Here is a 125,265-nt window from a genome sequence, read left to right as displayed (position 1 = left end):
CCCAGGTTGGTGAGACAAAATACAAATATGTATGAGGGGAAAATTCACAGTTTAATCAATCTCTAACCAAACCCAGAACATATGCTCTGTATACTTGGTCAGTATTGCAGGCATGTTTGGTAAGTGTAAGGGATTAAACGAGGGGCTTTTGTGGAAATGGCTTGCGGGAAAGTGGAAGAGAGACGCAGGCGGCTCTCTTATTTTACCTTTGGTCACTTTTGGCCTCCTCATTACACCGTTCCATAAGGGGGCAGCCTAGGACAACTGTTGATTCTGTGATATTCCATTAATTGGTATAATACTTAATACTATTTAACAATAAACACCAATATTTTTAATCTGCATCAGAAATGTCTAGAGATAGAGAGAGGGAGACAGAAAAGAAATGGTGGACAATCATGACTGTGAGGAAGTGTTTTGTCTTGGTATTTGGTAAAAGTTGACTCGAGCATTAGCCAAAGTATTTAGTTAAAGCTTTAGTATTTGTTGACTGCATGATAATCATAGGTTGAAATAGTCTATAAAGAGTAGGCCAAGTTTTAGAGATATGCTAATCAAAGGCACATCAAATGTCATTTTATTGCAAACATTTTCTTTATTTTAATAAGAACTGAGGTAGGTAAGGTATGTGTGTATGTATGTGTGTATGTATGTATGTATGTATGTATGTATGTATGTATGTATGTATGTATGTATGTATGTATGTATGTATGTATGTATGTATGTATGTATGTATGTATATGTATGTATATGCATTTCAGATGCCACGATGTGTTCTTAACACATTTTTTAATGTAATTTTACCATAGTTTTTCAAAGACACTTGTGGGATCAATACGCTAGTGCTTCCATGTTCCTAGCCCCTAAGCTTTTCATTGGTCAGTATGAGGGCCAGAGAAGATGGGCAATAGAAAGAAAATGAGATTATTTAGGAAACTGCTGCCATCCCTAAAAAGCTCATCCCATGTAGGGAGCAGGTGTATTTATCTCTATACTCAACCAAACCACCAAGTAAATATTCTGAAGTGAGTCATCTCTGGCTCAAATTGTAGACTTAAAAAAAAAGGCTCTAAATTTTTTTCATGGCCATTGCAGAATTCTGACTTGTTAATGCATGCTTGCAGAACTACTGCCACACTCTGGCTCTGTCCCCCTGAGAAATTAAAGAACAACCACACCGAACTATTCCTATTAACTAGTTGGTCAAGAGATGTGAAATGTTTGTTGCAGTATACAGCTTTACTGTTGAACATTCCTGAGACTAATGGCAGAATGCAGGGTAAATGCACAAAGCTAGACTTCTACAGTGTACCGTGACTATTACTATAAAATGCTTTTTTTTTTTTTACAAACCTGGTCCATTATCACTTGCTCTGTGGAACAGTAGAAATAGCTAGCTGCCGTATTGATTCAGAGGTTTGTTAGCCAAGTGTTATGAAAGTGTGCTAAAATCTGCACCTACTGTCAAGTTTCAAAGTTCTGGGTTTGAGTTAAAAACTCCTCATAAATACCCTACCACCCTTCAATAATATGTTAATCATTTTCCTATTAAGTTGCTTCAATTTACATCAACGGTTAATGGTTAAGGTACTATTGAGATTGAGTGTTTTCACCCCAACTGTAGTTGATTTACTCAGGACACTTTGATTTGTGGTCTCAGCAAACAGCAATAAATCTATTCAATACAATACCAGGGAGAAGTCTGCAAGTGCTTCCATCCAGCATTTATGGAACAGGAGAGAAATGGCTGTTCGGTATTGCTAGTTTGCATTAGGATAGAAATTCCCCTCTAACATGGAATTGGCTGTTAGCTCCAGTGAACGCCAGGTTCCTCTGTTTTATGCTTAACATGCTTGTGGTAGATGCTGGGTGTTGCTGCTGTTTCTTGTTGATTAACGAAGAACTAGCCACTTTGAGCATCATAAACATGCTAAGTTGTCAGGAACAGGCAACAGTACCTCCAAGGACACAACCCTTAGATGTGTTCTCATACTGTTCTGCTTTTTAGGTATAAAAAGAGCTGCTGCAACCATATTTTGTGCTGTTGTGAAAAGTGGGGCCCCTGGTGCAAACTACAGTCAGTGGCCACTTTATAAGGTATACCTATTCATGGCATGGATTCAGTGATGTGCTTGAAACATTACTTTGGGACTGATAAATGTAAGCAAAAGGGGCTATGGAAAAATTTGTATTTTCTATCCTCTTGATCTTTCACTCAAAATATTAACAAAAATCTAACCTTTAATGGAAGTAAAATGGTTGAAAAGAAAAATAAATTCATATCATGAAACATATTTTTCTGAAAAACATGTGCTACAATTATTGACACTCCTTTATTTAATATTTTGTGCAGCCTCCCTTTGCCATGATGACAGCTCTGAATCTTCTCCCATAATGTGTAATGAGGTTGGAGAACACATGGCAAGGGACCTGAGACCATTCAGAATCTCTCCAGATCCTTCAGATTCTTAGGTCCTCACTTGTGGACTTGTCCTCTTTAGCTCGTCCCACAGTTTTTCTATGGGGGGGGGGGGGTTCAGGTTAGGAGACTATGGCCATGGAAAAACCTTGATTTTGTGCTCAGTGAACCCTTTTTGTGTCGATTTTGAGGTGTACTTTGGATCATTGTCCTGATGGAAGATCCAACCAAAGCCCAGTTTGAGCTTCCCGGCAGAGGTAGTCAAGTTCTGATTTTGAGTGGCACGGTGGCCCAGTGGTTAGCACTGTTGTCTCACAGCAAGAAGATCCTGGGTTCGAACCCCAGGCCATCCCAAGGTCCTTTCTGTGTGGGGTTTGCATGTTCTCCCTGTGTCTATGTGGGTTTCCTCTGGGTGCTCCAGTTTCCTCCCACCATCAAAGCCATGTATGTTAGGGTTGATACTCCTGTCTGTGCCGCTGACCAAGGCAATGGGAAGAAATGACTGGAGTTGGTCCCCGAGTGCTGCACGGCGGCTGCCGCCTGCTCCTAGCTACACAGCTAGGATGGGTTAAATGCAGAGAATGAATTTCATTGTATGTATTACAATGACAAAGTGTATTCTATTCTATTCTTAATATCTGCTGGTACTTGATGGAGTCCATGATACCATGCATCTATCAAGTTGTCCAGGGCCTTTGAAAGAAAAACAGCCCCACAACTTCAGTCACCTCATATTTATACCTGAGTGAAACAAAGTCATGGGTGACCACTTAAGTACTTCTGATCACTCAGGTGAACTTAAAGCAAAACTTAGCAAAATATGAATGAGAATACACTTCAATTAGATTTTACTCATGAGAATTTCCAGGGCTGCCAATAATTGTGGCACAAGTTTTTTGAGAAAAATATTTTATAAGAATATTTTTTTCTTTATTTTTCTTCAGTTACATGTTTGATTTTATTTAATATTTTGAGTGAAAGATCAAAAGGGTAAACAGCAAGGACATTTTTTTCATAGCCACGTTTACTCACATTTATCCAAGGTGCCAATATTGGTGGAGGGCACTGTACCTGCATTGACTTTAGCAATGAGAGCAATGGAGTCAAACTACCATCTGCCTGTAGAGCGTGCAACCTTGTTCCCCTTTCTTTGTGATTTGTCAGTTATGTCATCTGTGTCCCTATTTAAAAAAGTTCAGCTTTAGAAAGTGCTTTGCTCTGCTACAGCCCCCGCCTCTAGAATGGCTGCTTTCCATCCGCCTCATTGTGGCTCCCTGTCAGGTTTAGGAGTTAAAAGGCAGCATCAGTTTGAACACAGCGGAGTGGCATAAATGAACCCGTGTTCCTGTGACGTAGCAGTGAGGGCCACGGACACTGCACATTAGAAAGCTGAAAGAAAAGGCCAAACATTAGAAAAAGCAAAAAAAGGATAACACTATAATAGTTCAGCTCGTCAGTATTTAATACATTTGTACATAGTACATATTGGTACAAGTGTATAACTGCCTGCGCAGTTGTTTTATTAAGCATCGCACCCGTTTTTTTGTTTTTTTGTTTTTGATTTTCAGTCAGTCCAATGCGTTGAACTTGTAACATAAATCTCCCATTGACTTTCAGCGGAGCAAAATGTTGTAAGGACACCAACACAGCTTTGACTTGTGTCTTAAGCTTTGGATAAAAATGGTTCATGTTCATAAATAACTTGTCAAAGAGTAAACGAAGGAAGTGGGGTTTTTTTTTTTTTTTGGTGTTTTCTTCACTTTGAGAAAGTGTTCACCCCAAAACTAAATTGGACAATTTCCATACAAACTTAATAAAAAGAATAAAAAAAATGTCATTGCTAAACAAAACACGTGCTTTTTCTCAATATGGTAGTCAACTAGTGTAACTCTACAGGGTTTGTTTTAGGCGAAGTGTCTGATGACTTGAATTTGTGTGATGGAATGAGGTTTTAAGTGATTGGCAGCTAAGCTGCTTTGGGTTTCACTGCTTTAAGAGTTTCTAAAACTCTGAGGTATAGCTAGCCATTTATGTAGTGTTCTGTCATCTGTATCAAATATCTATGCTATAATATAAAAATAATCTTCTATATATAAAACTTTTCTTGAGTCGTTTTATGAAGACATCCGCATGTCCTTTAGAGATTGGTTCAGGATCTTTAATCATGTCATTGTTTTCGGTCTATTTTTCAACGCAGTAGGCTATACATCCTCTACCTTTTGTCTTCCGCTGCCATGTTTATACTGTTAGTGTTAAAGGACAAGCATTGCCTTGCTGGACCTTTAAACAATAAAGATGGACTTTTTTTTCTTCGCGATTTGTGGCTTAGAGGCGAGACCCTCCCGGCTTTCATAGCAGGGAGCATCTATTAAGTTTCTATGGGCCAGATGTAATCTCAACTTGGCTGAAAGTCAGTCTACAGTGATGAATAGGTTTGTTCTGTCTAGAAGGAGGGAGTCTTTCATTAACCGTGTCCAATATTTGATAAATAAGATGCTGTATACAACTTATTGAAGTTCTATTCCTAAATGCTATGTATCCAATTATGGAGAAAAAAAATCATTACCTTGATCATCTTTCAATATGTCTAAGATGTAGAGAATCGAGTCTGTGAAAGTGTTCTGTTGTCAGTTGATTGGTTGCTACCATCATACCATATAGTTTTCTTTAATGTTGTGTGATCATTCATATTGTAAATGGTGTCTTTTTTTCTGCCAAATGGTCGATATCATTTCAGAACAAAGCACTTCAAATTGTCGATGAAAACTGAAAAAGATCAAACTTCAGAAGAGGGTCAAAGATCTTTTTGAAACGATGACTATCCGCTCTGTTCTTCTATGTCATGATTTAGTGCCTTTTTTGGACAGTAGACTGTTCTGTAAACACTATGTAGAAAAATCTACATATGCCTTTTTGTTACTTTTTTTCATCTGTTGGAAAAGCCTTATTTGTTATTTTTAAGGTGTGTTTCTATTGCTATTGTATCAACGGGAGAATAAAAACTGTTGAGAGAGAGAGAGGTAGTGTCTTTTGTGTTTTCTTTCACTGAACCAGAGGACCCGATAGCATCGCCGGCCTGTGTGTATCTGCAGGGAATGGAGCCGCTTATCTAACGTATGCTTGCCTGGAACTGGTGAGGTCGTGGTTACCACATGGGAAGTCGTGTACACGATATGCTTGGCGTTCAAGTGGTTAAGTCACGAGAACACCGCTGCTAGGCAACATGGACACCAAAACACACCTACTTGTTACTTGTCATTCTTCTCTTCTTTCTAAGAAATGTTGACTTTGTATTTCAACGCCATGTGGAGAAACAAGAAATGAGACAACAAAGGTGACGGAAGTTTTACTTAGTGTAGCGACCCTGTGCTGTTGGGAGTTGGAGTACTGAGTACTGTTGAGGGAACTGGGGGGAATAGCATGATCATACCACGCGCTACACCCCCCTGGCGAAACTCCTCACTGTCAGGTGACAAGAAGCGGCTGGCGACTCCACATGTATCGGAGGAGGCGTGTGGTACTTTGCAGCCCTCCCTGGGTCAGCAGAGGGGGTGGAGCAACGACCAGGACGGCTCGAAAGAGTCGAGTAATTGGCCGGAGGGGAGAAGAAAAAAAAACTGTTGGGAGTGCCGATTGGCGGAGTTAGTCTGTCGTCCCCTGCTCTCTGCCAATCACGGGAATGCATGTTATGTCGGTCAGTGTGCGTGCCTGTGGTTGGTGGAGGGGCGCGGCGGGACTGGCCACCTGGTTACTGTTTTTCGTTTTTGCATAAGTGGGTTGTTGAGTTTCCGGCGATGTGTGTGGCGCGGCAAAGACGTAGTTCGGTTGTAAATTCTGCAAGTGTGATCTTTATAGCGATGAACGCTAGACTATAATTTAACCGTAACTCAATAGACCCCTTGTCGCGTGACGTAAAAGCCGCGTTGTAAACAAGATGCGCGCGCAGAACCCCTGGTAAAACATGGCCGAGAAACAACGTGCGTACCTATGAAAGTCGCAGATGAACGCGTATATATCTTAAAATTAAAAGGAGAAAAGTTAGAAATTTGAGAAAATTGAAATCTCAGAATATGTTGAAGGTCTAAGCAAGGAAGACAGAAAGCATTACGAGGAAATCAAAGGTAAGCCCTCGTCGTTTAATTGTTTGTGCGATTCTGAGCTCGAGGCTGGAGTCAAATCATGAGCTCAAACATCATGACACAAGAAAGCTGACGGAATCGTTGTCAAACTTGAGGAAGGCTAGGCATTAAAAGCTCAAGCTTTGGTTTGGCGGTTACTCTACTAGACGGTATCACATTTAGAGGTTTTACGTCTTGGCACGCCCCCTTGATTTACTGATCATTTGGGCTAAATTCAATCAGCCTACATGCCACTGACTTTTGAACAATGACAGAGCACAGACAGTAAATAGAGTGAAGTGCTACTCGTGAGAGTGGGGCGGGAGAAAAGTGAGCGACTGTGGCAATGGCGGCCGCGGGGGTTAGCATGAACAAGGTGGATTATTTATTTTCTCATCCATTTTCTTTGGAGGAAAAATGGGAAGTGAAGAGACTGGGGACACATCGTCCAAACGATGTTCAAATAACAAGAGGTTTCAACAAAGGACTGGCTATCGGCAAGTGTAGCCAAGAATTCGCTTTCCTGTTCCCCATGCGTGCTTTTTGGGGGAGACGCGGCTTGGACCCAACAAGGGATTGTGGATTTGAAACATTTATCCGACACAATTAGGAAACATGAATGCAGTACAAGTCACATTGGAAATAGCGTAAAGCTATCAATGCTGGGTAAAGTTAACATCGCCTGTCAACCTGATGAGGGCCACCGCGTTTCTATACAGAGACACAACGAGCTGGTAAAGAAAAACAGGCATTCATTATCACGGATTGTGGACTGTATTACATGTTGTGGGGCACGTGCGCTAGCTCTGCGGGGGTCCGACGAATCTCCGACTTCAATCCAGCGGGGCGTGTTTCTGGACCTCGTTGACCAGTCCTCTTTTTTTGGATAGCCAGTTAGCCGATCACCTGTCAAACACACAGGTTGCCAAGTACACGTCTAAGACGAGCCAAAATGAGTTGGTTGATTGTATGTTAGCTGTTTATGGACAAAAATTGGCTGATAAAATATCGCAGGCACCTTTTGTGGCTGTGCAAGCTGACGAGACAACCGACGTGACGTGTAAGCCAATCACGCACTAGCTTACATGTTGTTCTCAGATGTGCTCAGGGAACAGTCTGAGAACAATCTTCAGAGCACTTTTTCTGAAACATTGAAATTAACACAAATAGTGTGACAGACTCCAAGGACTGATCACCCTATGGTGTGCCATCACAACCCCTATGATATCTGCAGAAGGGGGCGTCCGGGTAGCGTAGCAGTCTATTCCGTTGCCTACCAACACGGGGATCGGCGGTTCGAATCCCCGTGTTACCTCTGGCTTGGTCGGGCGCCGCTACAGACACAATTGGCCGTGTCTGCGGGTGGGAAGCTGGATGTGGATGTGTCCTGGTCGCTGCACTAGCGCCTCCTCTGGTCGGTTGGGGCGCCAGCTCGGGGGGGGGGGGGCTAGGGGGAATAGCGTGATCCTTCCATGCGCTACGTCCCCCTGGTGAAACTCCTCACTGTCAGGTGAAAAGAAGCGACTGGCGACTCCACATGTATCGGAGGAGGCATGTGATAGTCTGCAGTCCTCCCCGGATCGGCAGAGGGGGTGGAGCAGCGACCGGAACGGCTCGGAAAATAGAGTAACTGGCCAAGTGCAATTGGGGAGAAAAAGAAAAAAAGACATCTGCAGACTCGGAGGTATTTCGGTACACTTAAGAGGATCGACTCATTCCTCCGAAGTACTGTGGGACAGGATAGGCTGAACGCCCTGGCTATGCTGGCTATTGAGCTGGACTTCATCAAAAAAATCACCGGACTTCAGTGACATGGTGAGCTACTCTTCAAATAAGGTAGGCCCAAGCCTATAGACCTTTTAAAAGACCATCAGACACGTTTAGCTTTCCTGTCTACATATTGTAACGTGCATGGATAAGTAGACACGCTGGCCGCTGACTGGCGGGTCTGACCCTTTAGTCTAGCAGTTAGCGATGTGTAACCAGGTTAAAATTAATGTTTTTATTTTATTTTGTTTGAGTATGAAATATCACCAAATCCTGTCTGTGTGCTGTTATTTGTGTTTACTACATTTTATTTTATGTCATTATTTACTTTTATGTATGTTTTATAACGACCGTCATATACTTGTACTGTTGCTTTAAGAGAGAGGTCTTGTGGGTACACGGAAGAGGGAACGCGGGAGAGGCCATTTGTGTTTTGTGGGGGGAGTCTCAAGCAGCGATCGAGCCGAGCCACGCGTGTTTCTTACCGTTGCACAGTTTTGCTGGTTGAGGAGAACGTAACCTTGAGTATCCCTGTAAGAAGATACTGCAAGCTGTGGGATAAAATACTTGTTTATCCTTTCTTACATTGGAGTCCCGTGGACGGTTTCTCCTTCTAACGCACACGAGTGAAGTCCGGGCAGTGGTTGAGCTTCAACCCCCACGTCCGTAAGAAACACCGCTCCCGCTGGAGGACTGGACGTTTGTCGAAGGGTTTGAAACCAAAATAAATGGCAAGGTGAGCCAAATAGAGTCCTGTGTGTCCCCCCTCCTTCCTTGATCATGATGATGATGATGATGATGAGAGACTGAGGGCCCCCCACAACACCTGGGACCCCACCGAAAATAGAACACAACGCAGAGCTAACGATGAGAGTGACGGGCGTGCAGCAGGCTGACCAGCATAGAACAGCATAGGACTGCCCCCGTTACATTGGTGCCGTGACCCTCCTGGATCCTGAGAGCGACATCAGCTGCTCGCCGCGGGAGGCTGCTGTCGTCATCAAGCTCCAGACGTCCTCAGGTATTTTTATAGACTGTACACTCATGTTACAGTGGACTGGAGTTGAGCTGTGTGGACACTGGACAGTCATAGCTGTGGTTAACATGGACTGGGCTTGTGAACAGGACATTTGTATATATTGAAGGAAAAAAAACACGAAAAAAAAAGGAAAAAAAGTTTATGTTGATGTGATTGAAGGACTCGTGTGAATAATCTATTGATGTAAACTACTAGATATGTGAATATGTGATTAATCTATTGGTGAATTTGTTGATTGTGTGTGATTGTTTCAATCTCTTAGTGCTTTCTAGATTCAATTATTTAAATGAATTTAGCTTTTCACTTTTTTATTTTATTTTTTATTTTATCTGAGTGTTAGAGGTAGGAACATGGCAGAGGGTGGTTCGTACGTAGGTGGGGGTAACATTGCTGATCAGGATCTTTTGGATCGCCAGTGTGCTATGGAGAGGGGGTACCAGTTAGATGTGGGTGGAGGTTTACGGCTAGGTGTAGGTAGGAGTTTCGGGCAGCTCTTAGAGGGCGGGGAACCAGACACCAGAGCACCAGGACCTAGAGACCCGACCACATTTGGCACTCCTCAGTTCACCTCCACACGCTACGTAGAACGGGCCAGGCCAGGTATCAGTGAAGGGGCTGTGCTAGGTAACAGCGAGCAGCCAGTGGGTGAGTTAGCCACGCTCATTAGTCAGTTAGCAGAGAAGATAGGAGAGTCAATCACTGCTAAGCTGCAGGAAACACAAATGCTTAGAAACACACACACAGACAGTGCTAGGTCTGCTGAACAGTGTTCGGAGACAGTGCCTAGTGTTAGAGTAGTAATGCAGACAGACGCTAGGGAGCCTCCTATTTTCAGGGGCGATAGCTCTGATAAGTTTACAGTTCATGAGTGGGAGAGCCTTATGACTTTGTATTTGAGGAAGCGAGCCATTCCAGTTAGTGAGCAGTCACATGAGATTCTAGCTAAGCTTATGGGGAAAGCAGGGGACGTGGTGAGGATAAAGCTGCGCAACACATCTGTCGACCACATAGCGAGCCCCCACTTTATTTTTGATGTACTGAAGCAACACTTTAGTGACCTCACATACTCGAGCATGCCCCTGGCGGACTTTTACAGTACGCTGCCCAAGCCAGGTGAGGATGCTATGGAGTATTGGATTAGGCTTAATAAGACAGTGGAGGTGGCTGACGAATGCTTGAAGCGGCAAGGCCGTAGTATTGAAGAGCCAAGCCACGAGGTAAGCATGATGTTTATCAAACACTGTCCAGATCAGTCTCTTGCCAATGTTTTTAAGTTCAAGTCCGCAGGGAAATGGTCTGCTAGCGAGATCCAAGAGAGGCTTGATGAGCACATGCTGGAGAGGAAGTCCCGTGTTGCTGCAGGTGGACAACGTGAAGCAGGCGCGGTAGAGCGTAGGTTCCATTCACAGGTTCATGTCCCTGTAGTCGACGTGGCTCCCGACTTGAACACGACAGTGCCGGTGGTGCCATCTCCCGTCCCGGCTCATGCGTCATCTCCTACACCATTTTGTGCAAGGTCTCCTACACCGTCTCCCGCACCGTCTCCCGCATCTGTCTCTGGTGGTGATGACTATATGAGGAGTTTGGTGAGCTTGCTAGACCGTTTGGTCACAATGCAGACTCAGGTTCCAGTTAGCGCTGCATTCCGGACACCGACGCTGACTCAACCGCCAGCTAGCGCCGCAGGGCGGGTGCCAGACGCACCACAGCGGTTGTGCAGGGTTTGTAAGTCTCCGGATCACTCCACATTTTCCCACTGCAGCTGGGAGAACCGATGTATAAACTGTTTGTCTCCTGGTCATTGGAAGAGGGACTGTCCTCACCCTCAGCCGCCCAACCAGCTCCGTTCTCAGTCTGGTGGAAGAGCTGGTCGTCAGTCTCGTCTGTTAAACTACTAAACCCACACCTAGAGAGGGATGGTGTGGGTAATGTAGATGTATCCCTCACTGATGTCTCCGACCTGGCTCACTTGTATGAAGACAAGTGTGCCAAAGCACCTCAGGGTTCGCGTATGGTCATTCAGGCGACACAGAGGATTCAGGCTTTCAGTGACTTGTTCTATGCTCCTGTTCTTGTCAACCAGAGTGTGCAGCTTAATGGCATGTTGGATACTGGCTCTATGTCATGCAGTATCAGTGAAAATGCAGTAGAGAAGCTCCGCTCTGGGGGTGTTTTACCTGAGAAGCAGCAGCCTGAAGAGAACATTGTCTTGATTGGCTGCGGTGGTCTGGAGACTAGGCCTGATGGTTTTTATGACCTCAACATGCAGCTTTATGGTGTTTCCTTTGTCATACCCACTCTGGTCATGCCCGGTCAGCATCATGATCTGATAGTCGGCACAAACATCATTAAACATGTGGCCCATGTACTCAAGAGTGGTACTGAGTACTGGGACATCGCGTCCAGACAGGAACATCCGTCTAGTCCTGACGTTGAACAGTTCCTGTCCATGTTCACGAATGTAGCGCGCTGGAGGAGTGGTGCAGTTCCTGAGAAGATAGGTACTGTTAAGCTCACCCAGGCCGTGACACTCTTACCGAGGCATGAGCACTTAGTCTGGGGCAGACTTCCTGCTAAGGTGCCTATGTCAGCTGGAAGCACTGTTGTTGTGGAGCCGACAGACTCCAAGGCCATGCCACGCGGTGTCCTCATAGGTCGACTTGTCACACCGCTCTGGGGTGATAGGTGGGTACCCATGACTGTTGTCAATCCGTCTGACAAAGCCATCACGCTGAAAAGGAACTGCAAGTTGGCTGATGTGTTTCCATGCTTTGCGATTGAGGACTTTAATGTTTTCCAGGGACTGCAATCAGTTACGGGGAGGCATGAGTCCAACGCCACAGGTAGTGCCTGTCCCCCTGTCCAGCCGGCTAGGAATTTGTCAGAGCTCGGACTCAGTGACATTGACCTCAGCTCCTGTCAGGTTAGTGAGGCATGCAAGTCCCAGCTCACTCAGCTGCTCACCGAGTACCATGACATCTTCTCCAGGGACTCTCTGGACTGTGGCGAGGTCACAGGATACACACATCGCATCCATCTGGTGGATGAGCGCCCCTTTTGCTTGCCCTACAGGAGGGTTCCCCCAGCCCACTATCAGCAGTTGAGACAGGTTCTCACTGATATGGAGGAGAAAGGGATATCCGGAAGTCCTCGAGCGCATACGCTTCACCGCTGGTTATGGTGTGGAAGAAGGATGGCGGGCTTCGGATCTGCACTGATTTCAGATGGCTGAATGCTCGGACCTTGAAAGACGCTCATCCCTTGCCACACCAGTCGGACTGTCTTGCCGCGCTGGGTGGGAACTGCCTCTTTAGTACGATGGACCTCACCTCTGGCTTCTTCAACATCCCAATGCATGAAGATGACAAGACGTATACTGCTTTCACGACTCCCCTTGGGTTGCATGAATACAATCGCATGCCACAGGGCCTTTGTAATAGCCCTGCAGCCTTCATGAGAATGATGATTGGGATCTTTGGGGATCTGAACTTCACGAAGCTTTTGTGCTATCTTGATGATCTTCTTGTCTTCGCGCCGTCAGAGGTTGAGGCTCTGTCGAGGCTCCACACTGTGTTTCAGAGGTTGAGGGAGAACAACTTGAAACTGGCTCCAAAAAGTGTCATCTGCTGCAGAAGCAGGTGCGGTTTTTGGGCCACGTGGTTGATGGCGGAGGTGTGTCTGTCGATCCCTCCAAAGTAGAGGTAATCTCCAACATGACAGTGCAGGATCTCATGGAAGGTGATGGGTGCACGCCTTCTGTTCGTAGGATCAAATCTTTCCTTGGTATGGTATTTTACTACCAGCATTTCCTCCCGAACTGCTCCTCCGTGGCTAAGCCCCTGTTCGCCCTTACAGCTGGACAAAAGAGGAGGGGGAGGTCAGCTAAGGATAAGAAGCCCCATGGCAGCTTCTGTAAGCTTACCTCCGCAGACTGGACGGTGGAATGTTGGGAAGCATTTGATCTGTTGAAGACGATGTTACTGGAGTGTGTGGTGCTTGCCCATCCAGACTTTGAGGTGCCTTTCATTTTGTCGGTCGATGCGTCTTTGGACGGACTCGGCGCGGTGCTGTCTCAAGTGTCCCGAGGAGAGTCCAAGGCCAGACCTGTTGGTTTTGCAAGCAAGTCCCTCAGTGCCTCACAGCGGAAGTATCCAGCTCATAGACTGGAGTTCATGGCGCTGAAGTGGAGTGTTTGTGAAAAGTTCAGCCACTGGCTGAAGGGTCAAAGCTTCACCGTTTGGACAGATAATAATCCGCTGACTCATCTCCTAACGAAGCCGAAGCTTGACGCGTGTGAGATCCGCTGGGTGTCAAGTTGGCGTCTTACACCTTCGATCTCAAACACCTGCCAGGGAAGAAAAACGTGGTGGCGGATGCGTTGAGTCGCGACCCTTTTTCCAAGCCCGTCAGTCAGAGGCTACTTAGGGAGCCCTACCCGGCCCTTGTTCAGGAAGCCGACGGGGTTGAGGGGGACTCTGTGCAGGATGTTTTCAGTCCCAAACAGTGAGCAGTGCGCGATCTGGGTTTGCTTGTGATTCTGCTGAGGTCAGGGCTTTTTGTCAAGCCAAATGTGACTGGCCTGATGCATCAGTATTCACAGCACTCAATTTGGTCCAGCACGTTCATTATCTGTCGGGTGGTCAGGATACACTGCCAATGTTATCCACCGAGGAGTTCAGGTTGAGTCAGGAGCAGGACCCCTGCATCTCCAAGGTGTTGCCCTTTGTCGCTGTTCGGAAGCGGCCATCGAGATGTGAGAGGCATGGTGCTGACCAGAAGGTCCTCAGGCTGTTGAAACAGTGGGAGAAGTTGGAAGTCAATGATGGTGTCTTGTACAGGGTGACAAAGGACCCAGTGTCCAAGCAGAGGAGGTCTCAGTTTGTTTTACCTCTGAGCCTGAAAGACAAGGCACTGTCTGGCATCCACGATCACGCTGGTCATCAGGGCCAGGACCGTACTCTCTCTCTTGCAAGGCAGCGTTTTTATTGGCCTGACATGGAGAGGGATATCAGAGCATATGTCAGATGCTGTCGGAGATGTGTGTTTGGGAAGACCCCAGAGCCAGCTGCTTGCGCGCCCCTGGAGAGCATTAAAACCTCCGCACCGATGCAGCTTGTGTGTATGGATTTCTGGTCTGCTGAGGACAGTAAGCAGCGGTCAGTCGATGTCCTAGTGGTTACTGACCACTTCACTAAGCTTGCTCACGCGTTCCCCTACGCCAATCAGACAGCAAAGCAGGTCGCCAAGAAACTCTGGGATCATGTATTCTGTGTTTGCGGGTTTCCGGAGAGAATACATTCTGACCAGGGCACAAACTTTGAGAGCAACCTGATTGCAGAGCTTCTCAGGTTGGCGGGTGTAGCGAAGTCCCACACGACGGCCTACCATCCTATGGGTAATGGCGGGACAGAGCGGTTTAATCGCACGATGGGGAATATGCTCCGTTCCCTTCCGCTTCAGCAGAAGCAACAGTGGCCTCAGCAGATCCATTCTCTCACGCTCGCGTACAATGCCACTGTTCACGAGACCACGCGCCTTTCTTCCTGATGTATGGGCATGTCCCAAGACTGCCGGTGGATGTTATGTTCAGGCAGGTTTTGCATGACCCTCACGTTGTTGACTATGACTCTTATGCTCAGTCTCTGCTTTCCTGTCTAAGGAGTGCAATGGAGATCGCTCAGAAGCACTCCACGGCTGAGCAGCAGCATCAGGCGCGACAGTACAACAGACACGCCAAGGGCACTGTCCTGTCTGTCGGGGATCGTGTTTTGGTTGCGAACCAGAGTGAGCGAGGGAAGAGAAAGTTGGCTGACAAATGGGAGAATGGAGTGTACACGGTTGTCGGTGTCAACCCCAATATCCATGTCTACAAGATTCAGGATGGAGAGGGGCACACCAGGGTGGTGCACAGGAACTGTTTGTTGGAGGTCAACTTCTTGCCCCTTCCTGAGTTAGATCAGGGTGAGGAGTCCAGTACAACCAGTCAGTTGCTTGACTGCGCAGAGTCCGATGAGGAGGACAGTGCAGATGGCCTGACGGTCTCAGGGGATGCAGTGGGGCTAGCAGTCTCATCACTTGGAGACTCGCCTAGATCTGAGTGGGCAGAAGCGGAAGAGATCATTCCGTCTAGTCTGGTAGTCAGTCCTGTGGGGGCCACTGCTCAGTCTCCACCCAACACACACGCACCACACAACACACATGCACCACACATAGAGGCATCACACTCACTCGATGTAGGTGTTATATCTCACACTGATTCGCACACAGGGGCACCACCCTCACTCGATACAGATGTTGCAGCTTGCACTGTCTCACGCACACAAGTAGAGAGCGATGGTCGGGTTAGGACACGCACAGGGAGGGTGGTGAGGTCAGTGAACAGGTTAATAGAATCTATGGCTCAGATGCCATTTCTACGGAGTGTGAAGGTTTGAACTTTGATGGAGGTTGGAGTCATTCAAACTCGTTTAATGTGAGTTATTAGGTGTCTATCAGACAGGCTTGTTTTGGGCCAAGTGCATGGTGTGGCGTATCAAGCGTCACATTGATCTAAGGGAATTCTGAGACTTGATCAACCTCATTATTTTTTGGACCTTGTAACCGAGGTAGCTCCTAAGTTGACTGGAGGACTAGGTCCTTCTTTTCACTTGTGCCAGTAGTCAGTGATGGGCTTTTCCTTTCCTCTTTCTCTTTTTATCCTGCTGTCAGGATGTTGGTGAATTTCAGGAGGGGTGAATGTAACCAGGTTAAAATTAATGTTTTTATTCTATTTTGTTTGAGTATGAAATATCACCAAATCCTGTCTGTGTGCTGTTATTTGTGTTTACTACATTTTATTTTATGTCATTATTTACTTTTATGTATGTTTTATAACGACCGTCATATACTTGTACTGTTGCTTTAAGAGAGAGGTCTTGTGGGTACACGGAAGAGGGAACGCGGGAGAGGCCATTTTTGTTTTGTGGGGGGAGTCTCAAGCAGCGATCGAGCCGAGCCACGCGTGTTTCTTACCGTAGCACAGTTTTGCTGGTTGAGGAGAACGTAACCTTGAGTATCCCTGTAAGAAGATACTGCAAGCTGTGGGATAAAATACTTGTTTATCCTTTCTTACATTGGAGTCCCGTGGACGGTTTCTCCTTCTAACGCACACGAGTGAAGTCCGGGCAGTGGTTGAGCTTCAACCCCCACGTCCGTAAGAAACACCGCTCCCGCTGGAGGACTGGACGTTTGTCGAAGGGTTTGAAACCAAAATAAATGGCAAGGTGGGCCAAATAGAGTCCTGTGTGTCCCCCCTCCTTCTTTGATCATGATGATGATGATGATGATGAGAGACTGAGGGCCCCCCACAACACCTGGGGCCCCACCCAAAATAGAACACAACGCAGAGCTAATGATGAGAGTGACGGGCGTGCAGCAGGCTGACCAGCATAGAACAGCATAGGACTGCCCCCGTTACAGATGTCACCTGCGGTGCGGGCGATACGGGTTCGCTTCCCGGCCGCGGCAGTTGCTGTGGTTGTGTTGTCCGCCGAATTCGCTACATTGGTGTCAGAAGTGGGATGGGGCGACTGTAAGGCCATCGGAAGCGTATGCGCCCTGAGGCGTGAAGGAGCTGATATGCTTAAGCGCGGGGGGTAGTGTAACGTGCATGGATAAGTAGACACGCTGGCCGCTGACTGGCAAGTCTGACCCTTTAGTCTAGCGGTTAGCGATGTTTCCTGCGGGTGCAGGCGATACGGGTTCGCTTCACGGCCGCGACAGTTCCTGTGGTTGCGTTGTTCCCGAAATTCGCTACAATGTTGCTTGTCTCTCTTCTGTAATGACCGTTATTTTTGCTGTGCTTACCAAATTGTTTAATTCGGGACATGTTTGACACAATGTGTTGCAAAACAGTTGTGATAAAACAGTTGCAGTATTTAATGGCAGTCGTTTCAGTTGGGACGCGTTTTGTTGTGCATCCTTAGGTGAGCCCTTTTCTGACATTGTAGGCTACATGATTCTGCATCCTGTTCTATCATGTAGCATATCATTCCATCATTCTTCCATATGTTGTTCTTGTTAAAATGGCATGTGCTAATGTGTACAGCGAAAATAGCCAAATGGTGTGTGTGTGTGCTTTTTGGCATCAGGCCATTATACTTCTCTATAGTGTTGTTGTAGAGCACTTGCTATAACAAGGTACGTATATTGTGTTGTTGCTCTAACTTGGTACCTCAGATGTTGCCGTTGCTGCAGTGTGAACTATAGGTAGTTATACTATATTTGTTAGCCCACCCACCCAATATCACCACCAGCCGTCACTGAATAATAATAATAAATTGAGTTTGTATCCGTGTAAGAAACGGATACATACTAGATATGAAATATTCTCCGCAAATCTTCGCGTTTGATATTTGCTCTTCTGGCCACGTCTTCCAGTCCTCCCGGCGGATCACATGAATCCATGCCTGTCTTCTTCGTTTTTCGATTGGTGTTTTCCTTTTCGACATGCGATACAAATGCAGATGCTTTTTTTTACTATCTTTACGATTTGTACAACCGAAAGCGCAACAACTGTGAGGCATTTCGTTTCATTTTAAATCCATTTCTCTGGGATGATCTCTTCGAAATGAACAGATAGTACTGCTTACAAACACAAGACTCGCGGCCCCTTTTTGCCTCACAATCTGCACATGCACATTTGGCGCATGTAAATAAGGGAACACGTCTATGTAGCTAGAAACTTTGGGAAAATCAAAATGTTCTTCGAAAAATTATACGACTAAAATTACAATATTGTAACGATCACGGATGAATAGGCTCGGTAGCCCTTGGCCAACGGGTCGGACCCTTTAGTCGACTGGTTAACGTTGTCGCCCGTGGTGCGGGAGATTCGAGTTCGTGTCCCGGCTGTGACGGTCCGGCCGAGCTGCCCCCCAAATTCACAACAATATATTAACTTACCATCCACCGAAAAACGAACTTGCATGGCCTCCGCAATTTCTGAAAATGTCCACAACACGTATGAAGTCGGACTTGACAGAAAAATTCCACTTCCAAAATCAAGTATGCCACAAGCGGGGAGCGTTCCTGTAGACTCCTCTCGTAAACACGACCCCATTTTGAAGGCAGCAGTACCCAAGGAGGAAGATGGGTTTCAATCTCAGTCCTTTTGAAGTACCCTTAAACAAGGCGTCCAAGCCACTCGTAATCCCCAGCCCAGGAAAATTCTGAGTTTGGAAAGGGAATCCCCAAAATCCCCAAAATAATCAGAAATTAGAATGTTACTATATTCAGTGTACAGCGTAACCACTGACATGAAAATTAAATTCACCGAATTATGTCATTACAAACTGCACAATTTGCCCTTTACACAAGCAGAAGACATTGCTGTAAATCTTTTATTTTTTTTTCTTACCAGGGAGATTAATGTCCAGATGATATAAAATGAAATTATAAATGCAATATAATACATGATTATTCTTTGGATTGCAGCATTGAATTACACAAAACAATTAAATAAATCAAAACCAAAACTTGTGCTCAATTTTTTAAGTCAATATGCTCAAATATACACATACATACAACATGAAGATGAACCCGCTCCCTGGAATCGACAGTATTAACTGAAGGATGGTCGACAATACTGACAGTTTAATCGATAAGACGAGGAGTCAAGGATGAGGCCGAGGCCAGGCCCCATCAGAGGCAGTGAGAACCAAAATTAAATCAAGTTTATAATCAAGGGCCAACTCGGAAATGTCTTATCTTTTTTTAAATCTGGTATTTGCTGTGTTATTTGAAGGATTTTTTTTTTGCCTGTCATTTCAACGCGTCAGGTGGTTAAGCATGGCCAACTCCCTCACCCTCAGCTCCTTTTATCCTTGCACACTATGCCGTCACACCACAGTACCAAATGGCAGAGGAATAGACGTTTTTCTACAGACAACAGATGGCAGCAATACCACACCATTATGAACGTCAACATCAAATAAAAAGAGAAATAAAAAAGATACCGAAGCTCAGAGCTATGACAGTAATATCCAAGCACCTGACTGAGCATGCTGACTAAAGGAGTCATCAGTTCCCAACCCAACCCTGCAAAGAATTCAACCATGTCGATCAAACACTGTTGTGAGGTTCCTGGTTGTAGTTTGAGAATTCAGCCATTTTCCTGTAGGGGGCCTCTAACTTGGTAGTTAGTGGACATACTGTGTCATTTGACTGCCCTCTATCGCCTCCACATGTGCGGTTCATTCATTTTAACAAACTTGTTACTGCCCGTTTATTAGTCAATCAGTTATACATCCTCTGATCCAAAGAGGTTTAGAAAGGCGTTGAAAGAAGTTTCCACAGTTCTGGGTGACTGAGGCCACAGATGGAGGTAGTAATAAGGTGACAACTAGCAAACCCAAGATGGGGATTTTTTTTTGTCCATCAATTACAGCGGTTGGAATATTACTAAAAGTTAACGGCAACATTTGCCTTTTCAATTTTTTATTTTTTTTAGGATTTGTCCCCCTCTTCCCCCCAATTGTATTTGGCCAACCCCACTCTTCCGAGCCGTTCTGGTCGCTGCTACATGCCCTCTGCTGCTCTGGGGAGGGCTGCAGACTACCACATGTCTCCTCCAATAGATGTGGAATTGCCAGCCGCTTCTGACTCCTCACCTGACAGTGAGGAGTTTACAGGTGCCCCGACCGACCAGAGGAGGCGCTAGTGCAGCGACCAGGACACATCCACATCCGGTTTCCCACCCGCAGACACGGCCAATTGTGTCTGTAGGGATGCCTGACCAAGCCGGAGGCAACACGGGGATTCAAATTGGGATCCCCATGTTTGTAGGCAACAGAATAGACCGCCACGCCACCCAGACACCGACATTCACAATTTTATCAAACAAATGCAATTTAAAGAATAGGAAAATGCAATACAAAATGCAACTTGATTGATTGGTTGGACTTCCAAACAACATTGACATGCTGAACAGGCTGAGAGCCAATAAGCATTATTGTTATTCAAGTAGTGTTAAGAGCTGAGCTACTGCATGCCATGGAAAGCCACATTTACCCAGATTTTTATCCCAACCAAACAATACAACAGATTTCACCGATGAGATCTACTCTCGATAGCAAATACTTTAGAGGCCCTTGGGACAGTGGCAGGTGGTCATTTCTCACCTTGCTAGGCCCACTGCAAAGAGCTCAAGTAAGAAGATGCTGACAGGCAGGGCTACTGTAAGGGCAGTGTTAGTTGTGGTACCGAGAGAGCAGTGAGCTGGAAGGAGCACCATGTTTAACAGTTATGCCAGAGGCGTGTAGCATTTTTTCCAGCCAACTTCAGATCAAATTTTTGTGTGACAAAAGCTGACTGGCTAATCCTAACTCCAACCATAACCAATCAGAGGCAGGCGTTGCCGAAGTCGGTTGGAAAAAAAAATCTCTCGTATACCGGAGCCATAGGGAATGGTAGCATATAGCACCATCCTGCTGACTGCATTCATGCCTGAGAAATTTAAGGTTTTTTTTGTGTTTTTGTTAAATACTCGGAATCTACAACTGTGTTTCTGCAATAAATCAAAATAAATTGTGATTCGGCTATTAGCAACCTTCATTCAAAGAAAGATTTTTATATGCAAATGGAATCTCATGTTATACTTCATTGTTTTCTCAAGCCATTTCATATTTTGGAAGTTTATTTCGAACTATAAGGAGGTGATGCAGTTTTTTCGCAGTTTTGAATGCAGTCACGAGAGGGCGACAGAACAGGCTTCTCCAGACTCTCCTCAGGTGGGTCATGGGAGGCTACCTCACAACAGATGAGTCTCATTTCAAGATTACGTTACCACCCTAAAAACAAAAGTAGACACGTGCTAAGCTAAAACGTTTGCCACTGTGAAGGTTAAGCCATTACTGAATGCGAGTGATGTTATCAGCCTTCCTGGGGCATTATTTTTAAAAATGACTGCAAGGAGTTTTGAAAGGAGACCCATCAGTTGTACAGCATATTTAAAAAGGTAAGAATACAGCAGAACATGTCTTAGTGCTCAGAAGAAGGGATGTTACAGTTCAGACCAGTCTTTGGAGGCTGCCACTGGAAAAGATTTAGACTCTGGTGCAACCAAAGTAGTGATGATGTAGGACCAAGACTAGGTTTAACAGAAGCACTTAAGACAAAAAAAGAAGCTTAATAAACCCCCACAACATAGGCACAAACAAAGATCGGTACTGGCTTTTAACATTTGAGCTGCTGACGATGAATGAGGTTAAGAATTTACAATGCAACTCTTTTTCCTATGTTCTGGACATAGAGGCAGTGATATGGTGATTTATGCTTTTTTTGTGTGGTATTGCTGTATGGCTTACTTCTCCAGTGACAGGTCATTTATTTCAAATAAGGGAATCTGTTACAGTTGTGATTTAGCAAAAGCTTAGCACTGTAGTTATATATATATATATATATATATATATATATATATATATATAAAAACCAAAAACTTGTACCTCACAGTAGCTGAATTTCATGTGTTTTTCTTGAGCTTTCCAAAGGGTCCACAAACCCTGTGGGGGGGGGGGGCATGCACAATGTTCATGAATGCATGGGGTGGGGGGGTAGAGAATAAGGCTTTCTGTCAAACATACTGAAAACTGTTTGGAAAATGTGAGGATTTTATTAGACAGCAGTGTTTTAGTTTTAAAGACTGAATACCTTACTGTATTCCATAGTTTATCAGTGGCAGCTTCTTAAGCTTACAACAGTATTTGGGGTCTCACTAAAAGCTGTCTGACTCAGTCCTTACATTGTCCAAATGTTAGAGACAAGTTTCTTTTACTGGTTTGCCTTGAATCTGACAGATCACTGGTCAACTTCAGTTACCAGCGATCTGCTCGTGTAATGCTCCTGTAAGCGACAGACACATAAAATCATTGAAAATGAAGAGATTTCATTGAAGAGAAAATGAGGACAGATCATTTCAAAATTACATCACCATTTGAAAAAGCAACATCTACTCACAAAATGACTGACTTGCACTAAATCACCACAAATTATAGTAAAAATCATGGTCAGCTTTTAAAAGATTGTGACTTGAAATAAATTCTTGAATTAGCGCTAGTGTAACTTTCGCATGTGAATTGAACTGACGATATGAACCCATGGTGGTACAAATGTAATCATGTGGTTTTTGAGGCACCGCAACATAAAGTAACATCTAGAAGCCTGAAGTGATCTCAAACACTCGGCTGTCTCTGTGCAAAGACCAGGGTAGGAAACTGCACCAGCCACTGTACACAGCAGGCAGAGTTTTTAGGATTTTTGCAAGAACTCCAAATAATGGTAAGTTACCTGACTAAATAAATAGTTGAGGAGGCAAGCTTGCCAACAACAGCACAATGTATTAGCACTCGGCTGGTGGTCATTTCCTACCCTGGAAACGATGCCTGGAGACAATTAAATGACATCCAAACACGTTACACAAACAAACACACACAAACACGAGGAAACTCTGTTCCCTTCCTTTAATTACCACATAATGTTTTCAGAACCACAATATGATAAACAATAACAACCTTCCGACCAACCCACCTATCCACAACAATCCATCCTAGCTACCAATCCACCGCCTAAAAACCACCGTCCAACAGTCCAGTTTTTAAGTTTTTAAGGCAATAAAAAGATCAGATGATAAAACTATTAACTAAAATATAGAATCATCTCCCAATGTGACACCTGCAACCACCCCCTTCAATTCAAATCTCGATAGTGGGAAGATGCTACAGCGCGATACTTTAAATTCAATATATTTCTTCATAGTAGAAGCAGGTACTTTTGGCACGCCGTTGTTTGTAGAATGAAAGCACACATCATATCTTGTGATGAAGTGAAACATTCTCTTTATGGAACTGGGCCAAAGCCCCACACCCGGTCAAGTCTCTACATGTAAACGCCATTAGAGCCAAGAAGGAAAAGTGAGATTATACATTTAGAAAAATGTCTGATTTCTTTTAGGCATTACTACAACTTTTAATGCTGAAACCAATACAGTATAATTTCAACAAGCCCCGTCATCTCTTGCTGACTATATTTTAGTGGTTTGCATTTCAAACTATACTTATTTATCCTTCAAAGGCTCAAATGACAAAGTGCCTTATGTTTGGAATTTTCTCTAAACATTGGCCGCTAACATCGACAGGGTTTACGTTCCACCCACCGCTGCAGCCATGAAGGAAAGCCTAAAAATTAAAAAATAACTATTTTAAAATAAATTTGAATGCAACATGTAATAAGTGTAAGTACTCCATTTTCTATCATGATAACATGGAGACAGATAAATCATTTGATCCATTTACACATAAATTTACAATGCCAATAGCAGCAAAATTTTTCTAGGATTTATTTGTGCAATATTATTTGTTTTAAATAAAAAAAGTTCTATGAATTTTTAAGTGATAAAGGCATCTGTACAAGCATTAATATAAATAGCAAATTTACTCCTCTCGAATCAAGACCACCAAACAATAAAACGTCAAACTTTCATTTTCATGGAGATGACCTGTACTGTGTTTAGATGCACAGAGTAAATTTACATGCACACAGTACACACCAGTGCACATCCATTTTTAGATCATATATAGAACAAGCAATTTATGTCTTCATATCGTCATCACACATATCCCTGTATACACAGATAAACTGAATCCTCTGAATGTTCCAATGGAAGGAGACAATATACCGGCCATAAACTCAGCTGTTAAGCTGGATGGGTTGTTTTTGTTCCTCAGTATCCCAGCTAGCACATTCAGATTTCTCACAATCAGGATTTTGTTTCCTAGTTCAAGCTCTTGCATAGAATACTGGGTATCCTATGTAGTTTTGAAATATTAATTTGATTTTAAAGTCCACCAATCTTCCTCTCAAAGAAGCGTAGGCCTCTACCTTATTTGGAGAGAAGGCGTCGCTGCCTCACAGGAAAGCCACACCAAACCTTGCTAACAGTCTATCATGGCCTTATGCTGATCTGTTCACCTGTAAATAAACCTGTGGATTACTTTTTAAAGTTTATAATGTAACTGACTTGGTACTTAATGAAAAACCCCATAGCATATAAAGAGCTTACATCTGTGTAACACCAAAATTAATGATGTAATCAAACTTTGTGATTACCATCCTTTGGTATTAGGCAAATTTTCATAGCCTACTGTTCCACAGGTCAATACACAGGTGAATAGGGTGACATAAGATCATGCATTGAATTGTATGAAATGTGCTATATAAATAAAGATTGACTGATGGTAAAGTGTTCACAAAAACGTCCTGGATTGTGAAGTTCAAACCACAACGGATTCACAAAATCCCAAAGTTTACTTCTCACATGGTCTTCAAACAGAACCGCTCGTGTTTAATCCTTTCCACCAAAACTATTCCACAGACTATGTAAAAAAAAAAAACTAGGCATCAGCTACATCACAGCTGTCTACAACATAAAATTCATGAAGGAGATTCTGTTCCCTACTGAAGCCCAAAATCCCCCCGCAGGACTTCTCTATAGTTGCTGCACTCTTTCCTCACCAGTTACACATACTCAGCACCACCAAGTCAACACAGTACCCTGCCAGACAGGAAAATAACTTTATGTCCACCTGATACCTTGGCAACCTACATCATCCTCCTCTTACACTTATCTTTCTTCAGGGGTTGAAAATTCTTGCACCCACAGGGGCAACATGGCTGCTGAACAGCTATTCCCTCAGGAAACCATACTTTTCATCCTGTAAAAGATAAGTTCTTCAGCTGACGGTACTTTCTACAGTTTACGACGAGTCCTGATTTCTGACACACAGCTTTTTGGGCCCTAAACTAAAAGTTTAGGCCTTTATACACAAGTGCAATCGGGCATGAGTCAGGCATGGGTCGACAAACTGTGTAAAGATTATCCTTAAAGCGGACAGACCCTGAACAGGTAGCTACAGATGGAAGGCCTATTCTGAAGCACCATCCATTCATCCATTATCCAAACCGCTTATCCTGCTCTCAGGGTCGCGGGGATGCTGGAGCACCATCAGTTTTAAAATTTCTGCAGAGAGTGAAGCCCTTTTGGTTCAAGGAAGATCCGCTAGCTTGTGTCCAGCCAAAACACCTCAATCTCCTTTAAGCCTTTTCCCCTTCTCTATTATACTGTCTCCTTACAATTCATGGGTACTGTCTAACTTCTTAAGCAAGCTGTCCCCGTTACTTTGTAAGGACCAAAGTCTCCTGCCATGTGATGCATGACTTCCAAAGAGCTCCCCATGGAACAGCTCATTCCTATGGTGGATTTATCAAGTGAGGCTGACACCTTCTACCCCAGACATCAAGTCAGCACACTGCATTCATGAATGCAAGATTCAAACTTGTATATGCTGGAAACATGGAGAAAGACAGACCACCAGAGAGAGAGAAAGACACACACACACACACCTCCTTATAGGCATGACTATTTTCTCATCTGTAGTCCCTGAGATCACCTCACACTTTTAACAAGGCATTCTCCAGACCGCGGGTGCATTTCACACACACAACTATAACAATTTTGAACACATAGAAAAGAAAAACAAACTCATTCAAAATGAAGGCACATTCTGGGGGAAAGATCAATCATTTCAGCCACAAAAAAATAATTTTTTTTTTGAGATGAGGAATCTAATCGCACAGAACTGAGAAGAGGTCGGCCCAATGACTTGGGTGGGGGGGGGGGGTGCACCATCCGATATTGAGACAGCATGGCCGATGGTTGGGAGTTCTAGTGAAAATGAAATGTCATGGAGGCTTTTTTTCCTAAGAATGTAACAACCAAACGAGAGAACCTCCACCAAAGTTCAGAAGCCGGAAAAGTGATGTTGTTCAGGAAGTTTCTCTGAGGCGTGCCATCCAGACAGCAACACCAGAGTATGATAGTGATGCCATTCCTCTGTCGAGGCACGCCGTCCAATCCACAATCCCAGAGAACCCTGACACGTTACTAACACAACACAGTCCCCTTTCAATTGCATTAATCCTTAAAAGTGTTCCCATTGACTACAATTCACCCAACTTGTCTTCCCATGTTCTTGCATTCCCTAAAAGTGAGTCACTATTGACTTCCTTGCTCCCTGCATAGTCTTTTCATTGATATCTTTGCCTTTTTTGTGAGTGACATATGCAAGTACTAGAAGCTGCTGTAAACTGGAGTCAAATTCCTAGTATGCATAAGTACACTTGGCCAATTAAGTTGATTTTGATTCTGATAGTCTCTCTACTGACTTCCATTTATGAAATATAGTCTTTTCCATTGCCATTCATTGACAGTGAATAGATGTACTGTGTGTATGTGGATTCTGGGGAACAGAGCTGTTGCATAGCTGTGGGGGGGAAGTGGCAGTGAGAAGTGTTTATTTTTGAGGACAGAGGAAGAGCAGTTAGGGGTTGGTCTCCCATGCAGGCTCTAGTTGTCCTTGGCTCAGCTGCTCCAGGATTTGCGGTTCTCCTTGCGGCGCGCAGCTCCCATTGCATCCCCTCGCAGCACTGGGACATGTGCAGGAGGGCAGAGCTCCCCACTGCGTCGTTTCTCTACGCTCCCATTGGTCTGGTCGTGGTAGGACAGCCTGTTCGGACGCACCAGCACCCCAAAACCTGGGTTACAGCTGAAGTATCGTCGTCCACCAACCGAGCCGTCATTCTTACCTTTGAGTAGAAAAAAAGGAAAGAAGACGAGTTGGGGAAAGAAAGAGTTAAGAGGGGAGGGAGTGACAGTATCAGGAATGAGGGAATCACCCCCCCCCCCAATAAAAATAGTGCAAGGTAGATGCTGGTAGTTGGGTTGGCTTGGTTTCAGACAGAATTTTGTCTGATCTATGTTTGGGTTGGGTTCAAAATTCCATGCCTGATTCAAGCTCCAGCACACACATGCATGCGCGTGCACACACGCACCACGCACGCACACACAACCTAAAAATGCATGCCTTCTCATTCAAGCACAGGCATTCAAACACACACCTGCATACAATGTGTAAATATCAACGAACCTGCTGGGGTGTCCAGCTCCACCCCCACCCAGAGTCCCTCGGCGAAGTCTGTGGCTCCAATGTAGCGTACTGTCCCACTCTTATTGCTTCCAATGGTAACATACATTCCTTGTGTCAGCCAACCTGGCACTATGTTGTCTTGGCTCTGCTCTTCATCGTCTGTGAGGATCTCCAACCTCTCAAAACTCTCTCCTTCTCCCTCTGCTCCTGAGTTGAACAGCCTCTGGACAGAAAAGGAGTTTCCCATGGCAATGCTCATGTGATTGGTAGAGCTGTAGGCTGTCTGCGGTGCGACGGTGGCCATTTCGGTGTCGTACTGAGAAGGAGAGGCCACAACAGTGTTTCTGTCAGCACCCTGTAGCTGCTGCTGCTCAGGGACTGTAGGTAATGTAGTTTCAGTAGCCTTCAGCCCTGCCCCCTCAACAGGTGAGAGGAGAGAGGAGGAGGAGGAAGAAGGATCACCACCAGAGACAGCCTCGGACAAGGTAACTGTGGAAACACTACTGGAGAAGTAGCCGCTGGATGATTGGCTGAGGGGGCTGAGGGGCGTGGTGTCATGCGGGTCATGCACACATAAAGGAGGGGCCTCTGGGGACTCCACCTGCTTGTCTTTGGTTGGGGCTAGGGTCCGCCCTGCCATTCCAACCTACAGGGAAACCATGGGCAACAGTTGTCACACAACCATGGGTGGGTGGCAGAGACTCATTCAGGGTAAGGAAAGCATGCAGATAATGCAAAACACAAATACGAGCTTCAGTCAAATAAACAATACTACTACCGCTAACAGAACACGGGGGATTTATGTCACAATATCATGTAGCGAAGAAGTGGAGTCCTAATTTTTGTTTACTGAAGTTTAAGTCATGCTTAGGGAGCAGAGCAGGGTCCAGTGTAAAGCCAAACTAACACCAAACACAGCTGCTGGAGCGCAAAACAAGGACAAAGGTTCCCAATGTAAACATGAAGCTTCTTATCAGACTGCAGTTTGAAGACGTATTCCTAGTTGAAACTACAGGAGAATAGCCAACAGCACTGAGACAGCATGGAGCCTCTCTGAGAGGGTCGTCTTCAAACACCTCTTCTCAAATGGGAAACCCCTTAACAACGAATCTCAATAAAATACCATCAAGAAGGAGAAAAGAGAAAACAAATAGAGGTATTGTCATCTCACCATCTCAGCCCTAACTCGACTGTCGTCCCCTCCCGATGAGGTCATGATGCGAGGAACATGCTGTCAGGCGACAACACACAAACCATATATCATGTCAAAAACAGGGACACAACCCCGCACCTGTTTTCTACAAAGAGGAAGCCTGATATAAAACTGATAGTGTTCTAATGTCCCTTTGTCAGCCATGGGCTACTTCAAATCAATTCTGTTCAGCGCATCCCCAGCTATAGAAGCTGACATGACTGTTGAGGGAGGGGAAAGTATCGCTTCACTTTCCCTCACCTGGATCTTAGCCAAGGGGATTCAAACCAGTGACCGATTACCATCACAAGCTGACTTTACTAACATCTGTAGTGCAACTGAAATGGGTTGTCACATGTTAAATCGCTACTTGGACAACAGAGAGGCTGAGGCTGGCTTTAGTGTTAGCAGGCTGTGGGGTCTGACCTGCTGGATGTGGGGCGACGGCCTCAAGTCCTTCTTGTCTTCGCGTGCAGGGAACAGAGACTTAAGCAGCTTGGGCATCTGAGGGACCAGTGCTCTCACTGAAAGATAAGAGGCAGCAAGCCCTGAACGACCTGGGGATGGGGGATGGGCATTGGCCAGGGGGAGAAAGAGGAGAAGGCATGGAAGGTAAAGGAGGTATGAAAGAGTAAGACAGAAAAGTGAAAGCAAGCCCACAAAATGCCAAAAGACACTAACAGATTGTAAGGAGGAGGAGATGCTAGCTGGCCCTGGCCACTAGGGACAGCGAAAGAGACACAGATGGTGGTTTTAGCATTGACAGATTGTGACTGGAACAAACAACAAAAAATAATCACTGGATTACATGTCACAAATTAATCAAAAATGATTAATTCCTAAAAATGTTCACAAGATGTTCACAACAAGCAGGGGTATTGCTAAATGCCACAGAAATTGGAATTCTGAATCACATAAAAAAGGCATGGCAACAAGTCAAGTAGCTGAAGGAGAATTAGGCCTACTCATCTTAAAAGCTGGGGTAGGCAACTTTCTTTCAGTGTTATTTGTGAAAAATGTCATATTGCAAAATTTATGTTACAGCTATGAGAAATTCAAATAGTCAGAGAAAATCAATCCTCTGTGTTTATCCCTGCATCTGTATTCAGGATTTCACTGCTCCTGGTAGGCCTCAACAAATTAGGTGAGCTCTTAGTGATGGGGAAAGTCTTACTGCCTGTCAACCATTCACACGCACAGCTTTCCTGCCATGCTTTTTCTACTTGGTTTTCCTGTCGTCACTATGGATCTCATAGAGGTGGATAGGATAAATAGCGTTAATTTTAATAAATACTTAATCTTTAAATACAAAAGGGCTTCACATCAATGTTGGGGTAACTAAGAAATTCGGTGAAAAAAAGTACATGTAGAAATTAAACATTGTGATACATTTTAATGTCTTTACAGCATTAATACATACACTACATGGCCAAAAGTATGTGGACACCTCTTCTAATTAGTGAGTTGGGCTATTTCAGCCACACCCATTGCTAACAGGTGCATAAAATCAAGCATACAGCCGTGCAATCTCCATAGACAAAGAGTGGCAGTAATATGGGTCATACTGAAGACCTCAGTGACTTTCAACATGGCACTGTCATAGGATGGCACCTTTACAACAAGTCAGTTCATCAAATTTCTGCCCTGCTATATTTGACCTGGTCAACTGTAAGGTCTGTTATTGTGAATCATCTCAGAGCAACAACAGAACAGCTCAGCTGTGAAGTGATAGGCCACACAAGCTCACAAAATGGGACCACCAAGTGTGTAAAAAAATAAATAAATTAATGACCTTTAAAAAAATTTTTTTTTTTACATTTTGATATACTTTAATGATCCCCATAGGGAAATTATGCTCTGCATTTAACCCATCCTAGCTGTGTAGCTAGGAGCAGTGGGCAGCCACCGTGCAGCGCCTGGGGACCAACTCCAATTCGTTTTGCCATGCCTTGGTCAAGGGCAGAGACAGGAGTATTAACCCTAACATGCATGTCTTTTTGATGGTGGGGGAAACCGGAGCACCCAGAGAAAACCCACCGCAGATATGGGGAGAACGTGCAAACTCCACACAGAGGATGACTTGGGATGACCCCAAGGTTGGACAACCCCGGGGTTTGAACCCAGTACCTTCTTGCTGTAAGGTGATAGCACTAACCACTGCGCCACCCAAAAATTGTCTGTCCTCGGTTGCAACACTCACTACCGAGATCCAAACTTTCTCTTGGAGTAAAATCATCAGAAGAACTATTTGTCAGGAGTGTCATGAAATGGGTTTCCATGGCAGAGCAGCCACACACAAACCTAAGATCACCATATACAATGCCAAGGGTTGGGTGGAGTGATGTAAATCACACCTTCATTGGACCCTGGAGCAGTGGAAATATGTTCTCTGGAGTGATGAATCATACTTCATTATCTGGCAGTCTCAGACAAATCTGGGTTTGGTGAAATCCAGGGGAACACAACCTGCCCAAATACATGGTGCCAACTGTAAAGTTTGGTGGAGGAGGAATAATGATCTGGGGCCGTTTTTTTTGTTTGGCCTTGGCCTCTTAGTTCTAATGAAGGGAAATCTTAATGTTGCAGCATACAATAACATTCCAGAGAATTGTGTGCTTTCAACTTTGTGGCAACAATTTGTGGAAGGCCCTTTCCTGTTTCAGCATGACAATGCCCCCATGTGCAAAGTGAGGACCATGAAGACATGGTTTGCTGAATTTGGTGTAGAAGAGCTTGACAGGCTGCACACAGCCCTGGCCTCAACCCCATCCAACACTTTTGGGATGAATTGGAATTGACTGTGAGCCAGGCCTTCTCACCCAACATCAGTGACGGACCTCAGTAATGCTCTTGTGGCTTGATGGGAGCAAATTCCCACAACCATGTTCCAAAATCTAGCGGATAGCCTTCCCAAGAGAGTGAAGACTGTTATAGCAGCCAAGGGGAGGCCAACTCCATATTAATGCCCATGGTTTTGGAATTAAATGTTCAACAAGCACACATGGGTGTGATGTGGAGCCCTGAGTGGGACTGTTTTCTTAATCCTGCTCCAGCTGCATTTCTGACTATTACCGTCCGCTCCTGCAACGTGTGTGTGCACTTCTGCCCGCACCGGCAAACATTCTGACCATTCACACCCACACAATAGAGTTTCATTGATTTTTGTCATCTCCCATCTTGCAGGGAAAACATGTTATTTTACTGTGTATCATTAATAAAGAGATGCATACTGGTTGGGAATAATGTAGCGAAATTACATTCTAGTGCATAATTACAGTTATTCTAGTGAAATTACATTCTAGTGCATAATTACAGTTATACTAGTGCAATAAGTACACTTATTCTAGGGCAAAATTACATTGTATTTATTTATTTTACTTATTATTTTAGAACATGTGTTGTTGGCTGTGGTTGTTTGTTTTGCTGAGGTTTTATTTTGTTCTGTTTCCTTGTGTCTTTTAACGCACTGATCAGGACTAATGCACCTAATTTCGTAATACAGTGGATGGGTGAGGCAGAACATCTTTTACATCAAATTTGCCAAATTTAGCGGCTACATTAACGACGTGTTGAACTATGTCAACAAAGCCTTTCCCACGGTTACACCAAAATCCTTGACCTGTCAGATTATGTGACCCTTCCACTAAAACGATCTCTTTCAGCCAGGAAACGACAGTTTAGACAAGGTTAAGTTTAGGCATAAAGTTCAAGATGGTTAAGCTTAGGTATTGTGTTGGAGACATCTGATATTAGATGTTGGTTTGGTGTAAATAAAATTAGGATTAGAATCTGGGGGGTTGGCCAGAATAGAGCATTTTAAGGGCAGGGTCACATAATCTGACAAATCACAGATTTATGTGTAACACCAGTGACAAAATCATACAGCTGAATGTCTCTACAGCAAAGCGTGACACATTTCTTGATAGTATCTTGTTTAACATGTGCAGGAACAAGTACTTTATCTTTGAAGGAGATTTTACTTTGACTGGGGAGAACGGAGCAGGTATGTCACCTCAACCCAGTAGGGCCAGATTTGTGCCCATTGTTGATCAGTACTTTTGCACATTTGTCATAACTGACAAAGTCCAGTTCATTTCCAACTTTATCAGTAACAACAGAATTTTTTTCAAATGTCAGACTCGCCTTGCTTTGCTTTTGTATTGTAATGACCTACTTTGATCTTCTTTTCATCTTTATTTGTTCACTCCATCCTTCTGGTTAGCGCTAGCTAAATTCTGGGACCTACAATTTATTTTGTGACCGCCCGCTCCCACCCGTAGCAAAGTTAAAACCGCCCGCTCCCGCAAGATTTGCATTGGGTCCTGCGGGATCCCAATACAGTCCTCTAGTGCAAGGGTCCCCAATCACCGAGCCACAGACCGGCACCGGGCCGCAAAGCATTTGCTACCGGGCCGCAAGGAAACAATATGATATACAATATTTTGTGTAATGCTAGAGGGCTTTTAATTTGAAACGGATACTTGAAGTGTGTACAATGATGTAATTTTATCACTCATTCACGTGGCATTCGGCAGACCAATGATAACTAACTCCATAACTCAGAGACGCACTCAGTCAACTCACTAGTAACAGCTAGTTAGCTAACATGAGTACTGGTAAAAAAACAAATGTCGCTTGAGAGTTTCTTTGGAAGAGGTAAGGGAGGTAAAAGGTGTAATGACGGTGACTGCAGAGACAGCAGAGGCCAAGGCAGCAAAAAAAAGAAAAAGAAAGCTTCCTTCAATAGGAAATACAACAAGTCGTATCTAAAATACGGCTTTATTGCAACCGGTGACTCGCATGCTTCGAGCCCCCTGTGTGTGATATGTGGAGACAAGCGGTCTAATGAGGCAACGAAGCCCTCAAAACTGCTTCAGCACCTTGAGTCCAAGCACTCTGCACTTAAGACAAACCCGTGGAGTTCTTTAAGCAAAAACAATGTGAGCAAGTGGGACAGCAGCGCGTGCTGACAGCCACCACCTCTACAAATGCTGCTGCTCTGAGAGTGTCGTACTTAGTGGCTAGTCGTATTGCTAAGGCTAAGAAGCCTTTCTGCCTGCTGCCAAGGACATGTGCCATGAACTGTTGGGGGAAGCTGCAGCTAACAAGGTGGCAAAGGTTCCTCTTTCAGCTACCACAGTTTCAAGGAGAATTGATGAAATAGTGGAGTACATAGAAACACAGTTGTTGGAGCAGCTTAATGAGTCACCGATGAGTCTACCGATGTCGGCAACAAGGCAATACTGCTGGTTTATGTGCGATATATAGTTCAAGACAATGTGCATGAGGATATGTTGTGTGCTCTGTCGCTGCCAATTACAACTGGGGCAGAACGGTTCAAGTCTTTGGATGACTACATGTCAGGCAAACTGGACTGGTCATTCTGTGTTGGAATATGCACAGATGTGGCCGCAGCTATGACCGGACAGCTGTCTGGTTTCACTACCCGAGTCAAAGAGGTTGCTCCTGAATGACAGTCTACACACTGTTTGATACACAGAGAAATGCTGGCAAGCCGAAAAGTCACCTGATTTGAACAGTGTATTGATTGACGTTATTAAAAGTATCAATCACATCAAAGCACACGCCCTTAACTCACGTCTGTTTGAGCAGCTTTGCGAGGAAATGGACGCAGAGCACAGATACCTTCTCTTACACACTGAAGTCAGGTGGTTAACAAGGGGGAGATCCCTGGTCAGGGTTTTTGAGTTAAAAGCCGCTACAGAGATTTCTTTCTGGAAAAAAGTCACCACTGGCAGCACACTTCAGTGATGAGGAGTGGATAACAAAACTCGATTATATATGTGACATCTTCAACCTCCTCAATGAACTCAATCTTTCACTTCAGGGGAGAATGACAACTGTCTTCAAGTTGGTAGACAAAGTGTCTGCATTCAAAGCCAAATTGGAACTGTGGGGACGGCGAGTGGACAGGGGCATATTTGACATGTTCCAAACAGTAGCTGGGATTTTGGGGGAGACTGAGGCTGCACCATCCTTCTCCCAGCTGGTGCGTGATCAGCTGGCTTCACTGTCGACAGAATTTGAGCATTTCTTCCCAACCGCAGATGACCCAAGAAATGTTAAGGAACAGATCTGTGACCCATTTGTGAATATCCCTGGTGAATCGTCCATGTCAGCGCGGGAAGAAGATCCAACTCCTCGAGCTTGCAAATGACGGTGGGCTGAGAAGTATGTTTGACATAACATCTCTGCCGACATTCTGGATCAAAGTCAAGATTGAATATCCTGAGATAGCCACGAAAGCAATGAAAACTTTTCTTCCATTTCCAACATCATATCTCTGTGAAGCGGGGTTTTCTGCAATGAATGCAACGAAAATTGCAGCATAGACACTCCATAAACACCCTTTGGGTGTCACTGTCTCCCATCACCCTTCGATTGGACCGTCTTGCTGCAGGGAAACAAGCCCAGGGCTCCCACTGATTCAGTGATATTGACAACTTGCAATGTTATAATATGTATGTTATGTTAATGCGAGGAAAATATGCGCTGTTTAATATCCAAACGTTACTTTAAATGCTATGATATTATTGACTTATAAGCCTCCCCTATATTCCGGTCATTATTAATCCACCCCCACCCCGCCAGAATTGTCAATATTAAACTGGTCCGCAGTGCAAAGTTGGGGACCCCTGCTCTAGTGTGACGTTCAGGTGTCCACACACTTTTGGCCATGTAGTGTGTCTTGGACACAGGTCGTCACACAAGGTGCCGGTGTTTGGAAATAGTGATCTTTAGAAATAGCTCACCAATATGTGAAGTAGAATGTCATCATGAAAGTGTTGGTGTAACTAAGAAATTCACAAAAAAAAAAAAAAAAAACATGTTTACATGCATATATTAACGACCGCAATACATTTTACCGTTTTCAGGGCATTAATACAGATCTTGAATAGAGGTTGCCCCACATGGTGCTGCTGGTACTTTGGAAATAGCAATCTTTATAAAGGCTTCACCTAAAAGTAAAACTGCTTCACAACAACAGTGTTGGTCTAACTAAGAGATTCGCTGAAAAACATTTTTTTTTTTACATGTATAGATTATCAACAAGAATACGAATTTTGCCAGTTATAACAGGCAAACTCAGGTACGTCATGAAGCTAGTTTGGAGGGATAGGTTACGGGAAGGGAGGAGGAAGCAGAGCGAAGGGGGAAATCGATTTTTTTCTGTCAAAATTGCTCACATCTTCAAGTCGCTTACCCCAGCTATAAGTAATTGACAGGGCTGTGATTAAATACAGCAGGAACAGGTAGATTTGGATGGAGTCAGGCTGAAACCAGGAAATTCACAGCTGAGTTGAGAGGAAAATAGGTGGAAGAGGAAACGGGTGAGGCAGAGTGACGTTAGACCAAGTCAGACCAGGGAGCAAGAAGAAATGGAAACAAACCACTCCCAGCAGGAAAAGGGTGGGGAAGATGTGTGCATATGTAGGCGGCATAAAGTTGTGGATGCAAAAGTGTCGTGTGTGGTCACAAAGCACTCTCAGCAAGAATGAGAAGAAAACAACATTGGTTGGAGAAAGGGGGGGGGTTGAACTGGGGAAAGGGGATTTTACCTTGCTCTGAATCCTGGCTCTGTGGGGGGGTTGTGCTTAGGGAAGGCTGGGAAGGGGTGGGGGAGGAGGAGGGGGAGGGACGGGGGAGGCTGCGGTAAAACTGTGAAGGCATGAAGATGTCCTGCTGGCTCTCCCAACGACCCTGACACAATCACAAACAAACAATCACACACACACACACACACGCACATGCACACACACATATTTTCATTTAGTTCACTGTCAAAGGAACAAATGGTACCAGTGATAAAAATGTGTTTGTTCTGGACTGTTGTGTGTCATACCTTGTTGTCGTCTAGCTGGCAGGTGGAGGACAGGTCCTGTCTGCTTCCTGACAGCTGAGGTCAAAGACAAGGCAGAGATGAGATGTGAGAACACAAACTATCACCATACAGCAAAACACGACAGTTCATTCTCACCTTGCCGTGGCCTTAAACTAGTTTAAAGACTTATGTGGTAACACATGGGCAACAAAATAATACACATTAAGAATCTGATGGAAATCTCCATTATAAATGATGGCCTTCCAAGGTCTGTCTGTGTAACAACACTGAAAGCTGTATTGTATGCATTCAACACATCATTCTGTACTACATTATAAAAGTTTGTATTCTATTCCCTATATCAAAGTCTAGTGTGTCATGTTGTACAGGCTAGTTTACCCTCTACTCTACTAAAGCTGTTGTCATACCCTGTGGACAGAGGGAGAGCTCAGACTTCTCCTGTTCCCCTTCCCTCTGCCAGCCAGGTGCTCCTTCACTGCTACCTCCTGGAGCAGACACAGAGGTCCAAGCACATGGCAAACAGACACATATGCACAGAAACATTTAAAATATTTTTGAATTACGAGTTAAAATTGACCGTAAAATAAACAGCTTTCATTATAGCTGTATTCAAGTAAGTATTACAACATTTCTGTTCCTTTGTTTCTATTTTTGTTTCTAAATAGCTATACAGGCTCAACAAGCTGTTCAGTCTACCTGTCTGAGTCTATCTAGTGTGAGGATGTTCTCCACCGCAAGTACACTGCGGAGGTATTTCTCTATGGCAGCCTCATTGTCAGCCGACTTGGTGTTGTGAGCATTGGCAGCAAGCCGAGCCAACATCTCCCTGTCCTCGGAGCCCTGGGCCTCCTGGTGGGAGACATGATTTGGTTAATTACTGGAAAAAGCTGAAGTTATTTCACACAAGATGTTAAGACACACAGAATCACAAAGGTAGACTTTTTTGAATATTTGGAATTGGTCAAAGATAGTTGACGTTTAACACAGCTTTGCGGTTGTTTTTTTAGCTGCTATACCAACTCCTGTGGTGACTTTGGAGCTAAGTTTCTTAGCACATTAAGTTGCACATACTATGTTTGTATGTAGAAATTAAGCCCTCAAAAATTCTAATTTCAGACAATTTAATGAATTTTGAGGCCTAATATTTGTAAAATTGAATTCAAGGCATTTTAAGGGCGTTTTCAAACGTATAGTCTGTTTGCTTTGGTCCAAATCATAAAATGAGGTTGCTACTTTGTTGCATTTTCCCTTTGGCTCAGTTTGGCAAAATTTCAAGCGAACCAAAATGTATCAAGAAAAGTCACGTGGGGGCGTCCAGGTGGCGTGGCGGTCTATTTCGTTGCCTACCAACACGGGGATTGCCAGTTCGAATCCTCGCGTTACCTCCGGCTTGGTCGGGCATCCCTACAGACACAATTGGCCGTGTCTGCGGGTGGGAAGCCGGATGTGGGTCTGTGTCCTGGTCGCTGCACTAGCACCTCTTCTGGTCGAGGGGGAACTGGGAGGAATAGCATGATCCTCCCATGCGCTACTCCCCCCCCTGGTGAAACTCCTCACTGTCAGGTGAAAAGAAGCGGCTGGCGACGCCACATGTATCAGAGGAAGCATGTGGTAGTCTGCAGCCCTCCCAGGCTTGGCAGAGGGGGTGGAGTAGCGACCGGGACGGCTCGGAAGAGGGGGGTAATTGGCCAGGTGCAATTGGGGAGAAAAGGGGAAAAATCTGTCAATTCGTAAATGGTGTTGATAAAGTGCTCAAAAAATGAGGAGAATTTGACTATATTGACTATCAATATTGATAGTCAATATAGACAGCTGATGATTGTTTATGGCATGAAACAGGCTTGTACTCTCTCATAAAGAATTTACTTGACTCACTGGGTTATTTTGCTCCTTATTTATTGAGCACTTTCCCTTTTCCCTATTGTTGAGTGTTTCTTTTAACAAAGGTTTATATATACACTCACTGGCCACTTTATTAGGTACACCTTGCTAGTACCGGGTTGGACCCCCTTTTGCCTTCAGAACTGCCTTAATCCTTCGTGGCATAGATTCAACAATGTACTGGAAACATTCCTCAGAGAGTTTGGTCCATATTAACATGATAGCATCACGCAGTTGCTGCAGATTTGTCGGCTGCACATCCATGATGCGAATCTCCCGGTCCACCACATCCCAAAGGTGCTCTATTGGATTGAGATCTGGTGACTGTGGAGGCCATTTTAGTACAGTGAACTCATTGTCATGTTCAAGAAACCAGTCTGAGATGATTCGAGCTTTATGACATGGCACGTTATCCTGCTGGAAGTAGCCATCAGAAGATGGGAACACTGTGGTCATAAAGGGATGGACATGGTCAGCAACAATACTCAGGTAGGCTGTGGCGTTGACACGATGCTCAATTGGTACTAAGGGGCCCAAAGTGTGCCAAGAAAATATCCCCCACACCATTACACCACCACCACCAGCCTAAACCGTTGATACAAGGCAGGATGGATCCATGCTTTCATGTTGTTGACGCCAAATTGTGACCCTACCATCCGAATGTCACAGCAGAAATCGAGACTCATCAGACCAGGCAACGTTTTTCCAATCTTCTATTGTCCAATTTTGGTGAGCCTGTGCGAATTGTAGCCTCAGTTTCCTGTTCTTAGCTGACAGGAGTGGCACCCGGTGTGGTCTTCTGCTGCTGTAGCCCATCTGCCTCAAGGTTCAACGTGTTGTGCGTTCAGAGATGCTCTTCTGCATACCTCGGTTGTAATGAGTGGTTATTTGAGTTACTGTTGCCTTTCTATCAGCTCGAACCAGTCTGGCCATTCTCCTCTGACCTCTGGCGTCAACAAGGCATTTTCGCCCACAGAACTGCCACTCACTGGATATTTTCTCTTTTTCGGACCATTCTCTGTAAACCCTAGAGATGGTTGTGCGTGAAAATCCCAGTAGATCAGCAGTTTCTGAAATACTCAGACCAGCCCGTCTGGCACCAACAACCATGCCACGTTCAAAGTCACTTAAATCACCTTTCTTCCCCATTCTGATGCTCGGTTTGAACTGCAGCAGATCGTCTTGACCATGTCTACATGCCTAAATGCATCGAGTTGCTGCCATGTGATTGGCTGATTAGAAATTTGCGTTAACGAGCAGTTGGACAGGTGTGCCTAATAAAGTGGCCGGTGAGTGTATATCTGTGATGGCCTTGGTGGCCTGTCTCCCCGCCTGCCCCCCCAGTGACGGCCGGGATAGGCTCAAGCATCCTTGCAACCCTGAGAGCAGGATAAGTGGTTTGGATAATGAATGGATGGGGGAAAAGCCAAAAAAAAAAAAAGTCATGTTGGGAGCTGTCATTCCGTTCATTGGTCAGAAATCTCGTGAGGTTGGCAGGTGGAGAAAGGAGAGTTTATTTTTCATCTGAGGTAGCTATCCAAAATGGACCATCAGCAGAATTGGCCTTTGTCCATAATTGCGGTCATCATTTGGGCCACATACCAAGCTAAAATATGCGAGCAGAATGGCACATTTGAACGTATTTTGCAGCTGACGATGGGAGCTGGTTTAATCCAAAAAATTTGCAATGCTTCCTGCAGTTGGGTCGGGTCTAGTTTGGATCAAATTCTTACCACAAACAAATCGTACCAGAGTTTGTTTGACACACCCCTTCAACAAGGTCTCGGTTTGGTTGTTTTGGTCTGCACCTGAGTACAATTGCTGTGTTCACACCTGCCCAAACGAACCATGCCAAGGAGGTAAACGCTCCAGGGTTCGATTCAACCGAACTAAACAAGGCAGGTGTGAAAACGCCCTAAGACTCCTACTAGATACCCTGTACAACATGCCCTGTATCCAAAAATAAGCTCTATATAAAGAGCAAAATACCCAATAGCATGGTCTGCACCCTACAACTTACCCAATATCCTTTAATATACTCTATAACAGTAATCTCCAGCCCCATGTAATTTTTTTTATTATAAATTTATTTCTGATTTCTCCCAATTTAGTGGCCAATCGCTCCCTATTCTAATTCAAACACCCACCCTCATACTGTATGCATTCGCCAACTGCATCTGTCCAGCCGGCAGTCTCAAAGGAGATGCCTCGCCACTTTCGTGACAAGATGAATTCAGGCCGAATCACTGCTTTTTCCGACACACACAGAGACGCATTCATGTGACGAATACAAGCCGATTCCGCCCCCCTCCAGAAGACAGCGTTGCCAATTATTGCTGCTTCATTGAGTCCGGCTGTAGTCGGATCTGACGAGACCGGGGCGCGAACCCCGGTCCCCAGTGGGCAACTGCATCGACACAAAGCCAGTGCTTAGACCGCTACACCACTGCAGACCCGTTGCCCCGTGTAATTTAAAGCAAAATGTTGCAAGATTTCATTCTGACAAACATTTCCAATAACCTATTTTACTAAAATGGTGTAATGTTTGCCTGGAATGAAAGCATTCATACACAATATACTTTCATATTCAAGATACTTTCAATGGAATGTTCTTAAAAACCACTGTCTAGCACCCAGGGAATCTCGCTACAGCCTACTCTCTACTGTCTTACCCCTGGGATGTTAGAGACAACCTCGAAGGTGACCCCACAGCCAGGGATGGTGCTGCGGGCAGACATTCTCCGCAGCAGATTTTGGGCAAAGCCCTGCCGCCCAGGGTTCACGTTGACGCAGATCCGTTTTCTTAGAACCAGTTGCATGTCGGCTGGGTGGCTCAGTTGTACCACCACACGCAGCGTCAGGTAAACCCGCTGCTCCGGCCACGCCCCGCCCCGACTGAGCTGGGGACATTCGTGGACAGTCGAGTCCCATGAGGCCTCTGCTTTAACCTGGAGAGGTCACACCAGTATGAAGCACTGATAACAGGAAATGGATGCAGCTTTTGTTGCTTCTTCCTATGTAGTAGTATATAGTCTGCAATCATCTCTACCCACCAGAAGCAAGGATTAGCACACAAATTAATCTCGACTCTGTCAGCTCAGTATGAGATAGCAATTAGTCTGAGGCTGGCAGATTAGACTTGCTCACAAAACATAGACTGAACATAGCAACATTCAGACTGCAATCATTTTCCAATCTGCTGGTGACACAGGTGTGTTGGCTTTAAACCTGAAGGCTCGTGTGGCGTATGATGTCATGAACAGGTATGGCGTATGATGTCAAGAAGAAACCCACACACACTTAATGGATGTATACATGTTTCCAGTCCACTCATGACACCCTCCTCACCTCTCCGTCGTAGTGCTTGACAATCTGTAGGTCAAAGAAGTCATCTTCATCCTCTCCACTCAGAGAGGCATCCCAGCCCCCTGCTTCTGGAACCTCAAACTGCTCCTGAGAGCTCAGGTCATCCGCTGTGGGAGGCAACAGTATTAAAAAAATTTAAAAAAAAAAAAGCATTATGAATTAAGTGCAGAAATCTTTGGGAAGACTTTCCCCATGTTGAGTTGTATCTCCTCTACCAAATCTCAGTCTGAGGATTTAAAATTCCTTCTTTAACTTTTCTCCTCCTTGTGATAAATTTGATAAGTAAAATCAATTGGATAGCAGCTTTTCCCCTGGATTCACCTACCCAACTAAACTAGTGAGCTTGTTAGCCAGCTTCCTTAAAGTCATCCATGTTTTTATTTTTATTTTATTTTTTTGGGACACCCCCCCCCCCCAAATTGTATCCAGCCAATTACTCCACTCTTCTGAGCCATCCCGGTCGCTGCTCCACCCCCTCTGTTGATCCGGGGAGGGCTGCAGATTACCACCCACATGCCTCCTCCGATACATGTGGAGCCGCCTGCCGCTTCGTTTCACCTGACAGTGAGGAGTCTCACCAGGGGGACGTAGCACATGGGAGGGGACGTAGCGCATGGGAGGATCACACTATTCCCCTCAGTTCCCCCTCCCCCCCGAACAGGCTCCCCAACCAGCCAGAGGAGGTGCTAGTGCAGCGACCAGGACACATGCCCACATCCGGCTTCACACCCGCAGACACGGCCAATTGTGTCTGTAGGGACGCCCGACCAAGCCGGAGGTGCACAGGGATTCGAACTGGCGAGCCCCATGTTGGTAGGCAACGGAGTCGACTGTTATGCTACCCGGATGCCCCCCATATTTTCCTTTTTGTCTTTCTTGATTTATGTCCATTTCTTTAGTCTAAACTTGTGTTTTGAGCTGTTACATTGGTAACAGTTGTATGTACCGTTACTATGGGTGCTTTGGCAGCTCTAATACATCACACCTGAATCTCAGTAAAGAAAGCCTTTTGGGTGCAACTGGTGTAATAAATAATAATAATATTGAGTTTTACAGTGTTACATAGTGATGACACTCCAACTACCAGGACATAACCAAACATATTAACATTAATGCAAAGACCAGAGAATGAATTCTGTTCAATGTGGTGAGATGAATGAGTGCCGAGGAGAGCAGACATACCGCTCAGGTCCAGGAAAAGGACAGGGGTGTGGGTCTCCATTCCTGGGAGAGGAACCCTGAGAAAAGAAAACTTTTTTTGTTTGCACTACTGTAAACAATGGGAGGGAGCTAGAACAAAAAGACCGATATGTTTTTTTTCCCCAAGGTTTGGAAGTAAACAGTAAGCAATTTTGGCTTGGATTTAGAACAGGGGTTCTCAAACTTATTACTCAAAGGTCTGCATCTGATTTTTATTCAAGGTCAGAGTTCTGGAACAATTGATGATAACAAAATAACATTTCGTTAACTCACTTATACATTTTAAGTAACATACATTCAATTTCAAGATAGTCAAAATACATTTGAGCCTAGTGGGAGAAATGGCATTGTTTGCCTGCAATCAGTTGCTTGAATCCAGGCACAAAAGGTGTGATTGCCAGTTAAAGACACTAATGCAAATGTTCATTTCAAAGATACGCCCTAACTCTGCCTCTGATTGGCTCGAACGAAAACTCGCAAATCGGTAGGCTACTCATTACTGTTATTTATGGACGTGCTAGTTTCTCTCCTCTCCTCTGCTCTGTGTTTCAGTGATTCAACGAGGGTGGGGCTCAGCCCCTCCACATGTGCACACACACAGAGGAGAGGAGAGACAGTGAAACAGGTGAAGTGAAGATAGTGTGAGTTGACGACATCTATACGCGTTATGTTTCTGTAAGTGCAATAAAAGCTTAGCACCACCCCCAAAGAAAATTCGCCAGTGTAACGTTAACGTGTAAACTCAGCAGCAACAACACACAAAGAAAATGTTACACTTTATAACATATTGTATTCATAAAATAAGGTATGGGCTGGGTCCGGACTGACTTGCTGTTCGGTACGGACTTTGAGAAGTCCTGATTTAGAACTAAGCACAAGTAGTGTTAATGAACGGAGGACAGCTCTCTGTTCCGTACCATTCAGCGGGTGCTCCAGGGATGCCACTGCCAGCAGAGGGTACCATAACGGCGTTCCTCTCCTCAGTCAGAGTCAGACGCCACTCCAGCAGCTGGGCTTCCCGCTCCACATCATCCTCAGTCTTCTCTGTGGACACAAAATCTCATCCATCACATCTCTCCCAATGCAACGGCCATGCTGGGTTCAAAGAACTTCTTTTCACCTCTTTTACTAACCACTGTGGCCACAGTGGTCATATTTATTAAAATTTAGCTAGAGGAGTAAGTTCCTTTACTGGTATTGTTAAGGACATTTATTGGAACATAAAAACATGTTCTCTACCATATAGCTTGCCTAGTAGTCACATGGACTTGACAACATTTGACTATGTTTTTGATAGGTCTGCAACAAGTAGGCCTCTAATTGCAAGTTAACAAGTACACCCTTTTATGCATGTGGTCACTGTAACACCAGTCTTTCAAAGATGAGGGAGAATGTAAAGAACTTGAAACCTGAACATCTATCTTTGTGGGAGTGTTTATATGTGTTGATGTCCATGGCCTGAGAAGTGTCAGTGGATGTTTGTACTGTGCAATGTCTTTTAATCTGTGTGGCTGTATGCAAGTGGATATCTGTATGTATATGTGCTTGTGTGTTACCTGCTTTGGTGACCAGGCTCTGCAGGTGCTGGTCCAGGTATTCCTGTCTCTTGGTGAGGGCATCCAGCCACTGACTCCGCAGACGCTCCAGGTCCCGCTCCTACAGCAAATTGGGTGGGAATTAGTGAACAGGGGATAGTAAGGGGTGGCTGTATTTCAAAGATGACCAAGCCCCAACAGGGGTAAAGATGCAGGTCTTAAATAACTACCCTCCAAATGCAGCTAATTTTTAGTTCCTTCCTACTGCATACTCACATTTGACTGGTTATACTTTGGGTTATTTTTGTGGCCACACAAAAGGTTGTGAGGTCTCTGCAGCATTAGGGTGTGTGGCCTCACCCTATAATGACTGGTAGAATGTATGGTATTTAAATTGCATTGAATCAAACAAATGTAAGTATAAAGAGTAAAAATGTATGAGAGAACCACGCAGACCAGCTGTAGGGATTAGGCACTTCTCTAGTACTCCACTTTGAGAATGATAGACTTATCCATCCGTCTGTGCGGGTGTCTACTTATCGGTCTACAGAGATTGCAGATCAAAGACCAGATGTTATCTACCTGGTAGCTGTCCATTTCGTCTCCTTCCTGTGAGGATGCCTGGTTGGTTGTGGATGGTCTAATCTCCACACAACCCACCGACACTCCGAGCACCACCTCTGCTATCAGGGGCATGGTGCCTGAATCCTGCACCGAACGCACCTCCACCTGCACACGCCTTGACTGACCCTGGTGGAAAGGAGAGAGGTTAGGAAGTGGAGAGAACAACTACAGTTGACTTCCCCTTTAAGCAACTAACTTTAATATACTAGTAGAACCTCTGAGTGAGTGGTAGTTCTAGTAGTGTAGTTCCCATAGCTAAAGTGTGACTGAACAGATTTCTCATAAAATGAACACCTATGCTCGGTTAAACTTTATCTTAACCTTTATTTACCTAACACACACACACCTACCTGACGTAGCTGGAAGATGCCCCCCGTGCGGACATCTCTGGCAGGGATGACCTCCACTGGTACAAAATCTCCATTCTCGTTAATTTCCAGGATCTGAACCCAGAGTTCCAGACGCCGTGTTACCTCACTCCACCTGCAGGGGGTGACGGTAACATCTTTTTTTAAACATTTTTCTTTTTTTAAAATATTATTTTGTATTTCAAAGTGTGTTACTATTACATCCACAGACAATGCAAATGGCTATACAAGCAATATACAAGCAAAGGTACATTTTTCAGAGCCAAGAATTAAAAAAAGTAAGAAAGTGCCAAAAATATAGTATCTCAGCCTTATTATCCCCATGCACGTGTATCTGTCCACTGCTAATCTTGCATACATTATGCAGATACTGCATAATCGGTACTGGGTGAGGCCGCTGACAGGATGCGGAAACGGTGCAGGCTAAGCTAACCGCTAGCCCATGCAGACCGGCAGGTCTGACAGTCATCCTGGCTGGCGTTTGTTCTCTGGACGGTGGAGTTTTTGGGCTGTGTTGCATTGGGTGGACTGTGCTGTTGGCCGTGTGTGTGTGTTTTTGTTTTTGTTTTTTGCTCTGTTTTTGGTGGGGTTGTTTTGGTTGTGTGTTTTTGTCTTTTGTGTTGCACTGCTGTGGGCTGGGGGAAACTGAATTTCGGTTCTTTTGTGTATGTAGTACATGAAATGAAATGACAAATAAATTATTCCTGATTTCTGATTCTTGCATGCTACTGGGCCTGTCAGCCTAATAACATTTGTGCAGTCCTATGGAGGACTTTTGGTTGGCCTCAAGGAAGTTCTGGCAAATCATCTGGCGACTCAGGAAGGGGAAGCAGGACTTGACTCAGGCTGTGTTCAGCTGGGCAGGACAACTGCTGACCCGGACTGGGGATGTTGTTGGGTGGTGGAAAGAACACTTTGAGGAGCTCCTGAACCGGGCTAACACATCCTCAGTGGAGGAGGTAGAATCTGAAGACTAGGGGGAAGCCCCTCCCATATCCCTGGCAGAGATCTCTGAGGTAGTTAAGAAGCTCCTCGGTGGCAAGGCGCCGGGTGTGGATGAGGTTCGCCCTGAGATGCTGAAGGCTTTGGACATTGTTGGGCTGTCTTGGCTGACATGCCCCTTCAGTGTCGCGTGGAGGTCGGGAACAGTACCCGTGGAGCGGCAGAGTGGGTTGGTGGTTCCCGTATTTAAAAAAGAGGACCGGAGGGTGTGTTCCATTTCACATTGCTCAGCCTCCCTGGGAAAGTGTACTCTAGGGTGCTGGAAAAGAGGCTCCAACCGATTGTCGAACCTCAGATCCAGGAGGAACAATGTGGATTCTGCCCTGGTTGTTGAACAACAGACCAACTCTTTATCCTTGTGGAAGTGCTGAGGGAGGCATGGGCATTTGACCAGTCAGTCTACATGTGTTTTGTGGACTTGGAGAAGGCTCATGACCATGTACCCTGGGGCACTCTGTGGGGTTACTGCAGGAGCATGAGGGTACTGGGGCAGTTGCTACAAGCCATCCGGTCCTTGTATAACCAAAGTGAGAGCTGTGTCTGCATTCTCGGCACAAAGTCAAACACGTTTTCGGTGGGTGTTGGACTCTGCCAAGGTTGTCCCTTGTCTCCGATTCTGTTTGTGATATTCATGGACAGAATCTCAAGCTGCAGCTAAAGTGAGGAGTGTGTCCATTTTGGGAACCTCAGAATTGTATTTCTGCTCTTTGCAGATGATGTGGTTTTGCTAGCTTCATCAGAATGTGACCTCCAGCATGCACTGGGGCGGTTTGCAGCTGAGTGTGAAATGGCCGGGATGAGAGTCAGCACCTCCAAGTCGGAGGCCATGATATTCTCTCTCTTTGATCTTCCTTCTTAATCGCCGAGCTTATCCTCATATTGGGTTTAGACCTCAAGCATGTTTCTTACTACTTGCTCCATTGTTTGCAATGTGGTTTCCACTGCTTCAATGCGGTCTTCTGATTCCCCGATTCTCTGATTTATCTTGTTGAGCACATAGTTATTAGCTGGTGGTTATTCTCTTTTTGGACGTCTTGAATCTCTAGAATCCTCTCCAAGTCCACCTTTGCTTTTTTGTTGCATTTCTGCCTTCTGGCATCTTTCCCATTAGCATTGGGTTCTGCATATTGTGGTTCTTCATCATTCTCATTTAATTCTGTCACATTTTTCTTACTTTTTTCTCTTGTTTCCATCGTTATCCTGCTATCTGACTGCTTTTAATCCTGAGTGGGGTTTATTCACCGATTAGCAGGATATTTTAAGATTCTGTCAGAGGAGACCACGTTCTAAGCTGCCATCTCTGATGGTGGCAGAACTGGAAGCCCCATTTAAATTTCTTTAGTGTCCACTTGATGGTATCATTTTGATGCCAATGAGCTTCAAAAGCTTTGATTACAGCTTGTGATTTAGAGATGGCTAACGTCTTACACTGAGGTTTCCCAGATAAGACAGGAGATGAGCCTGGCCTACCTGGCTGTTGTAACCTAATTCAATAGGCAGGCCAACTTGCTGTTGGTCTTAAATGGAGGACTACATTAATATAAGCATATGAGATGTTGGGGGCCTGTGGAGCAGGGATTTTGTATGTGTGCGTGAGTGTACCTGTCTCGTAGAGTGCGTGTCTTGGCCTGGATGATGCTGAGGTCCCAGAGAGCAGGGTTCCTGCCTGGATCAGCCTGCCTGTGGCCATACACCTCAATTGCCACAGCGCCCTCTGTCAGGTACTCTATGAAGTCCTCTGTTACAGAAACTGCATGCTCCTACAAGAGCGGCAGAAAACAGCTGGAATTTCTAAAACTATATTTTTCCTGCCAATGCCTGAATGTTTGACAGTGGACATACTGCAGGATGCAGCTTTCAGGGCTGGAAATTAAGCATGTCTGAATTTTCTGTTTCTTATCAGCATTAGTCAGAATAAGATCATTCTACATCGTCAACTATTTTCACTACTTTTAAAGTTGTACTGGCTTGGATTCAGGTGCCTGTTCTCTGTTAAGATTCTAAAAAATATTTGGGAACGCTATCTGATTTTCGAAATGACATCACACAAAACTTATTTCCACAACACATAATTGGCGAAGCTGATAAAAACTAAAAATCAAGACAATTTGGAATTTCTTAAATTTTTTGAATTCTACAAATTGCTCACTTTCCTATTGAAACTTTTGATTGCTGCAGTTGGTAAACGGATTTTTGTACCAAAGAGCTTATCCTGGTCAAGTGAAGCTGAATGGTATCAACAAGACCAGGGTTAGGGGGTGCATTTCCCCGTCCAGCTCAAAAGATAGTGCTGGACACCAACACTTCCATTCCATTATCCGAACCACTTACCCTGCTCTCAGGGTCGTGGGGATGCTGGAGCCTATCCCGGCAGTCATTGGGCAGCAGGCAGGGAGACACCCTGGACAGGCCGCCAGGCCATCACACAGGGCTGGCATACACACACACATTCATACCTAGGGACAATTTAGTACGGTCGATTCACCTGACTTACATGTTTTTGGACTGTGGGAGGAAACCGGGGCCCCCGCAGACATGGGGGGAACAGGTAAACTCCACACAGAAGATGACCTGGGACGAGCCCCAAGGTTGGACTACCCCGGGGCTCGCACCTAGGACCTTCTTGCTGTGAGGTGACTGTGCTGACCACTGCGCCACAGTGCTGCCACCAACACTTCCACTCATGCTAATGATGTACGCAATCATTGACATGTAAGACACTTTCTAGTACAGGATATAGAAATATCAGGAGGATAGGTGAACTATGACAATTGGATATTAATTTCATTTGTATGTACAACGTGATTATAAGTTACACTGAATTAAAATTGAAATGGATGTTGCTGGTCTTACATAAAAATATTCCATGTATTGTTTGATTTCCTAAACCAAAACAGATTTGTTTTTTGGTCTTTAAAAACCTCTGACTTGTGCTATGTTCAGTGTGAAATCCGTTTAAGACGAGGGCCTACTGGCCCTTCTGATCTCACCTTGCAGCTGTCGAAAACCACCATGCAGTGTGGGTCCTTGCTGCTTGGGGAAGAGGCTGAGGGGTCTACCTCAGGGGCCACTATGATGGGCTCTGGTTGGTCCCAGAAGGAATACTGGCAGAAGACGAAGTTGGACAAGTACTGGGGCAGGCCTGTGGCCTGCAGGATCTTTATCTGCACAGCCCAGGACAAAACAGATGACAGGTTACCAACATGAGAAAAAAGAGAGCTGAGGGGATGGGACTGGCAGTAAATGGTTTGGGTTTATGTTTGCCTAATTACAGAGGAGATAGGACAGTGAGTGAAACATTGTGAAAAGAGTTTAACAACAGATGATTTGGCTGCTAGCATGTTAATTTAATTTTCTGTGATTGACAAAACACAACACTGTTTGGATGCGTTTAATCCATCCCATCAGGTATTCCAATTAGATAATATAAATATAAAAATTGAGAATTAATTGAAATCACTCTGACCAATAGGATTCCACTCTATGTGTCTATCAGTTTGTATGCATCAATATTTTGCTCAGTGTCTGTTCATATTTCGGTAACACTTACTTTGAAAGGGTATGCATGAGACTGACATGACACCTGTCATGATATGAAGGAGTCTTTATGAATGTTTGACTCTTGTCAGTGTCATTTGGTAAATATGTCATTTTCAATGCAAATTTGACATTGTTTGAGATGTCTGTTTTCAAACAACAGATGCATGAAATGTATCAAATCGAGCGGTTTGGTCCCACTCAGGTTGCTATAACAAAGACATCTCAAACAATGTCAACATTGCATTAAAAATGACAATTGACCAATTGACACTTAATGACAACAGTCAAAAACATTAATAAAAACACACACAAAACATTTGTGTCAAGTGATTGTTGCTGCTTTACTAAAAATATGAATTTGAAACCCACGTATATGGGAACTCTGGAATTTGAGCTATTTATCTGTTTGTTTGCCTCTTTGTGATCTATGTTACTGTCTGCATGTGGGTCTTACCATGCAAACGAGTTTGCGCTCCTGGACCTCATTGTCTGGGCTACTATCACCATCCTCTCCTCCAGCCATGTCCTCATCGAAGCCACCTGCCACCCGCACCACCTCCACATGGAGACGACCAGCCACCTGAGCAAAGAGAGCAGGGAAGAGAAAAAACAAACATCTATAATAATCATGTTGCTTGAAAAAGTTATTTGAAAATGACCACCAAACACCAACTAAATCCTGTGAAATGTTTGCCTGTGGCTGGTAAGCTAGTATAAATTACCAATGACCGACAGGTATCCAACCACCACATAAAAGCTCCTATTCTAGACATGAACATTACGAGAAAATTATCAAAATAGAAAAAAAAGCTTTCAGGTGTTTCTCTTGAGGTGCCATTGTCAGGGAAGTGTGGATGTTACCAGTCATTGACAGTTGGTAAATTGTTAATGTTACTGTTCAGATCGGTTGGATGATGTCAACTGTCTTTTCCATGAGTCTACCAATCACCAAGAAGAAAGGGTGGGGTTTCATGTTACTCCGGGAGCTGACAGTTTACAAAAACAAAGATGCAATAAATATAGGGAAAAAAATGTCTAAATAGTTGTTTCCTTATTCACAGAAAGTTTGATCATAAAAGAGTTAGTAAAAGGCAGTATTATCTGTGTTGTGCGATTGTCTTGTAAATGCCACAGAGCTTTAAGAAGGTATTTTTTGGTGACCGATGCAACTACAGCAGGTGGTAGTTATGATTGAGAGGCGTGTGTTGCATGGCCCAGTTGTCTTACTAGCAGGGTAATATCAGTCCAGAGTGAGATTAAGGTGGCATGTTCGGCACAGGGTGGTGTGGTGTGAAGAAAGCTGTTTTAACCATTGGAATTGCAGGAAACGAGTTGAGACTGTATAAGAGTAGCATCAATGATTTAAATACAATTTGTATGCATCTACACATGTAATAAAACTTCATACCTCCCCCTTCTGGTTGATGATGGGAACAGCATATTGCAGTTTGACGTCATAGAAGAGGCAGGATAGGAAGACATTGGCTACACCAATCAGACTGTGATTTTCCTGCTCGTCAAAAAATGGGTCAGCACGTCTGAAGTAGGAATGCATCACCTGAAAATGGGGAGCGGAGAGAGGCAGACAGACGAGAGAGAGACGGGAGGGGGAGGATATAGGCATGGTTACAGAAGGGTTCAGCGTTGTCATTGTCACTGACAAGGATTGATGTGGCTACCGAGTGGGGTCGTCACAGTTATTGACTGGGTGTTCTGGCTACTGATGGGGCTTCCTTAATATCTTACAGGATTATCTTCGTCATGGTCCTTCCACTCCTGGTATAGCTCTCTCATGTCCACCATACGGTTCTCCATCTTCTCCAAGGCCCATATCTGCTTTCCCCTGGTCTTCCTACGTACCTGCACTGCAGGTTCACTCAGCACGGCATCCCTCTAAACATACAGATAGGATTGATGTGCACACACATGGGCTCATGTAGTTTATCACCAACAGATTTATACGCACACGAGCACATAACCACTAGAGGAAAGAAGTCTGTAATCTTACAATAATGAAACTGTACTGAGACCATAGGTTAGGAGGGTTAAACACAGAACTAGCATGTGTCTGAAGGGGATAGAGAAAAAGAAGAGCGCACACATTATCTAATTAAATTTGGATAAGACGATTGTTTGTGTGTGTGTGTACACATGTGTGTGAATTAATTGTTAAGTGCTTTGAGTGGTTGTTGCAGCTAGAAAAGTGCTATATAAAATGCAACTTGATTGATTAATTGATTGTTATGCATTGTGTGACTGTTACCTTGCGGTTGGCATTAAGGTTGGCGGCAGGAATCTGCAGGGTGACCCTGTACTCTGTGTGTTTGTCCAACTCTTCCGCAATGAAGCCAGCCTCCTGGACCAGTAGGTTGGCTTTAACTATCTGCTCCCTCAGCCTCCGCAGGCTCCGAGTAAGGACTGCTTCTCTGCATAAGAGGAAGGCGTGATGGTTGGGGGATGAATATAGGAGGGAAGAGGGGAGGAGGCAATCGAGAGAGAAGAGGGGCAAATTTGTCATCATCATCATTGTCATGCTATGTCAGTCATTCAGCCCATGCACCTAACTTCCAAAGAGAGAATGATAGAAAAAACACAAACAGTACAGGCAATCAATAGGAAGGAGGTGGAGGATCAACACTTGAATGAATATGGTTGAAAGAAGAGCAAAAAAAAAAAAAAGCTTTAAAAAAAAATCTGGATTTTGGAATGCGTAGAAAAGGAAAGGGATTCTTTATCAATACCACAACAACCCTGCAATCCATTTTATTATACAAGGAAAGACACACATACAGCCCCATCCCTCACCTCTCCTCAGTCCACTGCCGTAGCCTGCTCTGGGCGCTGGGGGAGTGGGACATCCCCCCCATGCTGAGTCTCTCTAGGCTGCGGTACTGAGGCTGACCCGGCTGGGGTGTGCCGCTCCCGGCTGACTGACGGTCTGGATGCAGCTTCTTGCGGAGCTGCTGGAGCTCCTGTTCGTACATCAGCCTCTGTCGCTCCAGGGCCGAGCGCTTTTCCTCCTCGTGCTGGCGCTCTAGGGACTGGAGGACGGCCTGCATCGGGTCTGATGAACATGAAAAAATAGGACAGGCCACTCAGACATCAACAATTGGGAAAAAAAATACTCATGAGCTGACATTCTGTCTATTGTGGATCCTGAGGAAATGAAGGGGAATAATAATGATAATGCATTACATTTATATAGCGCTTTTCTAGACACACAAAGCGCTTAATTTTTTTTTCCATTCAAAGGAATGAAAAGGAATCAATTGTTTTAGACATTCTGGTCAAAACAAGAAAAAGTATGTTGTCAAAGGGAAATTAACATCTCTTTTGTGTTGCAACCCTCTTAGTGTAATTGTTTTGGAATCAAACACAATGTGTGTCTAAGAGGAATGTTATGTAGATGTGTCTTGTAGGGAGATGCAGCCTGGACACAACGGCAAGGTTGGGAAGTAAATTTATACATATAACCATTTTACATTACTAAATTACCTAAACAATGTTAACTGGAATCCTTTATAGTAACAGGGACATAAATTTTAATTAAATTCTAACAACTTATTAAAATTACTCTAATTACACTGGACAAAATTTGTCGCTTCCTGGAAAAAAAGAGATTATAATAAGACAATGTTAAGCTGAATACAAAAATAATTTCAGATTTGCTGTATCACATAGGAATTTGGAGAAACATTAAGATAACTTATTGAATTTAACATGTTTAATCACATAATGATGCTAACACATTGTGTTGGTTCAATTGAGCTTAAAATGTTTTGCAGCCGATTTTCGTTTGTACTCAGCATCTGGTGCCTCTCGTGTCAGTGTCCAAGAACAGTCAGCCAGCACTGATGGATTCCAGTTGCCCTGATACCTCTTTTCCATGGTCGCAATGTCCTGCTGAAACCTTTCACCATGTTCGTCACTGACTGCACCAAGATCACCAGGGAAGAAGTCCAAGTGTGAATGCAGAAAATGAATTTTCAATGACATGTTGCACTTCATGGTTTTGTATGCTTTAAGCATGTTGTCAAGCAGCTCAGTGTAGTTTGGTGCTCTGTAGTTGCCAAGAAAATTCTCAACAATATCCTTAAATGCCTTCCATAGTATTTTCTCTGGCCCCACTAGCAGATCTTCTAACTCCATGTCATTGATGACCTGTCTGATTTGTGGACCAACAAAAATGCCTTCCTTAATCTTGGCATCATGGTATTCTTGGAAACATTGGTCTCAAATAGCAAAATCCATCACCTTCTTTGTTCATTGCTTTCAAAAACATTTTCATCAATCTGAGTTTTATAAAAAGAGGAGGCAGAAATATCTTTGTTGGGTTGACAAGCGGTTTATGCACCACACTTTTCTGCCCTGGAACGATGTGACTCTTTAGCACGCCTATCCCATTCACAAAGGAAACAACAGTACTTTGTATATCCAAGCTGTGCCTAGTAGCAATGCCAATACTTTTAGATCACCACAGATGTTCCAGTTCCATGTTATTGTAGGTTTATTTCATGTGTACTGCATAGCCAATGGGTACTGAAGGGTTGACATCGCCATTGTGTAACAGGACAGCTTTCAGGCTCAACGTTGAAGAATCTATAATAAGACGCCATTGTTGTGGGTCAAGCACACAACCCATAGGCATCCATGTCAGTGCAGAAACAGAGGTTGTCAACCTGCATAAAGAAGTTTGTCAAATGTTCTTAACGGTTCTGAAAGATAGAAATTTCTGTACCTGGTGACAGCAAACCCCATCCTTGCAATCTTGAACCAAGTAGTTCTGCCTTAGCATTTGACAAATCTAAGTCCCTGACCAGGGGTCTCTTTATAAAACAGTACGTAGGATAATTACTAAAAGTGTACATGAGCACAAAAGCCAAAAATGGCGTGCACCCCAAATTATTATTATTTTTTTTAAATTGGACTTAAATGTGTGAGAGGCATCATTATACAGTCTGGCTTCAATTTACCACCTCACTATCTGTGTTTACGTACAGGTGCACACATTGTCCTGTCAAGTCTGTTTTTATAGATCACAAATTTTGCGTGGGAAGTGGTGTACGCCTCTTTCAGGCTTTGTTTTGTGCATATGCAAAGGTTACAAATGAGACCCCAGGTCATTTAATTCTGGCTGTGTTATCACATGAGGATAACCAGGCATAAAGGGTTCAACATCTGGATTAGTGTTGTTTTCAACATCTTGTTCATGCGTTGTGGCAGCTTCATCTTCCTCATCTAGGCTCCATGTCTGGTGGCTTAGCAAACTGTCATCATATGGCACTGGTCTCATGGCTGAAGGCAGATTGGGGTATTCAATAGATTTCTTATTTTTAGTAAAGAAGCCAGATACATTGGTCAGACAGAAGTAACAGTCCATCACGTGATCCTTCTGTTCTTGCCATATTATTGGGACTGCAAATGGCATTGACTCCCGAGACCTCTGAGCCAAGCTCTCAGGTTGACTGCACATCTTCATATTCAAGTGAAGTACAGACAGAAACACCATTTTACATACACAAAGCTTCCATCCTTCAATGGTTAACTAACAAGAGCCAATAGGGGCAATTTCAAAGGCTGCAACATACCTGTAATTCGGATGACTTTTTGACACAACCAGTGAATATGCCGAGTTGGTTTGAACAAAAAGGTTATCAGAATCATGTTTATTGGCCATGGAGGTTTGCCCATATATGGAATTTGACTCCGGGTTCGTGGCTGTCTCAGTGTACTTAACATAGAATAACAACACAACAATCTTCAAATATATACAGTGCATCCGGAAAGTATTCACACCCCTTCACTTTTCCCCACATTTTGTTATGTTACAGCCTTATTCCAAAATAGATTAAATTCATTTTTTTTCTCTTCAATCTACACACAATACTCCATAATGACAAAGTGAAAAAGGTTTTGTAGAAATTTTTGCAAATTTATTAAAAATAAAAAACTGAAATATTGCATGTACATAAGTGTTCACACCCTTTACTCATTACTTGGTTGAGGCACCCTTGGCAGCGATTACAGCCTCAAGTCTTCTTGGGTATGAAGCTACAAGCTTGGCACACCTATATTTCGGGTATTTCTCCCATTCTTCTCTGCAGATCCTCTCGAGCTCTGTAAGGTTAGATGGGGAGCGTCACTGCACAGCTATTTTCAGGTCTTTCCAGAGATGTTCAATGGGGTTCAGGTCTGGGCTCTGGCTGGGCCACTCAAGGACATTCACAGACTTCTCCCGAAGCCACTCTTTCGTTGTCTTGGCTGTGTGCTTAAGGTCGTTGTCGCGTTGAAAGGTAAACATTCGCCTCAGTCTGAGGTCCTGAGTGCTCTGGAGCAGGTTTTCATCAAGGATCTCTCTGTACTTTGCTCCATTCATCTTTTCCTCGATCCTGACTAGTCTCCCAGTTCCTGGTGCTGAAAAACATCCCCACAGCATGATGCTGCCACCACCCTGCTTCACTGTAGGGATGGTATTAGCAAGGTGATGACAGGTGCCTGGTTTCCTCCAGATGTGACGTTTGGCAGTCACGCCAAAGAGTTAAATCTTGGTTTCATCAGACCAGAGAATCTTGTTTCTCATGGTCTGAGAGTCCTTTAGGTGCTTTCTGGCAAACTCCAAGCAGGCTGTCATGTGCCTTTTACTGAGCAGAGGGTTCCGTCTGGCCACTCTACCATAAAGGCCTGATTGGTAGAGTGCTGCAATTGATGGTTGTCCTTCTGGAAGGTTCTCCCATCTCCACAGAGGAACGCTGGAGCTCTGTCAGAGTGACCATCGGGTTCTTGGTCACCTCCCTGACCAAGGCCCTTCTCCCCCGATTGCTCAGTTTGGCTGGGCAGCCAGCTCTAGGAAGAGTCCTGGTGGATCCAGACTTTTTCCGTTTACGAATGATGGAGACCACTGTGCTCCTCGGGACCTTCAAAGCTGTAGAAATGTTTTTGTACCCTTATATAGACAGGTGTGTGCCTTTCCAAATCATGTCCAGTCAATTGAATTTACTACAGGTGGATTCCAATCAAGATGTAGAAACATCTCAAGGATGATCAGTGGAAACAGGATGAACCTGAGCTCAATTTTGAGTGTCATAGCAAAGGGTGTGAATACTTATGTACATGCAATATTTCAGTTTTTTATTTTTAATAAATTTGCAATAATTTCTACAAAACCCTTTTCACTTTGCCATTATGGGGTATTGTGTGTAGATTGATGAGAAAAAAAAGGAATTTAATCCATTTTGGAATAAGGCTGTAACCTAACAAAATGTGGGGAAAGTGAAGGGGTGTGAATACTTTCCGGGTGCACTGTACACAATGACTGACTTATACAGGTGAAATAAGAGGTGATAAAGTGCAATGGTGTAGAGAATATATCAGAGATGCTGAAACAGATGTTAGCAGGTTACTTACATACATGCCTGAGGTAGATGGACATGACAGAGCGTACCAGTATACGTAACAATGTACAGTCCAGTATATACAAAATGATTGGATTTATTTGACAGTGTTAAGTGTTATCCTTCTAAGCTGTTTAGAAAGGCCCATAATAGAGCTTTGTTACTGGCAGGAGATACCTAAGCGGTTTGGCATGTGGTCATTGTAACCATTGCTGAGATATGATAAGGTCAAACTTATTGCAAGACATTTTCTCTGGAAAGGAACATTCTATAAATAGTTTCATTAACTATTAACTGCACATATGTAGTACGAGTTGGAATAAACTTGTGGCTTTTTTTTCCACTGGCGTAACCAAAAGAATGTTTTGAGAGGGGATCAATGCGCATAAATATTCAATTCAAACGAGCAAACCCTAATGCCAAATGAACTGACACATAACAGGGAAGATAAAACACTTAGGGACAGAAACTATATGCAGACGTTAGAGGTAGGGATAGGCTCAAACATCTTTTAAAAAGGAGATGTTTTGGATATATATTTAGAGAGGAACTACCTTTCCAGGATATACATTTCTAGTATCTATATAGTACAAGAGCCATGTGAGTCATCCTGTATCTAAATCAATATATTTCAAATATTTTGTTCTGTATATTCTGAAAGATGCTTTTTTAAATTTCTGATAATTTTTTTCAAATGAATGGTAGTTATTACGTCTCCTCCTGTTTGAAGGCACACAACCATTCCCTGCATGGGTGTGACACAAATTGCTTCTTTTTTTTCTTTTTTTTTTTGTACCTGAATCACTCTGATGAAGGAAATATTGTCCAAACGTGTTGGTGTTTTTTTCCCCCCCTTAAGGCTTTTTATATTTCTGTTTTCAGTCATGACTGGATTTGCACAGATTTTACCTGATCACCAGGTACAAAAAGACGTTTCCTTTTTTTCCTTCTGAGTTGTCATCAAAAGTAACTTGAAGCAGTCATGTTGCTTATTGAAATAATCATTGTGATTACAGAATCAAAATCAACTTTATTGGCCAATTGTGCCTATGCATACAAGGAATTTGATGCCAGTACAGCATGTATGCACAACAGGTATGTTGCTACTATACAGAGTTTTGTTATAGTTGAGTAATCAACAACCTGTGCCCATATTATACCTTATTGCTTACATACTATATTACCCATACACTATACCAAATGTACCACACCACAACTCCACAACCCGTCATGCTCATATACAATACTATATACTCCCACTATTTTACACTATATTATAACCCAGCCACTGAGGAAGCACAAGCCAGTGCATTCTTAGTGCCGGTCCCAAGCCCGGATAAATGGGAAGGGTTGCGTCAGGAAGGGCATCCGGTGTAAAATCTTTGCCAAATCAAATATGCGGCTCATAAATAAGATTTCCATACCGGATCGGTCAAGGCCCGGGTTACCAACAACCACCACCGGTACTGCTAGCCAGCAGGGTGCTGGTGGAAACTATGCTACTGTTGGGCGAAGGAGAAGGAGAGGGGGAAGGCATGTCCAGAGGCAGCTAGAGAGGAGGAAGGGTAGGAGTGTGGAGGTGAGAGTCAGAACTTTTAATGTTGGCACTATGACTGGTAAAGGGAGAGAGCTGGCTGATATGATGGAAAGAAGAAAGGTAGGTATACTGTGTGTGCAAGAGACCAGGTGGAAGGGGAGTAAGGCCAGGAGCACCGGAGGTGGGTTCAAACTCTTCTACCATGGTGCGAATGGGAGGAGAAATGGGGTAGGGATAATTCTGAAGGAAGAGTATGTCAAGAGTGCTGGGGGTGAAAAGAGTGTCAGACAGTGATGAGTATGAAGCTGGAAATCAAAGGTGTATTGATGAATGTTATAAGCGTATATGCCCTGCAAGTTGGGTGTGAGATGGAAAAGAAAGGAGAATTCTGGAGTGAATTGGATGAAGTGGTGGAGAGGGTACCCAAGGAGGAGAGAGTGGTGATTGGGACAGACTTCAATGGGCATGTTGGTGAAGGGAACAGAGGTGATGAAGAGGTGATGGGTAGGTATGGTATCAAGGAGAGAAATTTGTAAGGACAGATGGTGGTGGATTTTGCGAAAAGGATGGAAACGGATGTGGTGAATATATATTTCAAGAAGAGGGAGGAACACAGGGTGACGTACAAGAGTGGAGGAAAGTGCACACAGGTGGACTATATCTTATGTAGAAGGCGTGATCTGAAAGGGATTGGAGACTGCAAGGTGGTGACAGGGGAGAACATAGCTAGGCAGCATCGGCTGGTGGTCTGTAGGATGACTTTGGAGACCAAGAAGAGGAAGTGAGTGAAGACATAGCCAAAGATCAAATGGTGAAAGTTGAAGAAGGAAGACTGTTGTGTGGAGTTCAGGCAGGAGTTAAGACAGACACTGGGTGGTAGTGAAGAGTTGCCGGATGGCTGGGCAAGCACTGCCGAAATAGTGAGGGCGACAGCTAGGAGGGTACTTGGTGTGTCATCAGGACAGAGGAAGGAAGACAAGGAGACTTGGTGGTGGGATGAGGAAGTACAGCAAATTATACAGATGAAGAGGTTGGCAAAGAAGAAATGGGATAGTCAGAGAGATGAAGAAAGTAGACAAATACAAGGAGATGCAGCGTAAAGCAAAGCGAGAGGTGGCAAAGGCAAAGGAAAAGGCGTATGGTGAGTTGTATGAGAGGTTAGATGCTAAGGAAGGAAAAAAGGACTTGTAACGATTGGCTAGACAGAGAGACTGAGCTGGGGAGGATGTGCTGCAGGTTAGGGCGATCAAGGATAGAGATGGAAATGTGCTGACAAGTGAGGAGAGTGTGCTGAGAAGGTGGAAGGAGTACTTTGAGATGCTGATGAATGAAGAAAATGAGAGAAAGAGAAGGTTGGATGATGTGGGGATAGTGAATCAGGAAGTGCAGTGGATTAGCAAGGAGGAAGTGAGGGCAGCTATGAAGAGGATGAAGAGTGGAAAGGCAGTTGGGGCTGATGACATATGTGTGGAGGCATGGAGATGTTTGGGAGAGATGGCAGTGGAGTTTTTAACTAGATAGTTTAACACAATCTTGGAAAGTGAGAGGATGCCTGAGGAGTGGAGAAGAGCATACTGGTACCGATTTTCAAAAATAAGGGCGATGTGCAGAACTGTAGCAACTACAGAGGTATGACGTTTATCAGCCACAACATGAAGATATGGGAAAGAGTAATAGAAGCTAGGTTAAGAGGAGAGGTGACGATTAGCGAGCAGCAGTATGGTTTCATGTCACGAAAGAGCACTACAGATGCGATGTTTGCTTTGAGAATGTTGATTGAGAAGTATCAAGAAGTCCAGAAGGAGTTACATTGTGTCTTTGTGGATTTAGAGAAAGCCTATGACAGTGTGCCCAAGGAGGAGGTGTGGTATTGTATGAGGAAGTCAGGAGTTGCAGAAAAGTATGTAGGAGTGGTGCAGGATATGTATGAGGGAAGTGTGACAATGGTGAGGTGTGTGGTTGGAATGATAGATGGGTTCAAAGTGGAGGTGGGATTACATCAAGGATCAGCTCTGAGCCCTTTCTTGCTTGCAATTGTGATGGACAGGTTGACGGACGAGATCAGGCAGGAGTCTCCGTGGACTATGATGTTTGCGGGTGACATTGTGATCTGAGAGTAGGGTGCAGGTTGAGGAGACCCTGGAGAGGTGGAAGGGTGCACTGGAGAGAAGAGGAATGAAAGTCAGTAGGAGCAAGACGGAATACCTATGCATGAATGAGAGGACAGTGGAATGGTGATGATGCAAGGAGTAGAGGTGACGAAGGCGTATGATTTTAAATACTTAGGGTCAACTGTCCAAAATAATGGGGAGTGCAGAAGAGAGGTGAAGAAGAGAATGCAGGCAGGGTGGAGTGGGTGGAGAAGAGCGTCAGGAGTGATTTGCGACAGAAGGGTACCAGCAAGAGTTAATGGGAAGGTTACAAGATGGTTGTGATGTTAAATGGTCTGGAGACAGTGGCACTGATGAAAAGACAGGAGGCGGAGCTGGAGGTGGCAGAGTTGAAGATGCTAAGATTTTCATTGGGAGTGACGAAGGACAGGATTAGGAACGATTATATTTGAGGGACCGCTCAGGTTGGACGGTTTGGAGACAAAGCAAGAGAGGCAAGATTGAGATGGCTTGGACATGTGTGGAGGAGAGATCCTGGGTATATTGGGAGAAGGATGCTGAATGTGGAGCTCCCAGGGAAGACGAAAAGCGGAAGGCCACAGAGGAGGTTTATGGATGTGGTGAGGGAGGACATGCAGGTGGCTGGTGAGACAGAGGAAGATGCAGAGGACAGGAAGAACTGGCTGTCTGCTGTGGCGACCCCTAACGGGAGCAGCCGAAAGTAGTAGTAGTAATAGTAGTAGTAGATTTTATACTGTATTATCTTATGTATGAGAAGTATACACTGTATGTTAGCCTACCATCCACCTAACAACTACATACTACATTATATATCCATGTTAAAACTGCAGCAATAACAGTAATACTTTTCAACCAGTACACAACAGTTGTATGTGTATTTTCAATTGTACATTTGTATTGCACAAACATTTTTATTGCACAGCATAGATATGTAGATGAGCCATCTTGACCAGAGGGGGCTATTTACAAAGTGTAATATTTAAATAATAAGTCTCTATTCCTGCACCATACTATTAAGAGTTCATGAGAGAGATGGCCTATGGGGAAACAAAAAAACTGTTCCTATGTCTGGTGGTTTTGGCGCCCATTGCTCTAGTGCTTGCCAGAGGGTAGGAATTCAAACAGACTGTGTCCTGGGTGTAGGGGGTCTGTGCTGATTCTGCTCACCCGTTTCTGGGCTCTAGAGGTGTACAAGTCCTGCAAGGTGGGCAGGGGAGCAACAATGATTTTTTTTTCTGCTGTCCTTACTGTTTGCTGCAGTCTATTCTTAGACTTAGACTGCTTTTATTTGTCACTGCCTCATATTCATGTCTCATACATACAGGGGAATGATATTACGCTTCACACAGACCACAGTGCCACATAAAAACAAATAACATGCAATAAATATTAAAAACAAAAAAGTGCGTTAAAAACAAAAATTACTTCATAGACCTAAACATCACAAGCACACCTGACACGGACAGTGAGTAAGAAGGTCAAAAAGTCATTTTGTGTAAAGTCTTAAGTGTTCAGGCTGTTGAGGAATCTCACAGCCTGAGGAATCAAACTGTTGCATAGTCTGGTGGAGGCAGCATGGATGCTCCGGTACCTCCTGCCAGAGGGTAGGAGGGTGAAGTGGATGTGGGAAAGGAGGGTGGGGTCCGTCACGATGCTGAGAGCCTTTTGGGTGCACCATGCATCATAGATGGCCTGGATAGATGGGAGAGCAATTCCTATGATCTTTCCAGCTGTCTTCACTATCCGCTGTAGGGATTTGTGGTCGGAGGCCTTGCAGTTCCCATACCAGACAGTGATACAGCTGGTCAGAGTGCGCTCTATGGTGCCTCTGTAGAATGTGATGAGGATGGGTGGGGGCAGACTCGCCTTCTTCAGAGGTTGCAGAAAGTGAAGATGCTGCTGGGCCTTCTTGGAGACCGCAGTGACATGTGAGGACCAGGAGAGGTCCTCTGTGATGTGAACTCCCGGAACTTGGCACTGCTGACTCTCCCCATGTCCATACCATCGATGGTCAGAGAGGTATGGTGGGCGCTGGTCTTTCTAAAGTCAGTGATAACCTCCTTAGTTTTCTCTCTATTTAGGGAGAGGTTGTCGTTTTTTTGCACCTCGCTGCCAGTTGATCCACCTCCGCTCTGTATGATGAGTCATCGTTGTTGCTGAGGAGACTTACCACTGTAGTATCATCAGCAAACTTTCTGATGAGGTTGGAGGTGGATGATGCTGTGCAGTCGTGAGTCAGCAGAGTGAACAAGAGCAGACTGAGCACACAGCCCTAGCACCAGTGCTCAATGTGATGTTCCTGGAGGTGATCTTGCCAATTTGCACTGACTGTGGCCTCCCCGTGAGGAAGTCCAGCACCCAGTTGCAGAGGGAGGTGTTAAGGCCCAGCTGGCTCAGCTTTCCGATCAGGTGTTGTGGTATGATCGTTTTAAAAGCTGAGCTGAAGTCAATGAACAACATCCTCACATAGCTGTTCTTCCTCTCCAGGTGGGACAGGGCTGGATGAAGGGCAGAGGTTACGGCATCTTCTGTGGAGTGGTTAGTGCAGTATGCAAACTGGAAAGGGTCCAGAGTGGAGGGGAGGCTGGACATGATGTGCTTCATGACCAGCCTCTCAAAGCACTTCATGATGATGGGAGTCAGTGCAATGGGATGGTAGTCTTGGCAGGACACAGGAGACTTCTTTGGCACTGGTATGATGGTGGTAGACTTGAAACATGTGGGGATGACTGCCTGGGACAGTGAGATGTTGAAGATGTCAGCAAGGACATCTGCCAGCTGCTCAGCATAATCCCTGATGGCTCAGCCTGGGATTCTGTCTGGACCTACAGCTTTTTGTGGGTTGACTCTGGAGAGGGTCTTACTCACATCATCTGCAGTCCTGGTCATCCATCAGGGATGTAGTCTTCACCACCGGCACATTGTTAGGTCTCTCATATCGTGCGTAGAAGTCAATCAGTGCATCTGGGAGGGCGGGGGCACTGTCACAGGTGTGAGGAGGAGGCTTGTAGCCAGTGAAGGCCTGGATGCCCTTCCACAAGCACTGCATCTCTGCTATCAGTGAAGTGGCAGTTGATTCTCTGTGCATATTATCTTTTGGCCTCCCTGATGCTACATGACAGGTTGGCCCTTGCTCTCTTGAGGGCTGCCTTATCACTGGATCTGAATACAGCATTCCGGGTCCTCAGCAGCGCCCCGACTTCTACTGTCAGCCAGGGCTTCTGGTTGGCTTGCAAATAGATGGTTTTGGTGACTGTGACATCATCTATACACTTATTTATGTCAGCTGTCACTGTCACTGTGTATTCCTCCAGAACAATGTGCTCACCACAGGAGGCTGCCGCTTTGAAAATGCCCCAGTCAGTGTTCTCAAAGCAGTCCTGAAGAGCTGAGATAGACCCCTCTGGCCAGACCCTGATCTGTCGCTGAACCGGTTTGGCAAGTTTCAGAAGTGGCCTGCTGGAATTAGCATAACAGAGATGAGGTCTAAGTTTCCAAGGTGGGGGCGGGGGAATGCTTTGTATGTTTGCTATGTATGTTCCTATCCTGTTTTGTTGCTGCGCCAAACCAGACCGTGATGGATTCAATGACTGCGGTGTAGAATTGGCTCAACAGATCCTGTGGCAAACCAAATTTTCTCAATTGCTGCAGAAAGAACATCCTCTGCTGGGCCTTTTTGAGGATGGAGTTGATGTTGGTCTCCCACTTCAGGTCTTTGGAAATGGTAGTTCCCAGGAACATGAAGGGCTCCACGGTTGACACAGGGTTGTTGGATACTGTCAGGGGGAGCAGTGCTGAGGGGTGTCTCTTAAAGTCCACTGTCATCTCCAAGTTGTTCTGACTGCACCGTGCACCAGCCCTTCAACCTCCCACTGATATGCAGACTCAGTACCATCCTGGATGAGTCTGACGATCATAGTGTCGTCTGCAAACTTCAGTAGTTTAACAGCTGGGTGCTTGGAGGTGCAGTCATTGGTGCAGAATGAGAAGAGTAGTGGGGAAAGGACACATCCCTAGGGAGCACCAGTGCTGACTGCTTGTATGGTCTTGAATGGACTGTGTTGTTAATTGTGCTTTTTTGTTTTGTTCTCTGTTTTTATGTTTTTAGTGGTATCGTTTTTGGGAATTTTTGGATGGGTATCTTTTGTCTTCTCTGTTGCACTGCTGTAGCCTGGGAGAAACGGCATTTCATATTTATTTATGTGTGCAGGTACACAGTGAAAGTGACAACAAAATAATACTTGAAATCTTGTATACCAGAAGTGACTTTCCCCTGCCTCACCTGCTGTTTCCTGCCTGTCAGGAAGCTGGTGATCTACTGACAGATGGCAGGGGATACGATGAGCTGGGTGAGTTTGGAGGAGAGGATTTCTGGAATGGTGGTGTTGAATGCCAAGCTGAAATCCACAAACAGGATCCTTACATACATCTTGCTTGGCAGTCACGGTGTTGCAGGATGTAATGCAGTTCCATGTTTACTACATCATCCACTGACTTGTTTGCCCAGTAGGCAAACTGCAGGGGGTCCAGCAGGTATCCTGTGACGTTCTTCAGGTGGGTCAACACCAGTTGTTAGAAAGTCTTCATAATCACAGATGTCAGAGTGACAAGCCTGTAGTCATTCAGTCCTGTGATAGAGGGTTTCTTTGGGACTGGGATGATGGTGGAGCATTTGAAGCAGGAGTAGACCTCACACAGCTCCAGGGATCTGTTGAAGATCTTAAGATTGGAGCCAGTTTGTCAGCATAGGCTTTAAGACAGGATGGGGCAACACCATCTGGACCCAGTGCTTTCCTGGTCTTCTGTCTCTGGAAAAGCCGGTTCATATCCTCTACATGTATCTTTAGTGCAACCTGAGTGTCGGGGGGGGGGGGTAGGGGGGTTGCCAGAGGTATGATGGGGGCTATTGTCGTTGGACTGGAGTGGGGTGAGGGGTGTAATTTTCTCTCTCTCAAACCTGCAATAGAAGACGTTCAGTTCATCAGCTAGGTCTTTGTTTGCGTCAGCATGGGAGGATGGTCTTCTGTAGTTTGTGATGTCTAGCAGGCCCCTCAACACTGTCACAGGGTTGCTGGCTGAAAAATTTGTTTTTCAGCTTTTCAGTGTAGCTTCTTTTAGCCACTCTGATCTCCTTTGTCAGGGAATTTTTGGCCTGTTTGTACAGAGCACTATCCCCACTACTGTAAGCATCCTTTGGCTGTGAACCATTGCTTGTTATTGTTGTATGTGCAGAGGGTCTTGGTGGGCACACACGTCTTCACAAAATCTGATGCGAGATGTCACAGTGTCAGTTCGTCCAGGTAACAGTTTCAAATACACTCCAATCAGTGCAGTCAAAACAGTCTTGCAGTTCCTGTTTTGCTTCGCTGGTCAATTTCTTCACTGTTTCAACCACAGGCTTTGCAGATTTTAGTTTCTGTCTGTAGGTTGGAATAAGATGAACCAAGCAGTGATTAGAGTGCCCCAAAGCTGCCTGGGGGACAGAGCGATATGCATCTTTAAGAACTGTGTAGCAGTGGTCCAATGCGTTATATTCCCTGGTGGAACAATTCATATGCTGTCTTATTTTGGTAGTTTGTGGTTTAATTTTACTCTGTTAAAGTCCCCAAAGATTATGAAAAGTGAGTCCGTATATTTTGTTTTAAGCCGGTAATCTGATTGGCCAGGGTTTGCAGTGCGCAATTCATGCTGGTGTACTGCACTGCTGGTGGGATGTAAACACTGACCTGGACCAAGGATGAAAACTCCCACGGTGAATAAAATGGCTTGCAGTTTATGAACAATAACTCCAAGTTAGGGCTGTAGTGTTTACTTAACACTGTGACATCTGTACACCAACCTTCATTTATGTAGAGGCAAATTCCTCCGCCCTTCGCTTTTCCTGATAGCATTGTAACACTACCTGCTCGGTGTAGGCAGAAGCCCGGAAGATGTAATCCACTGTCGGAGGTGGCCTCGCTGAGCCAGGTTTCAGTGAAACGAAGGGCAGCAGAATGTGCAATGTCCTTGTTCGTCCCGTTGAGGAGACGCAGCTCATCCATTTTGTTGGGCATGGAGCGGAAATTTTCCAGGTTAATCGCTGGGAGTGATCCCTGCTGTCAGAGCCTCACCAGCACACTGGCTCGCTTCCCCCATCTGCGCTGCCTCCATGTCCCACAGAGAGCCCCTGTTCCTCCAACTAAGATCTCCAAAAAACTTTCCAGGTTTACGAGAACTGGTGAGAAACTATTTGGAGTTAACTGCATAATGTTAAGCAGTTCTTATCTAGTGAAAGTAACTGGGTTTAAATAACCGGACACAGAGAATAAACAAAAACAAAGAAAGTACTAGAACGCTGTACTGAAGCTGTCATCCCGGGCGCCATCTTGATGACGACTAGAAGGGATTACAATCTTTACAACAGACAATAGTAACCAATGGTAACTAATAATAACCTTCAGTAATAACCTTCCCAACACTGCATATCATAGCTCTGCAAGGACACAACTCACAGGTAGGGGTTTTCCATGTAAAGGATATCGAAACTTGCTTTGAATGAGGTGCTTCACAAAAACAAATATCTGTTCATTTGATTTAAAGGCTCTCATTCTAAAATCTGTAAACATATATTATTTAGGGGTAAAAAAAGAACTTCAAAACCAAAATTTGAAAAACAGCTAGCTGCATCAACCAACAATCTGTCTTGCTAAGCAGTACCCTCCTTACCGTTGCTGGCCAGAGCTTTCATCATGACCTCTGTCTGGGCAAACTCGTAGGAAAAGCTGACCTCGCTTGACACTTCACTGGCCGAGTCTCCATCTACATCCAGCTGTTCATTGCTGCCGCTGGTCTTCATCTGCTCCCCTTCTCCCTCCTCATCCTCATTGGCCCGGGATCGGCGTTTAGGTAGGTTGATCCTGCAGCAACAGGTGAAGAAGAGCTTTGCATAAATTCAGTAAAAACAGTGCCGTTGTTTTGTTGATTTCACATGAGCATTAGCAATGATGATACTTGTGACCACATAGGGAAAAGTGAGCTAAATGTCAACCTGAAGAAATGGTTATTTCCCCATAGGATCCGGTCGCCATGGTGAAGCTGCTGAGGGCTGGTGACTGGAGAGCCATTCACACACGTTCTGGAATGGGAAAACAAACGCTGACTTTAACAAAAAGCGCAGCCAATATTATTGACTGCTTGGATGACATGTTCATTTGAAACCCCCTTACAGTGCCATATGTGTTTCTGCCAGTCATATTTTCCAGATAAGCAATAATGTTTATCTCTTTAATAATATGGAAGCTGTAGCTGCAAGCAGATAACTAAAGAATTGGCTAAAACATTTTGTGGTTTACTTTTAAAATCAGTTTGTCTGGAAACTCTTAAAAGCACTCAGATAACATCTGTTATTTGGTGTAAGTTGTTGTCCAAAGATTTTTACAGAACTGTATAAGAGTTAATAGCAAATTTTCATTATAAGTGACCCTTGGGGGAGTTTTTTTTTTTTACACTATCTGGAACCAAAAGGCAGAACTAATACCAGTGGAACAGCAGCATACAAGCATCATAACTGAGTTTTGGCTTTGATGTCAATTGAAATTATGCTTGTTGCCTTGTATTTAATTTTTCTTTCAACGTGAGATGTTTCCAGAAGCAATATGGTGACTGTCTATCTTATTTGCATAGTTTGTATTCTTCTCCACTATTATTTTAGCTCCTCTACTATTTAGGCCATTAGACAAAACCTTAACAACATCAGATCCTGACAAGCTGGGATAAAAACAAAATTATTTCATTCGAATTATAATGAAAGTTTAAATTGATTTGTAAAATAAATGCAATTCTTAACAGAGCAGAACATTTTTTTTAACTTACTGCTATTGCCAACTTTGTTATTAAAACAGAGCAGGACCTGCCAATAGTGTCTGATTTCCAGCTTAAGTGGCTGGTAGAGAAGACCTTTTAACAGTCAGATTTTACTGGTATTCAGCTGGTGGCTTGTGGCCATCCTCAGGCTTGTCATAAACCTCCCAGTAAGGGAGCTATTACTTGATGAACTTAGTTCAGTTCACGTTACACACTGTAATCAGATAAGTATTAAAACATGTGGACATTAAAGTAAACACTGTTAAGATCAATCTCCCTCCCTTTTCCCTCCAGGCAGTGAGGGACACCGCAACATCCAGTTCAAGCTGCCTTAGGACTCTCTTGCCTATGCTTCGGTCCTTCATTCCAGGTAGACTGATGGTGCGAGACACAGTACCAGCCAGTCAAGGAGTTAATATCCCCCTGATTTTTGTTTTCAACAGTTACCTGGACTCATCATCTAACATCATCTAACCCTAAAACACGTGTCAGTGCTCTGTGGTGCTCCATACCGGGAATTACGGTGGGGGGTGAGAATCACTGCTGCATCAGGGGTGATGTCAATGACACAGTGCTCTGCCTGGATGCCCATCCCACACAGCTGGATATCCTGTGAGTCTGCTGAACCAACCTTGGTATGCTCCTGGAACAAAAGGGAGCACGCTGACATGTTACAACAGCCCCATCTCATTGCAAATGGGTGAGATACTGTACTAGTCAAGCACATGTGACTTGTCAAACCAGGTGCTAATTAGTAGCAGTTCTTGTTAGTTCCCGTTTTTATTTCTAAGGAGTTTGTTTTTATTAAGTATTTTACAATTATAAGATTATACACATATTTTGGCAGCCATACAGGGAGCTCAACAAGGTATTATAGGGACAGGAGGATGCAGACAGTGCTCAGTCATGCCTTATGCTTATAAAACACTCACATACACGCAATCACAGTAAATAATCTGTGTGTTTGCTGTGGGTGTATGAGTCTATGTGTGCCTAAATCTGTAGGGACGTTTTTATTTTTGTGCTTGTGTATGAATTTGCATGCCTGCACCAGTGTATTTGTACATTTGCATCTGTTTTGGTGTATTTGTCTGTGTGTGTGTGTGTGTTTGAGGTTGTGTCTGTGTGTATGTGTACCTTCAGGTAGTACACTAGTAGCTCGTTTAGGGCAGGGTCCGCATTGAGGTTGACCAGAAAACACTTGTCGTCTCCAACCTTGATCCCCGATGACTGGAGAGAGATTCCTAGACTCTCCAACTGTCTCTGACGCTCCTGCATGAACACACACACACACACACACACACACACACACACACACACACACACACACACACACACACACACACACACACACGCATATTGAAAAAAAAACAGGCAGACAGACGCACAGGCACAGACATGAAGCTGAATATAAACATAAAAAAACAGAAGTACATTGCTACGAATTAGAAATGCTACCATTTTTGTTGACATTCTTTTCCAATTAATCTGACCAGATCTTATTGCTGTAGTTTATTGATGGAATTTATTATTGAAAATTACACCAAGTTTGCTGTTTTTCTCAGTATTCCATGAACAAAGTAAAGATAATCAAAAATATGATCTTTAGGTGGGGATAAAGTCACAAAAATTACCTCCTTCATCTCTCCCAGCTAATTTGGGACTCACAGAAAGTTGAATCAGTTCATCTGGACACAATGTTTATTGACAACAATAAACATTGTGTCCAGATGAACTGATTCAACTTTCTGTGATTTCCTTACCTGGATTATTGAGCATGCATAAAGATATTAATTTGGGACTATTTAACAACACTTTAGCTGATAATCTTTAGTAAAATACTTAAATGAATTCTTTAATTAGGTGTTTGTTTGTTTGTTTGTGCATGTATGTATGCACAGTGCCTTGCAAAAGTATTCAACCCCCTTGACAGTCACCACTAATTTCTGGATTATAAAAGATACTCACATCTGATCTTGAACAATATTATTTTTGTGAACCCATACGCTCTAACAGCATGTTCCCAAAGCCAAAATAAGTTATGTTTCTCTGACTTTTTATTAATAAATTAAAAACTAAATTATAGTGATTGCATAAGTATTCAACCCCCACATAGAGTACCCTTTTGCTGCAATAACAGTCATGATTCTCTTGGGGTAAGTATGTACAAGCTTTGCACATTCTTCTGGAGTAATTTTTGCCCATTCTTGGCAGAATTTGTACAGGTCTTGCAGGTTGGTGTGATGGTACCTCTGGACTGCGATTTTCAGTCTGTGTCACAGATTTTCAATGGGGTTGAGGTCTGGACTTTGACTTGGCCACTCCAAAATGTTCACCTTTTTGTTACTGAGCCATGCCATCGTTACTTTAGCCTTGTGCTTACACTGTAAATTCTAAAAGTTACGTTTACTTAAAAAAATTAGGAAACTGATTACACTTGGGAAAAGCAAGTAAGTGAACTTAATTGTGTCAAGTTATGTGAAATGATTTTATATGAAATGATTTCACATAACTTGACACAGTTAAGTTAATTTACTTACTTTTCCCAAGTGTAATCAGTTTCCTAATTTCTTTTTAAGTAAACTTAACTTTTAGAATTTACAATGTAGGATCATTGTCCTGCTGGAAAGTGAACCTTCTCCCAAGCTTCAATTTTATGGTAGACTTCAACAGGTTTTCTTCCAATATTTCCCTGTATTTAGCTCCATCCATTCTTCCCTCAATTTGAACAAAGTTCCCAGTGCCTGCAGGTGAAAAGCAACCCCATAGCATTATGTGGCCATCACCATGGTTCACTGTAGGGAGGCATGAGCAGTGTTAGGTTTCTGCCACATATAATGCTCAAAGCTCAACTTTCATCTCATCTGACCACAAAACCTTTACCCACATCCTAACTGGGTCTCTCTCATGTTTGGTAGCAAACTCCCAAGCGTGCTTTTAGATACACCATTTTGAGCAACGGCTTTTTTCTTGCCACCCTCCCATACAGGCCAGATTTATGGAGAGCCTGTGATATGGTTGACTCATGCACATTTACTCCAGTTTCAGCCGCTGACCTCTGGAGCTCCTTCAAAGTGATTGTAGGATCATCTGTGGCTTTCCTCACCAGCCCACGTCTTGCTAAGACACTTGGCTTTGAGAGATGGCCTGGCCTACAAAGCGTCTGGGTGGTGTCATACAGCTTCCACTTTCTGACAATGGATCCAACAGTGTCCCGTGGGACATCCAAACACTTGGATATTGTTTTGTATGCCTTTCCTGCCGTCTGCATTTTAATCACTTTGTCTCTTACTTCAGTATTATGCTCCTCTGTCTTCATTTTCTGATGAAGTTCATGCCTGGCTAATGAACTTTACACAGAGTGATGTTTATACCCATAAACAAGACCGTTACTTTATAACTTACAGGTGGACACTAATTATGTCCAATTGTGTTTACCTGAGTTTGTTTTAGGAATATTTTGTCATTTGAGTAAACTTGGAGCTTTCAGAGCACAAGGGGTTGAAAACTTATGCAAGCACTATATTTCAGTTTTTCATTTATTAATAAAAAGTCAGCGAAACATAACTCATTTTGGCTTTGGGAACATGCTGTTAGAGCTTATGGGTTCACAAAAAGAATATTGTTCAGGAACAGATGTGAGTATCTTTTATAATCCATAAATTCGTGACGACTGTCAAGGGGGTTGAATACTTTTGCAAGGCACTGTATATGCATGTGTGCAAATACACAGTAAGCATGTCCCGTCTGTGAGTATGTGCGTGTCGTGTGTGTGTGTGTGTGTGTGTGTGTGTGTGAAGGGTACCTGTGCTATCTCCTCTGTCTTGCGGAGTTTCTCTTCCCAGGTGACGGTCATCTCCTGAATGAGCTTCTCTGACTCCTCCAAACGGTCCTTCAGCTCTGGAGCTTTCAGAGACTGGAGGGAGGAGAGCAGGAGATGATGAGAGGGACGGAAAGAAGCCAGGAGGAGGCAAGAAGATGGGAAGAGAGGGACAATCGAGGGAATGGAAGAAAGGTGCACATAGGACAGGGGGAATAGGAAAAACAGGACACAAGAGGGGAGTAGAGGAGGGGCAGAAGAAAAGAAGGAGAGTTGAGAAGATAATAGATAGTATGTGGGCTTTAAAGGACTGAAATGTAACTTAAATCTGTGTGGCTGGGTCCGCTGGTGGTGTAGTGGTCTAAGCATTGGCTTTGTGTCGATGCAGTTGCCCACTGGGGACCGGGGTTCGCATCCCGGTCTCGTCAGATCCGACTATGGCTGGACTCAACGAAGCAGCAATAATTGGGAATGCTGTCTTCGGGAGGGGGGCGGACTCCGCTTGTGTTCGTCACATGAATGTGTCTCTGTGTGTGTTGGAAAAAGCAGTGGCATGGCCTGAATTCGCCTTGTCGTGAAAGTGGCGAGGCGTCTCCTTCGAGACTGCCGGCTGGAGAGATGCAGTTGCTAAACGCATGCAGTATGAGGGTGGGTGTTTGAACTAAAATAGGGATCGATTGGCCACTAAATTGGGAGAAAAAGGGAAAAATCAGAAATAATTTTTTTTTTTAAAATCTGTGTGGCTAAAAACTGTCTTGATGTTCATTGTTAGACACACAGATTAAGGCACAGTCTCCATGCCATAACCCCAACCATTTGGTACTCCAAGCACATTAAAACAAACATCAGTATTCCTCTGAATGTTTTTCCCGGCAAAATTCAGCCTAGTGTCTAAGACCTTTTGTTCGATAACTAAATGTTTGATGACTAAATTCTACAGCTGCTCTCACCCATACCACCTACCTTGTGGATTTTGGATTTTGCAGCTATTTCCTCTTTCTCGCTTACTCTTTTCGACCTTCTCAATCTGTTTCTGCAATCCTTTCTCTCTCCCAGTACTCTCACTATCTCTCTGATCCCCCCTCTCATTCACCTCGGCCTGGGTGAGCTGATCACGAAGTTTCTCCACCTCCTCACGGAGCTCTCTGATGATACGAGCATTGGGGTCCTCGTTGACCACGGCGTGGTTGACAATGCTCTTAGCGCGGTCAGCGTAACGAAGGGTTGACAGAGTTTCGTCATAGTTGTCCGCTGCTGGGCTCACTGTGGCTACCATGGCTGTGCGGCTGTTGCCACCTAGACTGTCCTGGAGGTGTATGGTGGTTGGAGAGAGAGAGGAAGAAAGAGGAGAGAGAGAAAATTAAAGTGCTTTCTACATTGTGGTATATGGAGTTTTCTTTTGCTTTATAGAGAAACTCTATCAATCTGCACTGTAAAATCTGGCAGCTTAATACTGTGTTATCAAAAGGAAAATAAGGACAGTGAAAAAGAGAGGAGTAAGTATTGGGGCTATTGGAAAACACACTTGGTGTCAGAGTCATTCAGAGGTAGACAGGCCATTGGTGTGTTAGGTTGGTGGATGGAGCAGAGGAGAATGAACTAATCATCACTGATCACTTTGATACTTATTTGGTAAAGCTGACAGCCTCAAAGCTGACTGTCTATAATCTGTCTTATCTGCTACTTGTTGGCTTGGACATATTTTGTATTCAGATTTTTAACATTTAAAAATATTACATCCTGAAGACCATCATTTTGTTGTGCTCACTGGCAATTGCAGAGTTGTTTGACCAATTCACATCCCAGAGATCCAAATGAAACAGTTGTAAGTTAACAGCTGTCAATATTGTTACGTCAGAACCTTCCTCAATAACGAACACAAAACCATGGTTGAACCTGAGATTTAGCTATCAATGCTGTAGTATCTGTTGGTAAAGGTCTTTTGAGAGCTTGTCATAACATATCTTCTTGCTAACCACTACAACCTTACTCTTCCACATTCTACTGCTGCACTGAATACATCAAATGCTGTGTGCCATATAATTTATCCACAGGAAACTTCCATCCAACAATAATCCTTAAAATAAAATGAACAACTACTATTCATGGATTAACAAGTGATCTAAATATGCCGGTGAGAGAATATCAGAAATCACATTTGATCGCATAAATATCATCAGGGTTGTAGGTTTCCATTCAATTAAATTTTTTTTTTTAAAAAAGTCTCTGTAATGTTTGTGTGTGTGTACATACCTTTAGAAGCCATGTTAGCACAGAGTCTCTGTAAGGAACAAACTTAGTCTTGTTCTTTCCTGCTCCCTGCTCAGCCAACGCTGAGATCACCAGGCCTAATGTGGTCAAAGACCTTACACACACACACACACACACACACATTTATTCCACTCAAATTCAAAATGTGTTCGAACTGTTTTTAGCATCTCTGCATGTACATCTGTGTACACAAGTGTCTTTGTATGTCTAAGTGTGTATGTTTAATGGGCGTGTAGAGTATGTATGTGTGCATTAGCGCTGGCCTACTTGTTGATGTTGCTGCCCTCCTTCAGCCTCTCTCCCGCGGCTCCAGTCTTGGCTGCCCTTTCACTGCCAGCCAGGTCTACCAGGCTCAGCTTGCTCACCTTCTCTCCACTTGTCTAGACACATCGGGGCAGGGGGCAGGAAGAGAAGACGCTTCAATTACTTGATCACCAAGAATTTTCAAGAATTTAGCGCAAAAGCACTGACTACATGCAGTGGTTCCCAAAGTGTTTTTAACTATGGTAGCCCTTTATAGTCAATCTATTTTGTACACCCCCGAGCAAACAAGATGAAAATGTTTCACACAGCACCTTAAGCTATATACAGCACAAGAAAAATAAAAAAACAACAACTTGCCTGTGTGGATCAATTTCACATTAAGTTAGGAATGACAGTTTTGTTGGTAACCATAGCCTGGTTGCCAATTACTAGTTTATTTGGGAAACCAGAGGAGGGGTCAGCAGACTGTAAAGTAAAAAACAGGATGCAATACAGTCTGATTTTCATGGCAGATGTACATTAAGACTCAGTAGACCCTTGCAGGACATTACACTGGGTGGAGTATGAGAGTGTCCATGCACAACTTAAAATCACTCGCTCCAACATTTCTATTGTTCTCTGGGATTCAAAATGAGGGTACTCCACAATGCGTTTGTGAGTGTGATAGGCAGAGCAGCATGTGTTTGTGTCATTGACAGGGGAATGTGTGTGTGTCCGGAGTCGTGCTGAGTGAGAAAGAGCGGGGAGTTTACAGTGTGTCATGACAACAAAGGCTCCCCTGTCCAGAGATTGAGAGTGTGTGTGTGAGAGAGAGAGAGAGAGAGAGAGAGAGAGAGAGAGAGAGAGAGAGAGAGAGAGAGAGAGAGAGAGAGAGAGAGAGAGAGAGATTCCGCCTAGGACTCTGGGTGCAGAACAAATGTAAACCCCTAAACAAAGGTCAGAGGTTTTGTTGACCTCCAAAAAGATCTTGTGTCTTTGTTTTGTTGATACCTAATTATTTTTTAACAGAGCCACCTGCTGGAAAAACACCCAGAGGACAACAGTCTGACTTTCAATTAGAAAGAGGTAAAAGCTCAGTGTCTTGCTGAAGAACAAGTGAATAAGACATAGCAGTTGGTGATGGAAATAGTGATTTTTGTGGCAACTAAATCTGTTGTCTTTCGGTGACATGCTGCTGTTCCTCATTTTTATTTCCATTTGGATTCAAATGCCAAGCAGAACACATGGATATGGGAGTGTGTGTGTGTCTGTCATGTGAGTGTGAGTGTCACAGGCCATGCATGGTTGAGTGTTAAAATGAGGCATGCAGAGCCTCATTTTAAAAGAATGACAGTCATCGGCTGCAACCAGACCGGTGACTACCAACCACTGCACAAATGCTGACACATTAGGTCTGTTTGATAAGTTAGTCTCACTTTACCAGTCACTGTTGCAGGTAACCAACCATGAGTGCAAGGTGGAACCCTATTCTAGAAATGTAGTTAATATGAAAAATACTGAAAGTGTGCAGTCAGTTTGATGAGATTACCAGTTCCTGTGGTCAGGACAACAAAGATAGTTTCCTACCAAGTGTGGAACCTCTGTTGCTGGAAAATGTGATATCTAGGTTAATTTTCCCTCAGAGGTAATTAGATCAATCGGCGACCGGGCTGGACAGGACATGTCATGGCCTGCTTGGCAGCAGCCTCACTTAACTGGGTCCTTCAGCCTCTGATACATAATTCACATCTCATCCTAACATGAGCCATCTTGGCACCGTGTAGGTGTGGAGGAATGGAGCCTATCAGAGGGTTGCAGGCATCTCAGAAGATGACCCGTAGTGAGTATTTCTATGCAAGTCCATTATTTTCTGACCACTACCACTTTGGCATGGCAAACGGAAAGTGAAATTGACTAAAAAGAATTTTACTAGCACACTCTACCCAGTGCTCTACTTTCAACAGTCACTGCTCCGCTTGAGGTGCTCAGAGGCCAGCAGCCCATAACTGTTGTTATACTTAGCAGCTCCCAGCATCTAGCATTAGAAAACAATGTTTGTCCTGGGGTCACTCCAAATAGTCAGCAGAAAAACACTGTGATTGTACTTGATATTTCCAGTGCACAAACATTTGAACTGTATGGATATAAAGCAGGACAGCACTGGAAAGGAACATGATCCTCAGTTTATAAATCTTCCATCTATGTTAGCTCTAAATAAGGGCTGCTTAAGTATAAGCTTTAGCTCTGCAGCCTGCACTGTGGCAAACCACCGATCTTACTCATTCTCTCACTGACTGACTGACTGACTAACAAATACGTCCTGTATCAGCTGATTGACCTACAGTCCTGTTAATTATTAATGGGGTTTTCAGGTGGCGAGTCCATCCAGTCTGAGCACCAAGGAGCAGGAGAGGCAAACTGGGTAAACGAGGAGGCGCAACGACCAACCATGATCAGTTTTTTAGACACCAAGAATGGCTGCTCCGTTCTCAGGTCAACTGAATCAACACTGAATTTTAAGCAGTACATTTTCTACTACATATTGGAAAACAATCTGTAAAAGCTTGTTTTATGTCCTGAAAAGTGTCTGGTAGAGAGTACAATCTTCACATGTGGCTTGCGGTCACTGAAACAGTGGATACAATGCAGGCACTGTCAGAGAAGCACTAAAAAGCTAACAATATTATCAGACTCTCTCCCTTCTTAGCATCATTAAGTAAATGTATCCTTTAGTCATTTAACAGTTTGCTGCCAGTAGAGACAGACAAATATGTATAATCATAGAAAATATGGCAATTAGAAGGTATAAAGGGCTGAGTTCTGTAGGAGAGACAGCGAAGAAGTTTGTAATCTAAAATAATGATGGAGGACTTTTCTAGCTGCTACCACAGTAAGACTTCCAGCTAGCAAACACTGCCTGAAAAAAAAAAAAGAACACTGAAGCTCTACATCAAAATCAACAGATTCCTGGTTGCTATGGAAACTGCAAAAATTAGGTACCTGATTATCAACACTGCCATCAATTAATTTGTGACCAATTCAAAAAAGAGAACTGAAATCAGACACTGAACTGCTACAGAGCTTTAAGAAACTATGGTTAGAGTCCATTTCTGGATACATTTAATCAGTGAAACACAACCAACCAAGCATATACAACTGTTTCATCCATCCATTATCCAAACCGCTTATCCTTGCTCAGGGTTGTGGGATGCTGGAGTGTATCCCAGCAGTCATTGGACAGCAGGCGGACAGACACCCTGGACAGACCACCAGTCCAACTGTTAAATTTGTTATTTGCATTAAAATTTACAGATTCACAGAAAAATAATTTTCCATTACTGACCAAAGGTAAGTAAGCATCAATGCAGAAACCTGACTTGGATGTTAGCCGAAAAGAAAGCCTGGGTGAGCACGTACACCATTACTGCTATCAAATAAACACCTCCCCTTCGTAGATGTTTGATAAATTAGGCCCACAACATGTCCAGGATGAACAACAGGAAATTCACTGATCAAAACTGCATCTATTCATCCATAGCTTCACTATCCTGACAAATGTATCTATATATACTGAAGCTTACATACATATATACCCACACACACACGTATATGTATGTATGTATGTATGTATGTATGTATGTATGTATGTATGTATGTATGTATGTATGTATGTATGTATGTATGTATGTATGTAATATGTGCGGGTGTGTTTGAATGTCTTACCCCAGACTGCAGGTCTTTGAGTGTGTGTGTGAGGATGATGTTGAAGACGGCATGTGACCGACTGCTCTCCTCGTTCATGTTGGTTGCCGCGACTGTCCTAGACTTATTCCCTTCAGACATCAGGGACTCTATATCCTGTAAGGACATGCCAAGAGAAGATTTTTTTCCCCCAAACACTAAGGATAGGCCTACCTTTAGAGAAAACTTTTTTTTAAGAGTTGCCATATGCCTTCTCAAACATACAAAAATATTAAGAGCTTGTCAGATATCCTGGACTTAAAAAAACCTAAAATGATAAATAAAAGAATAAAAAGGATACAAAACAACAGGAGTAGATAAACATATGATTGGATATTTCTGTAAGGAATCAGGAATTTTTATTTGTCATTTCATTTCATGCACGTGCGTACATGAAATGAAACAAAATATAATTTCCCCCAGCCCACAGTAGTGTAACACAAAGAACATATATATCCAAACTACAAAAAAAAAAGGAAAAAAAAATCTACAGGAACACATATATCCAACATAAAACAAAAAATCACTGTCCAAGAGAGCGGACATCAGGGTGACTGTCAGAACTGCCGGTCTGCATGGGCTAGCAGTTAGCTTAGCCTGTCCCGCTTCCACGTCCTGTCAGACCGCCCAATCATTATTTTAGATAGCCTCTTCAAAATGTGATTGGAAGGATCACCAATTAGATTACCAATTAAATAATACTTGAAACATCATAACATTTCCTAGAATGAATTTTAACATACCAAGCGTTTGCCATTCAAACATCAAGAGGCAACTCAAACAAGACTTAAATTATAAAGCTTAAAGCAACACAGTGATTCTAGCTGTGATGCTGGCACACAATATAGTAGGCTAAAGATCAATTTATGAAGTACAGCTTTAAGCCTAACAGATATAACCTCAGCAGCCTTTCCTTTCTGTTCATTCCTCTGCAATCTTCTACTTTGCTACTTGGGCAGGTAAGCTGAGGAACCATTAAAAGTCTGGACAGGCATACAGACATACCGACTCACATACAGTTTTTTTTTAACTCTTACTTTTATTTACCATTATCTCTTGATTAGGTAAGAGTTTTGGCCTCTTTTCTGTAAAGTACTTTGTGATCAACCTGCTTGTAAAAAGTACTGTAGAAATGTTTTCAACTAGAAACATTAAGAGACACACACAGGGACAGGATGGGAGATCATTTACCTTGTAGCTGGCCACAGCAAGCCGAGACAGGCCGTCCACGTAAGGTCCCAGAACCTTATGTTCCCTCACTCTCAGAGTTTGTCTGCTCCTGGAGAAAAACACAAAAGCACAGCGACATTATGAAAAAAAAAAAAGAAAGAAAAAAAAACATAACAAAACATAACATTACATAAAAAAAACCTCAACTTGCCATTGAACACTTAGGGCTCACCACTCTGGAACCACATGTGTGATTCCACTGCCCTAGCATGTAATCACCCTAGTCCCTCACTCTCTGGGCTTTTCCACCTGCAACTTGTCTGTACAGTATGTAGGTTGATATCAGTTTTTCCCCTACCATTGTCTTGGCAGGGAAGGCCACCCTGCTAAGGGAACCTACCAACCTGCCAAGGGGAATGAAAAAAATGTAAAATGACAATGAACAAGTCATTCACCACAGCACCTGCATAATGGTAGCTAAAAAAATCTAGGCTACACACTGGATATGTTACTACTTTTTTCCCCCCTTTTTCCTTTTTCTCCCCAATTATACCTGTCCAATTACCCCACTCTTCCGAGCCATCCCGGTCGCTGCTCCACCCCCTCTGCCGATCTGGGGAGGGCTGCAGACTACCACATGCTTCCTCCAATACATGTGCCAGCCGCTTCTTTTCACCTGAGAGTGAAGAGTTTTGCCAGGGGGACGTAGCGCGTGGGAGCTATTCCCCCCAGTCCCCCCCCCCGAACAGGCACCCTGACCGACTACAGGAGGCACAAGTGCAGTGACCAGGACACATACCCACATTCGGTTTCACACCTGCAGACACAGCCAATTGTGTCTGCAGGGATGCCCGACCAAGCCGGAGATAACATGGGGATTCAAACCAGCAATCCCTATGTTGGTAGGCAACAGAATAGACTGCTACGTTACCCAGATGCCCATGTTACTACTTTTTAAATGTAGAGTAGTATCTAAAGCTTGTCTGTACAGTATGTAGTCTGATATGTATAATCTACTTTCTACCCTGTATAATTTTTAGCTTTGTTGAATTGTATTATAGCCTGGCCATAGTGCCATGTATATAAAAGTATGTGCACTGGTAGTCATAGGTAAAGCCCTATTGAAAACCTATAGAGTTCTCATTAGGATTCAAAAGATTCTAGACTGGAGCAGTGAAAATTTGTTTCTGATCAATATATGAGCATAAAAAACAAATCAATAGGATGAAGAAAAAAACAAAAAACAAATAGCAAACCAAAACCCACGACACAAACTCATCCTGATGATGGCAATGGTGGTCACCTAAGAGAAGCAGCCATCACTTTTTCTGTGTTTAGGCAGCCAATCTGGTGTCGCTTATTCATGTCACATAAGTGACACACACATATGAGAGTCCCAGGAGCCTAGCTCCACCAATCATAAGAAATATAATCTAAAGAAATTTTTTAACATGCCATGAGCCAGTAATTTAAGACTAATTGGCATTTCCCACTTTGAACAGCGTTAGATTTACAACTGTGCATATTAGGTCTGAAGATTACAGCAACATTCTCCTGCACCATTTTTTCCTTTTTGTTTTAACAGTTGGCTTCAAAGGCATGCACCATACTGCCCCTTATTAAAAACCCTACCAGGCCTGAGAGCTTCATCATTCTGTGCTCCACAGCTGAGCCCATCTGGCTGTCAGATGGTCTGCTACTCTAATCCCTGTTTTACTGAGGTTACAGGTCATGTAGTGAGAAGGGGTCAAAGGTTGTGCTGTCTGGGGTCCCTTGGGTCACAGTATGGACAGAAGCCATCCGTCCTGATTTACTACTGACCTGCTGGACATGAACTCTGTGGACATGAAATGCCTTCTGCCTGGGAGCACAGGGCAGGGAGCTAACTTTCTTACCACCATGAGGTCAGTGGAATCCAAAATACACCAGCCACCTTCACCATTTAACCAGCCAAATTTTTGATTAGGACGTTTGAAAAATTACCAACGATATAGCATTAGTGTAAGTAAGTGGTAGGGAACTAGACAACAAAAGATAAGGCCAGGTTAGTTGAACTTGCATAGTGGAGCTGATATTCAAGTGGAGTGGAGCTGGTTATGTACCTGTACAAGCATAATGAGAACATTAATCCTTTATTTTGTTTGTGGATGGTATCATCTGAAGTTCTTATGCTACTTGAAAAGTCAAGATGGTTGGTAAAATAGTGTAAGTGGAAGAGTAAATTTCCATGCTGTTAGAGGTGTTCGAAGGAGATGAGGTGCAGTCATACCCTTTTGGATCAAGGAGATCGCGAACCTTCTCATTGTAGATCTCCATATACGAGACCTCCACTGTGAAGCTCTCCTCTTCCCTCTGCTCCCGAAGTGTGCGTGCAAAGAGAGCGCTGCACAGGCGGGGGATCAGACCGGGCTGGTCCACAGAACCCATCATGGTGTAGGACTTACCAGAACCTGATTATAGAAAAGAAATGAGAAAAATCATACTGTCTGGGGATGAGACTGATAAACTAACAAAAGAAATAAAAATTACTAGCATATATTCAACAAACCATATACAGACATGTACCTGATACCCCTTTCACACTGGCCAAAAAACCTGCTAACATCTGCCTTTGGTGGTCAATGTTACATTGACCAAAGGCGGATGCTAGTGGGTTTTTTGGCCAGTGTGAAAGGGGTATGAGTAGCAACAAAAGAGGTGATGGGATAGCACAAATTAAAGGATGAACAGGTCTCCAAGGTCTACAACTTGTTGTAGAATAGGTATAATTCCCATGAAAACACGTGTCATTCGTTCATGTCCACAAGTTTAACTTTTTTTATACTACATAGCTAACTAAACTGTAACAAATTCAGCCCTGCTTTGGCTCCCCATTACCAACACCTTCAATTGGGATGGCAAAAATCCACTTAGCCACCAGATAAACACTGGTGCATTTTAGATGAGACTGGTTATTTACTAATTATTGTACTGCACCAGCAACTCCAACAGGTGATAAGCCATCGTTTGAGGCCATTTTCTAATTTAAAACAATGCTGTCTGGTAAAGTAATGAGACGAGCTTGTGTCTTTCCAGCCAAATTCTCCGATTAATACATATATATATATATATATATATGTATAAAAAAGTTTAATTTGGCTACTGATGACTAGCAAACATATCAAGAGGAGAATACCATGGCAAGCCCAGGAGTCCCAGGAAGTTTTTGTTGTCAGTGCTAACGAAGATCAGAAGAATTCACTCAGTCCCTGTGCTTAAGTCATAATAGTTATAATACCTATTTATGTTAGTCACTAGTGTGTCCTTTCTGTCATGAAACAGTCCATGTTATCTTGTACAGTTATGTTGTCTAGTAATAGTATAGCCACTGCCATGTGATTGTGTTCTATTTTTTTAATTTTTTTATTTGCCCCCACTTTTCTCCCTAGTTGTACTTGGCCAATTACCCTATTTTCCGAGCTGTCCCAGTCCCTGCTCTACCCCCTCTGCCGATCCAGGGAAGGCTGCAGACTACTACATGCCTCCTCCGATACATTGTGCAGTCGCCAGCTGCTTCTTTTCACCTGGCAGTGAGGAATTTCATCAGGGGGACATAGTGCAACGGAGGATTACGCTATTCCCCCCACCTTCCCGAACAGGCGCCCCGACCCACCAGAGGAGGCACTAGTGCAGTGACCAGGACACATACCCACATCCAGCTTCCCACCCGCAGACATGGCCAATTGTGTCTAGGGATGCCTGACCAAGCCAGAGGTAACACGGGGATTCGAACCAGCAATCCCCATGTTGGTAGGCAACGGAATAGTCCACTACACTACCTGGACAACTTGTGTTCTACGTTTTAGTTAGTTTTGGAGCGCTTAAAGCATCTGCCCATCTTGGGAGAGTGAGCGCTCCTTTGTTGCTCTCCCTGAGGTTTCTTCATATTTTTTTCTCCCTGTTAAAGGAGTTTGTTTTAAGGAGATGTTCCTTATCCAATTCGAGGGTCTAAGGACAGGAGGTTGCATTACTGTAAAGCCCACGGAGGCAAATTTGTGATAATGGGTTATACAAATAAAATTGACTTGACTTGAAGCGTGAACACAAAAACTGAAGGTGTGAAGCAGCATACCAGTCTGTCCATAGGCAAAGATACAGGCATTATAGCCCAGGAAGGCATTGTTGAGAAGAGATTCTCCAAGGCACTGGAATACCACCTCTTGTCCTGAGGACAGAAACACATGTGCACACACACAAATACACAGACAGACATGGAGACACACACATATGCACACTCATAATTTCCTCTGTGATTTCTTAGTTTCTTTCCTATACGTAACAGTTTTTGTCCTGCAGTGCTCTATAAAGCAGCTTGTGATAAATCAAATTTATTGAAAAGAGTTGTAAAGGTTTGACTGACTGACCTGCAAATTTGTCCTTTTCTGACTCATCCATGGACCAAAAGCAGTAATCATAGGCAAAGACCTGACAGACAGGAAAAACAGGAGCCATATGAGACAAACAAAGAAAGAGCTAAACAGGGAAACAACAGCACCCTATTTTACCTGGGATTTTTACATGTCAGTGTGTTTCAGTCAAACTTGTCTTTGTTATGGGTTCTTGCACACATAATGCCAAATTCTATAACATGAAAAAGCAGCATAATTTTATTTAGATCAAGGTCGAATTATGCAAATTTACCAACAGCAAATAAAGGCATTAATGACAATTATGTATGGGTGAGAGACAATGTGTCTCTTTCTTTTGAACTTGGCTTCAGCAATAAGAAGACTGCTATCATAGCTGATAGGAAAGATGCAATAATATGTGCAAAGTCGAAAATTGGTCCTCTTTGGGTGAGGAGGAGAACAAGGTCATCATCGCAGGATGATGTTGACTCCATCATTCTTTTTCTGAAGAATTAACTTGCACAATTTTTTCCAACATTACCTCTACAGTATCGCAAATTTGCATTGTGGCCGGTATGAATAATTTTGAGGTGTCATGTACCCCCTTTACACCAAGCCCTTAACATGTGTCCATAGCGGGTCAAATGTTAGTGTAAATGGGTTATCCTGTGTCCACTGACCCATGCAGATGAACCACCTTGCGATCAAGGTCGGATCTGACCATGTGTTGGTCACTCTGAAAAAAGGCGGACAAGGGTCGAGCAAGTAACTAGCTTACATTGCTGACTTATACCACACACACTAATGTGACTTTGTGCAGACTCACAATAGCCACATTCATTCATTCATTCATTCATTCATTCATTCATTCATTCATTCATTCATTCATTCATTCATTATCCAAATCGTTTATCCTACACAGGGTCGCGGGGATGCTGGAGCCTATCCCAGCAGTCATTGGGCGGCAGGCGGACAGACACCCTGGACAGGCTGCCAGACCATCACAGGGCCGACACACACACACACACACCTAGGGACAATTTAGTATGGCCGATTCACCTGAACCTGCATGTCTTTGGAATGTAGGAGGAAACCGTAGCACCCGGAGGAAACCCACGCAGACACAGGGGAACATACAAACGCCACACAGAGGATGACCCCCAAGGTTGGATTACCCTGGGGCTCGAACCCAGGACCTTCTTGCTGTGAGGCAACTGCACTAACCACTGCCGCCCTACAGCCACAGTAAACAGCAATAGAAATGCTCTCCTCTGGAAATGCTGCCGGCCACATCTGACCCTCTCTACCATCTCTTTTACTCTACTCTGCCTAATGACCACTAGCAGTTTGTAAAATTGCAGCATTGGAGATATCTTAAGGCTTACAATGAAATGAAACAAAGTTATGCAATCGGGTTGGAGAAACTGTCCACCGTGATCAACTCCATGTTGAACTGGCTGTAAATAAAGCTTGCATCCCATGTTAATGACATAGACCACAGAATAGACAGTGACGTGACGCCATGCCTGACTAGTGTGCTATTCCCGTGTCTTGTGTTTACAGTTCACATGAAGAAAATGTGAGTCATCAGATTTGGTGTAAAAGTGTCCCTAACAGGTCAGCCCCGTGTTGGGAAACGTGGGCTGAACACACTTCCTATGTGTAAAAAGGGCAAAGTAAGCAGCATATTTTAACATTGTGGAGATTTAATTTTGGAACAAGCTCTTCAAATGCTGCTGCTCGTGAAAATTTGAAATTGCAGTTAACATGATGGACAGAAAACTTAGAGAAGGTTTGTTATTGGTCAAAACAAGCTGTGCCCTATGCTGCTGGCCTGTTTAAGTTTTTTTAACAGCACCTGCTACACTCTACAAAATGAGGGTCATCATAGGTTAGGACTGAGCTCAAGGGCACAGTCAACTCTCCTTAACAGCCTTTCATTGGGATGATGACCTTTGTGTAAAACTGCAATTTTTTTTTCTTTAAGGGTCAACATTTTTGTCTGGGAAAATATAAAGAAGGCAGAAATTGAAGCATGAGTGTGGCTTAGTAAGTCAATACAGAATTTAAATGCACAAAAAAATAAAATATAAAAGACTGTTTTTCAGTTGGCTTTAAACATGTGAAGCTCATTGAGACCTTATAATTGTTAGGGTGGTGACGCACCAAAAATTTTTGGGGGCAATTACAAAGCTCAAATAATTCTGCTGGCAACAGGATGACCCTATGGGACTGTTGAAAATCTGAATCCAAATCAGCCAGAATGTTCCTTCAGTGTTTCTAACAGTGTTTTTACAGTAGCTGTTACAGATACACCAAGTCTAAGAAACACAGTATGTCTTTGTTTGGAATAACCATGAGTCACAATGATGAAATTAGCTCAAAGTGGAAAAGAGGGAGTGTGCGTGCGTGTTGTGGGTGTGCATGTGTCTGTTACCTTGGATTGATTCCTGATGATTTTGAGGGGTAGGTCATAGTCCACAGAGTCACGTGGAGGGGCGAGAGAGAGAGAGAGAAAGAAAATTACATTAAGAATGTGGCGCAGAAGGATTTAAAGATTTGTTGGTAGTGAGGTTTTTAATGTCCAAGATTTCTACAGACTTCAATGTAAGTGCTTGTGCAGCAGAAAGAGAGTAACTGAGTTTGAGTTGGAAACAGAAGATGGTATGTTAACAACTAACGCTTAGGGATGTGCAGGCAAACAGATGGGTGGTTGTAGGGCTGGACAAGCAGAGACGGGTGGCTGCAGGGATCTCAGAGACATTTACCTACAATTATCATTACCTATTAATATTTGAATGTCTTTTTAATGTTTATCTAACTGCACAACCTACCATTTGCTCCATAACGGCACTGCAAACACTCTGCATACAACTTTCAAACACCCTCCTCACACACAGTATTTATCTTATATATTCCCATTATTTATTTCTGAGATCTGGCTGGATTTGAATATATACCAGTCGACATACTAAAGTGTGGGGCTAGCAACACACACACACACACAATAAGCCCAACAATTCGGTAGACGAAAGAGCAGTGAGCACCGCCTTCCTCCAAACCCCCGCTCTACTACGTCATCCATAGGACTTTGTTCAGTGGACCCAAACCCAGAGAGAGAGAGAGCGCGAGAGAGAGAGAGAGAGAGAGAGAGAGAGAGAGAGAGAGAGAGAGAGAGAGAGAGAGAGAGAGAGAGAGAGAGAGAGAGAGAGAGACCCAGGAAGGGTGGGGGTGGGGATGGGTGTGGGTTGGTGTTGGACAGGCAGAGTAGCCTGAAGCAACTCCCTGTAAGACTTGTCCGCCCGACAACCTTATAGATGGACAACACTTCAGGCTGTGCTCATGTTTACTGATCACACACGACTTATACAGATATGTCTGGACACATCCAGCACCTGGGGGGGGGGCGGCAGAGTGGGGGGGGGCATAGTGCCCTGTGCATGGGAATTCTTGTCTGAAGCCTGGCCAAACAGCAGCAAGGCTGGGTCATGCTGTCTTTAGAGGAGTTGTTGGGATAAGTGGAAGACTGGGTGGTCATTTAAACCACTGTTTTCCTGAGTTGGCGGTCTTTTTTCCATTTAGAAATATCTATTTGGCTGGAATAACAGTAAAAAAATGGCTGGTGAATATTTGGGTTTACTAGGAAATGTTGGCTATATGATGAAAAAGTGAACAGATTAGATTTTCCCACATAATGCCTCGGAGTAGGCTTTCCGTGGTGGGCAGACTTCCAAGTGGCAAATGGTATTAGAGCAATAAGTGGTGTTAAATCAAATAACTGTGATTGAAAGAATGGGATGGCAGTCATAGAGAAGAGGATGATTGTGGAGGGGGGGTGTAAATAGAAGGGAAGGGTAGAGGGGTGGAGAGAAAGGTCAAAGATGTTTGTGCATCGAAAGAATCAAGGATGCACCAATCATCTTGTGATATCAGCGAAAATAAACAGTTATGGTTATCCGATGATGGAACAATACAGACAAAAAATCTGCATAAAGATGATTTACCTGTATATTTTTATCATTCCTCCCCTTAGTGCTGTTAAACGTGATGGCTTTCATTTGTCTCCCTTGCTTTTTCGGCATCACGTGCAGCCTACATTTAAGGATGTGCAATATGTCTCTCTGGTGCTGTAAATGTATGACTGCCTAAAGGCTTTGCATTAGCCAAAATGTCAGTAATATGGAGCCATTTCACAGTTCATGATAAGGACCACACAGAAGAGCCGTTTGTAAAAGCTGTTCCACTGAAATATCAAAAGGGGCACATCACCAACATAACTTTTAACCAAAAACTGTTTAATACTGTAAAAAAAAAAAACCACCCAGATCAGTACGTCAGGTTTAACAAAGCAGCATATCAAATGGACCACAAAAAGTGACCAACCACCCCAACCGGGAAGGACTGAATATCATTATAGTTACTTATTTTCTTATCGTGTATATATATATATATATATATATATATATATATATATATATATATATTTTAGCTGAATTTACATTGAAAAGGTTGATTCCAAAGGAAATTTTGACTATTGAATTTAGGGGTAATTCAATGACTGAAATGTTGAAAACAAATGACAACCATTTTGGTTGAAAAACAGAGCAGGTGCGCCTCCTCTCCATTGAGGACCTGGTATCAAAAAATCTACCAAGTGGAAACAGCGGCATTCCAAAAAAAGAGGAGTGAGGCCATTTCCACTTAGCTGATGGATGTTTCTAAACAAACATTTCAGTATTGATTTTATTATTGGCCAATATTTTTTTTCCAGTGCTTTCCAACTAACAGTGAGAGTAAGTGGACTATGCATTTGTGAGTCTGCGCATTTGCATGGATATTGGTTTCCTAGTCAGCCTGTATTTCCATGTCCGCGCGTGTGTGTGTGTGCGTTTGTGTGGGTGTGTGTGCGCGCGCGCAAATTTCTGTGTCTGTCTGTACGTGCATTAGTGAGCAAGCTCCCATGACGACGTCTGCTTGCTTGGCTCAGACACATGCCTGCTGGGCCCCAGGCAGCTGCTGCCAACTGGGCGCTTTTAACATGTGGGGCATCTGGGCTGATATCAGACAGACTGCAGCTACATAACACCCCAGGTTGGTTGGCTTCTCTCTGCCCCACTCCAACACAGAACAAAGAAAACCTGCATTGTGTTCTTTCTGACATTAGATAGGCAACGAAACAATCATCAACTAAATGTTTGTAGCTGGTATGCAAATGTACTTTTACCAGTCACTCTGGCGGGTAACCAACAAGGTCCCATTTCATTCTAAAAATCTAGCAGGCTTAAAATATTAAATTAGAATCTTGTTTTCCTTCAGCAATTGTAACTAGTGGATGCAACCTTAGGTGTCTTGCTGTGTCTCTATAAGTCTTTTTCCATTGCACAAGAAAAAACAAGAAATAGCCCAAACAGCAGCTAATGGTAACTGGTAACGTTTTCTGTTTTGTTTTGTTTTTTCCCCCTTAAGTTTTATCTTCACGTTTGATGTGTTAAAAGAACACAGCTATCCACACAATTAAATTGTATCTAGTCATTTAAGTGATGCAGCGTGCATTATGAATCAGCGATCCACAGTACTGTTAGCCCCACCCAAAGGTCCTGTTCGTACATGTGCATTTCACACCCTGCCTTCACCATGGGTTCTCAATGTTTGGAAAGAGCAAGTCAGAGATCATGGGTGTAACATGGCAATAGACTGAACTCTCTCAACTTTAGCCCTCTACCATAGTGGTGATGATAGCTGAGATGTATATGTTGAAATAGTTAGCAAAATGGATGCAACCATAGACAATTGTGCAGCTGTGCAATCTTGTCACTTAAAGAAAAAGAGGCTATTAACCAGGGGTTTTCTTGTTTCTTCTGTTTGACATTTTGGGGTGCAGCGAAAAAAAATCTGAGGATAAATGATCAAGAAACATTAGTTTGGCTGAATTATTCTTATCCCCCGCTTTGGCTTTTTATTTATTTACAGCAGGAAAAAATATTTCTGCAAAATAAAACCTTGTAGAAATTTGAAATAATGACATAACTATTTCATAGTTTTAATTTATCAGTGTCCAAGGAGTGGAACATCCTGTTTTTCAAATTCCTTTTACCAATTGGAGGGTAGTATTTGCTTTTGTAGATAACTGGTATCCCCATGACATTAAGTTGACATGGATTTTTTTAAAAGCAACAATGTGAACAAGGCATAGCGAGTTACAGGAGTAAAAGACAGAAGTTCCTCAGCTGATATATTTCCCTCAAGTCAGTCCATTCATATTTAAACCCTCTGAACTCAAGCCCAGGACCAGGCTGGTAGCACAGCAAAACTGTAAGTCTTCCTTTACCTTCTTGTGCGGGAGGAAGTATTGTGACCTGCTACAGATTGGTCCAATCTTCAAAGAGACGATAGAATAGGACTGCAGAATAGATTGAGATGCTGGAGATGATTCTCCCACTGAATACCCCTGGCCATTTACCACTTGAATGTGATGAATCTCTTTAACTATGTTTGCTGTTAAGCAAGATGCAGCTAAAAGCACTGGTCTGGGGCCTAGCCAATCATATCAAGTTACTATCAGAAAACCATGTCCAAAAGTCAGTCAATCTTATGATGATCCTTCATCCAGTTTTCTGACTCAACTTCTTGTTGCTATGCAAACTGATGCTGAACCTGAGACAGACAATGAAGGCGGCAGGCGAAATGCATATGCAGTGAGAAACGTTTTTAAGCCCAAGTTAATTTTTTAGCTAAAATTATTCAATTACAATTCAATTTAGAGCCACCTATTCAGGATACACATATCTATACACACAGTTGTCGTATACTCACAAATGTTGATAAATACAGAAACAACTTTAAAAAAACAGCAGAGTAGAAATGTTTTTCAAAATTTATACAGAGTAACCTTTTCCCAAAGAAGAAAGACACCAACAGACAGAAAAGCGCGCACACACACACACACACACACACACACACACACACACACACACACACACACCTGTTTCACTTTAACCATGAACATTCTTCATGAACTGCAGAGGCTGAACCTCTGTGCTGGAAAAAATACAGCTTATCGTTTCGAATAAGTAACATAATTGATGTGCTTTCAGTCTGTCAGTAAACAGAGTTGAGGCTTATCTATACATGAAAAGGCAATTCATATCCCACACTATGTATCTATTTACCAATGAGAGGAGGCTTTTAAGGTGACTTTAAAATCAAACCTCTATTTTTCATCAGCTGATGTTACTAATTAATTTTCACATTCTTGTTCTTTTTACACTGCCTTCCATTTCCCCGCAATCATGTCTTTTAACACTTGAGGGATGAAAACAGCATGGAAACCTTTGACATGTGCCACAGTGACAGCTGTCACAGCAGGTTCAAAGGCTGCGGGCAAGAAGGGGCACCCTTGTTTCAGACCCCAATGCCCACTTACGCACAACAGGGCCACTTAGCCAATGAGAGGAGAGAATGAGGCAGTCAGGAGAGCAGAGAGCCCCCCCCCCATACACACACACACACACACACACACCCCTGGCCCATCAAATACTCCCTTCCCCCTACATCCCTCCATCCTCTCCTCTGCTCGTCATTTAAAAAATAACTTTACGCATGGCTGCTTTCTCCTCTCACTTTCTTTATGTCTCTCCCTCTCCCTCCCTCCCTCCCCCTGGGATTGTATAATCCTTAAACATTATGGGATGGAGGATGCGGAAGAGGTTGAGGACAGCCAAGGGGTTGGTGAGGAGGTTGGTAGAGTCTGGAATGTCAAGCTGAAGAAGAAATTGAATCAGTCTTTTACAGCACATACTGACACATACTACAAAAACAACAACATACAGTGAGGAGAGACATTATAGAATAGATTGTGGGAAGAACACTAAACATTCTATCTGTAGTAGACAGTGAACTTTAAATACCATAGATAGCCTACTACACATTACACTACAAATACATTTATGCAGATACATTCAGTATATACTATTCCAGTGTTCTGTGTATTCAGGAAGCAGAGTCCTCTGTGTAATGATCTCTTGAAGAAAAAAAAAACAAGATTTATATGCTACTGATGCCATTTCCAGACAGCCATGACACATCAGTCCACTCTGAGGCTGGCCTCATTCAAACTGCTCAAGGGATACCATACTGTCTGATATTTTCACTTACATTTGTAATATAATCCTTAATAGTTCTTGTGTGTGTTTTAACTTAGTTTTCATAGATTCTAAAGAAATTAACTGGTGATTTCTGAGACCATGAAGCCTCTGGGGCCTATGGATGGAGAAAACATTTTCCAAGAGTCAGAACAATGTCAATTTCAAACATAACCTTTAGAAGATGACTGAGAGCCTTCTGTCAGCTCACTAGATGTTTTGAGTTATTTTGTTTGAGGGGAACCAGGCTGACAACCACCGCATCTAAGCATCCCCCAACAGCAAAATATTATTATGGCAACAAAGACACTGATAAACTGACAAGCTGTCTGGCTCAGTGACATTAATAAGACTAATCTTCATCAACGCATATTTCTCACCCATCCATTCCCATGCCAACCCAATTACTATATCCAAGCACTTGAAAGAGGCCATGCTTAGAATCTTACTCACAGAAACTTACAAAAGGAACACACAAAAACATTGTAAGATATGGATACAGGTTAAAGCCATTTCTGTGTACTATCTTGGAAACCAAGCAAGCAATGCTCACGTTGCATCTTGCTTTCACCAGCCACTAGACAAATTGCTATCAGATAAAACTCCAGTGCTCAACAGCCTTTCACCACTCAAACATACACAAAGTATCAAGTCATTATGCAAACTCCAAGTCCCAGGCTGGCTAGCTGAAGTGAGAAAGGTGGTTAGAGAGGTGGTAACTCTCTCCTTATTAACAGATTAAACACAGCACCTGTGCCCTGGTCAAGTTGAAATGTTGAGGACTTATAACTTAGTCCATGCGGTTACATGGACAATATTTCTTCAACCCGAGTCCATGCGGTTACATGGACAATATTTCTTCAACCCGATTGAAATCATTGTGATGGATGCTAAATAAAGGGATCTGATAAGAAGAAGACGAAGAGGATGAAGAAGATGAAGAGGATTTGCCTGTTAATATGATTTTCAAGATGGACCCACATCACGTCCTGGGAGCAATATTTTACATTTCTGCTGTTCTTTCTAATTAAGCAGCAATCGTGAGTGGCAATATGTCCAAAATTTTCTACCAGCCACCATCAGCCCAACAATTGGTGATTGGGTGAAACAAAACACAAAAAAAACATACTTTATTACTAAGATTAGGTTTTGGCAAGAAATCTAAACATAACGCAAAGCACGGCTTCTAAGGAAAAGGACTCATAGCACTGATGTTTGAGAGCTGAAGGCAAAATTAATCCAAATTACTTGAGTGACATCAACTTCTCTAATTTCCCCTCAGGGATGAATAAAGTATTTCTGATTTTGATTCTCTACAGTGGTTCAGTTTAAGTCATTGAGAGTCATTGTGTATAAACTGGGTTATATTTGGTCTTATGTGATTTATTGGGTGTAATATTTTTTGGCACAACTCAATCTGTGCAGACACCCATGCAGAATAAAAACTCTGGCAGTAAAAATGAAATCACATTTACAGACTACTCAGTATCTTTTTTTTTTTTTGGAACTTCCCCCCTTTTTCTCCCCAATTGTATCCGGCCAATTACCCCACTCTTCCAAGCAGTCCCAGTCACTGCTCCACCCCTTCTGCCGATCCAGGGAGGTCTGCAGACTACCACACGCCTACTCCAATACACGTGGAGTCGCCAGCCGCTTCTTTTCACCTGACAGTGAGGCATTTCGCCAGGAGGACATGGCGCATGAGAGGATCACGCTATTCCCCCCAGCTCCCCCACCCTCCTGAACGAACAGGTGCCCTGACCAACCAGAGGAGGCGCTAGTGCAGCGACCAGGACACATACCCACATCCGGCTTCCCACCCACAGACACAGCCAACTGTGTCTGTAGGGATGCCAGACCACGCTGGACAATGGAATAGATTGCCATGCCACCAGACACCCAGGATCTAATGAACTTGATTGACTCATCTTTCCAAAATTGAAAAAATTTGGTTTATCCCTTCGGAAGCTCCTCAGAAAGCAATACCTCAGCCTCTCTTCCCAGACCCCTCTCAATCAGCTACGGCTCCACCTCATGTGAATATAACAGCATGTGGTATCAGGACCACTGGTACATTTACACACTGCTCACGGCTGCACTGACAGGGGCACGACCTTTGCTGGTTTCTTATTGTATATTAGGGTTGTTCAAGGCTCAGAGCTAAATGTATGCTGGGCTTAGCCTTGTTATTTTTCCCCACATCCCTGACAGTTTCAATTAAAGCGTGTGTGTTTTTTTTATCCAAGTACTAGGTGAAGTAGAAAAAAAAATCATTCTCAGTGAAGGCGGAAACATTCTCCAGTCCCTTGGATTGAGAGACAAAAATAATTACCACCAGTTTTTAATTTTATGCTCTTCCAAAACAGGTGAAACAGGTATAGCAACAAAACACAAACCCAATTTTAAACAGAACCCATGCTCCATAAGCCAAGGAAAAAGCTTGGAGCATAGCTATGGTGGAGCAGTTAAAATGACGATAAAAAAAATGACTGTGGTTGTTTTGGGGCAAGTCCCATGGGGCAGTATCAGGAACTGTAAAGATTTAAGCACTGCAGTGCTAAAAAAAATGCATGCCAGTTAACCTTGAATAAAGGTCAAACAAAAAAACCTAAGAAAACATAACATAACCTGCAAGTACAGTACACAGCCACCGTCACCACTACACTGGATGAGGTTGTGTTTAGGGTAGAAAACCCAACTTTTGCATCTACGTGTTACTTTACAGATTAGCAGAAAAATCTACTGTTCTTAAACGCAAAATCTGATGAAATCTACCTGATAATCAGGATAATGCTCGCTATACAGGAGAGAAAACCACAAAACATGGAACGTTGCCATTACTTATTGGCAAGAAGCTATGGTCTATCAAGATTGCTGACTGAAAACAACTAACAAAAAAAAGTCTCATTATTACTAAGCCAGATCTGACTCTCAGCATCAGCAACTTATTCCACCAGTCCAACATAGACTTACTCAGTTTCTTTTTTCTTTTTTTGGACAAATGCAGCAGAGACAGTAGTGTAAATGTAAAGGAGACTACTCTTCTGAAATCTCCTTCACATCATAGCCTAGTGTTCTCAAAAGCCATTCTATATAATCTTTTTCAACTTCCCTCTCGTACCTTTCCTCACTAGATTTTTTTTTTTTGCTTTAGCTTTACGACCCCTGCTATGATCATTCTAGTGTCACAAGAATGTGTTTAATCTTTTCACATGTTGGTGATCTTGAACAGAGGCTTTTCCAACTGTAGCACTTGTTGAACTACTGGTATGGAACACCCCAAAACCTCATGCATACTGTATGTATATGTATATAAGAATCACAGAGGGTCTGGAAGACAGATGCTGTGAAAGAGAGGACCTGTGTGGCAGCAAAGCAGTTTGGAAGTTAAAATGTCTTGTGGATCCTTATGTATATGAAGTGTGACTGTGCGAGAAGCAAGTTCAATGGTCAGCACAGCACTATAGGAAAGAGGCCCTTCGCCATTCAGCACTGCCTCTTCAGATGTGTGCGACTACCATCTAAGTGTCTGCAGGCAGGGCAGCTGCTGGCCTATCTGCCTATTCTCCTCCATGTTTAAAGCCCACCATTGTCCATCATAGAGAGATGGAGAAATAGAGAGAGCGAGAACATAGGAGAAACAAAGGGAGAAATGATAGCTTTTCTCTTGTTTAGGCCTCTATAAAAGTCATCCAAGGTACTTTATGGACGACAGATGCTGTAGCAAACGTGTGCTCTTTACTTGTCTCAGTCCCTCTTTTCTTCAACACCACTCCCTCTTGGAGAGGGGGCTCCACAGTTGCCAACACTGACCCGGGGCTGACCTCCCCCAGTGTTGCCAGGGAAATGGAAGGGCTAAGAAAAAGGGAGGAAATGATCCAGCAGAGAGTTATGACTCAACACACAGTGGGGAAAAAGGAAAAGCCGCCAGCTGATGGAAGGACCGAGAAGTGGAATGAAGTATGTCTCTCTTCCCCTGCTCTCTTTCTTCCAGGCAACAGACATACCCTACACAAAGATGTAAAATCTGTCATTTGTTCCTAACTCAGCCCTAAGCCTGGTTTCACTACTACATTGTGAAGCCGTTCTATTGTAGCTTGTTCCCTTGAAGGCAGTGACATTTTGGGTAAACGTCAAAAAAGCCTGTAGTCAGATTCAATAATCAGTGATCATCAAACCTGCAGTGCTCTGTACCAATCCCAATTACTGTACTGTAACAAAGCATCAAACCTGTAAGCAGCTTAAGACTGCTGTATTGGTAGTGAGGTGCCTTTTTCTCATGGTTTTCAATGGGTTTGAAACATTTTGCTTACTGTTTAGGTGCCCTGAGTGCCTCACTTTTCCTCTTTTTTTTTAAAAATGTTCCCCCTTTTTTCTCCCAAATTGTATCCAGCCAATTACCCCAACTCTTCTGAGCCGTCCCAGTCGCTGCTCCCCCCCCTTGGCCAATCTGGGGAGGGCTCCAGATTACCACGTCTCCTTCGATACATGTGGAGTTGCCAGCTGCTTCTTTTCACCTGAAAGAGAGAGTTTCACCAGGGGGCCGTAGCACATGGGAGGATCATGCTATTCCCCCCAGTTCCCCCTCCCCCCTGAACAGGCGCCTCGACCGACCAGCGGAGGCGCTAGTGCAGCGACTAGGATACATACCCACATCAGGCTTCCCACCCACAGACACGGTCAATTGTGTCTGTAGGGACGTCCGACCAAGCCGGAGGTAACATGGGGACTCAAACCAGCGATCTCCGTGTTGGTAGGCAACAGAATAGACAACTATGCTACCCGGACACCCTTGGAACAGGCCTTTTCAAGTGAACCATTTACAACAAAGATGGAGGAGAAAGAGCTAAATCAAGTGCTCTCCATGTCTCCATGTTTTAGAGATATGAACAGGAGCATAGGTAATACGAAAAGATATGTTGTTTAAATAGTAGTAGTTATTTAACAGGCAATGATAAGTTGGATGGGTAGAGTTGTGTAGTTAGAGAACTCATCACTAATGCTGGCACACAAGCGATTGACAGCAGATCCTGTGGCTGCCAAGTAACGTCAAATGCCTCTTGCTGCCAAAAATACGTCCAATTTGATCAGGATCTGGGCTGTTGTTAAAAAAAAAAAAAGCAGTAAGGCGTGTCTTCCGTTAAAAGGCAAGGCGTGCCTTTAACACATTTAATGCAGCACACATTAAAAGCGATCGCAGCCTTAAGTAAAATGAGTGTATCGTCTGTAGTCAGTGCTACTGCAAATGTTTTTCACAAATACTGTCAAAAAGGTACAACTTGATAAAATCTGTGATTGTAAGATGAAACAAACTAAAGTTGTTCATTTCATATTTGTATTTTAGCAAGATGTGCAGAGTGAATTAGAGAGACAACCTACTTTCCCTTGGTTATATTATGGCCAGGCCTGGCTGCCACAAGGGTGCTTCAAATGCTAATTCATGCAAGAAGTTAAGATATGAGATGACAACATGCCTTTGAAAAATGAGCACAGCACGTTTCGTAATATGGTCCAAACCTTGTAGGACATTTTCCTTTCTCTCTAAAGCATTGTAATCTTTCAACATTTTACTGCTGCTTGAGAACTGGGCGGAGCAGAAAAACAGGCGAACACGTGGGTGGTTCTTGCGTTTAGGTGGTGTAACTAAAGAATGCACACTTACTGTTTTTGGCTAATGCAGCAAAGGGAGGTGACTGATTTTGAAATACATCCATAAAGGTGCTTTGAAAAAAATGTCTTCACTAATTAATCATTTCAGGCCTAGTATTAACACATAAAACAGACTCAAAAGGTTTCATCTGGGATCAACACCTTACTGGTGTTGTCAATGTGTGTGTGTGTCTGTGAGAGAGAGAGAATGAGCGAGCGAGAGTGACACACGCACATTAACAACACCTGTAAGGTGTGACATAAGTGTAGATCTGGAAATGGATGGAGAGTGAGATAAACATACCTAGAATCTCCCTTGGCCAGGTTTCCTCCTGCGGGGTGGAGGATGGTCTGGTTCTTTTCCATATCCACCACACATTTTGTGTTTAATTCCTTTTCTGTGGAACAGATGACGCACAGTTAGACTCACTACAAAGCAGAACACAACAAAGCCATCATTTTTTTGAGTTACCCTAACCTAATATATAACCTAATATATTTCAATGATTACTATAGATTAATTCAAACCTTTGTAGCACATTCACAATAGCTATGTAGATTTTTAGTTCTTAAAATTAGAAAATGGGGGCGTCCTGGTAGCGTAGCAGTCTATTCCGTTGCCTACCAACACGGGGATCGCCGGTTTGAATCCCCGTGTTACCTCCGGCTTGGTTGGCCGTCCCTACAGACACAATTGGACGTGTCTGCAGGTGGGAAGCCGGATGTGGGTATCTGTCCTGATCACTGCACTAGCGCCTCCTCTGGTCGGCCGGGGCACCTGTTCGGGGGGGACTGATGAGAATAACATGATCCTCCCACGCGCTATGTCCCCCTAGTGAAACTCCTCACTGTCTGGTGAAAAGAAGTGGATGGCAACTCCACATCTATCAGAGGAGGCATGTGGTAGTTTGCAGCCCTCCCCGGATTGGCAGAGGGGGAGGAGCAGCGACCGGGACGGCTTGGAAGAATGGGGTAATTGGCCAAGTGCAATTAGGGAGAAAAATTGATGTGAACCAACAGGTCATCAGAAGTGACCCCATATTGGCATGACACAGTTTATGTTGAGAGCGGCATACACTAAGGCTTCAGTGTTGGAGGACACTTGCAGTGTCTCTGGCACAAGAACACTTGTTAATCTAACCTGTCTCTTTCCCTTCACCTCCACCTCCCCCTAATGAGCGGAGGCTATTTAACAGATGCAATCAATAAGTAATCAAAGCTTTCACATGGACTCTTCTACATACACATCAACAGTTTATCAGGCTGATTTACCCATCCTGACAATCAAATGGGAAACCCTGATGAACCTGATAATCTGGTAGTCACCAAAACATTATCAGGTAGGGCCAATGGCTTTAAGATTAAATCTACACCAGGTCAGGTGGCAGGCCTTCAAGAATCTCTCATATAAACAACCCGACGGTTTTCAGTAAGCCCTGTAGTTTAGGGGGCTCAGCGATCCATTTGAACAGCACCGATTGCCAGTTATAAACAATGACAGCCAGGTTTAAAAAAGGTATGGTTTAGGTTATGGGGACAACTGAATAAATTATAGATATAATACAACACACATTTAGTCAACATCAATTTCTTCATTTTAATTTTTTTTTCAGCACAGCAAGTTAAGTCTTGCCGCCCACCTTCACTGTTTCTTGTGGTCAATGTCACGCTCGATCACGAGTTGCTGTTGCACGAGACCTGATGCCAGAAATGTGTCAGAAATGAGCATGAAAGTTTGTTTTATCGAGCGTTCAGCATCTAGTATGAACTGCAGAAATAAGAAATCTGAATAAATAATTTATTGTGGTTTATATTGCAATATCAAAATGGGTTTACATATCTTCAGTCTTCAGTAGAGAGCTGCTGGCCCCGATATAGGGTGTGGCTGGGAAATACATGGTATCAACAGAAAGAATATCTTGATTCTCGAGCAGACTGGCTAACTTTCTTACACACAGGCCACAGTGGTTGGTAGCTACATTCCAAAAATCAACGAGGAACCTTTTCTACTTTGTAGGGCCTCACAATCATTTGCGTGTGTCCGTGAGGACCATGAGGCCAAAGGGTGTCCCATTTTTCATTTTGTGAATCAAAAAGGGTGCTCACAGGTGACCCCAATGAGCCACTGACACACCCTTTTTACCAAAGCCCACATCACCACGGACTTCACAATGGTCTATAACCAGAAAAAAAATAAAATTATATATATATTTAAATAAGTTAACCTGACCTGGCAGCCTGTCCAGAGTGTCTCCCTACCTGCTGCCCAGTGACTGCTGGGGTAGGCTCCAGCATCCCCGCAACCCTGACAGCAGGATAAGCGATTTAGATAATGGATGGAACCAGACTTTCTTAAATGTACAAGAGTATAAGACAGGCTGGAAAAGGAAGTCTTTACACCTTGAGATGGCTTTTTACTAGGCAAGACATTTTGATAAAGCCTCTTGACCACTTTTAATTTAACACAGCAGTCATCCCTTTCAATTCCTTGATTTTCTATTGTAAATATAGTAAAGCAATCCTACAAAGTCAACAGGTAAAGCTGAGAAGAAAGAAAGAAGAGAGCTACTTTATTTGGTTATTGTACAGTTACAATTAATTCATTCTCTGCATTTAACCCATCCTATAATCCTATTGTATAGGAGCTGTGGGCAGCTGTAGTGCCCGCGGACCAACTCCAGTTCTTCTTTCCATTGCCTTGGTCAGGGGCACAGACAGGAGTATTAACCCTAACATGCATGTCTTTTTGATGGTGGGAGGAAACCGGAGCACCCGTAAGAAAACCCATGCAAACACAGGGAGAACATACAAACTCCACACAGAAAGGACCTGGGACAGCCTGGGGTTCAGTTTTAACCCAGGACCTTCTTGCTGTGAGGCAACAGTGCTAACCACTGGACCACCATGCCGCCCAATACATATAAATATTAGAGACATCTGTCTGGGTTGAAACAAATCATACAACAATTAATAGATTTTATTGAACTTTCCGCATCACTGCACAGAATTCCAGCTTAAAAAAATTAAGATGTATACATAACCAAGGGTTGCCCTATAATTAATTATGATGGACTGGGTTGAGAAAATTCTGTTAGTCTAGTCTTACTCATCATATTTGTTTTCATGTTTACCAGTATTATACTCTGCATTGCATTTGTGTACGTGTGAATTATAATGCTTAAACTGAATGCCTATAACAGGCCTTAGTAGGGTTGTGCTTAAAAAATGTTTAGTTATATAAAGATTTTTTTAAAAAAAATCTATTCACATGCACAAATGCTAGGAGCCTACTTGATGGTAGTCAACAGCAAAATAACTGCCTACTCTATATGCTACATTTTCACAATAGTTTAGCAAAGACCATTACTGGTACACCCTGATAGTTTGCTGTGCAACATTCACTCTGCTCCAGTGTATTTTGAGTGTTCTCTCAAAACGCCAACAAAGCCAATTTCTTATGCTGATGCTGTCCAAAATAACAGATGACGTTTGGAAGATCCATCAACGCTTTTAACATTCTGCAAATGATGGGCAATTCTCAGTTAACGCAACCCCTTTACACAACTCTGTGAACTCAACAGCGATTAAAAAATAAAGTTGAGGTAGGTGAGTGCAAGTACATAACCACTATTGAGACCAAGGTATAAATAGATATAAATGCCTACAAATTCACATACAAAATTGTGTGTGTATATATATACACTCACCGGCCACTTTATTAGGCACACCTGTCCAACTGCTCGTTAACGCAAATTTCTAATCAGCCAATCACATGGCAGCAACTCAATGCATTTAGGCATGTAGACATGGTCAAGACGATCTGCTGCAGTTCAAACCGAGCATCAGAATGGGGAAGAAATGTGATTTAAGTGACTTTGAACGTGGCATGGTTGTTGGTGCCAGACGGGCTGGTCTGAGTATTTCAGAAACTGCTGATCTACTGGGATTTTCACGCACAACCATCTCTAGGGTTTACAGAGAATGGTCCGAAAAAGAGAAAATATCCAGTGAGCGGCAGTTCTGTGGGCGAAAATGCCTTGTTGATGCCAGAGGTCAGAGGAGAATGGCCAGACTGGTTCGAGCTGACAGAAAGGCAACAGTAACTCAAATAACCACTCATTACAACCGAGGTATGCAGAAGAGCATCTCTGAACGCACAACACGCCGAACCTTGAGGCAGATGGGCTACAGCAGCAGAAGACCACACCGGGTGCCACTCCTGTCAGCTAAGAACAGGAAACTGAGGCTACAATTCGCACAGGCTCACCAAAATGGGACAATAGAAGATTGGAAAAACGTTGCCTGGTCTGATGAGTCTCGATTTCTGCTGCGACATTCGGATGGTAGGGTCAGAATTTGGCGTCAACAACATGAAAGCATGGATCCATCTTGCCTTGTATCAACGGTTCAGGCTGGTGGTGGTGGTGTAATGGTGTGGGGGATATTTTCTTGGCACACTTTGGGCCCCTTAGTACCAATTGAGCATCGTGCCAACGCCACAGCCTACCTGAGTATTATTGCTGACCATGTCCATCCCTTTATGACCACAGTGTTCCCATCTTATGATGGCTACTTCCAGCAGGATAACGCGCCATGTCATAAAGCTCGAATCATCTCAGACTGGTTTCTTGAACATGACAATGAGTTCACTGTACTCAAATGGCCTCCACAGTCACCAGATCTCAATCCAATAGACCACCTTTGGGATGTGGTGGACCGGGAGATTCGCATCATGGATGTGCAGCCGACAAATCTGCAGCAACTGCGTGATGCTATCATGTCAATATGGACCAAACTCTCTGAGGAATGTTTCCAGTACCTTGTTGAATCTATGCCACGAAGGATTAAGGCAGTTCTGAAGGCAAAAGGGGGTCCAACCTGGTATTAGCAAGGTGTACCTAATAAAGTGGCCAGTGAGTGTATATTCTCTAAATGTTTACTTTTTTATAGAATGCTGAAATGCCTTCCCTATCAGCTGCACACATTTGTTATTTCACATCCTTATTATTAATAGCAGGGCGGCACGGTGGTGCAGTGGTTAGCACTGTTGCCTCACAGCAAGAAGGTCCTGGGTTCGAACCCCAGAGTAATCCCACCTGGGGGTTGTCCTCCATGTGACACTTACATGTTCTCCCCATGTCTGCATGGGTTTCCTCCGGGTGCTCTGGTTTCCTCCCACAGTCCAAAGACATGTAGATCAGGTGAATTAGCCATACTAAATTGTCCCTAGGTGTGAATGGTCCGCCCTGTGATGGACTGGCAACCAGTCCAGGGTGTCTCCCCGCCTGCCGCCTAATGACTGCTGGGATAGGCTCCAGCATCCTCTGACCTTAATTATGAAAAGGGGTTTGGAAAATGAAGATATATATATATATATATATATATATATATACACACACACACACACACACACACTTTTTTTTTCAATACAGCAATTCTGATGCAAAGTAAATGAACAAAGTAAATAGACTGGGATTTTTCTGAAAAGAATTTTCTGAAAATATTTCAGAGCAGGGCTGCACTGAAACCTGCACTGTAAATTACTGCGAGTGACAGATCGCAAAAGGTAGCAAAAAAAATATATATATATATATATATATTTTTTTTTTAGTCATAAAGAGGGGGCCTTACGTGGAGCTTGTCTTGTTTTGGTGAAATTGCTTCTGTCTGACCTTTAAGGACCGTTCAGATCAGCCTTAAGTCATCGAAATGTCAAGTCCTTACATGTCATGTGGGCCCAGTGTACAAAACATTGAGAACACCTGCCTGTTGCATTGAACAGACCGACCAAAGATGGATGAATCACCAAACTCATCAGCTACTTTCTCTGATGGCAAGTCAACCAGTGTTAAAATCCAGTAGATTTGCCTGCATGTTAAATCTAGCCCTGATCCATGAAAAAAAGAGTCTTGGTAAAGAGAGAAACTTCCTCATGTCAAGACATATGCAGTCTTTACCTCGAAACAAGCACCAGGCTAATTTGATAAAGGGGCTTCCAAAATCTATATGCAGATACTCCTGTGAAACCAAAAAGGGAGTTACATGCTGGCCCTGACCCATTTGTAGCATGCATTCCATTCCAACACTTGGTCTTTGGAAAACCATTTCATTCAAGCCACTTCCTCTGCAGGTTAAGGAGTGGTCAACTCATAAAGCTAAACAATTAAGAATGCAAAACCTAGCATTTCAATATTTCCTCTGGATGTTTTTTTTTTTCCCAGGCAGGGTTGTGGGCTCCCCAAAGCTACAGGTGCCATCACACTGATACTGTGAAAGATGAGTTGTTTACTGACTTTATTTTTTCAATTTCCCATGGTGGTTTGGGTTATCCCACCAAGACAATGGTTGCATTTATTACTGGAATTGTACATTTTAGTTCCACCACTCACTAAACATAAAATATTGGTTATGCATCACACACAACCACTGGCAGTAATCGGATATTTTTTTTAATTTTTTTTTTAGAAAGCCTGCTGCAGTTGAGTGGCCAGATGTTGAGATGTGAGTATAAAATTGCATAAGTAAAAATAACTTGGCTCCTCAATCCAATTAAGATCAAAAACCCTTATTTATAATTCAGATCACAGTGTGTGATAAAAACAGCAGAACGGTTCTCCTCGAAGGATGGAAAAGTGGCACTGCACCACACCGTTTCCCCACGTATGCTACTCTGCTAAGATTTCTGCTCCAATGTAAAGAGCCTGCAATAAAACCATTTCCTTCCTCAATGGAGTCATTACATTTGCATAATTTTATCTAACAATATTTCAACAGGTCATGATTACAATATTCATGTTGTATGTGTAAGGACACTGACGCAAAGAGAAATAATCCCATATAATTCTACGCCATCAGATTTGGGACCAACAACTCTCAGGACAGCAAAAGCAGGAGCCCATATCCACTTCACACCACTCACTGACCAGCTAAGACAGCATGGCTCTGGCAAAAAATAAATAAATACATAACTAAATAAACAAAAGTACATAGATCCCTTCTCAACACTGCATTAAATCATTTTTCACCACGATCAGTTCAGCTGTCTTTATGGAAGAGGGGGAAGAAGCCCGACCATCTGAGGGAAGTGAACAAATACAGGCGACCTCAGGCTGATGTCGGGGCGCCCAATCTGGATAGCTCCCTTGTCAAGGCGAGGCGACAGAATACATTTAAAAAGGTAGCCTCAGTTTTACATTTGAAGTTTGTCACCAAAATACATCGTATGTGTCTGTGATGCCTGGTTTTGCGATGGTTTTGAAAGCTACATTGTTTACAGTATATAACTTTGTTAAAAGAAACACTCATTGGTAGGGAAAGTGCTCAACAAATAAGGAGCAAAATAATCCAGCGAGTCAAGTAAAGTCAAGTAAATTCTTTATGAGACAGTACAAGCCTGTTTCATGTCATCAGCAATGATGATTAATTATGGCATGAAACAGGCTTGTACTGTCTCATAAAGAATTTACTTGACTCACTGGATTTTATATATAGAGTGCATCCGGAAAGTATTCACACCCCTTCACTTTCCCCACATTTTGTTACGTTACAGCCTTATTCCAAAATGGATCAAATTCCTTTTTTCCCCTCATCAATCTACATACAATACCCCATAATGACAAAGCGAAAAAGGTTTTGTAGAATTTTTTGCAAATTTAAAAAAAATAAAAGACTGAAATATTGCATGTACATAAGTATTCACACCCTTTACTCAATACTTGGTTGAGGCACCCTTGGCAGCGATTACAGCCTCAAGTCTTCTTGGGTAGTAAGCGACAACCTTGGCACACCTATATTTGGAGTATTTCTCCCATTCTTCTCTGTAGATCCTCTCAAGCTCTGTAAGGTTAGATGGGGAGCATCGCTGCACACCTATTTTCAGGTCTTTCCAGAGATGTTCAATGGGATTCAAGTCTGGGCCACTCAAGGACATTCACAGACTTGTCCCGGAGCCACTCCTTCGTTGTCCTGGCTGTGTGCTTAGGGTCGTTGTTGTGTTGAAAGGTAAACCTTTGTCCCAGTCTGAGGTCCTGAGTGCTCTGGAGCAGGTTTTCATCAAGGATCTCTCTGTACTTTGCTCCATTCATCTTTCCCTCGATCCTGACTAGTCTCCCAGTTCCTGCCGCTGAAAAACATCCCCACAGCATGATGCTGCCACCACCATGCTTCACTGTAGGGACGGTATTAGCAAGGTGATGAGAAGTGCCTGGTTTCCTCCAGACGTGACGTTTGGCATTCAGGCCAAAGAGTTCAATCTTGGTTTCATCAGACCAGAGAATCTTGTTTCACATGGTCTGAGAGTCCTTTAGGTGCTTTCTGGCAAACTCCAAGAGGGCTGTCATGTGCCTTTTACTGAGCAAAGGCTTCCGTCTGGCCACTCTACCATAAAGGCCTGATTGGTGGAGTGCTGCAGAGATGGTTGTCCTTCTGGAAGGTCCTCCCATCTCTGCAGAGGAACGCTGGAGCTCTGTCAGAGTGACCATCGGGTTCTTGGTCACCTCCCTGACCAAGGCCCTTCTCCCCCGATTGCTCAGTTTGGCTGGGCGGCCAGCTCTAGGAAGAGTCCTGGTGGATCCAAACTTCTTCCATTTATGAACGATGGAGACCACTGTGCTCTTCGGGACCTTCAAAGCTGTAGAATTTTTTTTGTACCCTTCCCCAGATCTGTGCCTCGATACAATCCTGTCTCTGAGGTCCACAGACAATTCCTTTGACTTCATGGCTTGGTTTCTGCTCTGACATGCACTGTCAACAGTGGGACCTTATATAGACAGTTGTGTGCCTTTCCAAATCATGTCCAATCAATTGAATTTACTACAGGTGGACTCCAATCAAGATGTAGAAACATCTCAAGGACGGTTAGTGGAAACAGGATGAACCTGAGCTCAATTTTGAGTGTCATAGCAAAGGGTGTGAATACTTATGTACATGCAATATTTCAGTCTTTTATTTTTAATAATTTTGCAAAAATATCTACAAAACCTTTTTCACTTTGTCATTATGGGGTATTGTGTGTAGATTGATGAGAAAAAAAGGAATTTAATCCATTTTGGAATAAGGCTGTAACATAACAAAATGTGGGGAAAGTGAAGGGGTGTGAATACTTTTCGGATGCACTGTATATATACGTATATATACACACACACAGACACACACACACACACACACACAACCACCCACACACACACACACACACACACACACACCTCAGCTTGCGATCGTCTCTTTTTATTAGTGTACTAGAAGAACCCCGCTACAATGTAGCGGTTTGGTTATCCACCCGTCTAAATCTCCCTCCTCTTCATCCTGCCAGCTAACCCCCCCCCCCACTCCAACTCCCTCCTCCCAAATGCTCAGAATCATCTGAAATGCCGAGAAAAGTGGTTTTTAGCCATATTTAGAAAATGCATATTTTGCATAATTATGCATAATTATTATAATTATAATTTAATTTTCTGCTATTTTTCTGGTCCTCTCTGGAACAATACCTACCACCTCCAAATAAATTAGGATCATAAGTGCATTTTTGCAAAAATGCATATATTTTGCATAATGCCAAAACATAGATTCTAAGTCCCAGAAATTTTTTTTTATATAGGTGAAAAAATCAAAGATGCTAAGAATCCTCTGAAATGCCGAGAAAAGTGGTTTTTAGCCATTTTTAGAAAAATGCATATTTTGCATATTTATGCATAATTTTAATTTTCTGGGATTTTTCCCTTACTCTCTGAGACAATACCTACCATCTCCAAAAAGAATTAGGATCATAAGTGCTTTAGTTTTCAGTCCCGCTATCTACACTAACACCACACACACACACACATTACGAAAATATATGAGTAGATTTTACATATTATTGCCAGCAGCTGTCAAATTGCATGAAATTGAAACAAATGTAAAACTTAATTCAGCTAATCTCACCCCGAAATGTTTTCTCTGACTGTAGCCTTCACTGTGGATGAGCCTCACCGATGTTTATGAGATTACTTTCTTTGTCCTTTTGTTTCCTCCATTCTTATATATCTTTGCTTCTGTTGTAGAAGCAGAGCTATATAATTGGGTTTTTTTCTGGAGACTTTTTTTTCTTCTTTTTAAATCAAACTTAATTTCAAGACCATAAATATAAAATAAGTGAGAAAGAAAAGTCAAGTAAATAAATATCCCATCCATCCATTCTCCAAACCGCTTATCCTGCTCTCAGGGTCATAGGGATGCTGGAGCCTATCCAAGCGGTCACTGGGCGGCAGGTGTGGAGACACCCTGGACAGACCGCCAGACCATCACAGGGCACAAATATCCCAGAGACAAAAAAAAAAAAAAACCAGAAAATTAAGACCTTGTAAAGCTTGTAAAATCATACATGTTTTAAGAGCTTTTTTGTTATAATATTCAGCTAAAGTGGAAATGAATTGCTTGAGCTCAACCAACAGTCCAGGAAAGCTTGGTTTCTTATTTGCAAGTTTGGATTTTATAAAACAGTTAAAACTATAAAATGTTTAAAAAAATAAAATAAAAAATAAATTACAAAATTATAAAACCGTTAAAATTATTAGATAAAACTGTGTGCTTGAATTTCTGCCCTGATTGAAGAGTCCAACTGACATTTCCTCCTTTTCTTTTTCCGTGTCTGCAGAGATGTGTAATATGTCACCTCTGTGCTTGTGAAATGCACATGTGTCCTCGTGCATGTGCTGGAAGAACAAGTGATGCAAACACAATGGGGACCTGCTTTTTCTCACCGTGGTGCCACAAAAAGTCCACTGGATATCTTTAATAGGTAACGTTAGCCGGCTATATCGCATTCGTATCGCAAGAAAAAAGAACGGGCGAGACATGCAGACAAAAGCAACAGAGGGCAAACATAACTTTCTGTATCTATTTCAAAGAAAAATAATTTCATTTTAATAAATGTGTCGCTTATTCCTGCTTCTAGTATTATATTTAGTGTTTTGTTTTTTTCCCCAATGCCTTAGAATGCATGAAATGGCACTTTAGGGTTATGAAAATCAACCCAGAATCCACAGTTTCAAAGTTGTTCTCAAACTTGACTTAACGAGGCAAGTTGACTAGAAGCACATCCCAGTTCTCAGCAGTGGCTCATTAATTACCACAGCCTTCTACCATGGCCCACATTATGTTTTCATTTACCGGATTTAGCAGATGGATAGGTTGGAGTGTAGCGTCCCGCTCACCATGACACTATGGCCAGACACGTGGCCGTTCCTGAGGTTTAACTTGTGACTTTAATGACATTTCACAGTCAATCGACCAGCTAAAGCATTCTGTCACCTCTCAGCCTTGTTACTGTCAGCTTCTTGATGCTGTGCAACACAACCGTTGATGTCTACTAAGCAACTCTACTGCAGCATTTTGGAGATGTGAACTGCTCAGGGGCACTTCAAGGGTCATTGTTGAGAGAGAAAGTTTCCCCATTCAGTTCCCCCTCATCACATTTTCTTTTTATATATCTTATAAATCCATATAATTTTGTCATCCTGTTTTAATGTTATATCCTTCTCTCACTAAGATGTGTGACTAATTTTTTTTCTTTTTTCTTTTTTTTTTTATATGGCGATGGTGGTCGTGTGGTTCGGGTCATGGGCTGTTCCGGTGGTATCAGGACACTGCTTGGCATCCTCCTCATCATAAATTGTATAATTCCATTATAATTCTGTTATCCTCTTTCAATATTGTATTCTTTAAATTGTGTAAACACAACATCGACTGCACGTTGACTACCTTGGGAGAGAGAGCCCTCCTCTGTTGCTCTCCCTGAGGTTTCTTTTTCTCCCTGTTAAAGGTTTCTTTTTTTAAAGGGAGTTGTTCCTTATCCGATGTGAGGGTCTAAGAACAGGATGTTGTGTTGCTGTAAAGCCCCTTGAGGCAAATTTGTGATATTGGGCTATACAAATAAAGCTGATTTGACTTGACTTTCTAGCCACAGATTTTCCCTGCTGGGAGTCAAACCACTAGCCTTTTGTCACCGAGCTGGCTCTCCTGGCCATAAGGCTAGTACTGCACCAATGTGTGATGCTTTTCACACATTCAGATGCCCAGTATTTAGCTTGGTTGATAAGGAAACTACGAGCTTCAGCTACATAGTAGCTGATTGGAGAAATTATTTTTGACCCGTTCCTTTCACAAGAAGATTAACAATGATGCTGACACTTGTTCAGGGCCATCTGGACAGGACGGATGCATGCCGTCGCTGGCACTTGAACTTGGGTCATCATCTGGTGGAAATACAGTCTGCTCACTAAGCGACCCTTGTATGCATTCACAGCAGTGTTATACAGACTACAGGTAACACAAAAGTAAAGCAGTATCTGATGTGAGAAACAGTATGGGAGTTTCTCCATAGGTGATTGGATTTTGCTATAAAATCAATAAGTAGAATTTGTGATATTTTTTGGCAGAAGTTGTTGCATATGTGCATAACATGATTGGGGAAATTAGCCAATGGAGTAAAAGTCGATTTGCATTTTATGCTGTCTCTAAGGGTTACAAAGGAAATCTGCAGGACAGGGCACTTAAGGACTGGGTTTGGGAAACACTGAGAAGCCAAAATAGATGCCTTAGCCTTAGCCATTAAGATGGCCTTAGTACCTAAATTTAACCTTAAGGTTTGAAATGCTATTAACAATCATTTACAATTTATAAGATGATTGTCAATACTTTTAAAGGATTTGTTGTAAAAGCTTATAAAAGCCCTATTACTCATTAATAATACCCCCCCTTTTTTTTACAGCTACTTAATATAAAGCTGACCCAGAAACTGTGTTCCAGACAGCTGCAGAAAATCTGATGCTCTGCTCTTATGGCCATACTGTTTTCCTGCCAGCATGCCAGAGTAGATAGGGGAAGTTGTCAAATAGATACTTTTGTAAAGAAGGGAAATGAAATTACCAAATAACTATTTATGGCTTTCCGATAAGAAAACAACATTTAAAAAACAAAATAATTACATTTTACAGTATCAAGTGTCAGTTCAGTTTCTTCATTTTACCAGTTTCTAATTTTGCCTGCGTTAGCCTTTTGTTTTGAAAATGCCAAATTTGGGGTGTCTGGGTAGTGTAGCGGTCTATTCCGTTGCCTACCAACACGGGGATCGCCGGTTTGAATCCCTGTGTTACCTCCGGCCTGGTCGGGCGTCCCTATAGACACAATTGGCTGTGTCTGCGGGTGGGAAGCCGGATGTGGGTATGTGCCCTGGTCGCTGCACTAGTGCCTCGTCTGCTCGGTCAGGGCGCCTGTTCGCAGGGGGGAGGGGGAACTGGGGGGAATAGTGTGATCCTCCCATGCACTACGTCCCCCTGGCGAAACGCCTCACTGTCAGGTGAAAAGAAGCGGCTGGCGACTCCACATGTATCGGAGGAGGCATGTGGTAGTCGGCAGCCCTCCCCGGATCGGCAGAGGGGGTGGAGCAGTGACCAGGACGGCTCGGAAGAGTGGGGTAATTGGCCGGATACAATTGGGGGGGGAAAAGGAGAGAAAAAAAAGCCAAATTTGGGCTTGTATTGGTATCAAAGCTGGGTTTTTTTATTTTTATTTTTTGCTCACCAACCTAAGGTTATTTTCATGTGCTTGACTTGCGTGACCCAACTCAAACACTCCAACAGGGCCTCCGACAGCATGCGCCCGGCTCTTGAGCATGGTGGATTCTAACCTATACTGTGAGACTTAATATTCACTACTGTGGTGACTGTTTTAATTAATTACAGATGCTGTTATCACTTGTGAATCAACTAACATATTCAACAAGTCTGCTGTACTGCAAGCCCAGATATGGATCCAACAATTCACAAGTCTAGATTTTTAAGTAGGACCAATTGTCTGCAAAAACAAAAAGTGCTGCCATTCAAAATTACCCTATAACAATTTTCTGCAGAAATGCATAGAAAAGAAAAGTATACCTGATGCTGCTACAAACTACTAGCATTTCTCTATGGTGGTGACACCTCTGAGGTTCCTGTCAGTTCATGCAAACCACGCTGGCACTGGCTTTGCATTTTGGAACTGGAGGCTCAAAAGACAGAAAGCTGACTATTTCTGTTCCAGCCAGAAATATGGGGGCTTAGCTATGGAAACTTGTGGCTGAAGGGCAACAGACCAGAACACACCTTCAAAGACTTGTGCCGTAAGTGCGGCGATGCAAAAAGTAAAGAAGCAGATGACCGAGTGGTGAAGAAATAGAAAAGAGGTCTGGAGAAAGAGAAATAATAAGAATTAATGAAATCAGGTCTGACCAAGAGAGAAAGATTAGAGAGACAAGAGGAAATGGTTTCCCACATCTCTTCCTGCTCCTTGACTTCATTCCTCACATGCCTCTCGTAATGCAGTAGTAATGCAAAGTTTTGCTGTATCGGAGAGGGGAATGTGTGATGCAGTGTGGTTCTATGGATAAATGTATCCATTGTTATCTTGTGCCTCTCCTCTCTCCATAAACACATCCTACTTTCCACTGCCTCTCTATCCTAACTCCTTCCCAGCAGGCAGTCAGCAAGCTGCCTGGCGAATGGTAGCGGGGTTTGGCACAATAGCCATGACATCAGCCAGGAAACAGAACAGCCGTGTGTGTTGCCGTTGCTATACCAGGGTCGCTGTTCTTCGAAGGCCTCTTGACCACCCCAGCCACATCCATGGGAATGCGGCACATTACGCAATGTTAGCAAATATTCACTCCCTTCCTGGCTTTGTCCTGGCCAAGCAGCCAGCAAATCACCTCTGCCTCTCTCGAAAACAGACAAAACAGAAATTTTAAGTTAAATACGGTACTGTCTGCCATCACCACCAACGGTTACAGCCGAAGTGTGTCCTGACTTCCAAATGTCTCCTGAAGCAGGGACTCTCTGCAGCCTGGATATCCAGCAGCAGCAGATGAGAATGGAAGGCATGTCGGAGGTTAACAAACAGTTGTCTACAATGAGAACTGAGCAAGACTTTTGTGTGCCATGAGAAAATCTAAACATGCCAATAAAAAAAAAGTCAATCTTTCGTTGCTGTTGGTTTCTGTGGTCAATGTGAGATTTCTTTTTGCTTAGAGGCAACAGGGAACTGAGCAGGGGGTTCTACCTCTATGGTCTTGTGACCGACTTCTGCAGCTTATGGGCTGGAGGTAGGGAGGGAGGGGCTTGTGGTCGTGGACGTAGCCGGGTCGCCCATTCCACTTCAGCCGCTCCCTCCTCGCTTTTACACAACACATGGTCTCCCACAGCCAAAATCCGACTTGGCACACAAACTGGAAGTGTCATCATCGCTTTCGTATGCATACCACTGAAAATCTGTGGTATAAATGAATGGACTATTTGGGCGCACAAAAGGGACTCATCAAATTAGGACAACACCTTCATTAACCAAGTGTAATGTTGGGGAGGGGATATCAATAGCACATGTTAACGAGTTTGTAAGAAATATGTTTTCTGTGTTCAGGAGTTGCAGTCTCTCTCATTCAAGCAAAGTGGTCCAATACTGCACGGTCAACAAAAACCACTACTGCCCAAACCCGGTGCTGCATACATTGTGCACCCATTGGCATTGGTATCAATCAACAGAGAAGAGACAACATCGTATATTGCAGCGCTTCTCATTCTAGCAGTTTTCAGTCCAGTACTACCAGTTTCTTAATCTAGGTATGGGAACGGCAGGTTCACCTGTTGTTCCAAGTCGAAGACCGTCCTGGTTGGAGAGGCTGGCCCAACAAGTGAATGCAATTAATTATTTGGCAGAACATAAAACCAACAGTACCAATGCAGACCGGGTTGTGTACCAGTGATCTAAAGGCACTCTTGGTAGATCAGACTGATATCCATCAGTGCATGGCAGCACTTTAAAAAAAAACTGGTCCGTGTGACACAAAGCTCAGCAGGATGCAGATTAGTGGTTTCTGAATAGGAACCAATATGTGTCTTCACAGGAAATAAAATGTTAAAACAAAATAAAATACAGCAAACTGTGAGCAATCCCCAGGTTATCGCCCTACGTATCGGGCAGCTATGGTCTTGTGACATGTCAGAAAACTCGAAGCCACTCACCTCTCCTGTTCATAGGACGAACACGAACAGCCACCTTAACGTTGGAGTCGTCCAAGCTCGTTTCCCCCATCGTGTCCGCTGTCAAAACGACAGGGTTCGCAACGACAAAAGAAGGTAGTTTTGATCCTCAATCAACTCTTCAGCTGACAAATCATCCAAAAGAAGAAGAAGAAAAAAACAAAAAACAAAAAAGCTTGAAATCCTTCGCTAGCCGGACGACCAGCCAGCTAGCTGTAAGGGCTGCACCACAGATATGGCATTTTCCACCACAAAACAATAGCTCGGCTGCCTGGGAAATTTTTCTGGAGGAAGCCAGCCGTTGCTTATTCTGGTATTTTGCACATTATCCAGACAAATGCATATTCCCATAGGTGTGGGAGCTGAGCAGGGTGGGTGGGGGTAGGGGGAGGAAAAAAGAGCAAAATAAAAGCGTAGTTAGCTACATATCATAACAGCTATTCGGCCACTGTGAGCAAACACGTACCAGGTTACTTGTAACACAGAAAGTGGCTAGCGAGCTAATGTACCGAGCGAACTGTATGAGGCTAGGGGCTGACCAGGAGGAAAGCACCATATCCTCCACATTTTCCACCATAACACATCCCAAACATTAAACAAACTCAAACTGACATACCGTGGTGAATTCATCCCGGGGGTGACAGTGTTAGTCCAGGAGGAAACTATAGTGAAATGTTTTTTTCTGGTACCACACCTCAAAGGCTCCAACTTTAATCCCCAGCCCTTCCACGATGGGACTTCCGAATGGCACCGCTATCCCTGCGTCAAGACGAAAGGAACGAGCGACGTCGTCGTTTCCGTTTAACAAAGTTATCCTTCAAAGTAAAGTCCCCCGAGGCGCGTGTGTGTGCGTGTGCGCGCGCGCGCGAGAGAGAGTATGTGTGTGGTGGGTGTTACCGTCACTAATCAGGGTGAGCTAAGGTCAAGCAGGATGTTCACCATTCTTCAATAAGGGGAGGACTAGGAAGAAATCAATTATATGCTTTTAATAATGGCAGTATGATATTGCCCCTGAAATAGTATTGTAACGTGCATGGATAAGTAGACACGCTGGCCACTGGCTGGCGGGTCTGACCCTTTAGTCGAGCGGTTAGCGATGTCTCCCGCGGTGCGACACGGGTTCGCTTCTCGGCCGCGGCAGTTCCTGTGGTTGTGTTGTCCCCCGAATTCGCTACATTGGTGTCAGAAGTGGGATGGAGCGACCGTAAGGCCATCGGAAGCGTATGCGCCCTGAGGCGTGAAGGAGCTGATATGCTTAAGCGCGGGGACGCGCTTCCCGAAGAAGGGGGCAGTGTAACGTGCATGGATAAGTAGACACGCTGGCCACTAGCTGGCGGGTCTGACCCTTTAGTCGAGCGGTTAGCCATGTCTCCTGCGGTGCGGGTGACACAGGTTCGCTTCCCGGCCGCGGCAGTTCCTGTGGTTGCGTTGTCCGCCGAAATTGCTACAATATTGATAGATTTCACCGAGGAGAAATCATGTGAACAAATTTTCATTGTAAACGCGGTTAACATTTGAACTAATACAATACACTTGGCACAAATTGGTTTGTAGATGTACCTATTATGTTATCTCATGTTCCCGAAATTATCAGTTCAAGTTCATTTAAGCTAACATAAACGTCTAGGGGCTACTGTTAGCAAGCACTAGCTAGCTAGTTCGTGAGGGGGTCTGAACTGATAACCCCAAACACAAGTTATAAACTAGATAAGGCTATAATTCATCCAGAAACACGTAAGAAAATCTAACTCAGAAACTCCAAATGTAAGAAAGGGTGGTGTACTTGGCTAGACAAGCAAGCTGGCTAACTACTGTAAACTACTAATAAGACACGTTAGTCCCTAGCTAACGGGTCTGACCCTTTAGCCGAGCGGTTAGTGACGTCGCCTTGTGGCGCAGTACACCCTGTATCGAATCCCGCACCGGGCAAAAAATAACCGGTAAGACTACATTACTTACACTTGCTCACACAATCATTCCTGCTCCGGTTTCCTGGTTGTCAGGAGCAACTGCAAGACAGCAACGAGGTCGGCAATCCCAGTGGCAAGGTTAAAATGGTATGGTCCAAGCATAGGGGTGTATGAAATCGTTGGAAAACAAGTATGAATGATATTTTAAGTAGTTCGACTGTCTGTGTTGTTACTTTACCTTTTTTGGCAAGGGAGTTAAAATTATCATTCATGATATATTTTTTGGGGGGGACAAATTCAGTTCTTCTAAATATTGAGGGGGACATGGCCCCCCTGACCCCCCATAAATTACGCCTGTAGGTGAGGCCATCCATAAACCTCCATAAACAGGCCACCATATATAACATGCAGGTGGCTGGTGTGACAGAGGAAGATGCAGAAGACAGGAAGAAATGGAAACGGGTGATCCGCTGTGGTGACCCCTAACGGGAGCAGCTGAAAGTAGTAGTAGATAATGTATGTATTCAAAGCTGAAATGATTAGTCGATCAACTGATTAGCAAATGAACAGAAAATGTACATATTATAACATTGTTAGAAATTCATTTTAATTATTTATGTCAACAAAAAGATTTACCAAACATTTGCTGGTGACAGTGTCACAATTGTTAGGATTTGCTCACTCCTGTTAGAAAATTGATACTAAAGGGACTTATTTGGCTCCTAGTCAGATTAAGTAAATACATCAGTTTGGGTTCTGAGAATGTGTTATCAGCATTTGCCATAATTTTGGACATTTTATAGACTAAATGTTTAATAAGAAAATCAAATGGGTAGAGTGATCAGTAATGCATTTTTTTTAGTAGCAGCCATTAAGCCCAGGGTCTCTTAATAACTATTGATCAGTCTCTAATTTTCCATTCTTTTCTAAAGTACTAGAAAGAGTTGGGTATGAACAACTTTTGATCCATTTATAAGAAAACTATCTAAATTAACTTTTTCAATCAGCTTTCAGGGCCTGTCACTCCACTGAAACTGCTCTGACCAGAGTGGTGAACGATCTTCTACTTGCTATGGACTCTGATTCCACCTCTGTGCTTCTACTACTGGACCTCAGTGTATCCTTTTGACACCATTGATCACTGTATACTATTACACAGAATAAATTGTAATATTGGTGTCTCTGGCCTAGCTCTCTCTTGGCTTAAGTCCTACTTATCTGGAAGAACACATTGTGTCTGCTATAATATCACATCAAAATTCTCTGGCTCTTCGTCCTCTAATTTTCTCTCTTTATATTTCACCTCTTGGCCAAATTATATGCAGTCATGGAATACATTTTCATTGATATGCTGATGATACTCCGCTGTATGTGCCTATAAGGGCTGATGATTATACTCAAATGACTAATTTAGATGCCTGTTTGGCTGCTGTGAAAAATTGGATGTCACTAAATTTCCTGCTGTTAAATTTAGATAAAACTGAGATGCTGGCCATTGGCCCTGCTAGACACAGACAACTCACAATCAACAATTCTGTGATTTCACAAAGTGTGGCAGCCAAACATCTTGGGTGTTACGTTTGATCCCAGCAGTGCATTAAAGAAATCACCAAGATTGCTTTTTTTCCCACTTATGTAACATAGCTAAAATTCAGTTTTTCCTGTTCATGGCTGACTCAGACTCTAATACATGCATCTATTTCATCCAGACTAGATTACTATAATATTTTGTTTTCAGGTCTGCCACATGCTAGTACTAAAAGTCTTCAAATGGTTCAGAACGCTGCTGCTAGAATCCTAACTAAAACTAGAAAACAGGGTTTTCTAGAAACTATAACACCAATTCTTGCCTCCCTTCATTGGCTTCCTATCCATGTTAGATCAGACTTCAATATGCTTCTGCTGACTTAAAAAATCCTAAATGGACTTGCCCCATCATACCTGTCTGATCTTTTTAAACCATATGTTCTCTCAAAATACAGGGCTCATGTGTGTACCCAAAGTTAAAAAGAAGTCAGCGTGGCAGGGCCTTTTCCTATCGGGCTCCGTTCTTATAGAATAAGCTGCCTGCTGCTGTCAGACAATCAGAGTCTGTTGAGTCCTTTAAATCCAAACTTCAAAATCTTTTTTGCTTTAACCTATAATCAATTGCCTTTAAACTGAGTACTTCATGACCAGTACTGCATGGCGAATCGATTTTTGTCTCAATAAATTCACCAAGCTCTCTCCTGCTGACGAAATTATATATATTATTGACTATTGCAACTGTTCTCTTCTCACATGGCTTTTTTCTCTCCGAATTAAGTATTTTCCTGTCTCCTCTCCCGCGCATGTGAATGGTGTGATGTGAGTCTCCCCTGTGTGCACGTGTAGTTCTGTCCTCCTGTCAGGTCTACATGGTGATGGTGGTCACGTGGCTCAGGTCCTGGGCTGTTCCGGTGGCATCTGGACACTGCTTGGCATCCTCTTCATATTCTTCATATATCTTATAATTCCATTATAATTCTGATATCCAAAACATCCATTGCACGTCTATCCGTCTTGGGAGAGAGATCTCTCCTCTGTTGCTCTCCCTGAGGTTTCTTCCTATTTTTATCTACCTGTTAAAGGAGTTTTGTAAGTTGTTCATTATTCGATACAAGGATCTAAGGACAGGATGTTGTATTGCTATAAAGTCCCCTGGGGCAAATTCGTAATTTGTGAAATTGGGTTCTACAAATAAAATTGGCTTGACTCTTCTAGTATGTGTGATGATATGGACTAGGTCTATTTGTATTAAAGACATTGCAAGCTGTATTGGCTATGCTCCTATGTCTAAGGGTTATGGCAGTTAAAGCGATGGATTAGTGCATCGTTGTCAGTTTGTTTTGCGCATCCGCTATATCCAGAAACAGATCTAGCTTTCAAAAATGATTCATTTTTATTAAAGCCGGCAACCGGAAGTTGATTTCAGTAGCTGCTGACTTGACATCGGTCTTTCTTTCCTGTAGCCAGCTAACGACTAATCCATCTGGGTAGCGCACTGCCCAAACGCTGTGATACTCTGACACACCGGGACCTCTAGTAGGAAGTCATGGCAAGTCAATGACAAGACAGAACATTTTGATCTCCTGAAATTTAGCGACTGTCCGTCCACCGTATGCTCAGATATTTCCTCTCCGACTGGGGGATGACGTCAGAGAGCATGCCGTCTGACAGATTGGTGGATCAGCTGTCCAGTTTTAACCGGTTTTAACGTTACAAAGTCCTCACAACGGAATTAACTTATTTAACCAGAATAATCCCCTTCTCAGATAAGGCAGATGTAAACGAATGCATGGTGTATTTTTTTTTTACCTGTCCTCTAGTTTTCTAAGTGGCGCTGACGTGTTTAAGCGGGCTCTCGCATCAGCAGACACTTCCGCACTGCATCCCGCGGACACTCCCGCTGTGTGACAGTGTCTGCTGTACCTGTTAAAGATGAAAGATCCCAAATAACTGACGTGATTCACCGGATCAGCGGGGATTCACTTTGTTGTTATGCCCCTGAAAAATACACAGTGGCCTCAGAATGTACTGTGCCGTAGATGTGATTTTAAATGGATCAAATTGCCATTTTTGCCCCATCAATCTACACCCAATAACCCATGACAAAGCGAAAACATGTTTTGGGAAATGTTTGCAAATTTATCAAAAATCGAAAACTGAAATATCTCTTTTACATTAATAGCCAGACCCTTCGCTGTGGTGCTCCAAATTGTGCAAAGCATACAGCCAAGACAATGCTGGAGTGGCTCCGGGACAAGTCTCTCACTGTCCTTGAGTCGCCCAGGCCCTGCAGCAGAATCCCAGACTTCAACTCCATAGAAGATCTGAGGAGAGACGTGAAGATGGCAGTTCACACATGCTTCACATCCAGTTTGACAGAGTTTGAGAGGATCTGCAAGGAGGAATGGGATAAACTGCCCAAATTCAGATGTGCAAAGCTTGTAGAGACTTACCAACAAACACTCGAAGTTGTAATTGCCGACAAAAGGGCCTCTACAAGTTTCTGAATACATATATAAATGAGATTTATGATTTTTAATAAATGAGAGAGAGAGCGAGAGAGAGGTCTGCCTTTATGATATTGATATTGTGGCTTATCAATTAAACTCAGATTAGAAAAAAACTTGACTATGACTGAAAATATTATTACGTACTCCTTGGCATTTAAAAAGTGTCTTGTGACTGTTTCTCTAATAATCTGCATAGTATTATTCTACATAATATTTCTGCCATGTGTTAAATACAAAGCACTTTGAGTGGCTGTTGCAGCTAGAAAAGCGCTATATAAAATGCAACTTGATTGATTGATTGACCTGTTCTACTGGTGTGTGTTTGTTCCCTGTTGGACAATTGTGACATTGCATCCTTAAACCGTGTTTACGCAACATTTGAGAAAAAGTGTGTTTGCAGCCCTTGGGGTGGGGGGCGTGGTAGTTTACCAATATGACTAATGAGGGTACATAGAGGGTAAATAGTGACCTGAATTCCAAACACAAGACACATATTGGTCTTATATTATATCCAACGGGGATGTGGGGAGTACTTATTACCAGCTTTTGGCTGATAAGAACTCTCGAGCATATAAACTGGTCGTTAAATGAAAATTTATGGCTGGGTGTAGGTTGAGTCAGAAGGGAGAGTCCGGATGTCAATGGAGGAAGATTGGTCATTTTATGACGTCATTTTATGACGTCTCCCTCGTTTTCCCACTGAATCTATCATCTGTCATGCGTGATCCAACACGAAACTCGGTTTTCTTTGCAGCGATTTCGATTTGAGTTCATTCGCCTATCACACAGCAGCGTGGTGCTTTAATCAGGTGGCTTCAACAAAGATCCATCAAGTGTGCACTTCAACACGATACAGCGAAAATTCAACATCCATCCATCCATTATCCAAACCACTTATCCTGCTCAGGGTCGCGGGGATGCTGGGGCCTATCCCAGCAGTCCCTGGGGCATTCACAATTCCAAAAAAAAAGGCATTCCCAATCTTCCCAATCTTAATTTCTATAATTAGCACTACGCTTCTCTGTGTCCTCCACCTCCAGTGAGTTGTTTCCCAGAGCCAAGAAGCGGTTCGGGGTCTCGTTAAGGCACAGCTGGACATGACGTATTTATTGGCTGTGAAGTGTTGGATGTACCGCAGATACACACCACAGACCCAAGACTGTAATAATCAGCAGCGCCAGTAGAGGGCATTGTGCTCCAAGACTTAGTTGTATGCAGGCGGAACACGCTTGACGTCAAGGGGGACATTTCCTGCCCTATAAACTCACTCGCCATGGGAATAGTGACACTATCAAGTAGGGGATGGATAAGGCACTGCATATTTAGCTTCTTTATTTATATATTGCTGGTGAGTAGGTAATCCACGTCTTGGACTAGATTTAGGACAAATCCTCACAAAGCAATGGTTATTTATGGAAGTGAGAAATTCACACATAGCTTTTAAGTGTGTTATGATCAGCAGAAGAGCCAAATTGTTAACACACCAAGGCATCCTGCTGCTGAGAGAAGGTTTTAGTCAAGCTTGCTCACCAGCAACAGAGGAGGGAAGTATCTCTCGTTCTGCCCTCCTCCCATGCTCTGTTCCGCCTTCCGCCTTCCTGTTAAAGTGATTGATAAAGGGCATGGTCGGGAGGATGGGCAGTGGGCTGAGTTCAGGGCTGCATGTAGAGCCACAGAGCTGCAGATACTGGAGGAACCGCATTATGACAACTGAGTCAGGGAGTTTAACAGAGTTATCCTTACCACCAAGCTTTGTTAACATGCGCACACACACATTAACACAACCACGCTTTCGTGTTTTTGTGTGTTTTGCAGATATTGGATGCCGTTTAGACAGCCCCACTTATAATGTCAAATTAGATGCTTGTGTTAGACCCTTTGTCCAATGCTCCTCCATATGCATAATGTACCTGGGTTTTTTTAATCAACCTGTTCATTTGTGACACAGCGTGAGTTGACCTAAACTTTTATCCAAGTGTGCAACTGTTTGAGTTAAGTTGGATTAATTTCTCTAAGGCGCTTTGCTTTCCGGGCAACAGAGGGCGCTGTGGTGGAGCGGCGCAGTCGCACCTGTCTCAAGTGAGTGTAATTGGTTTAACCTAAATCTAATTCAAATGAGAAAATAAGTGCATACAGTTCTAAAGATTAGTTCAGCTGAACATTAAATGAGTTATGGGCCCACCTTTTCCTTTAGAAACGTGCTGGTTGTTGATCCCCTTAATGCAAAGTAGCTCACCTGTGGCACCAATGATGCCCGGATAGGTTGACAACATTTGAAAAGTCCTGCTCACTGCGGTATGTTTGTGTGTTTCATAGGTAAAGATTATATATACAGAGAAAATGCCTATTGATGGCATTTAACAAATCAGGTAGTAGACCTATAAGCCTCATAGACAGCTGTGATACACCAGAATGATCGCTTATCTCCCTTTGGAATGTGTCAGTGGGCAACAATCAGTCGGCTACTAAAAAACTGAGAAATGTGCATGGTCTTTGTGTTGGTTGTAGAAGACCTTTTTCTGAAACGCGACGCAGCGTCAGGACTGACTCATGTGCCAGTCTTCATTTTTAGCAAAAAAAAAAAATAAATAAAAAAAAATAAACAAAATTAAAGAGGAGCAGGGCCAGGGCCACACCTTGGCCACCCTACTGCCTCTGAATATGATTGGCCACTGAGATCATAATGACCACAGACCGGACACAAAGGCACACAGACAGCAATGATTTACAAGTTATACATTTATCCATGATCTTGAAAGCTGATATTATCTGACATTTTCAATGATGTCATGTTAAATGATGTAAGTAGTCTATGGTTAACATGACAAGATGAAAAGTTGGTTAACATGACCAAATAATGAGTAAGTGCCAAACGTATTAGGTAACAGCCAATGGGTTATGAGTGTCCACATTACACAGATAAATTTGAAAGCAGCTATTTTTTTCTTCAACCACCAGCTTTGTGAAGATGCTGACGTAAGGCTGCTGAGCAGCGAGCACTTTGGGAAATTGATTAATATGTGTAATGAGTGGCCTACGCATTGAACATTTATTTATATGTGTGTATATCACCAGATGCGGACCTTTTTCCAGATTGATGTGCATTTTGTTAGCTCTATATATTAAGTTGCAATGATAGCAACTTGCTTCAGAACACTTCAAAACACAGTGACAAACGAATTTACATGGATTGAAGGAAATAAATAACAAGAAAAATATATGTATATGAAAATAGATATTGAAAAGTGAGTCAATAATACAAATAATTAAATGATGTTTTAACATTGTAACGGCCACGGATGTGTAGACTTGGATGTGTGCCCGTGGTGCATTATACTGTCACACTATGTATAAACAGAGATTTACCTTTCCTATATGGAATTAATCATTAAGCTCTTTTAAAAAAGGCTATTTTGCTAAATTCAAAAAATAAAATGCCCCATCAAAGATAGCATTGGAGCGCCCCCCAGCCCCCCTCGAAAAAGAAAAAACATCCTAGAATCGACCCTGCAAAGCACTAAATCCTCTTGTAGTGTGAGGTTGACTTTGCACACTGCAGGCATAGGGCACCTTTGCCCCTTTATAGCCTCCTTACATTTTGTTTGCACCAATACTTTGGCCCTTGGTTCTCATGATACACCTTCGTGCTCAAGGGGCAAATGCCGAACCAAACGATTGCCCTGTGCATACTTTTCTGCCGATTCAGGTGCACGATTACATTTTTTTTTTGTTGACACATTTTAATGTATGCCTCTATTCTGCTCCGACTTTCTTACACTTTTTAATTCATCTTTTAATTCGCCTAATTTATGAACAGCCCTTGATCAATAGTCTCCAAGTCCAAAAGAGCAACCCTGGCAGATTTAGATGCTCACATATGTAAAATGTTTGTCTGCTCAACTGCTCTTGTAAGATACTAACAACTGGTCCAGTGGAGCTGCTCTATACGGCCAATAAAAGGAGACTGTGGTTGCACTGGATGGCTTCCCAGTGGCCAAAACAAAACAGCAACAAAAAGAAAAAGAAAAAGTAGACATCTTTGTAGATGTGTATGCAAGGTGGGGCTGACATGGAACATGGTGCTTAGTCAACGTTGCCTTTTAACAGGAATCAAAAAATATTGATGAGAAACTGCGCAAGTGTGGTTATACATTGACATACACACCTGGTTACCTGCTGGAACTTCATTGGCAATCTCATTGAAACAATTTATATTTTTTATTGAAGGGGACAACTTTTCAATCCTCAAACTGAGAAAGCTGCAATGTGAAGTTGTTAGGCTTGATTAAGACTGGTGCACTTATTTGAACTAAGATATTTTTCTTCTAACATAATAGTTCGTAGCACGGGCATCCGGCGGTCTATTCCATTGCCCAGCAACATGGGGATCGCCGGTTCGAATCCCCGTGTTACCTCCAGCTTGGCCGGGCGTCCCTATACACAATTGGCTGTGTTTGCGGGTGGGAAGCCAGTTGTGGGTATGTGTCCTGGTCGCTGCACTAGCGCCTCCTCTGGTCGGTCGGGGCACCTGTTCAGGGGCGAGGGGACGTGCCCCCTGAGAAACTCCTCACTTGCAGGTGAAAAGAAGCACCTGTGACTCCACATGTATTGCATGTGGTAGTCTGCAGTCCTCCCCGGATTGGCAGAGGGGGTGGAGCGGTGACCGGGACGACTCAGAAGAGTGGGGCAATTGGCTGGGTACAATTAGTGAAAAAAAAGGAGGGAACCCCCCCCCCCGAAAAAATAAAAAATTGTAGCACAAAATTAGAAACAATTTGACATGTACAATTGTGGTAATACCCGAGAGGCCATTCTATGCTGGGAAAATTTGTATTACTAACACATTCATGTTACTGACAGTTACAGTTACAGTTACTAACACATATTTAACAAGCGAAATCTAAAAACAATCTCTTTGAATCAGCATACATACCTCAGTGTAAAAACAATGAGGGAACAGAGAGTCTGCTCACAAGCCTGTTGCTACAAGTCGGTCTAACAAACCATTCATTGAC

General features: G+C 43.4%; 1 protein-coding gene across 1 annotated transcript; it reads right to left on the bottom strand.

The window, feature by feature from the left end:
• Positions 1–21,944: 21,944 nt before the first annotated feature.
• Positions 21,945–115,052, bottom strand: kif13ba (kinesin family member 13Ba). Its single transcript, XM_056278451.1, has 39 exons — positions 114,920–115,052; positions 114,286–114,665; positions 98,562–98,655; positions 86,905–86,917; positions 84,483–84,543; positions 84,191–84,283; positions 82,349–82,529; positions 80,101–80,188; positions 78,892–79,026; positions 75,193–75,305; positions 74,908–75,019; positions 73,748–73,960; positions 72,640–72,750; positions 69,972–70,106; positions 69,347–69,477; positions 68,020–68,106; positions 67,698–67,888; positions 52,738–52,996; positions 52,196–52,358; positions 51,679–51,825; positions 51,341–51,490; positions 50,387–50,512; positions 49,383–49,556; positions 47,995–48,152; positions 45,373–45,505; positions 44,981–45,148; positions 44,420–44,519; positions 43,781–43,907; positions 42,846–42,901; positions 41,646–41,770; positions 40,970–41,245; positions 37,113–37,265; positions 36,824–36,901; positions 36,417–36,470; positions 36,133–36,274; positions 28,979–29,109; positions 28,532–28,591; positions 27,361–28,006; positions 21,945–27,019 (listed from the first exon to the last, which is right to left on the bottom strand). Exons 2-39 carry the CDS (start codon positions 114,353–114,355, stop codon positions 26,796–26,798), a joined length of 5,478 nt encoding a protein of 1,825 aa, XP_056134426.1. The 5' UTR covers positions 114,356–114,665; positions 114,920–115,052; the 3' UTR covers positions 21,945–26,795.
• Positions 115,053–125,265: the final 10,213 nt, after the last annotated feature.

Source organism: Lampris incognitus, chromosome 4, assembly GCF_029633865.1.
Source record: "Lampris incognitus isolate fLamInc1 chromosome 4, fLamInc1.hap2, whole genome shotgun sequence".
In the NCBI taxonomy this organism is placed as follows: Eukaryota; Metazoa; Chordata; class Actinopteri; order Lampriformes; family Lampridae; genus Lampris; species Lampris incognitus.
The sequence above is the reverse complement of the archived record's forward strand: the minus strand, read 5'-3'. Positions and strand labels throughout refer to the sequence as shown.

Excerpts from the sequence above, each read along its gene's own strand:
- kif13ba (XM_056278451.1), bottom strand. The coding sequence starts at position 114,355 with ATGGGGGAAACGAGCTTGGACGACTCCAACGTTAAGGTGGCTGTTCGT. Across the intron at positions 48,153-49,382 it reads TGGTTTTCGACAGCTGCAAG|GAGCATGCAGTTTCTGTAAC; the intron begins GTGAGATCAGAA and ends CCGCTCTTGTAG. Across the intron at positions 27,020-27,360 it reads GGAGCTGGACACCCCAGCAG|GTAAGAATGACGGCTCGGTT; the intron begins GTTCGTTGATAT and ends TTCTACTCAAAG.